Source organism: Arachis hypogaea, chromosome 16 (genome assembly GCF_003086295.3).
Source record: "Arachis hypogaea cultivar Tifrunner chromosome 16, arahy.Tifrunner.gnm2.J5K5, whole genome shotgun sequence".
NCBI classification, from domain to species: Eukaryota; Viridiplantae; Streptophyta; class Magnoliopsida; order Fabales; family Fabaceae; genus Arachis; species Arachis hypogaea.
In genome coordinates, this window is record NC_092051.1 from 115,473,654 (window position 1) to 115,617,832 (window position 144,179).

At 35.9% G+C, this 144,179-nt stretch overlaps 3 protein-coding genes, 1 long non-coding RNA gene and 1 other non-coding gene across 9 annotated transcripts; 4 read left to right on the top strand and 1 right to left on the bottom strand.

Moving 5' to 3' along the window:
• Nucleotides 1-42,920: 42,920 nt before the first annotated feature.
• Nucleotides 42,921-80,250, top strand: LOC112754699 (uncharacterized). 4 transcript variants are annotated; one of them, XM_072220963.1, is made up of 10 exons: nt 42,921-43,073; nt 51,152-51,244; nt 70,554-73,168; nt 74,655-75,410; nt 75,504-75,800; nt 76,030-76,521; nt 76,612-77,517; nt 77,615-78,395; nt 79,862-79,989; nt 80,068-80,201. In XM_072220963.1, the coding sequence occupies exons 3-8, from the start codon at nt 70,571-70,573 to the stop codon at nt 78,389-78,391; spliced, it is 5,826 nt and encodes a 1,941-aa protein (XP_072077064.1). In that variant the 5' UTR covers nt 42,921-43,073; nt 51,152-51,244; nt 70,554-70,570; the 3' UTR covers nt 78,392-78,395; nt 79,862-79,989; nt 80,068-80,201. The 4 variants fall into 4 exon arrangements, with proteins under 4 accessions (XP_072077064.1, XP_072077065.1, XP_072077066.1 ...); XM_072220964.1 differs by lacking the exon at nt 42,921-43,073 and adding an exon at nt 50,913-51,062; XM_072220965.1 differs by lacking the exon at nt 42,921-43,073 and adding an exon at nt 50,913-51,003.
• On the top strand, nt 80,073-83,803 carry LOC112754700 (uncharacterized). Its single transcript, XM_072220966.1, has 6 exons — nt 80,073-80,249; nt 80,813-80,914; nt 81,575-81,751; nt 81,847-81,945; nt 82,148-82,393; nt 83,160-83,803. Exons 2-6 carry the CDS (start codon nt 80,834-80,836, stop codon nt 83,562-83,564), a joined length of 1,008 nt encoding a protein of 335 aa, XP_072077067.1. The 5' UTR covers nt 80,073-80,249; nt 80,813-80,833; the 3' UTR covers nt 83,565-83,803.
• Nucleotides 83,804-86,770: 2,967 nt separating this feature from the next.
• LOC112757398 (uncharacterized) lies at nt 86,771-88,690 on the top strand. The gene is made up of 2 exons (XM_025805988.1): nt 86,771-87,628; nt 88,235-88,690. Exons 1-2 carry the CDS (start codon nt 86,771-86,773, stop codon nt 88,688-88,690), a joined length of 1,314 nt encoding a protein of 437 aa, XP_025661773.1.
• A 10,648-nt stretch (nt 88,691-99,338) lies between these two features.
• LOC112754701 (uncharacterized) lies at nt 99,339-104,245 on the bottom strand. 2 transcript variants are annotated; one of them, XR_003178674.3, is made up of 4 exons: nt 103,869-104,197; nt 103,586-103,702; nt 100,686-100,761; nt 99,339-99,513 (listed from the first exon to the last, which is right to left on the bottom strand). It is a non-coding gene; the product is annotated as an uncharacterized lncRNA (long non-coding RNA). The 2 variants fall into 2 exon arrangements; XR_011874438.1 differs by lacking the exon at nt 100,686-100,761 and having other exon boundaries at nt 103,869-104,245.
• A 13,956-nt stretch (nt 104,246-118,201) lies between these two features.
• Nucleotides 118,202-118,309, top strand: LOC112760073 (small nucleolar RNA R71). The gene has a single exon (XR_003180529.1). It is a non-coding gene; the product is annotated as a small nucleolar RNA R71 (small nucleolar RNA).
• The last annotated feature ends 25,870 nt before the right edge of the window (nt 118,310-144,179 follow it).

A 144,179-nucleotide genomic window follows, 5' to 3' on the forward strand; every position in this document is an offset into this window, starting at 1 on the left:
TATCTCACGTGTATAACTACTAAAATTAGATGTATCGGAACACTTGTAAAAATATCTCTAAAAATTATTTTCTGAGCTACTAGCATAAATGACACTAGTAACATATTTATTATGAGAATAAAACATCTATAATGAGGCCTTAGCATTGCTAAAGTCATCAGAGAGTGCTGGTGCTAAGCTGCACCAGTAAAATATGAACCCAGTTAAACCGATTTCCTGTTTTTAACTAAAACAGACCAGGTAACCTTATAATATCATTCAAGCATCTTCTAATACTAATATAATGATAATATTATACTATTATCTCTCTTCTCTCATGAGTCGAGTCTGGTTCGTCAAACTGAGACTATTTACGAAAACTACAATCAGAACTCCTAACCGATACGGTTCAAAAACTAGGTTCTTCGCGATTACGTTGTCGGGCTTGTCTCAACTAAGGTCCTGAGTTAAAGATAATATAATGACAATGAGGATTGAGATACTTGATGATACAGAAGAGGTGTTCCCTTTACTGATCTTTTGGAGAAATTCGTGTCTTCAGAAATGATCTCGCGTACTCGAAAATTAGGGTTGTTACAGAGATCATCCGGAACTTTCACAGTGTCCGGCCACACTTATGACTTAGGGTCAGCAGAGTATCGAGTCTCAACCTGGAGCACGTGGTGGCTAGCCACTGCTTTTACCTAGGGAAACTTGTATCTCAGATAAGTGGAAGTGCAACAATCACTTTATCAACTTAATAATCATCCATATTCATACTCAGCTATCCGGCTCATAACATATTCCACAATCAGCCATAATTCATTATCATATACAGTCATTCCAGCTCATAACACAATAGCACTTCCACCATCCAACATCATAAAACTCATAAAATCATCATTCAAGCCATAAATCACTTTTCTCAAATCACTTCTCTTTGAAATCAAATTCAATTCATCCCAGTTTTAACTTCAAAAATCCACATTTTGCAAATCACTTCTAGCCTATAAGCCATCTTTCTCAAATGAAGTTTTCTCTTTCAAAACAAGCCACATTTCCACAAAATCCTTCTAAAATTTCCAAGTGATTCAGCAACTAGGCCAAATTAAAAATCTCTTTTGAAATATCCAAAAATTAGTCATCTAAAAACAGAATTTGGTAATAGAAATTTCTCAGCAGAGTCTCAAGACTTTAGGGAAGGACAACCTATCTCAATTTCTTAAAAATTTATTGAAACTCTTAAAATCATATATTCTTGGTTTAAGTAAATAGAAACAGAATTTATTATAAAACCAAATCATATAAAGTCACAAGTCCCAACCCAATCCAAAACCAATTCACTTGAAACAGAGCCAATCCATTTAAATCAAAACCACTTTCAGGTTCCTTCTTAAAACCAATTCTCTGACTTCTTCCAAAATGTCACAAACGCATTTATTCAATCAAAAGTTCAATTTCTTTTAAAATCACTAAAAGCTCCTCTGAACAAAATCTTTAAGTCTAACTAAAAGCATAAGCGCTTTTTATATTTTAAATCAATATTAGAACATAATACTTTTCTTAATAAATCAAATAATACAGTTTCTCAAATCCAAGCCTTTCTAAATAACTTTTCAAACAAAGTCTAAGATTTTTATAGAAATTTCGGCAGCACCTCGCCTAAAACTTGGACTCTACCACCCTTTTCGGGTCCCAACCAAACCGTTCCACAATCTTTTTCAACAGTCCAAAACCCAAAATCAGTTCAAAAGCAAGCTGAATCAAACATCCACCTCATTTTCATATCTCAAGGAAACCGTCTCAATATCAAATCATTATCAACTGATTAAACTCATTTCTAAAACTTTAAAGAAACAGTTCAGCAACAATCCATTTATCAAAATCAAACAATAATCCAATCAAACATATGATCATATTCATCCAAAACAGCCAGACAATACATAATACTTATACAATCACTAAAAAGTATAAAATTCTCACATCAATATCCATTTATAACAATTCCAGATATAACATAGCCTTTTAGGAAAACTCCTACCTCGATTGTCGAAACTCGAAAACTCTAAAACTCATCACAACTCGTTTTCGCCTGGCCCGCAACTACGGCAGCCACAACTTCCGCTCAAAACCACTTTCTCAGCAACCACAACGACTCTAATCACAACATATAATAATCAGGACTCGACCCCACGTTACCAAAACTCAGATTCATTAACCAAACACAACAGAGTACTAACGCGAGTCTTTTCGAAATATAATTACTTACTGAAATAACAAAATGAAGCAGCTGCAATTCTGAATCGACCCGACAATAGCTCCAACAATAGCCCCAAGTGATAGTCGCAAGCAAAACCCCAGTGACGGCGACTATAACAACCACGCGGCGTTAAAAACCTTCTAGGGATCCAAAAGAACAGAAATAAAAACTTTAAAACCCTTACCGGCAGAGTTTTTCGGTGACAGCAGCGCGGTTCCCTCCTCCTCCGACAGCGACACTCGCGATGACAACCTCCCTGTTTTCTCTCTCCCGCTTGTGCCCCTCTTCCCGGCGACCCCAACGACAACAGCGGTGCTGGAACGGCGATGACGGCATCAATCGAAACAGAGCAGAATCAGAACGACAGCTTTAACTAATTCCGAAGACTTTCTAGTGGAAGCGCCGAGGGAATCTGCAGTAGAAATGGAGGCAGCAGTGACTAACTTCAACGGGGCTCCCCTGTCGCATTCTCTCTGCTATGCAAACTCCTCTCTCTCTCTCTCTCTCTCTCTCTCTCTCTCTCTCTCTCTCTCTCTCTCTCTTTGTGCTCGCCAGCAGTAGCAAAAGTGGCGGCGACAAACCCTAGCAGTGGCGGCGGCAGATCAGTCACGACATAGCTAGCAACAGCAAAGCAGTTCAACGATGATAGAGGCGTGATGAAGGCACAACGGCGCTACCCTTCGCGCACGAGCTCTCTCTCGTCTTCGTGGTTCTTCTCAGGCGACAGAACGGGGTTGATGGACGGCAGAACGGTGACTGGGAAAGGACGAACGGCGTGGCTTCAATGGTGACGCTCCTTGCGGCTCCACAAACGGTGACAAGGACGACGGCGTCTCCCTCCTCTCTGAATCTTTCGTCTCTCAGATCTCCCTCTCTTCTCCCCTTCCCAGATTCTGTTTTCCCCTACCCTTGCTTTCTTTGTTTTCTGTTTCACTGCTACTGTGTGTGTGTGTTGTTAGTGGTGGTGTGCGTGTGTGTGAGTGGGGAAGAGTGTGAGAGGGGGTTGGGTAGCTAGGGTTAGGATTAGGCCAAATTAGGATTAGGGTTAGATGAAAAATAGGGTTTGATTTGGGAATTTTTGGGTTTAATTAGAGTAGGATAATTTGAATAAAATTGAGGCATAGGATATTAATTTGAACTCTAATTAAATCCTTAAAATTTACTTTAAAATATTATTTGTTGTACCAAAATATTAATTAATTTAAAATCAAATACTTTAATGGAAATTATAAGATAATAAGATTAATTTCCTTTGTTTCTAAAACTTTATGTATTAAATTATAAAAATATCAAATATTTAAATTAAATCATATAAAATTCGTATTATTTCATAACTACTAACGTTATAATTTAAATATAGAAAATAACTCAATAATTATAAAATTGAATAAAGATCTTAATTTATTTCAAATTCAATTAATCAAAACTTATCTTAATTATCTTTAATAAAGAAATTTCTGAAATTAAAACTACAAAAATATTAAATTTGAAATTAGCTCATGATAACCCTTTTCAAAAGTTCTGGATCTTACAAACTGCGACTTAAATTTATAATTATTAGTTAAAAAATTTACAATTATGTACTATTTTTTATTATCTTGGTTGAAAATAATATATTTTGATATTATTTTTTAAGATTACTAACATCAAAATTTAATAATTTCCAAAAATTTTAAATGCTTTATGTGTTAATTCTTTTAGCAAAACTTCAACAACTCATAAAAGTTAATCCAATAGATGATTATAAATCAAACTGATAGACAAGAATAAAAGTTGCGATGATAATACTTGGTAATAATTAATAACGATCGGATGAAGAGAATGTGGAAGGAGAAAAAAATAAGAAAGGAGAACTAGGTAATATAGTAGTGGCGATTGTTATGACAGGTATGTGTATAGAGAATAATATTATAGTAAAAGAAATAATAGTGTTTGATATAGTGAGGCAGTATAATACAAATATAAATTAATAATTTTGAAAAATATAATGAAATTAAAGATAATTTAAAAAATTAAATTTAAAATTAAAAAATCTTTTTTATCAATTAGAATTATGCATGAAGATAAAAAGTATTTTGAATATAAATTTTTACCTTTATTTTAAATTAAATACTATTAAAAATAAATAAATAAACTTAATAACATTTCTAAATAGCTAATTTTAAATAATGTTTCTAAATCTTTATTTTTATTTTGTTACACATAATAACAAGATAATAAATTTGTTTGATATTTTATTTAATTTAAATTGCTAAATTTTATACATTCTAAAATTAAATTACTTATAAAATTTTTATTTTTGTTTTTAAATTTTTTTATTTTTAATATTTAGATTATTTTATTAAATTTATAATTTTAAAAATAAAATTATAAAAATTAATCTCTTCAAAATAATAAAAAAGTGACCGAATAGTGTCTGTTAGGTCGCTAGTATAATATAAAAGGAATCTTGAGTAATAATGCTTACCTTTTGCAAAGTAAGAAAGCTATAAAGGTTTTTTAATTTATGTTTTCATTTTTAGTGTGTTTTTCCTTTTTAGAATTTTGTTACCTGCCTTTATCTTCTATTTTTTTCGCTCTTTCCTTTACAAAATTCTAAAAATAAAAGACACAAAAGCAAAACCGGAAATTATTTTCACAAAGCAAACTATTGCATGTCTTAAATAAATTGAGACAAGATATAATAGCATAATTGTGAAACCAATTATCATACATGGTGGAATCAACTATATAAATCAAATCATGATATTATATCTTAGGAAAAATATATAGAACCAACTCCTAATCAGGAAAGAATGGAATAACTTAATTAATTACAATTATATTAATTAGTTTTTTTATTTATAATTTAAAATATTTGTTATTAATTATTTTACCACATTCAAATTTGGTGAGATACGTTTAGTAGCTTGCGACGTGAATCACGGAAACTGATTCCCTAGCTTCCGTCTTTTCACCTTCTTTCCCTCTCCTCCACTGCCATTCACCTGTTCTCTCCCCCAAATAGCAAAGACGCTAACCTCCTCCATCCAAGGCATCCTCCCGGCACTCCACTATCGGTAACTTTCGGTCCGTTCTGCCATTAGTGGTGCTGAGATTGATCATCGTGCAACACGTTCCCGGTTGCGGTGAAACCTTTTACTCTTTTCCTCATCAATTTCCTCCATCGTCTCTACCAAATAATTCAACCGGTGTCTCCGTCGTCACTTCTCCACCGTGTGGGCCGCTTTTCCTGCACCAAGAAGCCGCCGTTGGTCCAACACATTTTCGGTTGCAGTGCAACCTTTCACACTTTTCATCATCAATTGTCCCCACCGTCTACATCAAATTATTTAACCTGTGGCTCCGCCGTCGCTTCTCCACGGTGCGTGTCGTGTTTCCTCCACAAAGAAGCGGCGCAAAGCTTCCAAAAAAGAATATTCTCTATAGACCTTTCAAACCCGGAAGGCAAATCGGATAGCACATTGATCAATACTAACGAAGGTAATAAAGAATTGAGTGTCGGTGAAGTTGTTACTCAAGAGAGGTCTAAGGTATGTTGTATGTTGTATAGGCTAGTCTTCAATTGCATGAAGTTTTATGAGAATGTGACTTGTGAATGTTTCTTATTCATGGTATTTAGATGTTTTTCAAGTTTATTTATTTGAAAAAATCTGGTACACTAATATGGTTAGTGGATATATTAATAAGGTATGCTTGTAATTGAAGATAGCATTCGTTTGTATACTTGTAAGTTATAATGTGTGGCATCATTCAAATAAGATCCCTAAAGGCTATGCTTAGCTAATGTCATTGACATAAAAATGCCGACAGAGAGAGACATAGATAGTGGATATAGAAACTCGTTGGGTTGTGGAGAAGACATGTAAAATCTTTTTGCTCAAAGACAATTTTTTGTATTTTATATTCTTCCTAAATGTGTGAATAGAAAATATCCATTTTTATCTCTTTGTTGTTGTATTTCTATATCACAATTCATGCCATCAATTAAATATTGTTAATGATGCATTGATGCGTAAGAGAAATTTTATGAAAATGTGTGATGTGAATGTTTCTTATTCAGGGTAATTAGATATTTTTTATATTGATTTTTTTGGAAAAATCTGGTACAGTGATGTGGTTAGTTGAGATATTAATAAAGTATGCTTGACTCCTATATGTGTTTCCTTCTATTTTTTGATATGTTTTATTGGATTGCTTCATTATATAGTAATGGTCATAGGTTGATTAAAGTTTTTTTTCGATGGTCTTTAATTGAAGGTCGACGAAATTACCGACGTCATGATGACGAGAAAGGATGAGTTGGAATTGAGGCACGAGGTTTGAATTATTCCTTATTGTTTGTTAGCACGTTATAGTTAGTGCGTAAATGCTAGTTTTGATTGTTATTTGGTTTTGTAAATTGACATTACAGTTGCCGGATCATAGTGGGATCAGTGAAGAGGAAATTCCAGTCAAAGGAATATGTTTTGATTTGTTGCCTCTGGTACAGAAATTTTATGCAAGTTATGCAAAGAAAGTTGGCTTCATCACTAAAGTCAGGAACACGAATTTTGACAAGATGCAGAAGAAATCAAAGATATCCATTAATTAATCTATTCACTACACACGAGAAGGTTATCGGGAGTCTTGGGTGAAGGCAGCAACTCGGGCAAACAGAATTATAGCCATGAGATGCAGAGCAAGGATGTATGTCATGTTGGACAGGGAGAAGAAAAGTTTGATGGTGTCTAGATTAGAACTGAGGCATTCTCACCCCTGTTCGGCTAAGAAAGTGGTCCACTATCATGAGTACAGGGAGTTGACAATGCATGCTAAGTGCGTCATTACGGATAACGATGTGGCTGGCATAAGACCCAACAAGACGTATCTAGCACTGGCAAACAAGGTTGGCGGGTCTTCAAACTTGAGTTTTTCAGTAAAGAATGTTAGAAATTACATCACAAGAATACTCCGATGTGCTGATGACAATGTGGACTTTAAAGAGATGATGAATTATTTTGTTCGAATAAAAGAGATCAATCCCAACTTTTATGCAATAGTTGTGGACTCTGCCAATAAGTTCAGGAGTGCACTCTGGGTAGATGCAAGGTGCAGGACTTCGTATGAATATTACGAAGATGTGGTGTCGTTCGACACCACTTACAGAAGAAACAGGTCTGTTTTTACTTATGGGTCAATCGCAAAAACAGTTATTTTTTTTAATATATTTTTGGGTCTATAATTTGTTGTTGGTGTTTTTGCAGGCACGGTTTACCATTTGCATCCTTTGTCGGTGTAAACCACCATGGGAAGTCTATTCTTCTTGGTTGTGCTTTACTTGGGAGTGAGGAGATCCCTAGTTTTGAGTGGGTGTTCACGCAATGGGTGAGATGTGTTGGGACTGTGCCAAAGGGGATCATCACTGACCAGTGCAAGGCCTTGGCCGATGCTATTAGGAAGGTCCTACCAGATACTGTCCACCGATGGTACATCTGGCACATAATGAAGAAGTCACAATTCAAGCTTAGAGGTTACGCTAGGTACGAAGAATTGAATGCTAAGATGAATCACATTGTGTATAATTCTCCTTCTGCTGACTCCTTTGAAGTTGATTGGGCTAAATTCATCAAAGAATTCGACCTAGGTTAGAAAATATGGTTAACAGGTCCGTTATCGTTAACTTGAATCTTGTATATTGGTTGCGTATTGCCTATTTATTCATTGTTGTGCATTCCGCCGGTTTGAATTTGGCCATTGTTTTTTGTAAGAGTGTATTAGATGTTTTTTTTAACTAGACAGTGGATGTTCTTTTCAACATGCAAACAGATGGTTCCTCTCTTAGGAGACTAGATGTTTTTTTATTTGTTTTATCAGTTCTTTGAAAGAGGTCATCATGTTCTGTATAGGTGACACCCTTATGCTCTATTTTTTTTATACAGACCTTTATGCCAATTGACGTAAATGGGTTCCAATATTCTTCAATAGTGAATTTTGGGCCGGTATGAGGAGTACACAGCGGAGTGAAAGTATGCACACATTTTACGGGGGTCGGGGTTTCTGCATTGCAAGAGTGAGTTGGTTCAGTTCGTCCATGAATACGACAATGTGCTTGGAAACAAGGAGTAGAAGGAGCTGAAAGATCGAAAGGAGTCATTTCATGTATAAGGAGCACAGGCATTGAGAGATAGTTTCAGCGGGAATACACCAGTAATATGTTCAGGATCCTTCAGCTGGAGGTAAGAAAAATCCGATTGCGTGATTTGATCAACTGAACAATAGGGTGACACAAATTCTGTTAAAGTGGACGAGCAGAAGGTTTTTTGGGAGAACGTTGTCTACCATACTTTCATAGTAGAGTTTGACCCATTAAGTCAAAAGGTTCGGTGCAAGTGCAACAAGTTTGAATTCAGTGTATATTGTGTTGCCACACCTTTGCTGTGTGGTCATACTACAGAGTTGACACAGTATCGAGCTGCTATGTTCTTCTTCGGTGGAGTAAGAATGTCATCCGCAAGCACACCTACATTAAGAGTAGCCATGATGTGCTCAAACTGATGAAAGCCACAACCTGTTCAGGCGTTTGTGTTCAGAGTTCTATAACGTTGCCCAGGAGTTTGTTGGTTGTGATGAGAAAGCAGCCATCTTGCGATCTGCCATTTGGGATGCAAAGTCCAAGCAGACTGATTACCATGCCAGCATGCATTCCAGTACTTCTGCTGCGACTCAGAATACCATGCCCACACAGAGCATAGGCGGTGTCAAGAGTTAAAACAAAAGGACGGCCGAAGAGTAAGAGACTTGGAGCAGAGTTGGACAAGTCAATTAAGAAATCGATGCAAAAAAGGAAGAGGAAATCGCATCTGGTATGTGGTAGAAGTGAGGTATATTTCAATTTTTTTTTTTGGAATGGTGTTTTTTATTCATATATGCTGTTTTATTTTTTTTTTGTGTTGTGAATCTTGTAGGATGTTGTTGACCATCAGACAGAAAATGATTATGATGGTTGTGTAAATAAAATATTTTAGGATTCTACTACTTGGAATGCATCTGATGATGGCGGATTCATGTCCCTGTTGAACTCTTTTCGGCATAGATAGTTATGCATTCATTTTGGTTGTATATTTTTTCAGGGTGGGTGGTTTCTCATACTTAGATAGATTTTGTGGTTCTTTAGACACAACTAAATAAATTCTGACTATTTTTGCTTTGTCACTTGCATTAATACTATTATGACGTATTCAATAAAGGAAATAAAAGCACACCTGTGGTTATCTTTTATCTAATTAGTAATTATTATAGGTTTTGAGAATGTTATTTTTTTAAGATCACGAAGTGTCACTTGTTTGTTGGCAAAAACTAGCGTATTACATCCGCCATGAAACATGTTATAGAATAGCTAAAAAACAAAAGTCATTCACTTCTTGATGCCAAAGCACTTTAGACTAGTTTCACTAGCCTTTTTCTTTTGTTTTTATTAGGTTTTATGCACTTTCTTGAGCTATAAGTAAGTATTTGGGTTAAAAGTTCATGTATCCCTTGATTCATTCAAACATGGTTAATTTAATGCATTTTCATGAGATTTATGCCATAATTACTTGTGTGCTAAGAATGATGGAATTTCTCATGACTATAGCAAGGCTTTGATGCATGTATTGGTTAATGATAGGTGAAGAAAGGCATGGAAAGAAGTTGGAGAATGGCCATGGAAAGAAGAAGAGAAAGCAACGTTGGTGGTCAAATTTGGTCCACCAATGTTGCCTCAAACGTTGGAGGAAAAGGCAGAGCAAAGTTCTGCATAATTCTGGTGCCAACGTTGGAGGGAACATTGGAAGGCCAACGTTACCTCCAACATTTTTGATACAATTTGCTTTCTGGAATTGGGAAAAATTGTCGCGACGCGTACGCGTGGCCAACGCGCACGCGTAGGGGATGCGCACACGTAAATAGGCCAACGTTAGAGGGAACGTTGCCCAACCAACGTTGAGTCCAACGCTCACGATACAAGGCCCAATTCTGAAGTTTGAGAAAATAGCATCGACGCGCACGTGTGGGTAACGCGTACACGTACTCGTGGAAAATTGACAATCTACGCGTACGCGTGGGTGACACGCACGCGTGAGTGTGCCAACGTTGGAGGGAACGTTGCCAGTCCAATGCTGAGGCCAACGTTTGCGAAAAGCTTTCAAAAATTGGAGTTGGGAAACTTGCAATAACGCGTACGCGTCAATAATGCGTGACGCGTACGCGTGGATGAGCATTCTGTTCCCAACCACGTGCACGCACAGGCAGCGCAGACACATGAAATGGCAAAAGCAACCATTCACGCGAACGCGTGGCCGACGCGTACGTGTGAACAGGCGAACGTTGGTGCCCCAACGTTGAGTCAAATGTTGCTTGTAACTCCCAGAACTCATTTTCTTTAAGAGAACGTTTGGCTCAACATTTGCCCAAAAATGTTTACTCCAACGTTGATACCAGAACTCTGCAATTGAGCACCTCTCTCCTCAACATCACTGAGATCCAATTCAATTCACTTCAACAAAGGCCAAAAGCCCAATCCAAAGACTTGAAGACCAATTGAAGAAAGTGTATAAATAGCTTAGAGTTTAGGTTAGTTAGGGGGTTAGAGAGATTGAGATCGGAAATTGAACTCTCTGCATAATTTACTTTCTCTGCAATTTTAGTTCACTCGCAAAGTACTTTCAATTTCAATTTCCATTTTCCAGAGCTATGAACAACTAAACCACTCTTTATTGGATTAGGGAGCTTTGTTGTAATTCAATAGATCAATAACAGTTTTCATTCTTCTTCTTCTATCTTTTCTCTTGATTTTGCTAGAAAGCTTTGGATCTTAATTCAATTGAATAGCTGTCTTGACAGAAAAGCTATTCATAATTGGGTTTCCTCTTATCCTTGAGATAGGGATGAGGAAATCATGCTAGAAAAGCTTTCTCACATTGGATTAGATTGGAGGTTGGATGGATATCGTGACATGTAATCCTACCAATACTTTGATCTATGAATTTGTGTGGTATAATCAGTGACCAAACTTCATCCCTTCCCATGAGCAATTAAATCAAGACATTGGGCAATTGTTCAAGTTTAGAGAGATTGGTGAGCCAAGACATTGGGATCCAATCACCTAAGATTGCCAAGCAAGGTCAATGAATGCATTGATTGAGGAAGAGATGAGAATGATTTGATCCGGAAAATGCAATATCTCCTAAGCCCAATGAACTCCCCCATTCTGATCTCACCTATTCTTTCAATTCTGCTATTACATTTATGCTTAACAATCCCCATTCCTTTTTAATTTCTTGCAATTTAAGCTTCTGCACTTTAATTTCCTGCAATTTCCCTTCTGCAGTTTAATTTCTGTTATTTACATTTAGTTATTTACATTTCTTGCTCTTTAAGTTTCTTGCCAATTTAAATTCTGTAACCTCAATTCAATTCTGATTCAGTTCAACTAGAACACTTCTCCAATTAACGTTGATCAACCAACCAATTCCTGTGGGATTCGACCTCAATCTATAGTGAGTTTTTACTTGACAACAATCCGGTGCACTTGCCGGTGGAAATTTGTTGAGAAACAAGTTTTCGTGTATCACTTCTCAATGAAGTATGCGCATTCGAGAATGCTTAACACATGAAACAAAGAAACCATATCCCGAACCATCCACTTCGCCATGAAAAGAAACATCCCAATGCCTATCAGAAGCACCATTCACTTAAAAGAATGGTCACAGTCACGGTGCCAACACAAACGAACCTGTTGAGTAGACTCATTACAACATAAGGCTGTGCAATGCTTAAAGGACCAGCAAATGCCACAATTTCAGCAATAAAAAGGGACAAAAACATAAATAAACTTCTATTTGTATTCATAAACAAATGGGGTATATACACCGATCAGAGTAGACTGAATAGTATAATTAGACAATGCATTGCTTAATGAACTAAAGACATCCACAATTTGAGAACTAATTAATTGACAGTCGCCAACACTTAACACATGATACCTTCTGAGTAATATCTAAGAAACCAAAATCCATTCACTTTTCAATGAAGTACACGCACCCGCAAATGCATTGCACATGAAAACCCGGAAAACATACCGAGAACCATCCCATTCTCAAAGAGAAGAAACATCCTAATGCATATCAGAAGCACCATCCACATAGCTGGGCGAGCATCGCGACTCTAACAATTTCTGTTAATTGTAACACTAGCTGTAAGTCACACATAGGATCATGTGAATGTTAAAATGAGAATGGTAGACATCATTTTACCTTTTTTCTCATGTTGGTTGGCTTTTCTGCAAAATAATCCCACTACGGTTTCACAAGAAACAGCCTCGAATCCTTTAAAGGAAACTGTATACAAAGATCAGAGGCAACATCAAAAGAGTTCTCAATTAAACATTGTTGATGATGCTATACGAAACCCATATCAATGAATATCATATTAAACCAACATTAGAAGCATTATATATCAAATTGCACGAGGTTCATTTTTAAACACATGCAAAATTAGAGTAGATGTTCAACATGAAGAAAAAACCGCCTGAAGAGATTCTTAAGTTACACAGATTACATCAAGTGTGGGTTCCGGGGTATAAAGCATTAGAAAGCAAACAGGTAAATTTGCATATACGAAACATGATTTAACAAGTAGTAAGCTACAAGAAGGGTAGTAGAAATGATTTCAGAGTTTCCAATAAATTGACTCTTGGACCATGAGTAAGGACTAAAATTAAGTTCGACCAAAATTAGACTAAATTTAATATAAGTTCATCATTCAAATTCCAAACTACTATTAAGAGAACAGCAACAATCAATCTCCAATCACATGCCATTCAGCAAAATCCAACTCCCAATAACAACATTCTTCGCTCTCTAATTTCAGAATCATCCATTCTCTAGTTACAACAATTCAACAACATCCAACAACTTAGCAAAAGTAAACCACATCGACTATACAGTATGCAAATCAGAAGCTATACAAATTAGAAGCTATACAAATCCCATATCAATTATTACCATATAAAACCCAAATTAGAAGGAACATCTATCAAATGGCGAGATGTTCATTTTGAATCACTTCCAAAATTAGAGCATATGCTCAACATGAAAAAAAAAACAGACTGAATTGGACCATGATTATGACCAAAATTAGACTAACTTTATCATAGTTTCATCATCGAAATGCCATACCACTATTAAGAGAACAACAACATTCAAAATCCGACTCCTAATAACAGCATCATTTGCTCTCCAATTTCAGAAATATCCAATCTCTAGTTACAGTAATTCAACAACATCCAACAATTTAACAAGGGTAAATCACATCAACTACAACCACAGTTCCTGAACCTTAGCATAGATAAGCAAATAAAATTAAACCAAGTATGGCCTTTTTATTACCTAACTCCCAAACCGCAAAAATAAAATAAAATAAAATAAAGCGCAAATAGAATTCATGCTATTCAAACAAAAGACCAAAAGTACAAACTTTTTGAATGCGATTGCCATGTTGCATAAATGAATAAATCATCCAATTCATGATAAAAAAAAAAAAGGCCTCCAATCTATAATACAAGAACCATACAGTTGTCCAACAAAATAATCAAATCATAGATACCAATAGATGTAGTTAAACCTCCATCAAATCTGTCCAAAAAAATCACGTTTTAATACTGTAATTTTAAATAATCACATTCAGACCAAATTTAAAGTTGAAAAAAAAAAGAAATAAACTAACTTATAACTAACTTCCTCTTTGAAAATCCCAAACCACATGCAATTCAACAAAATCCAACTCCTAATAACATCATCTTTCGGTCCCTAATTTCAGTAATATCCAATCTCTAGTTACAGCAATTTAACAACATCGAACAATTTAGCAAGGGTAAGTCACATCGACTACAACCACAATTCCTGAACCTTAGCATAGATAAGCAAACAAAATTACACCAACTCTAATCCTTTTTGTTACCTAACTCCCAAAACCGCATAAAAAAAAGTGCAAACAGAAATTAATTATTCAAATAAAAGTCCAAAAGTATAAACTTTTTTGAGTGCCAGAGACATGTTACATGAATGGAAAATCATCCAAAAGTATAATACTTTTTTGAGTGTGGATACCTCTCCCTAGCATGACGCGTTTTGACGAGTGAGTGTGGGGGCTTCGGCTATCATCCCTATCGTCAAAGGCAAATCTGTGCGGCCTTGTGTGCCAAAGCGGACAATATCGTGCTAGCGGGTAGTCTGGGCTGTTACACATGGTATCAGAGTCGAAGCCCATATGGATGTGCCAGCGAGGGCGTTGGGCTCCCTTAGAGGGTGGATTGTAAGGTCCCACATCGGTTGGAGAGGGGAATGAAGCATGCCTTATAAGGTTGTGGATACCTCTCCCTAGCATGACACATTTTGACGAGTGAGTGTGGGGGGCTTTGGCTATCATCCCTATCGTCAAAGACAAAACTGTGAGGCCTTGTGTGCCAAAGCAGACAATATCGTGCTAGCGGATGGTCTGGGCTATTATATATGTTTTCCTAATTTATGTGCATGTAACAGTATCATTTCAACAGCCAATGACAATCCATAAGTAAGAAGAACATCACCATCTCTTATTTTTGTGACCGCATGCTTAACTATCACCTTGTAAGCATGTATAATCTTCTCATTTATAAATCGCTCCATATCTGAGTGGAGAAAAGCTTTTGATTCCTCCAATTCCTTACTGTATACATTCAACAGCCTCTACCTAAAGAATGCAAATCTAATATAAATTCTTACCTAAGTGAATGTTGAAATGAATTAAAATACTAGTCATGTTATGTAAATCACCACTTTCCTTCAACTACTCAAATCAACAAACATTCATATGTGCACAATATAATCAATTACAATATTCTCCTAAACAATTGCCTAAGAGTTAATTGGACATATTTATCATATTTAGAACAGAAAAAAAAATATTAATTAAACAAGCAAGCTAGGATCACACAATAGCTACACACACAAACATCTCAAGTTCATATTGCTATTCATAGCCAACAGGGGCTGAGTTTAGTGGTACCCAAGCATAGCTCAAGTTCATGTTTTGAGATATGAAATACCACAATTTGAATCTCATTTAAAAGCCATAATCTCATTACTAATCCCCAAATATAGTAGAAAAGAATCATCTAGAAAAATGAAACACCATAACCAAAACCTCTAATAAAACCGTCTGATGCAATCAACAACATCTAACAAAGCCATATTTATAACCAAATCAAAGGCAACATCCCACAACTTGTAAACCATGGTATTCAGAAACAGATATCAATTAACTCCAAATACTAAACACTCACCAATTAGTTCTCGCAAGGGATGTTTTGAGGCTGGGGCAGGGGACATTCTATCGCATTCGTGGTAGCAGGGCAGAGATGCTTCAATGGTGCCGCCAACTCTGACATGCAGCAGCAGCGGCACACTCTTGGAGACAAGCAGAACCGCCTTGTTCCTCGCAACTGGGTGGCACAACATCATTGTGGCAGAGATGGGCGTGACTCCGACTAACGCGCCAGTGACCAAGTTGACGGGAGAGAAGCTTTGCGGCGTTCTGAAGCTAGCTATGGAGGATTGATGTTGCCCGCACGATGTGGACCGAGGCGCAGTGGCCGTCGAGGGCGGAGGAGAATGCCATGCCATGAGCCTGGTAGTGTGGCACTGCCGTGGATGGTTTTGGAGGTATGATACGGTGAAACGGTGAAAGGAGAAGAGAGGGTTCGGTTAGGTTAATTATGTTTACCTAGGTTAATTTGGGATGTTGCTGAAGTGGACTGGGCTTCATGTTCTCAGTCCAACAAGAGTTGGCAGGTTTTTGGCTGAAGCTATCTTGGTTCCCTAGCATTGTTGTATATCTTATCAAAAATGATATTTACATGCAAATCATATTCAAAGACGTAAATGATCCCATATGAATACAAAAATATGTGTTACGGATCCGGCCAACGGATTTCACACCGGGAATGTTCTCCGAACCCGGTTACCCGGCTTCAAACCACATCGCCCTTCTAGAAGGCCCAGAACCGGTTCACTAGAGCTCCTAACCAACAATTAAATTCAAATACCTCCCTTATCTTAACCAGATAAGATAAGATAAGATAATTACTATCACCTATATAAATGGGGAGTCTCAGGCCCCCTCAGGTACGTCATTGACTCCACATACCTTATACCTCTCAGATCCATTCTGACTTGAGCGTCGGAGTATCTTTGTAGGTACCACCCCTCATCGCTCCAGCCAGATGATCCGACATCCGCCTCGACCCGCAAGTTCTCGATCCATCTCTCAACCCGTACCGGAGCGTTCCAGTATATTGGCAGCGTCTGTGGGAAACTACAACGTCGGGACAGTATGCCAAATGAACTTGAAGAGCGATCCCCGAGCCATTACCGTAACTCACCGACAAGAAGCCCAACTCTCGAGCGCTGGAAAGTCACACCCCCCACCTATGGAAGGATAGCAAGCGCTATTCACCAGCCCACCCCTCTGCAAAACAAAGAGAACGGCCCCACAATCATTGAAACATGGGTTCCCAAAAACCTAGGAGAAAAGACCGCCCGGATAATCCAAGACCTCTGCCTCCGAGTACAGGAACTCAAAGGCCGAGTTACTGCCAAGGAAGGACACCACACTGAGAACGGAAGCCACGCCACCTTCGGATCAAGATCCCGCCACGAGATCGGCCATCACAAGTTGCCCGAACGGCGTCACGGCAAAAGGCATGAGCGTAGCGTATCCTGTGACCCGGGACACCGGCACGATGTAAATCATGACCGGCGTTATCGAGAGGCCAAACGCACGAGGAGCGAGCACATGATAGCGGGGGCTACTCCCTTCACAGAAAAAATCGTGAGAGCAAAACTCCCTAAGGGTTTCAACAAACCCACGGATATGAAGTATGACGGAACCAAGGATCCCGAGGACCACCTAACAGCCTTCGAGGCCAGGATGAACCTGGAAGGGGCCGCCGATGCGGTCCGATGCAGGGCCTTCCCGGTAACCCTAGCCGGACCTCAAATGGTTTAATTCCCTCTCCAACGGGTCCATAGCTAGCTTCCACGATATCTCGAGGAAATTCATGGCCCAATTTACCACCAGAATCACAAAAGCCAAACACTCCATCAGCTTATTGGAAGTCACCCAAAGACAGGATGAATCCACGAGGAAGTACCTCGACCGGTTAAACGATGAGTGCCTGACGGTCGACGGGGTCACACACTCAGTTGCAAGCTTCTACCTAACCAACGGGCTCATGAATGAAGACTTCCGGAAACACCTTACCACCAGACCGGTGTAGACCATGCACGAGAATCAGGGCGTCGCGAAGGAATACATAAACGACAAAGAGGTAAGCCAAGTCGTAGCCGCCAAAAAATGGCAGCACGGCAGCACAGCACCTCGACATAAACCCCCACCAAGAGAAAACCAGAAGGAACATCCCCAGCTGGCAAACGTAAACCGACCTCCCAGAGTTGGAAAATTCTCTAACTACACCCCTTTGACAGCCCCGATCATCGAGATATACCACCAAATAGCAGACCGAGATATCCTCCCGAAGGCCCGACAACTCAAGGAAAGAACAGGCGGCAACAAAACCCTATACTGTGACTACCACCGAGGATACGGACACAGGACACAAGATTATTTCGACTTAAAACACGCCATCGAACAAGCTATACGAGACGGCAAGCTCCCCGAGTTTGCCAAAATCATCAAAGAACCGAAATGCACAGAAAGAGAAAGATCACCAGAGAGAGAAGGACGCGACCCGAGGACACAAAGACAAGCCCCCAGGGAAAGCCCAGAGACAGACCCGGCTATAATCGTGAACGTCATTACAGGCAAGGACATCCCGAGAAAGTCAAAATCGGCGATCAAAAAGGACCTCAAAATCTTGGTAGTTAGAAACCAAACCCCAGCTATCACCACTAATAATATGATAACATTCTCTCCCAAGGACTTCCAATACGGCACCTCGGCAGAAGACACCCCCTTCGTTATCTCAGCAAAGATTGGAACCGGGCTGGTCAGAAGGATACTAGTAGACACAGGAGCAGATTCCAACATCCTCTTCAGAGGAGCCTTCGATAAGCTCAGACTCCGCAATGAAATCCTCCAAACACACCGCAACGGAGTAACCGGACTCAGAGACAACTTCCTCAAGCCGGACGGTTCCATCGTCCTCCCCCTGACCATAGGGGCAGGGAACCAAAGGAAGACGATTCTATCCGAGTTCGTGGTCCTCAAAGACTCCACCGCCTACAATGTTATCCTCGGAAGAAAAACAATCAGCGACCTCTCCGCCGTCATCTTCACCAAATTCTTACTCATGAAGTTTATTGCAAAAGATGGCTCCATCGGAACAATCCACAGAGACCGGGAAATCGTGGCAGAATGCGACAACACCAGCCTGACTCTACAGAAATGATCCCGCGACGTGGCCGGCATCTTTCTAGCCGACCTGGACGCCCGACAAGACGGGTAACCTAGACTGGAACCAGAGGGAGACATGGAAAAACTGCAAATAGGGCAAACCAAAGAGGAATACACATTCATCAATAGGAACCTCCCATACGACCTTAAGGAAGAGCTCATACGACTCCTAAAGTGGAGCATAAACCTATTTGCATTTACCCCTACTGACATGCCAGGAATAGACCCCGACTTAATGTCCCATCGACTAGCCGTGGACCCCAAAGCCAAACCTGTGATGCAGAGGAGATGGAAAATGTCACTCGACAGAGTCGTCGAGGTCAGGAAGCAAGTTGAGGCTCTCCTCGAGGCAAGCTTCATTCGGGAACTACCATATATAACCTGGTTGGCTAACGTCATGTTAGTCAAGAAAGCCAATGGGAAGTGGCGAATGTACATCGACTACACGGACTTATACAAAGCTTGTCCAAAGGATGCCTTCCCCCTACCAAACATCGACAGACTGGTAGACGCTACATCCGGTCACCAATACCTTAGCTTCATGGATGCATACTCCGGGTACAACCAGATACCCATTCACTGACCCGACGAGGAGAAAACGGCCTTCATTACCCCCGACGGCATGTACTGTTACACAGTCATGCCCTTTGGCCTAAAAAACGCCAGAGCCACTTACGAAAGGCTCGTCAACAATATATTCCAAGGCCTGTCCGGGACCAAGCTGGAAGTCTACATAGACGACATGCTCGCCAAGACCGAATCCAGCGAGCAACTCATCAGCGACCTTGAGCTCGTAATGAACACCCTGAGGAAGCACCAAATGCGCCTTAACCCGACAAAGTGCGCCTTTGAAATGGAAGCAAGAAAATTCCTAGGGTTTATATCACACAACACGGGGTAGAGGTGAACCCCGAGAAGTGTAGAGCCATCCTCGAAATAGCAAGTCCAAAAAACCTCAAAGACATCCAGAAACTGACCGGCCGATTAACCGCTCTATCCCGTTTCCTCGAAGCATCGGCCCAGAAGGCGATCCCCTTCTTCAAACTTATGAAGAAAGGGACTCTCTTCATGTGGGAAGCAGAATGCAAAGAGGCATTTCAACACTTCAAGAAAATACTAGCAGAATCCCCCATTCTCGCTAAGCCCCAAACAGGAGAGGTCATTTACCTATACCTATCTATAACAGATGAAGCACTTGTGGCAGCACTTGTCAGGGAAGGCGAGAATAAAACCCAGCGGCCTATCTACTTCATAAGCAAAGTCCTCCAAAAAACAGAGACACGCTACTCTCGAGTTGAAAAACTCGCCTTCACACTTCTCACGGCCTTCCGACGTCTTCGACAGTACTTCCAGGCTCACTCTATTACAGTCCGAACTGACCAAGCGGTCAAGCAAGTCTTGCAAAAGCCCGACCTGGCGGGAAGGATGCTAGTATGGTTCGTAGAACTTTCCCAATTCCAAATAGGGTTCGAACCCCGAAACGCGATCAAAGCACAAGCGATGGCAGACTTCATCGCCGAGATGACTCCGGGCAACCCCACCACAAAAACGTGGAAGTTACACGTGGACAGCTCGTCCAACACCAACTTCGGAGGAGTAGGAGTGATACTTGAAAATCAGAACAGAATCGTCGAACAGTCCGTCCGATACAAATTCCCAATTTTCAACAACCAAGCCAAATACGAAGCCCTCCTGGCCGGACTAACACTAGCCAAGAAGGTTGGCGCGAAGGTTCTGGATGTTTGCAGCAATTCCTAGGTAGTCAGCTCCCAAGTCAACGGAGACTACCAAACACAGAACCCCCTGCTTCAACAATACCTAACTAAGGTAAAGGAGTTAACGGGAGAATTCGATCAAGTAACCGTCCAACATGTCCCCAGGGAACGAAACCCAAGGGCGGACTTACTCTCAAAGCTGGCTAGCACCAAGCTAGGACAAGGAAATTGGTCGCTAATAGAGGAAGTCGCCAAAACACCCTCTGTATCGACCGCAACCAACACCAGCCTCACGATTTCCAACCATGGCTCACGGACCTCCCCTATCCTACAATATCTCCTTAACGGGGTATTACCAGGAGACCCTAAAGAAGCAAAACGGATAAAAAGGGAAGCCGTCAACTACACCATAGTAGCGGGACAATTGTACAAACGTGGATTGTCGCAACCCCTACTCAAGTGCATTGAGCCCGGGGACACGGAATACATACTCCACGAAATCCACGAAGGCTGCTGCAGCCACCACATCGAAGGCAAAGCCTTGGCTAAGAAGATTATCCGAGCTGGATACTTCTGGCCCTCGGTCATCAAGGACTCCATGCAGTTGGTCAAAAGCTGCAACAAATGCTAGATACATTCCGACTTCCATCAAGCCGCCCCACACCAGCTCAACTCCATCATGGCAGACCGGCCATTCGAAACATGGGGCATCAACCTCGTTGGCCCCTTTCCGACAGCCCCCAGACAACTTCGATACCTCATCGTCGCAGTCAACTACTACATCAAGTGGATCGAGGCCGAGCCCCTGGCCTCCATCACGGCAACTCAGTGCCAAAAAATTTTTTGGAGGCACATAATAACCTGATTCGAGATTCCCGAGGTCGTCATCTCGGACAATGGAACCCAGTTTGCCGATAAGAAGTTCAGGAAATTCCTGGAAGGGCTGCACATAACCTAACGCTTCAGCTCAGTAGAACTCCCTCAGACAAATGGGCAAGTGGAATTGGCAAACAAGATAATAGTTAAAGGACTCAAGAAACAGCTCGACGAAGCCAAAGGACTTTGAGCCAACGAGCTCGGATCGGTCCTCTGGTCGTATCGGACCACCCCCCAGACCTCCACGGGAGAAACCCCGTTCTGCCTCATATATGGCATAGAAGCCATCATCCCAGTAGAAATAGAAGATCCCAGCCCCAGAAGAACGATCGGGGGCAACGACGAAGGCACAGAACGGGACCTCACAGACGAAGTAAGGTCCAAAGCCCATAAGCGAGAGCTAGCCTTGAAACGAAAGATCAAGATAAGATACAACAATGGTATGGTACAGAGAGACTTCTCACCCGATGATCTCGTCTTACGATGAAACGATATCGGAACCCCCACGCCTGGGGAAGGAAAACTCACCCCCAATTGGGAAGGCCCATACCGGGTCAAAGGAGTGATAGGAAAGGGAGCTTACAAACTCGAGTGGCTCGACGGGACCGAGATACCGAGGACATGGAATGCCGCGAACCTGCGACGATACTACACCTAGGAACGCCTTAAACATGCCTCTACCCAGTATTTTCTCTCTTTATTTTTTATTTTTTGTTCATTTTAATGTTACCACTCAAGTATTTCTCTCGAGTACACTTTCCCCCTCCCCCCTCCCCCCAAGGGAGGGTTTTAACGAGGCCCAACATAAATAAAAGTTTATCTCCCATTATCTCGCCTCTTCATTTTCACCTCAAAAGGCTGTTGCCACCCAAAAAAAACGGCAAAAGAACAAGCGGCCACCACCGGAGACTAATCACCCCCGGGGCCTAGAAACGGATATCCACAAACTACCATGAAAGGACCTGACGACGGCCCCCTCCAAAACGTCCCGAACACCACGAGTCATAACAACGACTCGGGAACAACTAGACAAAGTCAAAACAAGCGGCTTAAAAATAAAGAAAGGCCCGAACGGCCCAATGTAAACCTCAAAACTCGAAAACCCGAAATAGGTATAACGGCCCAAAAAGCCCAAACATAAATACGGATAAAAATCCAAAGTTACCAAGTACGGCTAAACGGCCCGAAACACCCAGCCAAAACAAAAATTACAAAGTTCCAAAGTCGGCATAATAGATCACAGTACAACCAAAAAATATATAAGAACCCTACTCGAGGTCGACGATGTGGCCATCTCGGACGATCTTGAACGCCCCCATCACGAACACATCAACCTCCGGCGCAAGAACCTGAGCCTGAGCCCTCATCGTCTCCTCGGTCGCCGAGATCGCATCCTTCATGTCGGCCAGCAACTTCGCCTTCTCCTTCTTCAGCCCCTCAATCTCAGCCTTCGAGGCAGCCACCTCGGCCTTCAGAGTACCCACCTTTGCAAGTAGCACGGCGGCCCAGGATTCAGCGTCCAAGGCCTTCCTTCCCCCCCCCCACTAGTTGGGACAGAAGTGAAGTTTCGACCTCGGCAAGACGAAGCAACTCGGCCCCAGCATCCTTGGACGCCTTCACGGCCTTCTTCCTTACCTTCTCAAACGCTTCGAACTGCTCCTTCAGCTTGACCACCTCGGACTGAGAGTGGCACAACTTCTTGTCCAAAAGGCCACCTGGGCCATCACAGGCTTAGTCTTCCGAACTATAACCCCAGACCGGAGGAGGGAACGATACACCAATTTGGCGTGAAATGCCACATCGCAATCGTCAAAATACCCCCTCAGTACCGGGCATCAGATGCTGGTCAATGAAGGCCGAAGGATCAAAGCACCGATCCATCACGGAAGGCACAGCATCTTCCTCCTCCAGATTCTTGCTGCTAATCTCCTCAGGCTTTCTTCGCTTCTAAGAAGCCTCGGCGGCTGAGACCACGATCACCTCCTCCTCGGGCGAAAGCACCGGACCTGGCAAAGCATGGACACCGCCACCGGCCCCCACCACCTCGTGCGAAATAACCCGAGAGTCCGCGGCTGGACGAGATGAAGGGGTGGAAGGAGAAGCCGACGACGCTTCTTCCCGATCCATGGCAGCCTTCAACCTCGCCAAAGACGTCAAGCCACCAGCCATCTCAACTGAAAAAAGGAAAAAAGAAAGCATAAGTACCAAACCCAGGATAAAGAACGATACATAAGCAAATAAAGACACACCAATATAAGCTCAGCAAGCCACATGATCCCCCATAACATCCCAAGGGTTCAAAGGACGCTCACGATATCCTTATCTTCAAGGGACAAGCCATCAAAGGTAACCTTCGTTAAAATTGACGGCTCGGCACCGAAGTTCCAATAAGTCGGAAACCGGTGCTCCCCCTCTAACGTCAACCAGAAGGGATGGTGCCCCCGAGCAAGACGCACCTTAAAGTACTCCCTCTTAAACACATGGAAGGAGTTTTCAAACAAGCCAAATATACGCCGATGAGGCTGAGCCCTAAACGACATATACCTTTCTTATGCTTCCCCTCCATGGTCGGAAGAGTGCATAAGAAAAGGAAGAGGAAGACGGGAACAAAGACCGGAAGCTCGAGGTATTCGCACAAAAGCTCAAAAGTACGAACAGCTGCCCAAATATTCGGATGAAGCTGAGACGGCGCCACGGAACACCAATTCAGCAGCGCCTGAACGAAGCGCGAAAAGGAGAACCGCACACCAAGCCGAGTGAACACCGATTCAAATAGCAAACCCTCTCATCGGCGTCGTGGAGGGCGAGCTCGTATTGACGCTCGGCATCGCCGCCCCCACAAATTGCCCCCTGATCATGGAGCCTCTGAAGATCCGCTTCCGTCATCCATGACGAAACCCCCCAAACATCGCTGGTCACCCACGTATAAAGGGTGAGAACGCTCCAAGACAGAGCTATCGGAGCATCCACACCCTCATTCCTCCGCCGAGACATACCTAAAACAGGGAGGAGCACCACCATCAGCCTACCAAAACTACGCAAAAGCATAAAAGATGGCTAAAAACCTACTACTCACTACATTCCACACAGTGGTGCTTAGTCCCTCCAAAAATAAACCCACTACCCTCACCCGAAGCGCAACACCAAAAGGTAGCAAACAAAAATAAACAGCAACACAGGAAGCAAGCAACACAGATTAAAAGGGTAAAGGAAAAAGAACACCAACCTGATGAGTTGAGCGTGAATTTGGAAAGCGCTAAAACAGGTAGGGGTGGAAAAATGTCAGGCGGCCTTCCAGGTGCCTGCAGCCTGGCCTGTGTTTGGCCTGGCCTGTCCTGGCCTGTTATAAAAGAGGCACAGGCCCAGGCTCTTTTAAAAGCCTTAATATGTTAATAGACCAGACTCAAGCTCACTAATTAGCCTTATTGGCCTGTCAGGCCTGCCTGGCCTATTAAAACATAATTAAATATATAAATAATTTTTTATTATTAACAAAATTATGAGATATTTTAAATTTATTTTAAATATTTTAAAAGATTAAAAATTCTTATAAATATTAAATATGATATATTACATATAAATATTTTTATTAAAAATGATTTTTTTAAATAATATTTTTATTTTTGTAAAAAAAATATCAAGCCTTTTAACAGGCTTCAGGCCAGGCCAAGCCAGGCTGAATAACAAGTCAGGCCTAGTACTTTATAATGAGTCTATAGTAGGTTGTAGGCCAGACTCAGGCCAATTAACTACATGACAGTCCAGGTCTGTTAAGAGTAAAGCCTGGCTTGGTCTAGCCTGTTTCCATCCCTAAAAATATGAAGTAAGAGCACAAAAGCAACGAACGAAAAACACAAAAAACACCAGAATGAGGAAGAAGAAAGAAGGTTCACAGGGCAAACAAAAACAAAAAGAACTAAGAAATGAAACGAACGAGGGAAGAAATGCAAAAACCAAAACTGTTTCAAACGGCAAAAGGACGAAAATACCCTCAAAAATAAACAAAGCACGAAGGGAGTAAAAATGGAAAGCAACCCAAGCGTCCCCTCACAATAAATGCTCTCTCTAAAAGCACAACTAATAGCATGCCTCAAAAAATGAAACGGGCGCAGGTATACGAAAAGTTTACATCAACCAACGACACGGACTCCAAAGATGACGAACCCTAGCTAAACCCCAAACTTAGGCCCGACGCGCCGACCCCATGTGGTAAGCAGACCCATCGACCGAAAATCCCCGTACCGATAAACCGAGAAAAACCACAAATGGCAAAAACCATATCCTCCAGCGACAGAGACCGACCTCGCTCACTCTCCCGCTGTAGGAGTAACTGTTACGGATCCGGCTAACAGATTCCACACCTGGAATGGTCTTCGAACCCGGTTACCTGGGTTCAAACCACATCGTCCTTCTAGAAGGCCCAGAACCGGCCCACTAGAACTCCTAACCAACAATCAAATTCAAATACCTCTCATATCTTAACCAGTTTAGATAAAATAAGATAATTACTATCACCTATATAAAAGGGGAGCCCCAGACCCCCTCAGGTATTGACGTTAGGATTTTTGCCAGTAAAGAATGTCATAAAAATAGTCGCGTTGTAGATATAGTCTCTAAACCAACAAAAATCCCTTTGTACAAATGTTTTGGTTGTCACAAGTAACAAACCCCTTTGAAATTGATAACCGAGTATTCAAACCTCGGGTCGTCTTTTCAAGGAATTGCAGGGAAGTATGTTCTTATTATTGGTTATGGAGATTGTAAATTTGGGGTTTTGAGAATAGGGAGCAAGTAATTTAAATTGCAATTAAAATAAATAAATAACTGTAAAGCAACTTTTGACAAGGTATGAGAAATTGGAAGTCCAGTCTAGTTATCCTTATCAATGATGATGAAAACTGAATCTTAATTCCACTTAGTTAACCTTTGCTATAACAAGGGAAGGTCAAGTGACTAATTAGTTAGATCTTTGAATCCTAGTTAATTCCTAAGAAAAGATTGGGATTATTGAAGATCAATTCAATTAGCAAGGATAACAATTATCAATTATGCTATTGAGTTGGATAATTCCTGAGTTACTGATTTCTTAACCAAGACCAAAAGGAAAAATATCTAAATTAAATTAAAAGCATTCATATGAATAAAGCAAAAAAAAATTAAGTCTGAAAATACCTCGAATTGCATTCACAAAAGAACTTAAATCTGACATAGACATGCATAAATTAAATTAGGAAAATAAATAAAAAGAACATTGAACCTGGGATTTAGAGTCACTCATAAAACTAAGAGAAGTCCTAAATCCTAATCCTAAGAGAGAGGAGAGAACCTCTCTCTCTAAAAACTACATCTACTCCTAAAATTATGAATGTGAGAGCCTTCCTATGAATGGATACATTCCCCCACTTTATAGCCTCTAATCTGTGTTTTCTGAGCCGCAAATTGGGTCAGAAACAGTCCAGAAATCGCTGGGTTCGAGTTTTGCCACGCTGGATTTCCGTCATTGCGACGCGGCCGCATGAATCACGCAGTCGTGTCACCTAGCGTCAGGAAAACTATAACATATTATATATCAAATCGAAGCCCCGGACGTTAGCTTTCCAACGCAACTGGAACCGCGTTGTTTGGACCTCTATAGCTAAAGTTATAGCCGTTTGAGTGCAGAGAGGTCAGGCTGGACAGCTTAGCAATTTCTCCAACTTCTTGCATTCCTTCCACTTTTGCATGCTTCCTTTCCATCCTCTGAGCCATTCCTGCCCTGTAATCTCTGAAAGCACTTAACACACATATCAAGGCATCTAATGGTAATAAGAGAGGATTAATAATAAGCAAATATAAGATCAAAGAAGCATGTTTTCAATCAAAACACATAATTAGGAAGGAAATACAAAACCATGCAAATAATATGAATAAGTGGGTAAAGAGTTGATGAAAACCACTCAATTGAGCACAAGATAAACCATAAAATAGTGGTTTATCAGGTATGTCATTGACTCCTCATACCTTATACCTCTCAGATCCATTTTGACTTGAGCGTCGGAGTATCTTTGCAGGTACCACCCCTCATCGCTCTAGCCAGACAATCCGACATCCGCCTCGACCCACAAGTTCCCGATCCATCTCTCAACCCGTACCGGAGCATTCCATACAATATGAAAAAAATTTTAGCATAGCACAAACCATAAACTAACAGAGAAAAAGGTGCAACAAAAAAATAATAAAATGTTATTACTTATCTAAAATAGTGTGATATTTCTGGAGGTATTGGTAACCAGAGACCAAAAAAAAAAGCAATTAAGGCGTAGGAGATAAAAGTATCTGGAAAGGGGTACAATATTCTCAAGCTGAAGCATCCATTATTTTAGGTTTCTACTTTACGAATTGCTTTGGTGTTATTTACAAGATGAACGAAATTGCGTAGCAAATTAAAGTTTGTACCCAAAACACCTAAAGGGGATAATCAAAGAAGAATATAACTTGAAATTCAAATGCAACAATTAAACATAGGGGGGAAAATCATGCAAACACAAGATTCGTAACACGATGAAAAGAGCGTTAACAGAAAATTAAACGTTGTTGATAATAAATGATCCAATAACGCGTACAATACATGCACAGGGGAAAATGAACTTCATACCCAGAAAGAAAGGAACCGCGCAAAATATTGGAGTTTCTTACCGAACTCAATAGTCATGTTAACATAAGCTGCTGTAGATCTTTTCTTTTTCTCATTTACTCTTTTTCATTCAAAATATGTCTAACTGATATCACTTTTTTTTTAACGATATGTAATTATATTGCTCAGTAAAAAAGAAATATACTGTTCATTACTGTTAGAATATAATTAGGATCAATTAGAATTATATGTTATACTATAATTAGGATCAATTATGATTAATTAGTATTATTTAGTATATCTGAATATTTATTATAGGAGATTACGTCTTTATTATTACAATTTTCTTAGTGCCTATAAATACCCTTTTATATTGTATCATTTTAGACAATTCGAATAGACAACTTGAATACACTCAATAATACACAAATCATTTCTCCAGTTTAGTCTCTTGTTTCTAACATGGTATCAGAGCCATAGTATCCACCTTGAAGAGGATAGGTTGTTTTCCTTGCGGTGAAATCACCATAGTTTTTGCACTTTTTTTATGCCATTTTTCTTTACCTTTTGTCACTCCTTTGATACTTTTTCACCTCACCGACTGGCCTATTCTCTCCGTCTTGTGTCTTTTCAAGTCGAATGATCAAACACCAATGTCATCCGCTATTTTCCTATTCTCATGAAGAAATCATATAGTTTTTGCTCTCTTTCGGCAGTTCCGTCTGCGTTCTCTCGTGGTAGTTCCATATGCGTTCTCTCGTGGTAGTTCCATTTTGTGTTCTCTCGTGGCAGTTCCATCTATGTTTTCTCGTGGCAGTTCCGTCTGCGTTTCGTCTGTATTTTCTTGTGGCAGTTTCGTCTGCGTTTCTTTCCGGCAGTTCCGTCTGCACTTCCTTCAGACAAGCGGCAGTTTCGTCTGCGCTTCCTTCAGACAAGTTACAGTTCTGTCTACGCTTCCTTCAGACAAGCGGCAGTTCCATCTGCGCTTCCTTCATACTAGCGGTAGTTCTGTCTGTGCTTCCTTCAGACAAGCGGCAGTTTCGTCTGTGCTTCCTTTTGACAGTTCTGTCTACACCCGTTTTAGAGAATTTATGCATTTTTTTTCTTTTTACTCTTTATTTTGTTGTTTTAAATAAGTTTCAAACTCAAGTTGTCACTTGAGTTTGAGGGGGATGTTAGAATATAATTAGGATCAATTAGGATTAATTAGTATTATTTAGTATATCTGAATATTTATTATAGGAGATTACGTCTTTATTATTACGATTCTCTTAGTACCTATAAATACCCTTTTATATTATATCATTCTAGACAATTCGAATAGACAACTTGATTACACTCAATAATACACAAATCCTTCTTCCAATTTAGTCTCTTGTTCTAACAATTACAAAGACAAAGACAAAGTCAAAAGAAAAAGAAAATCTTTCATTTTGGTAAATACTAAAGGCAACTACTCTAATGAAAATGTCAAAAATATCTTTTCATGATAATCTTTGTTTAAAAAGTATAATTTATTTGTTTGGCCACACTTTAAATAAAAGTAATACTTTTATAACATATGAAAAGTAAGCCCTATAATTTATCATCTAATGGTTAAAATGAAGTATCTTCACACGATGACAATGATAAAATCTTCATTAGAGTAGCCACTAATACTAAATACTAACAAAAAAAACTAACAGAAAAGATTGGAAATTCACAAAGAACAATACTCTATAATTTGAATCATTTTTTGTTGGAGCTTTCTTGCTATTTTCACAATTACTGTTGCTGCCAGCTTCTCACTTTTAAAGACCTCTAAATTTTTCGCCTTCCACAACGTGCAACACAGAGATGCAAAGAGGGCCATAAAAGATTGTTCTCTTCCAATGCCTCTACTTGCCATTTGTCACCTATAAACTCTATAGTTCCATTTTTCACTATAGCATTCACAAAAGGAGAGAAAGACCAAATCTCAAGAACGAGACCGCATTGCACCAAGATTTGAAGGATTGTTTGGTTGCCATGCATCTTGGGCACATGAAGTATCTGAGAATCTCTGGTTGATCAAATTAAGTACAGGTAATTTTTCATGAGCTGTTCTCCAGAAAAAAAAATTACTTTAGATGGTAATTTTAACTCCAAATTAATTTTCAAAGCATTGAATTCGTCATCACACAAGTGCTCAACTGGCGCATGAAAGAAATCATAAACCACCCAATACTCCGAAGTCACATCGTACTGCTTCTTTTTGTTTCAGACCCATTCAAGCTTGTCTTCATCATTTTCATTTTAGTGGCAGAGAGAGAATTTGCGAACTAAACTCAAGAGAAAAAATTACTTTAACTAGCTCTTTATTTTATCTTCTATCCACAATAGATAAATAATGTATCCAATTGATATTTGTTATTGGATTGTTGTTGTTACTAAGTCTAGAAAAGTAGGATGGAAGTACCCATAAATTCTCCCATATACAAATATTTGTGTTAAATTTTATACTCTATCTCAAATTCTTTTCTATCATTTTTCTTCACTTATTTTTTTTAATAATGCAATTAAGTTTAGGGTTACACTACGATACAGATCAAGATTTACAGATATTCTATTTTTTAATCTTATTTCGTTGCATATGTATTGAATGTTCTTTGGCTGGTTTGTCTTCATCTAGCTCTTTGAGTTAGCATCTATTTAGTTTGGCTCAGATATAGGCATATAGCAAGTGGCCTTTGGATTCAGGTTATGAATTTCGGATTTTATTAAGAAAATGAGAAAAAGAAAATAAAAGAATATATTAAAAATAATTAATTTTTTTACTTTTTAGAATATATTTAATTGCAAATACAAGTTAAAATTGTAAAAACTTTGTTTCTTCTTATATAAGATTTAAATGAAAATAGAAAAGGTTTAGTTGAAAAATTAATATAAGAAACAGGCAATATAGAAATGCCACATACACCAAACACATTTTAAAATTATACCTATAAAAAGATTAATTTTATAATTACTTTTAAAATATTTTTATAATTAATTTTTAAAAGAACAAAATAATTTTTGAAGATTGATTTTAAAAAAACTAAAATACCTTTTAGTTTATTCTTAAAGGACTAAGATATCTTTTTAAGCATTAATTTAAAAAATACTAAATCATCCTTATATAATTAACTAAGGTTGATTTATTATTGTATTAGCAATTATGAATTCAAATTTAATATTAAAAATACTAAAATAACCTTTTATTTAATTCTAAAAGAATTAAAATAATATTTTAAGATTAATCTTACAAACATTAAAATTAACCTTTTAAAATTAAGGTTATTTAATTATATTAGAAATTATAAAATTCAGCTTTTAAGAATACTAAAATAAAGATAGAGTTTGTTCTAGGAGATTAAAACATCATTTAGCATAAATTTAAATAATTTTATTTGGATATTGTCACGGTAAAATAGTTTTACATATGTATCTAATTATATAATGATATGTCAGAAAAAATAACTACGTTTTATATTAATAGTATGAATAGTCATTAAAAAGAAAGAATGTAATTGAACGACTATATAAAATATTTTACACTATCAGTGTATTAAAATTAAACTTTAATTTAAAAAGACAAAAATATCATAATTTTTTATTGAATTATAAATTAGAAATTTGAATTGAAGTTTTAAAACACTAAAATATTATGCTGATTATTTTAGTCAAAAGAATCACTAATCGAAATATTTTTAAAATAACTAAAAAAATTCTCTTATGAAATTAGAAGATATTTTACAAAATAAAGAATAAAATATTAGAACTAAAATGATAAATAGTTTCAACTATCAGATGAATAACTAACTTATCTCCTATCAGAATTATATAAGAAGGAAGAAGAAATATGGGGTTATAATCTTGCATCTTACCCAGCAGCAAAAAAAATGAAGATTATAACAAAAGGTAAAAACGAATCACACCCAAATAGTGGACTTAGACAACGCGACAACAACAGCTACCTCATCGGCGACGACAACATCTTCCTCTAATACTTGCTTAGCGAGCTGGTGACCTGAGGAAAAACAGTGGTCGGTGGAGAAGAGAGAACATTCGAGGTTAGCGGTGGTAAGGTAGCGACGGAGATGGCAAGAGGAGGTTAGAGCTTCGAGGCGGCAGCAGAGGGAGCATTGACAAATGATTTGCGACCGCAAGTGAGCAGAGGGAGTCACCTCCAAAGAGAGTCACTGCCAGAGCAGAGAGTTAGGGGTACTGGAAGAAGTATTATCGGCGGAGTCATTGCAAGCGCAGCAACGTTCTTCGCAGAGTGGTGAGGGTCACCGTGAGGGTGAGGGTGTCTTGCTTAGGGTGAGGATGAGGCACAATGAAGAGAGGGTTAGGGTGAGCCAATGAAGAGAGGGCTTGGGGTTAGCTGAATGACTTAGGGTGAGGCACAATGTTTGAAGGAGTTCTCTGAAAGAAGGAAAAAAATGAAGTTTGAGAGATATTTCAAAGGTCACGCGCGAGTTCTTTGAAAATTTTTTTTGGGAAACATTTTGGCCACGCTTTTGAAAAATGCCAAAAGACTTGTAGGAAACGGCTACGCTTTAAAAATGCCGCTATAATAAAACTTTGTCACCACGCTTTAAAAGCGTGCTGATTTCTCTCTATGGTTACGCTTTTTAAGAGTGGCAAAAAAAGGGTGGCCAAATTTTGAATCAATTGCCACCCCATAAAAGCGTGGCCATTGACCTCTTTCGCCACGCTTTTGAAGCGTAACAAAAAAAACGTGGTCAAATTTCTATTCAATCGCCACCTTTGTAAAAACGTGGCCATTGACCACTTTTGACTACGCTTTTAAAGCGTAGCAAAAAAAAGCGTGGCTATAGACCTTTTTTCTTGTAGTAATTAATTTAAGAATACTTAAAAAAATAACATTTTGTAACACTTTTTTATAAACTAAAAAATATTTACCACTTTTAATATTGATTAATACTAAAGGAGCAATTCAACTATTAAAAAATATAAACATTTACAAAATGAAGCCAAATTATTCCAAAAAAAATTAATATTTTCATAATAAATATTTAATTAATAATTTTGTGTCAAATAAAATTATACATTCAAATACCACTTAAAAATTAAAACATTATTTTTTGTGTTTTCGTCTCTAGATATAGATTATAATTTTAATTAATTTTTTTACTATCACTATTTGCATAAAAACTCATACTTTTTTGTAATTTTTTTTTCTTACCATAACATAAATTTAGTATTTGTTAAATGTATGACAAAAATGTGCTATGTATATTTAAATAAGAAAATTAAAGTTATTTAAGATGTTCAAATTAAAATTGAATATTTGAATTTATTTATCTTATGAAGATAAAAAACTAAAATTTGTTAAATCCTGAGATAAAACAAATGTTTTTTCTCCCTCAAAAATAATCTTTAAATTATCTTCAAAACAATTATTTAAGTTATATCAAAGCAAAAAATTTTAATATAACAAATAGTATGGCAATTGTGAACAAGCCAATATTAAATTGTTAATATACACTTGATTTTTGGTACAACAAATTTAATGTTTTTCGTTGACTCTCAAGTACGATTTAATGTTATTTAACTACTATGATCCTATCCCTCCAACAGAGAGAAAAAAAAATTGATTATTACTATGTGTTACGTCTATAAGCTAGCAATGATAATTGGCTCCTGTGAAGCTTTAAGCTATTTGCCCGTTTGGAAACTTCAGAAAGTTACTTTTTTTTACTTTTGACTTATGAAAAATAGTAATATTAATGTCTAGTGTAATTTTTAAAATTAAATTACAATTTTTTAAAAAGTTATCAGAAACTTATAGAGAAGTTAAAAAAAATTACTTCTCTCATAATACTTCTAATTTTTATCATATTTCTATAAAATATTAGAGTTAAAAATATAAACACAAAATAACTTATTTATAAGTTACTTTTAACAGAATTATTTATTTTTTAAGTTATTTATCAAAAAGAACTTAATTAAGTTAGTTACCCAAACGGAGTCTTAATACTTTATAAAGCTACTTTTCATTACACTAGAGAAAAACTACGTGTCTTTGTGATTAAAATAGAATATCTGTATATTGATATATGTACCTTATAATTTTCTTTAATTTTATCTATTGATAATTGAATATGTTTATTTAATAAATTAATAATGTAAACCTTTTTATATACTTATTTGTGTGCTTTACTATATATATTTATTTATATTTTATAGATAAATTAACAACATATTTTATTATTAACAACATATTTTTAGTTTATATTTTTAAATATTATTAATTAATTACTAATAAAAATAATAAATTTTATTGATTTTCTAATATTTTTCATCAATTAATTCAACTTCTTTCTTTAATTTCTTAGATAAAAAAATGACATATATATTTATAAATAAATATATAATAAAAATTTGAAAATATTTTTTAATATATATATATATATATATATATATATATATATATATATATATTTGAAAATCTTATTAGTATTAATGAAATGTTAATATTTGTAACTAAAAGAAACTTTTAAATCTTAAACCGTATTTAATAAACTCCTAATAAATAGAAATAGTTACTAAATAAATCGAGTTAATATTTTAATTAGTCCCTGAAAATTTATTTTGATTCTTAAAAATTGATCTTTAAAATTTTAGTTGTCTCAATTTAAATTTTAAATTTTTATTCCGTAATTTATCGATCCTCGAATGATTTTCGTTGACATCGTATTAACATGCTGCATAGATGGCCAGTGTCACATATTAGAATAACATTTTATTATGTAAAATGAAGTGATGAGATAACATTTATTAAAACATAATTTATCAACATATTATTAATGTGTTATTTTTTAAAGTGATACAAATCAATCTCTAAATTTTTATTTTTGGTTCATTTTAATCAGTGTTGTAAGAACCAGACCGGTTTTATGGTGGTTGAATCGGCCGGTCCTATGGTGCTCCCAACAAATGCAGGTCTTGGGTGCTCCAGTAGCATTTAAATATTGATCCAATATTCAAAAATGCATTCAAGGAGTCTCGGGTAGGAGCCAACAAGGAGCGCCACTAAGCTAGTTTGTTCATTTGTAACTTTATATGCTAATTATTTTATATATTATATACATACACAACTGAATTATTTTATATTTATTTAATTTAATTTTAGTTTTATACTCAATTTTTTTTAATTCTTTAGAATTTATAGAATTATTAAAATAAGTATAAAATATTTTAATATTTATATTTACATATTAAAATGTTAGTAAAGATATTTATTTTAAATTTTTTAGAGTATTGAGTTAGTAGGTTTTCGAAGATTTCGACTTAGGACTAATTAGTAGGCACATATAAGCATCAGCACTAAATTTTACATGATAAATTAATGGAGGGACATAATGTGTTCATCATTTATTATCTTGAAGGAAAAAATTTGTACTTTATTTTTTTTCAAGGGATAATTAATCTGAAGTTGAAAATTTTAAGGACCTAATTGTCACTTTATTCAAATTTTTACTATTTTATATTTTTTATTTACGTACGACCGGTTCTATCGATTCAACCAGTGACCCACCGGTTGAACCAGTGACCCAGTAACCCAGTAACCTGACCAATTCGATCATCGGTTCGATTCTGACAACTATGATTTTAATCTTCTAAAATTAAAAAAATACAAACTAAATAATTTGTTTTTTTATTTTATAAATTTAAAATTATTAATATTATTTAAATCCATTAATTCCTGAACCAACAAACTTGCAAATAATTCTTATCACCAAAGTAAACAAAGAAAGCTTTAGTGGAAAAATGGGAACTTTCCATATATTGCTAGGAAAACTGTAGCTATCAATAGTTTTGTTAGAAACAAGAGACCAAACTAAAGAAAGTGTTTTTTGTATTATTCTGAGTGATGTAAAAGTACAATATACAAGGGGTATATATAGGTGCCAGAAGAATCAAAGTAATAAAGGCATAGAATCCTACAATTAATACACATATATACTATATAAATATAAACGATACTAACTGATCTAAAATGATTCTAATGATTCTCTAACATCCCCCCTCAAACTCAAGTGGGAGCTAAGGATACCAACTTGAGTTTGGATAACAAAATCCGGAAACGAGTCGAGTGATGAGCTTTTGTGAAGATATCAGCAGTCTGATCCAGTGTTCCAACAGCAATGAGACAAACAGCATCAATAAGGATATGTTGCCTAACAAAGTGACAATCAATCTCAATGTGTTTGGTGCGTTCATGAAAGACATCATTATGAGCAATCTAAATAGCACTACGGTTGTCATAAAAAAACATCAGTAGGGGATGACTGAGGAGCACCCAAATCTTCGAGAAGCCAACGAATCGAGATAACCTCAGCAGTGGTGTCAGCGAAGGCACGGTACTCAGCTTCGGTGCTTGAGCGAGCAGTGAACATTTGCTTTTTAGCACGCCAAGAAATGAGAGCATCGCCAAGAAACAAACAGTAACCAGTAGTAGAACGACGATCAGTGGGATCACCAGCCCAATCAGCATCGGAGTATGCCTGAAGGGTCAAAGAGGAATGGGCAGAAAAATAAAGGCCATGAAATAAAAGTGCCTTTGATGTAGCGAAGAATGCGAAGAACTGCCGCATAGTGAGTAGTACGAGGAGCTGACAAGAACTAGCTAAGTACATGAACGGGATAGGCAATGTCTGGTCGGGTGACAGTTAAGTAGACAAGTCCTCCAACTAGCTGTCGATAGAGAGTAGGATTATCCAAGATAGTGCCATCCATAGGAGTAAATCGAACATTAGGCTCAAGAGGAGTAGACTCAGTGCGACTATCGGTAATTCCGGCTCGAGCAAGGAGATCTGAAGCATATTTAGCTTGAGAGAGATAGATGCCATCATCGGTGGATATAACTTCTAGACCAAGAAAATAGCTGAGAGAACCAAGATCTTTCATCTCAAAAGTATGCTGAAGGGACGTCTTGAGATCAGAGATACCATCAGCATCATCTCTAGTAATGATCATGTCATCAACATACAGAAGTAGAAGAACAACTCCACGTTCACTTTTACGAATAAAGAGAGCATTCTCATGAGGACTGCAAGTGAAACCAAGACCGCATATGGTAGTACTGAACTTGTCAAACCATTCACGAGGAGCTTGCTTAAGCCCATAGAGTGCCTTGCGAAGTAGACAAACTTTGCCAGAAGGACAAGGATAACTCGGAGGGGGGTTTCATATAGACTTTCTGTTTCAAATCTCCATTAAGAAATGCATTCTTCACATCCATCTGACTGAGAGACCATCTTTTGACCGCAGCAATGGCAAGAAGAGCTCGAACAGATGTGAGACGAGCAACAGGAGCAAAAGTCTCTTCATAGTCAATACCATACTCTTGCGTACAACCCTGAGCAACCAATCGTGCCTTATAACGGTCAATAAAACCATCAGAGCGAGTCTTGATCTTGTATACCCATCTGCTTCCCACAATTTCTTGATTTGAAGGAGAATCAACCAAGTCCCAAGTGTGTGCCTTTTCAAGTGCCTGTATTTCTTCCTGCATTGCTTGTTGCCAATTTGGATTTGTGGAGGCTTCTCTGAATGACTTAGGTTCATGTTGATGAAGAATAGTAGAAAAACAATGATAATCAAGAAGATGAGGAGGTGGATTTCTCACCCTGGAACAGCGAGTGGAAGGAGGTGGCATGACGGTAGGAGTAGGAGCGTCGTCCGGTCCAGAATCATCGGGAGATGGAGAAGGCGGAAGAACAGGAGGCTGTGGAGGGTGACTCGAGATAGAACCTGTAGAATCATCACTAGGAAAAAGATCAATATTGGGGTTAGTGAAAAAAGGTGACTGAGTAGGAGGAATAGACTCAAAGGAGGAGAACCGAGAAAACATGTGATGCTCCCAGAAAACAACATGACGAGATATACGAATACGTTTAGAGAGAGGATCCCAACAACGATAACCCTTGTGTTCAGTTCCATAACCAAGGAAACAACACATACGAGCCCGAGGTTCAAGTTTAGTATGTTCATGAGGCTGAAGAAGAACAAAACAGACACAACCAAAAACTTGAAGAGAATTATAATCTGGGGAGGTATGATAAAGACGCTCAAAGGGAGTAACATTACCAAGAACAGAAGAAGGGAGTCTATTGATAACATGAACAACAGTAAGAACAGCTTCACCCCAAGTACGCTCAGGACACAAAGAAGAAAGAAGCATTGCACGAACAGAGTCAAGAATGTGACGGTGTTTGCGTTCAGCTCGGCCATTTTGTTGAGACGTACCAGGGCAAGAAAACTCAGACAAGGTACCCTGTTCTGCAAGAAAGGTTAAGAGTTTGGAATCACGGTATTCCATAGCATTATCACGGCGAAAAACCTTAATGACCTTGGAAAACTGAGTTTTAATCATAGTGGCAAAGTTTATATAAATCTGAGGTAACTCATGGCGATTGGTCATCAAATAAACCCAAGTAAAACGTGAATAATCAACAAAGTATCAAGCTCCTCCCATAGAAGCCGTGGGAGCGGGACCCAAACATCAGAGTGAACGAGATCAAAAGGAGAGCAAGCAAGAGATGAATTATTGTGAAAAGATAAAGCAGGTTGTTTGGCAGTTTGACAAGAAATGCAATCAAAAGATTCATTAGGAACCTGACCCAAAAACCTTGAGACACAAGAGGACGCAATTTTCCTAAGGAGCTGTGGGCAAGACGTTGATGCCATAAGTGAAGGGTAGATGGAGAAGAAGCAGCACAGATATTTGGTATAGGAGGATATGAAGATTCTCGACTTCAAACAACCTTCCAACCTTACGTCCAGTCCCGATGACTTGTTCCGTCCGACGATCCTGTACACGACAACCAGAGAGAGAAAAAGTGACATCAAAACCCAGATCAACAAGTTGACCAACAGAAATAAGATTAAAGCTTAAATTGGGAATAAAATAAGTATCAGGAAGATGAAGAGTCGACTGGGAGATAGAACCCTTGTGTGTTGCGTGCAAGAGGGAACCATTAGCAGTATTGACAGAAGGTCCATTTGTAGTGGTAGACAGAGACGAGAAGAGATTTCGCGACGGAGACATGTGATTAAAGTATCCCGAGTCAAAATACCATTTAGAATTATCTGGAGGAGTCAAAAGAGCAGCAGGGGTATTACCAGAAAGGGAGAGAAGTCGCTGAAGGAGAGACGCAATATCAGATAGAGAGACAGAAGACGAGGTGAGAGGAGCAGATGTGGTAGATTCAGGAGTAGCATGAACAGCAGAAACAGGCACACGACGTGGTGGGCGAGTAGGACAGGAAGTAAGCAAATGTCCCGAGAGTTTGCAATAATGGCAGAATAGTTGTGAACAATGGTAGCTAATATGACCTTTCTGATGGCATGTGCGACATTCAACAGAAGGACAGACGGAGAAGAGGTGCCCAAAACGGTTATAATTTCGACAGAATTTATCATTTCCGTGTGTGGTAGCAAAAACAACTGACTTTTCCATAATAGTAGATATAGAGATCACGAAGAGGAGAGAAAAACTGCAACTTGTAAGCCGAAAATGAGAAAACGGATGGCAAAATCGGAAAGAGCTCACCAAAAAACCTTAGGAAGGGTCCCACTTGTCTGACACGTCAGCGCCACGTCAGCAGGATCGTCAGTGCCACGTCAGCGATGTTACGACACGTGGCAGCACCTGAGAGGCAGAAAGAGACACGCTGGCGACGAGATGGCACGCGGGTCAACCGTCAGGTCGGGTCGGGCGCGCAGGTCGAGCTTAGGCGGGAGAGCAGCGGCGTGACACGTGGCAGAAGCGGAGCCGTGGATCTGGAGCGCTGATCCAACGGCGCTGGATGCGTCTGGAAGGAGAACGGATGAACGCGGACAGGCAACTTTGGGCGGTGCGTCCGGCGTCTTTCGGCGATGATTCCGGTGGCGTTGGAAAGCTTGCAACGAGGAGAAGGCGAGGGTAGCGGCGGTGACGAACCAAAGCGTCGTGAAGGACTCGAAAAGTGAGCACAAAGTATTGCCGATGAAACAAGATAAAGGAGGCAGAAACCAAATGTTTCTGAAAAAAAAAACAACCTAAGCTCTTGATACCATGTTAGAAAGAAGAGACCAAACTAAAGAAAGTGTTTTCTGTATTATTCTGAGTGATGTAAAAGTACAATATACAAGGGGTATATATAGGTGCCAGAAGAATCAAAGTAATAAAGGCATAGAATCCTACAATTAATACACAGATATACTATATAAATATAAACGATACTAACTGATCTAAAATGATTCTAATGATTCTCTAATAATTCTCTAACAAGTTTAATACTCGAACTTTTATTTTTGTATATTGAATTATGAGTGGTGAAATTTTTAAAGATGATAAATCTAAATTATGTATTATATATTGTTGTGGATATTTACAAAACGTTTTTATATAATTAAAATAATATTTTTTTATAAAACGTCAGTGACATTTTATCTTTTTATAATTAAAAAAATATTTTTTTTATAAAACATCAATAACGTTTTATATTACTATTATAGCAATATAAAATATTAAAATGATCAAATATTATTATATTTCACACTAAAATTATCTATATCTAAAAATTTTAACCTCAATACTCAGTAGCTTCCCTTAATCCCTTTACTTTATTAGAGACTGAAAATTATAGTAGTACCGTTTTCAACTTGGACAAAGGCAATTTTACTATACTACCCATACCATGGACAAATATTCTTGTCTTAGCTCTAAAATATATCAGAGACATGCTTCAAATACAACTTAGATAGTTCATTCCTTTTCTTTTTTATTTAACTGAATGTAGCATCTAATTCTTTTCCTGAAAACTAAAAGGCTAAGTAAGAATTACGATTTTCTTCGGAATGTTTGCACGTTTCTCACAAAAAAGTTAACATTGCATCTATATGCTTAAATGTTATTACTATTTCTATTAATTATTAATTAATCATAACAAATTAAAGGAGAAAATAAACTTAAACGAAGTATAATAACAAACAAGACCATAAAACCACACTCGCCCATCATTAATTAAAAGCGAAGATTTACATGTAATTATTTTTATATGAATTTTTTTTTAATTAAATTTTAAAGTGATTTTTGAAGTTTTATTCGAATCTCAAAATAATTTTGAAGTTAATAGTTATTCAATTTCATTCTTAAATTAAGTTATGCTAGTGAGTTAATAGAATATTTGTACAATATATACAATGGGCTATTTATTTAGTCCAATATGAGTTAAAAAATAAACATCATTCATACTATCTAGAATAATCATCTCGATACTAGGGATAATACACATCTCATGTCATGAAACCACTCATCTCAAAAATTTAAGCTGATTTTGGGGTTCACTAAGGATCAAACTCTTGACCTTTCGGATCTAGAGCTCTGATACCATGTCATGAAACCACTTATCCCAAAAGTTTAAGCTGATGGGAAAAGGTAACACTAATGCTTATATCTCTAATACTGAATCGGACATCCCTAAACCTCCATTATACACATTGTACAACTATTCTATTGGCTTCCTATACTTCCTCCCATAAATTTACACTTTGGAATTCATACTAGTCCCTACGACGCTTTTCGTTCATCATAACCTTAAAACGACATCATTTTGAGAAGAAACAAAAAGAAAACAAAAAAAAAGGAAAAAACTGGTTCCCATCCCTATCTCCATCCCCATCCTCAACCTGCCCCTTTTCTTTTTTCCTTCTCTTTTTTTAACCTGACGCCCTCCCCCTCCCTAACCATACTCTCACATTCATAACGTTAAACACACGGAGCTCTCCTCAACTCTCACTGTCGCCGACCTATGTTTCAGTACCGCGCCGCTCACTCCCTCCCCAACCTAGTCTCTCACACTCAAACACAGTAAAGGCAGAGGCAGAGCACAAAGCCTCAACCTTCTCCGTCATCGCCGCGCCGCTCGCCAGCCTTCATCTTGTTGCCTTGCCACTTGCCAGCCTCCATCTTGTTGCCGCGTCGCTCGCCAGCCTCTATCTCGTCGCAGCGCCGCTCGTCAACCCCTCTGCGTCAACACATTGTCTCGTTTCTAGTCGTTACTGCTCGCTTCTGCCTCCCTCTCTAGTCGTCGTTGTCACTGTTCGCACATCGACGGTCTTCTCTGGTTTCCTTTCTGCCTCCCTCTCTTCTGGTTCGGTTCTCTCTCTCAGCCATGGTGAGTTTTTTTTTTAGTTATTCAATTATTATTTTTTAATGTTTTCATTGATTGTTGTTGATGATCTTGTTTCAATATAACAATGGTTGATTTTAGCTATTTTCTATTTTGTAATTATTGCAAGTTTTTTTTATTGTTACTATTTTTTATGCTTGTTGTTATTTAGGTTTATTGATACTTGTTATTTAGGTTGATTGATCTTTTCTGATTGATGTTAATCTTTTTTTTTTTTGATATTTTTTATTGCTGATTTTTTTTTATCTGTTGAAGAACAAGAACAACGTTCAAGAAAAAGGGATTAGGATTTTAGAAAGAGATTGCTATTTTTTTTAATATACGACGACGTTTTAATAGAAATTAGTCCAGCTCAGCTTTTTAATGGACGGAAAATGCGTCAGGGACTACTATGAGTTCTGGAGTGTAACTTCGAAGATAAATTTGGATAATTATTAACTTCAAGAATCACTTTAAGGCTTGAGTGCAATTTCAAGAACTACTTTAAGATTTAACTCTTCTTTTTTTTAGTATCTATCTTTATATGAATTTGATTGTTAAAAAATATTAGATAATAATTTAATTAAGCATATGAAATAATTATCTAATAATGATTATTTATCAATTATTAATTTTATGCGAAGCCAACTGTATCTAAATTTCTATTTTAATTTAACTATATTGGTAAAACAAAGTCTTTTTGTTACCCATACTTTGCTTCTTTGGTGGTCAAGGTATTCGAATATTTAATAATTAAGCTCTCCTTGCGTCATATTGTGTGTGATATATATATTAGATTTAGCACAATCGTCGTCCCCGCACCGTCAATGTTCTTTGCATAATAACAGACATCACCTTGCGCCCATTTCCCTTTTAACCTTCCGTTAACAAAAATCTAATTTCATCCCAGTTTCATTCTTCGTTCATACACAGTTTCTTTGTTGTGCGAAGCTCTATATACCATTAATCTGGTAAGTTTCTCAAATAATATATAACATATACATATACGTTGATGATGACTGTTGCTTACTTTCTTTCTCTCTTCTTTTAATTTGTTATTAATATCATTATTTATTTAATTTTTAATACATTTGTTAGAATGACTACTGTTATTATCACTACAATAATATAGATTATTTTTGAGGATTATAATGTGTAAAAAAAAATTAAAATTTGTCAAAAAAATAAAATTTGACACTATTTTAACTATGAAAATATATTAATAAAAATTTTATCAAAAATAGTATTTTTAACATATAAGTGATTGTGGAAAAAAATTTAAATCTTATTTTGATAAATATTGGCTGTCAAAAATAATTTGTTAGAAAATTTTGAAAACATATTTTCTGTGATACTTATTAATTGTCAAAAATACTATTTATTTTGACACTTATTGACTATAAAATATTTTCAACAAAAAATTTTAACAAAGAATGAAATGAGATCTTAAAACTAAAGAATAAATTGAGATTTTGAAGATAAAGAATGAGTAGTATAATCCTAAACTGAGAGCAGTGTGATGTCAAAATTAACAGAGCACAAAGAAGAAGAAAAATAGTGGAGTAAATTAAAAACAAATGAGTATCAAAATTGATGAGTAATTTTCTACGGTCAAATTATTTATCAAGAAAACATAGAAAATTTGACATTTGTGATATTTGTCAAAAATATATATTAATTTTGACATTTAATTATGGTGTTAAAAAATAAAATGTTAAAATAATTCTATTTTCTTGTAGTGTATTATTGTTACTGTTATAATTATCATTTGATGAAATTAGTATATTTTAATGTTTAACTTCTGATATCTCACATGATATTGTTGTCAATTTTTTTTTTTTTGGTGACTAATGGATATTGTTGTCAATTAATATTGCTTCACGTGATTAGTGAATTTTTACTTGTTTAGGATTTTACAAATCATTCCTAGTTAGTTATCTTTGTCCTTATAATCAATTATACATGTTTCAGTTTCGTTAAATAATTCTAGTGTTTTGCTTTCAGCCTTTTCAATTTTGATGTAAAAACTTACACTAAAAACTTATCCAAATATTAGATGTAAAAAAAAAATATTAGATGCAAAAATGTTACTAAATGATTATTCCTGACAAAATATTCTCTAAATTTTTAACGATAAGAATATTTTTTAATATTTTAAATACGATAAAAATAACTAATTAAAAAATATACTTTTTTTAGGGGTGTCCATGGATCGGATCATATCCGCAGATCCGCGGTAAATATCCGCATCCGATCCGAAAATTGCGGATACAATCCGATCCGCAAATTGATCGGATCGGATCGGATCGGATCCGCACCCTTTGCGGATATCTGCTCTATATCCGCGTATCCGATCCGCCGCACAATAATAATTAAAAATAAATAAATATATATATGTTTGGTATTATATTTACTTGTTTGTATGTTTTAGCTAGTAATTATTATTCATATATTGTATTATTTTATTTTTGTTACTTAGAAAGAGTTTGATTAAAAATATTTTAGGAATAAATAAGTTTAAAAGTATGAAAGAAATATTTTTATTGAATTTTTTTACATAGAAATATGATTAAAAAAAGAAGATTTAATTATGCGGATATATCCAATATCGGATCGGATCTAGCACTAAAAAACACGGATATCATATCCAATCCAATCCGATAAGATCCACGGACACCCCTACTTTTTTAAGGGAGAGATGACTATCTAAAAACTGCAGAAAAAAGTCGAACAAAAAACCGATTTTTATATTTTTTATCTTTTAAAAATAACTTTTAGTCATTGACTATAAATAACGAAAAAACCAACTTAGTTTAAAATCTAAGAAAAAAATTCATTTTTTTAATTATACTTACAAAAAATTATGTCAAAATATGTTCTCTAAAATTTTTTAAGAATATATATTTAATGATTATATATTTTAATTTTATCGCATTTTAAAATATTTTAAAAGTATTTTTGTGTTTAACAAATTTATAGGATATTTTTATTCACAATCCGATAATTTAGAGACGAGTAATGTTAGGTAAATTTTTTTTTTAGTTAACATCAACAATTTTTTTAAAACTTAGTTTATTTATCTTATATTATAAACCCTAAATCATAAATCCTTAACTTTGGACTCTAAATTATATTATGAATCCTAAAATAAAATTAATTAATATTGACTAACTAAAAATTAGTTTTTATAATTTTTTTAGAGATATTTTGTCTGGTTTATTTCATTTGAAACAAAGATGGCAACAAAAATTAACACTACCTAAGATTATGAGTAAAACAACATTTTTAAAATATTAAAGTACAAAATAACTAAGATACTTACTTTCAAGAGTAATTAATTAGAGATATTAAAAGTTGTCTCAATCTTAATATTTTAAAATGTTAAAAAAAAACTAATTCCTTCCTTATTCTCTTCTTAAAGTTTAAAAGGAAAATGTAACAGACTAAGGCTTTGTTTGTTTGAAGAAAAAAAAAATAAGAGAAAGAAATTTAAAAAAAAATTATTTTTTTGTTTGGTTAAAGAGAAAAATTAAAAAAAAAAGTTAAAGAGTATAAAAAATGAGAAAATATAAAAAAATAATGTTTTTTTTGAACAATCTATACAATAGGTTAAAAAAAAAGTTAGTTTTAATTTTAAAATTTAAAATTTGAATTAATTAAGTTTATTTATGTTTAGTAGATCTGTGATGTAATCTATTATTCACATTGTTCACAATTTCTATTATTTACCTAATGGAATTGAAAAATAATTAATGAAATCTACCAAATTTTTTCTCACTAATATTGGATGAAAAAATGGTGAAAAACTTGTTATATTATTTTATTTTAATATTTTTTATTCTTTTTTTAGTATATTTTATAATATAAAAATAAAATTATCTTTTTATAATATTTTTTTATTTTTTTCATTTAAACTTAATTAAAAAAATAATTCACTTAATTTTTTTTATTTGTTTTTTTTTTCTATTTTTTTAAGCAAACAAAACCTAAAAAAAAAGCAGTGATGACGGGCAAAAAAAAAGAAACAGACAAATAGTGTTGGTCTAATGTGTATATATATATATATATATATATATATATATATATATATATATATATATATATATATATATATATATAAGTAAAATGTTATATAACACAATGTGTGTTAAAATAGCATTTTTTTTTGTTGATTCAAGAAAATATCAATCATTCTAATCCATTTGAGGTGATAATAGACAGAATAAAGTAGAGTTTGAATTTAACTCTAATTTTATTAGTAAGTTAAATTTGTTGCTACAAATTTAATCTTATTTTATCTATGAATTGAGAATAACTCAATTATAACTCTATCCGCAGTCAATTCATGAGTACTCGATTCTATTCGTGAAATTTTATAAATATGCAATGTTATTATATAACCTAATGAACATGCAAATTAAAAATTCAATACAGACAATGCAATCATCTCACAAATAACATAAGCGTTCTATAAACAATATAATCATTAAATGTTCAATTCTCATAAAAGTATTTACTTAAATTAATAACACAAATACAAATAAAATATCGTGATATAATGTTGTATTTATATATTACTAAAATAGAATTGATTTTTATATAAACTAAAGTGTTAAGTTATCTATTGATGATCTTGGCTCAATAATAAATTTTTTTTGCATTAAGTGAGAGGTTTTTAGTTCAATACCCACATATAACATCTTTTTATAATATATTCATATATATAGGATGCGAGTTGGTCAACTAGGGTTGAGACTCAACTCGCACTTTACCCAATCCGCATGTTCAAATCCATTTCACACTCAACCGTGCGAATAGGATGTATGTTGCACCTCTAAATCCATCTGAATTGGTGGGTTAAATCTAACTATAACTTAGAAGTTTAAAAAAATTTAAAAAATCATAAAATTCTTACAATAAAAATGAAATTATCTAAAAATAATAAAAAAAATTTTATAATAAAAATTTGAATAAAATGATAAAATAATATTTTAATTATCTCTAAATTTTTAGTATTTATTGTTTATAAGTCTTATTATTTTAATTTAAAAATAAATAAAATATTACTTTATCAAAATAACAATATAAAACATGCACATCTAGTCTAATAAAATACAATATATACAATAACATCAAAATTGATTCTAAATTTAAATTATTTTTTTACCAAAAATAGGGAGATTCGAATCTACAATCTCTTAGATAAGTATGGAAATTCTAGATTTAAAATTATTAATAAAAATAAGTTGAATAAATACATAATTCAATCTATATTTATTCACTTAAAAACCAACATATAATGTTTTAACTTGCTGAGTCCTCTTGAGTCGCTATTAATAAGAACGTTATTGTATTTTTTAATCTATGATGCCAAGGAGGGACGGACTTAGAAGGGTGAATAGTGGCTTCGGTCCTCCAAAATTTTAAGAAGCTATACTTACACATGAGATATGTGTTTAAAAAATAAAAAAATATTATATAATTTAATTATTTTATATGTATTATTTTTTACTATGCGATGGATTTATATCTTAATTGTTTAATTTACTAATATCTTTTACTTAACTAATTTAATATCATACCCTCATGTCTTTGTACCTTTCAAATTAGTTTTTATATAATAATCTCTATATTTATTTTTAAAAAAATCATTTATTTTTTATATTAATATATTTAATATTTATATTATTATATTAATAATGACTTACGTAGTTATAATTTGGTAATCATATTTATATACTTTAGATATTATTTTCTTGTAAAAAAGACTCATTTTTCTTCTAAATTTATATTGTTAAAAGAAAAAAATTTATAAAGATATCTTATATCTTGTATTTTATAAGGGTACTATTTCTTTTAAATAATTAATAATTTATAATTTATTTTTAAATTTTTTAAAATTTTTGAAAGAATTAATTTTAGTTAATAAGATATGTGATAATTTTTAACTAAATATGCTATAAATGATTGGTATTTTATAATTTTATAATGCATTATTGATATTGTTATATTTTTTTTATGTAATTATTATATTAAAAATAAAATTGTAAAAAAAATATAGTTATATATATATATATATTAATAAATCTTTTAAAAAACTAATTCTAATAATTATATATTAATTATTTTTATAAAATAAAAAAATTATTTAAAATTCGGCCTTTCTATATTAAAATTTTTGGATCCGTCTTGATGCTAAGACATAACTAATATAAGAATATGTAGATATGAATTGGTAAAAAAAATTTTCCTCATTAACATACATATGGTATGTTATCGTTAACGTACAAATTATATATATATTAAAAATAAATTTCGAATCTTGACTTGTAGAAATGCCACTTAAATTGGATCTAAAGTTAGAATAACATCACTAAAATAAAATTTTGTCACTTTAGATAAATGTTCTAAATGAAATATCCTAAGAGAGAGAACTAGTCTAGTTCAAGGGATAGCAATTAGACTAATTTGTCGAGCCTCCTAATCAAGCAATCTTAAAATATATATTCATCCTGTCTAATAGCAGGTAGGAGTATTTAAGACCTGATCCAGTTCGAAATTTAATCCAGAACCAAAGCATATTTTGTTAGGTTTGGATAATTTGTTACTAAATTTAAAATGATATATATAAATACACACATGTTACTAAGTTTTAATATTCATATACCATTCTTGAATTAAGGTTTTTCCTTTTCATTGAGCAGATACATACAATTCTTTTCGTCGAAGATTACTTTTTGGGTATATATATTTGATTATTTGCACAATTCACACAAATAAACAAATATAAAAATTAACCGACATCCGAAATCCAAAATGACACACAAAACATTAATTGAAGAGTAGTTAAGAAGCCCATTGGTGGGAGCATAAAGTGTTTTCTTTGGCCATAGTTTGCTTCATTCTGTCGTGCTCTAAGATATATGGAACGGATCGGAATCACTTAATTAACATAATCTTCTTTGCGTTAATTAATTACTTATATAAGTGTGTGTCTTCGCATCTTCCTTTCACACTATACACAACCTCCATTCCTTGATGAACCCGGTTTCTTTTCAAGCATCCATTAATTAAGCATTCTATTTCCCGTTTCATCATTTTCTATATCCATCATATATATTATATTTTTTGTCTGTGCTCTGCTATTACTATGTAACACTTTGTTGTTGGCGCCAAATTGTTTCTGCTTTCCCTTCACTGCTTTATCGAGTAAGTTTCGAATTTCAAGCACTCTTGCTAATTATAGAAGAAGAAATTATTGATATAAGATGCACATGCATGTTGATATTTAATGAGTTATACTGTTTCACTTTCCTTTTCTTTTTCTTTTTATTATTACATTCATGAATCAATATGTTATGTCATGCTATATATTTCTAATTAATTTATTCTTTTATAAATCAAATGTTTTTATAATAAATAGCTTAAAAGTTGTTAAGATAGTAAATACTTTTACCTTACACTCAAATTCATATAGGCCATAGACTCAATAAATATATAATGTAGTAAAATATTAAATCACTTTAACTATTAATTTACAAATTTAAATGTTCAATCAAAATAATTACATTCTGATAAAATAATATATCAAAATATAAATAAATCCACAAAAATATAAATATATTATAATGTAAATCTTAAATATACAAATTTAAAACATAACACCAACTAAAGTATCATTATCATATGTAAGTACACAAATAGATAGCAAAATAGAAAAATTAAATAAATAAACAATTCAATTAAAAATCAAAACACTAACTATTGTAGTTTATCAAATTTACAGTAGTAATAACAAGAAGCTAAATCCAATAATAGGTAATGACAATAACTAATTAATGACTAAACATCTAAACCAACACAACAATAACTTTGAAAAACTCAACAATATGATAAAGGAAAGAAATTGGAAATGCGACATGAGGACACCACATCTAGGACGGCCAAAACAATGGAAAAATTGTTGAGAGAAGCGGCTAAAGAGGAAAAAATGAGAAGTCAAAAAAGAGTTAAAGTATTTTTTATTAATTACTAACAAGTTAATATTTTTTACAATTATTTTTAATATAAACAAATAAACTAAATACAAATTTAAATTGTTAACAATGTCAGAAAATAATGTTAACAAAATAGAAATTAGTATTACACATATAGTCTTCGAAGAGAAATTCCACATCATTACTCATTAGTATCAACACCATTGTACTTGAAGGTGGAGGGTCGTCTTGGTGGTGGTGAAACATTGTCTTTGGGTATGTATTTCACATCATTTAGGCATTGCTAGAAGAGTTACTCTGCATAAACGGCAAATACTACCATACATGCCCTTGATATTGATGGCACGTTTAGAGGCAGAAGTTATCGAGCTGTCAATAAAAAGCTAAAGCTAAAATGGACCTCATTTAAGATTTTTTAATTTCAGAAATTTAATTATCGACGACCAAATTTTCGATAAATTTTTACACCACCTTAATGGCAATTGGTGCGTACTAATATTATCGACGTACTTATTGACACTATAGTCGTCAGTAAAGTAATTAATTAAATTTTAATAATCAATTATAGGTTGTCGATAATTTGAATAACATAATTTGAATATTAGGTAAACTTTAATGACTCAAACATTTTTTTTAAATAAAATAAATTTTATTAATTACCGACGACTTAATCGATAGTAAATATAATTTAATATTTATTAAATTTTTAATTAAATAATTATGACTTTTATAATATTATCTTGGTCATCGATAGGCATTGGTAATTGTTTATTAATGAAACGATCCGTGATAAAAATAAAACCTAGAATTAAAACACCAACTCTCTCCACTATTTTGAATTCTCTCTCTCTCTACACTCTTATTCTTTCTCTAGCCGCAACCGTCTTCTGTTATTTTCTCGCTGGTCAGAGTTCCGTTCGCCGTTCTAAGACCACTATTGTGTTCCTAGTGACGAGTTCTTTAGTATTTTTTCAATTTCTATTTTTGCGTTTTCAATTCCATTATTTTTGTGAGTTTTGGGTATATTTGTAACAATGTTGTTTAATTTGCAGTTGATATTGTTGTCGTGCTATTGGTAGTGGTGGTGCTGCTGTTAGTGTTCAACTTGGTGTTTGAAGGAGCCAGTAAATTTTTATTACCTTTAGGTATGTCTAATTTTATTAATTTTAATGTTACGAAAATCAAGTAAAATATGCAATCAATTTAATAATTTTATGAAAATCAAGTAAAATATATAACAAATTTAATAAGTATATATATTGAAACTAAATAATTAAAAATACTTATTTGGCCAACTATTGCACATTTAGGATAGAGACTGGAACTTCTGCAATAGAGCTGTAGGTAGAGCTGGAAGTGAGTCGAGTTGAGTCAAGCTAGACCAAGCTTAAGCCTGGCTCACAACTCAACTCATTAACAATCGAGTCTATTTTTTAAGCTCAATCTTGGCCTACCGAAAGCTCATAAGCTAACTCGAGCTCACGAGTTGGCTTAAATAATAGGAACATGATCTATAATTCTATATCAATAAATTATAACTTATATATATTAAAAAATATTAATTTTATATATTGTGTATCTATTAATTATAAATTTTTTATTTATGTCCTACATCAAAATCATATAAAAAATATTTATAAAATTTTGAATAAGAATATTAATATTTGTAAAATTATATATATATATATATATATATATATATATATATATATATATATATATATATAATCGAACCAGTTCACGAGCTAATGAGCTGATCTTATACAAACTCAAGTTCGACTCATTTAATTTATGAGCTCAATTCTATACTCAAGCTCGGCTCATCAGTTCACGAGCTCAGCTTATTGAGCTATTAATGAGTCGAGCTCGAACTGGCTCATAACTGGCTTGACTCACTTCCAACTCTTGCTGTAGGATAGGAGAGATGAAATGATTCTATGTATGGGAATGTAAAAATCTTTTCCGTTTATTTGTTGTGGAGTTTGTTTGTATCTGCTCCGTATTTGATGTCGGAAAAAAATGACTAAAACAGCTAAGATTAACAAGCTAATTGCAATTTGCATATTGATTGTTTATATTTTATTGAGAAGGATTAGGTGCCCATGTGATGAGTGTAAATGTCATCAATATTTTTAAATTATTTTTTAATATTTTTTTCATATGCACTTTTACCAACGTTCTTGTCGTCGGTATTATAAAATTAATAGTTTTTCCTACGTGCTAATTTACCGTTGGCAATTTATTATTATCAACAAATATTTGTCGAATTTTTTCAACGACCGATTTTTCACTTGGTATTACCAACCTTGGTCGTTAGTAAGACTGTCGGTAAAATTAGAGTGTCTTGTAGTAACAAAAAAGTACAACTAACTATCTAACCGTGCTCTTCAAATCAATTACCTCCACATTTTGAATGTTAAAGCTCTTTAGTGACAGGTGATTCCTTTGATGCTTGTGATGAGTTTGTCTCCACTCTTTGTGTTCCTAATTGTAGTGTTCCATCATCCCCATGTACCCTCTCTTATATTGTTCCTGCTACTCCAACTATCGACTAAGCTTTTTATTAGGTAAATTTACAACTACTTTTTGTCTCGGACTATTTGAACTAGGAGTAATATAGGTTAGGAATAGGTAAGAATATTTTATACATACTGTGAGAGGAAGATTATACTAGGCAATCACGGACGAAGAATTTGGAGGCTAAAGTTGATGTTAGGGACAAATCTATCGAAATAAAGTCCAAGTTTGATACTCCTTCGACTACAAAATGTGGGTATTCTTGATCAAAATGAAGTCATGCTTCTCTATGAGAATGATAGGCCATGATGTTGTCGATGTAGTGATTGTCAAAATGTCGTCTCATCTAAAGGGATGAAATTATTAGTGCATATAACCTCTTGAGTCTACATACCAAGGATGAGTAATACATTCTTTTAAAAGTGACATACCTGGTTCGCTTTCTATGGCCAAACCTATATAAATTGCAAAATTTACACTTGGCCAATTCTTCATCATCCTAATCTAAATATTTATGGTTAAGCACTTTTTTCGTCCCTAAGACTTTGGGTCAAAATCAAAATCGTCCTCGACCTTTTTTTCTTATTAAAATCATCCTCAATATTACAAAACGTTATAAAATCATCCTTTTGTCTATAAACAATATTTTTCAAACGACTTTGCCCTTTAAAAAAAATCGTTCCCCTCACTACTAACTCCCAACCCACCCTTCATCATCATCATCGAGCCTCTTTCTTCCTCTCTTTCTCCCAGACTCCTACTCTCCCTCATCACTAACCGCTAACCACAAAATAAATCAACAATCCAACAACAGCAACAATCACAAAATAAATCAACAATCCAGCAACAGCAATAATAAAAAAATTAGCAACAACATAAATTTAAAAAATTAAAAAAAGAGAACTCATATATATGTTCTTCAAAAATTAAAAAAGAAAAAAAAGGAAGAATGAAGATGAGAGAAAGAGAGCAAGGGAAGAAAATCGAAATCGCATTGTCTCCTCCTTCCATTTTCTGCCTCTGCCATTTACTCCCCACCCTCAACACTCCTCCCACCTCCATCACACCACTGACTTAGCCTTTTCTTCAATTACTGCAACAAAACCATCACAAGTCTAACCTTAATTCTGTCCAAAATTAACAATAACAACAAAGACAAAGAGAAAGTAAATCAAAGAAAAATGATACAGAAGAAAGAAAATTAGAAAAAATAAAAAATGAAGAACAAATTGAAATCCAGAAAATCAAATAAAAGGAAGAATAAAGGGAGCAAAGGTTTGGCTGAAATTCAGGAAATAACAAACTGTTATTTTGACCAAGTTAACCACGTCTTCTTCTTTTCCACAAACAGCACCATTCCTTACTCAAAACCCTTTTGTTTTTTTCTCTGTTGGCATCCCCTTTCTGTTCACAACAGCCCCTCCCCATCATTTCCTTATTTCTCAATCCCGTAACCTTTTCAACACTACAAGATTCTTGCCATTTTATGGCGGTTTTTTTCCCGTTTTGTGGCAGTTTCTAAAATCTCTAAAATTGGAGGTACCACGAGCTTATTTGTGGCAGTTTTATAAAACCGCCACGACATTATTTAGTGGCGGTTCTTTTACTATTTTTTGGGGGTTGAGTTAATGGATTCTGACAGTTTTTTGTCATTTTTGTGGCGGTTTAAAACTCCCCACAAAGTTAATATTCAAATTAAAATAAAAGAGCCACAAACTTAACAATGGCAAACCACTACTAGACTACTATTCCTAATTCTGAGCACTGCCAAAAAAGAGGTTCATATCAAAATCAGTTCAACCAAAAGCAAGATAATATTACACTAGCTAAGGTAAACATTATCCTAGGATTATAGCTATATGATAATCTTCCAAAAATTAGTTTTACTAACTAATAAGGTAACATTATCCTTCAACAAAAAACAGAATCAAATCTCAAATTCTAGCATTCAACACATCTATACAATGTCATCGTCTATTTTCCATTTTCTTTTGTCTATTTTAAATTAAAAATCGCTCAGAAGCACCAATAAAAGATCAATTTAGAGTTTGAGAATGTTAGCATCTGCTAAACATAGCAACACATCATTGTAGAATAAAATTGCATCATGTATGGATTGAAAAAATTGCACCTCTTCATCAATTCAAATACATCCCATTTGATGTCCAGAACCACTATATCTTTGGCTTCCCTTTCCTGCATTGCAAATCTCAAGGCCTACTCTGTAATCACCATCAAACTTTTCTTGAAATACATCTAACTTGACTAAACAAACTCGATGAGCATAGAATCTTTTTCCTATAGATCAATTAGTTTAAGGTTTGTACTTTGTAGATCCAAGAAGCTCCAACAGCAATTCTAATCTTGCAAGATATAGCAGCAAGTTGATTGGAAATACTTCAAAGCACTACTAGGTGAAAAAATTATTAAAATGAGCAGATAAAAGCTTATTGTACCATTGTTGTCAATGAAGATAGTTCTACAATCATCAATAGGACATAAATGAGCAAGAGCAACACGACGTTGAACACCCTTTTTCGCAAAGCACATAAGATATAACAAGTGTTTCAAATTTCAATACCTGCCAAAGAAAAAGGAATAATATAAGAATCATATTCAATAAAACACCAATCACAGGAATCAATAATTTGCAAGAAGACTCACTTGCCTCTGGATCTTCTCCTCAAATCTTGTGAAGATTTTTGTTACACACTCTCTAGTTGGCTGCAAGTCAAACAAAAATCAGTTAAACTAATGAATTATAGAGAGATAGAACTATAAAAGTTCTACTTATGAACATAAACAATTTTATTATTATCAAAGACAAATACCAGTAAATTAAACACAATTCAATATATGATACTACGGAGTAAAGGAAAGAAGGGCATACTTGAGCTTTGAAACTTCCATCCTAATGTTTGTGAAAACCACCGGCCTTAATAAGGTCTGTAATAATGTCCTGTCACACAATTTATATTTGATAAATTCATAAAGGACAACATAGTAACATAAAATTTTGACAAAGTTAAGAATAATAAACCCATTTTTTAAAGAGAGAGAAAGAGGCTCGGTGATGATGATGAAGGGAGTTAGGGGTTAATGGAGAGGGAAAGGATTTTTTTAAAGGGCAAAATCGTCTAAAAATTATTGTTTATGGACAAAAAGATTATTTTATCACATTTTGTAACGTTGAGAATGATTTTAATAAGAAAAAAAAGATCGAAAACGATTTTGATTTTGACCCAAAATCTTAAAAACGAAAAAAGTACTTAATTCAAATATTTAAGTCCAATTGAGAAACAAGTTTCTTAGTTTTATAATAGTTTTTGAAAAGAGTCACTAGGATTTGGTGTGATTTTCTTATTTAAATAAGGTCAACAATGAGTATTATAAGTGTTAAACACCTAACGTTCTTATAACAATTGAAAACTACAAGTGCACCCTATCATCTTAGAAAAGTATACATATCAAATACGATAAAACATTTAGCATCAGGATTAGGTTCTTTTCTCTCCTCCATTTGAGTAGGATGTTAAACCATCTCTTCATACCTATTAATGTTATCTTTCCAAATTGCAACATCTTTAACAAAAGTAATAAGACAAATAATAAAAATAGAATTTTGCTAGAGAACCAATGAGGTATCTTTATAATGGCTACAATGGGCTGTTTGTTTGGTCCAATATGAGTTAAAAATGAAGATTAATCCACTTTTATCTTAATTCCAAAATTACTGTTCAGTTTTGTTTTAACTTCTACCACATAATCCTTAATTTTAATTTTTTCCCAATTCCCCTTTTTAAACGGAAGGTAACGCTACCCCCAAACCCCCCACTGTCGCTATTGAACATCCCGAATCGTAGCCACCGTGTGACCTGCAACCTGCGTCCGTGCCAATCAGGAATTTAGTGGCCAACCTCCATCGCGCCCGTCCTCCCTTGCTGGCAGCAACTGCTACGCACCGTCATGGCTGAGCATCCTGTTGCCGAATTTCTGCGTGACAAGGAGCCTCCGTCGCTCACCCATAGTGAAAATAACCATCCATTCAAGGATAAAAATAATCATCCACATACTTAATAAATTGAACATCCAATATATTTTAATTATATATAACTAAACACAATCCAATCAAAATAATCATCCACATAATAATTAAAATAACCATCTGCATACCTACTAAAATGACCATCCTATATAATATGGAGAGTTGCGGAGTTCTTTTGGGAGATATTCCCTGGCCAATGACCATTACGTATTAGCTTCCTTCAACCATTCTCCACAGTCTTATTTTGAATATTTGATCATTCCCCATATAAGACCAATCACAGCCCTAACATCATCTACTATACTAAAAACTTGATGCCCCACATTGCTTTTTTGGTGTGTTCGTAGGTCAAAATTTTGTAAAAAACAAGAAAAATAGAACAAGACGATGCAAAAGATGGAGATGGGTGGTGCTGGTAGTGGCATTACTTGCAGGGTAGTGTTGCTGCTGGGCGTGGTGGTGGATCTTCAAGGAATTGGAGAGTTGAGTTGACTCTCCAAGGAAGAGGACGAGAGAGTAGGACTTTCCATCTGCGATGATGGCTGCCGGGAAAGTGGTGCGAAAATAGCGGCAGAGGGCGAGGCGCGTCGAGCTGACCGACGGAGGTGGAGGCGGTGTCGGTGGAAAGCTGCAGCGGCGTCGGTATAGTTGGCGGAGAGTGCAGTGGCGCGATGTGAGGATGAGAGAAGATGATAATAATCGTACGTAGTGTGAATGAGTTTAAATACTAATCCTAATTTTTTAAATTTCAAAATTTGAAATTAAATAATTAATTAATGATCTAATTTTTTATTTTAATTTTATCTTCTTTTTTAAATCCTATTGTATACATTGTACACTAAAATCACTGTCTCCTCATACTTTCTCTAAAAATAAGGCCAACAACAAAACAACACAAATTTTTCCAAAATTACATATTTAGAAAACATTATTAGAATAAAGTTTCGAAATACATATAATTATTTAAAACTAAAAATAATGTTTAAATATTTATTTTTAACAATGACACAATTGCCTATAAAATTAGAGACAACTAAACTGTCATACCATTTATTAGTAATAGAGGTGCAAACTTTACTGACAATTTGAATGTTAAGAAAATTGGCTCATCGAAAAAGTATTTATATTACTAATTTGACAACAAAATAACTCATATGTTACTCTAAATCTCTCGTACCAATTAAAATAAAATCTTTTTTTTCAAAATTAAGAAACTTCCTCCTTCTCTTTACCCTCTCCTCTACTTCTCTCCTTCATTTCCTCCTCTTCTTCTCTATTTTTTTATGTCCTTTCCACTCTAATATTATTATTACTTTATTAGTATTATTAATTTGACAACAAAAAAGGTACCATGTGACACTCTTTTTCTCTCACTTGTTTTATCTACATCTTTCCTTCTTTTCCTCCATCTCCTTCTATATCTCATTCTATCATTCTCATAGTTATCAGGACCGAATCAGCGACTAAGTTATGTTATTGGATTACTGGATCTATCGTTTAACCGATAGATCACTAATTGAACCATTTGATCGCCATTAACTGGGTCACTAGTATTTCTTATCCTAATAACGAATCGAACTGGCTGGAACAACTATTTGTTGATTCTTGGTTGGACCCCGTCTGGTCCAATTCTAATAACACTAAACATTCCTACTCTATTACTAGTTTACTACTGTTACTGCTGCCATTACTGTTATTATTACTACTATTAATTTAACAATTAAAATGTCTCACATAATATTTTCTCATTACAATTAACATAACATCATTTTCTCTAAACGAGCACCTTCTACTAATAATTTTTTTTTAAAATTGATGAATTTTCTCCTTCCTTCCTTCTTTTTTGCTACCTCTTTCCTTCTCTTTCTCTATCACTTTTTACCTTTTCGCTTTATTATTATATTACTCTCTACTTACGGAAGCAAGTGAAATGAACTTGATCGACAATCAAATAATACTGGTCGACTGACCCAATCAAATCGTAGCTGATTGTTATACTACTCTAAATTATGTTGGTTAACTAAAATTGTATGATTTTATTGGCTCATTGGAACTTTTATTTCCGGTCAATGGTAGAACCAACGGGAGTCTAAGGTTAGTCCTCTTAATTTAAAAAAAAAAAATAGTTAGTAGTATTATTTATTTAATTATATGTTAATATCTATATATATGTGTATGTGTGTTAGTGTCTAGTATGTTAAAAAATTCTTTTATCAATGTATTATAAACTTTTACAGGAGTTGATGTTTGGCATAGTAATTTCTCTTTATTTAAAAATAATATCAAATAAAAACTTATTGGGACTTAAATAATAAAAATATTGGTCTATATTTTACATGAGACTCAATTAATTATTTTTTTATTTATGTGTTAGTATTTATTGTTTCTTGTATAAACTGATCTTCTACCATTTGCATTTAAATGTTTTAATTTTATAATTATTTTTTAGAAGTTAGTATATATATATATATTGAGAAATGTCAAAACTAAAAATGACACTCATTTTTTAAGAGAATAAAGAGAACATATAATAAATTAAATTTTTTTGTTTCAAATTCGGTGAATAATATCTAAAATTTTATTGAGAAATCTATTAATTAAATAGCCTTTTGAATAATATTTTATGATAAATTAAATTTTTCTAGAATTCACTTTAAATATAATAATTGATGATTTTAGTTTCATAAAGTATAGTTGCCGAACAAATCTTAAGATACCAAAATGTTAAATATATTTTTGAGTCATAACTTTTTTATAAAATAAAAATAACTATTAATTTAAAATATAATTATTTAATAGATTATATATTATTTTTGTTTGGCCCTCCTCTTACGAAATTTTTAGTTTCGTCACTGCTTTCGTCTATGTGGGCAATAGCCTCAACTTTTTTTTGGAAAAATGACCCCTTTTGTTTTGTGGTTGTTTTTTTGTTTTATTTTTTTTGTAGTTCTGGATATAGGAGAAAACTGTCGTAAAGTTGGCGCTATTGAAAATATTATATCTTTTTTTTTTCTCTAATTTGGTAAAATCTTTAATTTTTATTGCTATAACATTAATATAGAAGTTTTTTATTTCATAATAATTATTAAATATTGACATATAATTTATTTAAAATATTAAATTTATTAATGTAAAAATATTAATTTTTGTTAAAATTATTGAATACTCCATATTTAACGACGACTTGACCTTCAGTAACTAACCGATCCTAAATACATATTTATGAAAGATAAGAATAAAAATATAAATTATCTTAATATTTGTTAAAATAGCTTTTATCTTGCAGCAAAAAAAACTATAATTTTACTCTTTATGATTAAAAAAATTAATTCAAATATTTACTTTTGTCGAATTTTTATCCATCCACAAAAATTTAATTTTTTAACAAAAATAAATATTATATATCCCTCCTTTCTTTCCTTCATCTCATCAGCATCCCATTTTTTATTTTATTCTTCTCCATCCACCGATCACAAAATCACCACAACCACCATCATACCAATGCCATTGCCACTCCAAAATTATTAACCACCACTGCTTTTTTTTTTTTTCTTAAATGATTGGACAACTCATAATTCTAAATATTACTTACTCACTCACATCACAGTCACACACACAATATTAAGGCTTCTTGATACGAGTATAGCTAAATGCAAGGAAGGAAGTGAGAGGCTTGCAACGTCAGCAAAAGAGGTTGCAACTAACTCGGGACAGATGGCAGCAGATCCTCAAATTCAAGGCCTCAGAAGAAGCGTGAGAAAGAGGTCAAATAGCAGGCTGTTGAGGGATTTCAAGCACGAGGCGTATTGTGGTATTTTCTTCTTTCTTCTCTCTCAACCCTCTTTCTTTGGTCACTCTCATTCAGCTGCTACATATAATTTTTCCTTCTATTTTCCTATTCTGTTATCTTCCCTTCCCTATGCTGATTCCCACTTCCATATCTCAGGTTATGGATTCTCCCTACTGCTGCAATCTGATTCGGCAAATTCTGATTTTTCTATTTCCTTCAATTTTGACATAGTTACTGTTACACTGAAGAACTCTATCTTTTTCTGTTCTTAGAGCTCAATCACTGATGAGCTTGATTTCTTTCTGATTGTTCTTAGTTATTTTTGAACTCTAAACTTGTACTTCTGGCGTAATTACTCTATTCAATATACATACCATTTTCCTGTTTTTTGTTTAGAGCATCTATCACTCTATCATTTGGTGCTTTCATCGTGCCATGGCAGAAAACACGAGGCTCAAAACTTTGGAGGCGGAGCTGAAACGCTTGGGTCAGCGTATCGAGGAGGTTTCAGATGAGACTCGTGCTGAACGCGCGAGAGCCACAGAGGCTACGAGCTTGAAGTTTGACGCCATTCAATCCTCGTTGACGCAAATCATGCAGGAACAATCTCGATCTCGCTCTCCATCGAGGGGTTTCTCCCATGGTTCGAACTCTAGTCAGGGGGTGGATAATGGGAATCGATTGGCTCAGCATAGCCGAGTGAAGTTTGATTTGCCCAAGTTTGATGGCTCAGATGCTTTGGGGTGGATATTCTCCATGGATCAATACTTTGAGTTTTTCAAAGTGCCAGACGATGAACAAATTGGGATCGCTGCAATCCACATGGTCGGGCCTACGATTCCGTGGTTTCAAATGTCTCAACGATCGGCCTAGTTTCGTTCTTGGACACAGTTGAAGAGAGCAATCGAATTGGAGTTTGACCCTTCTCTTTTCGAATCGCCTAGAGAACTCCTTTTTAAATTGCAGCAGCAAGGTACTGTAGGTGAATATTACGCTGCTTTTGTTGCCTTGGCTAATCGATCTCATATTGAACCTCCTGAGGCTTTGAAGGATTGTTTTATTGGTGGGTTACGCGCTAATATTCGCAGAGAGGTGAAGGCTCAGTGCCCTCCTTCGTTGATGCGCGCCTTGACTTTGGCTAGAATGCAGGAGGAGAAGTTTGCTTCGATTCCAAGAACCACCTATACTACGTCCCAACCTCGCTCGGTGAATCCTTCTTACTCGGGTTCCCAGCAGAATCGCAGTCTACCGAAGAGTCCTCTTCCACCTCTTCTTCCTACTCCTGCGCCTTGCTCAGCTTTACCTCCATCGAAGAACTCGGTTCGGAGGCTTTCCCCTGCTGAGATACAGAACAAGAGGGATAAGGGTTTGTGTTATTGGTGTGATGAGAAATTTTTAGCTACTCATCGCTGCGCCAATAAACAATACCTGCAACTTCACCTTGAATTGGATGATTCTATTGTTGCTGACCCTGAAAATACAGATGACACTAATGTTGATCTTACTTTGGAGGCTCTAGAACAGGAGGTTGCTGCCCATCATCTCTCTTACAATGCCATGCATGGCACTAGGGGACCTGCTATGATTAGATTCACTGCTGTTATTAATGGACATGAGGTGCACACGTTATTGGATGGGGGGAGCTCGGATTGCTTTATCCAACCCCGTATTGCCAAGTTTCTGAACTTACCAATTGAACCTGCTCCTGGTATTAAGGTCATGGTTGGTAATTTTCAAATTCTGCCAGTGGAAGGCGTGATTCCCAGTTTGGACATCACTATATCGGGCAATACTATCAGCATCCCTGAGGTCTTTGTTCTTCATGTTGCAGGGGGTGAGTTGGTCATTGGATCCAATTGGTTAGAATCTCTTAAAGCTCACATTGCTGACTATGATTCTTCCTTTTTGAGGTTTATGCATGATGGAAAATTTATCACCATTCAAGGGTACAAAACAGCCCCTTCGTCACAGGCTCAGTTCCATCATATTAGACGAATGCTCTCTACTGATGCACTAGCTGAGATGTTTACCTTGGAGGTCCAACATTCGACGGTGCCTGCAACTCCACTATTGCAATTACCCGATTCACTTAACCCAGCTTTGGGCAAATTGCTTCAGCAATATGCGGGTGTATTCAATGTGCCTTCGGGTTTACCTCCTCAGAGATCACAAGATCATGCAATTCCTTTAATTAAGGGTGCTGAACCAGTGAAGGCTCGCCCTTACCGTTACCCTCATCATTTGAAGTCTCAGATAGAATCAATGGTGAATGAGATGCTACAGGAGGGTATAATACAGCCTAGTAAGAGTCCGTTCTCTTCACCAATTCTCTTGGTTAAGAAAAAGGATGGCACATGGAGATTTTGCACAGACTATAGAGCTTTAAATGCCATCACTGTAAAGGATGGATTCCCAATTCCTACTGTCGATGAACTCTTAGATGAATTATTTGGGGCTAATATCTTTTCCAAATTGGATTTGCGTTCTGGCTATCACCAAATACTAGTCAACCCTGATGACAGATTCAAGACTGCTTTTCGGACTCATCAAGGATTATATGAATGGTTGGTTATGCCATTCGGCCTCACCAATGCTCCTGCTACATTTCAAAGCTTAATGAACGAGGTGTTTAAGCCTTACCTTCGAAAATTCGTGCTTGTCTTCTTTGATGATATACTAATCTATAGTGATGGATTTACTAAGCATCTTGAGCACTTGGAAGTGGTCTTAAAGCTGTTGCAACAGGAGTCTCTCTTTGCCAAACTATCCAAGTGTATTTTTGGTTTATCCGAAGTGGATTACTTGGGACATACGATAAGGGGAGGTGGAGTACATATGGAAATGGCTAAAGTGCAGGCTATCATGGATTGGCCACAGCCCACCAATGTTAAACAGCTTAGAGGGTTCCTTGGCCTTACTGGATACTACAGAAGATTCATTAAAGGCTACGCTTCCTTGGCTTCTCCTTTAACAGATCTGCTAAAGAAGGATGCTTTTGTATGGAGTACAGAAGTTTCTAAGGCTTTCACTCAACTTCAAAAGGCTATATGCTCAAACCCGGTGCTGCAATTGCCCAATTTTGATTTACCATTTGAGGTTGAAACTGATGCTTCGGGTTTGGGAATAGGTGCAGTTCTATTGCAACAAAAACATCCAATAGCATTCTTTTCCAAGAAGCTTCCCCCAACTCTGCAGAAACAATCAGCTTATGTTCGGAAATTTTATGCCATCACTGAAGCGTTAGCAAAATTTCGACATTATTTACTAGGAAAGAAATTTGTATTGTGTACAGATCATCAAAGCCTTAAGGCGCTGCTTGAGCAGGACCTACACACTCCAGAACAACACAAATGGATGCACAAGCTATTGGGATATGACTTCGAGATTCACTACAAATCTGGTGCTGAGAATGTGGCTGCAGATGCCCTTTCGAGGAGTTTCCTTGGGGCTTGGTCTGCACCACGAGCTGATTGGCTGAGGCAGTTGAAAGAGGATTTAGCTCAACATCCTGATCTTCAAGTACTGATAAAAAAGTGTAGTAATCACACTTTGGGGGATTTAAATTACTCAGTCAATAATGACCTTCTTTTGTGGAAGAACAAATTGGTGATACCTACAACTAGCTCTTTGATACCTAAAATTTTGCATGAGTACCATGATAGTGTTATTGGAGGTCATGCTGGCATAGCAAAGATCGTGGAGCGAATTTGTGCAATCTACTATTGGCCCAACATGCAGCGAGACATTAGGCGTTATGTTCTAAACTGTTGTGTTTGTCAGCAAGCTAAGGTGGACACCAAGACCCCGGCGGGGTTACTCAAACCATTACCAGTTCCCTCACAGGTTTGGGAGGATATTGCAATGGATTTTATCACTGCATTACCACTGGCAGCAGGGAATTCAGTAATTATGATGGTTGTTGATAGACTAACCAAATACGCTCATTTTCTTCCTTTAAAACATGATTTCAATAGCAAATCAGTGGCAGATATATTCATCAACAATGTGGTTAAGCTTCATGGTTTTCCAAGTTCTATTGTTTCTGATCGAGACTGGATTTTCATTAGCAAATTCTGGCAGCACCTATTTCGAAGTCAAGGAACCACATTAGCAATGAGTTCTGCTTATCATCCACAAACGGATGGGCAGAGTGAGGTATGTAATAGGACATTGGAGATGTATCTACGTTGCTTTTGTTCTGATAATCCAAAGCGTTGGGTTACTCTTCTTCCATGGGTAGAATATTGGTATAATACTTCTTGGCACAGCAGCATCAAAATGACTCCATTTAAGACTTTGTATGGCCGAGAACCTCCTACGTTAGCTCGCTATGAGTTTTCAGCTCAAGATGATTCCTCCCTACAAGAGCTGTTGGAGGACCGTGATCAACTGCTGGACACATTAAAGTTTAATTTGGAAAGATCACAGCAGTATATGAAGCAGGTTGCTGACAAAAGTAGAAGACATTATGAATTTAGTGAAGGAGATTTAGTGCTGGTTAAGCTGCAGCCCTATCGTCAGCAGTCAGTGGCTTTGAGAAAACATCAGAAGATTGGATTAAGATATTTTGGCCCATTCCCTATAACAAAGAAGTTGAGTGATGTGGCATACCGTTTGGAGTTGCCACCGGAAGCACGTATTCATAATGTGTTTCATATCTCTGCCTTAAAACCATTTCGGGGTGAAGGAACCTCACCATATTTTCCTCTACCGTTAACTACTACAGATGCAGGGCCGATTTTAGAACCTTGCAAAATACTGCAGACTCGTTCAATTAAAAGGGGTGATCAAGTTGTGTCTCAAATCTTGGTACAATAGGGCCAGGATGGTTTGACAGATAACTCTTGGGAGGATACTGCCCAATTCATCAAGTTATTTCCAGAATTCAACCTTGAGGACAAGGTTGGTCTTGATGGGGAGAGTAATGATACGAGTATAGCTAAATGCAAGGAAGGAAGTGAGAGGCTTGCAACGTCAGCAAAAGAGGTTGCAACTAACTCGGGACAGATGGCAGCAGATCCTCAAATTCAAGGCCTCAGAAGAAGCGTGAGAAAGAGGTCAAATAGCAGGCTGTTGAAGGATTTCAAGCACGAGGCGTATTGTGGTATTTTCTTCTTTCTTCTCTCTCAACCCTCTTTCTTTGGTCACTCTCATTCAGCTGCTACATATAATTTTCCCTTCTATTTTTCTATTCTGTTATCTTCCCTTCCATATGCTGATTCCCACTTCCATATCTCAGGTTATGGATTCTCCCTACTGCTGCAATCTGATTCGGCAAATTCTGATTTTTCTATTTCCTTCAATTTTGACATAGTTACTGTTACACTGAAGAACTCTATCTTTTTCTGTTCTTAGAGCTCAATCACTGATGAGCTTGATTTCTTTCTGATTGTTCTTAGTTATTTTTGAACTCTAAACTTGTACTTCTGGCGTAATTACTCTATTCAATATACATACCATTTTCCTGTTTTTTGTTTAGAGCATCTATCACTCTATCACTTCTATTCACTACTTGGCATCAACCAAGTTTCGAAACCCAATAAATTTATTGCAAGACATAGAAGGTGGCCACTAGACTAAGGCCTTGTATGCACTACTGCTGCTTAATTATTCAATCTCCACATTCCTAATTGCTATTCATAGCACACATAACATTCTCAATCGACTAAAGCCCCAAAATGATTGTTGAAATTGGGTCGGTGCACTAAAATTGCTTCTAAGGTCCCAAATGCACTATAGCAAGCCCAATTTTGACTGTCAAGCGGTTCATGGACACACTTCAAATCACTCCAATGCTCATCACTTTGCCAGAGGACGCTGTACTAAGAGGAGCCCTCAGCTTTCATCACTGAGAATTTAGTGTCGTAGAAAAGGAGCATCCACTCCGGCGAAGAGTTCAAGATGAGTAACATCTTGAAGGCATCTAGCAGGTTTTCATTTCGTGTTATGATTATGATTGCCATCAAATAAATGATTTACTTTGTTTAACAAGTAAGTCTAAGTGTTTGTTTGAAGGAATTGTCTATGGTAGGGAAAGAATTTTATGGTTCTTTAAAGACCTATTGATAAGATTCTTAATTTGTGGCCAATATTGCAGCCGTACAGCATTTATGTATGTTTATAGTGTGGCCCAAAATATTTTCTAATAATAAACGAGTCCCTCATAATTAAAGCAATTTATTAATTTGTTGACCTATATTCTTTATTGATAGCAGCCATGTGCATTGTTATTCCAAGTATGAAAGAAAAGTTTTGTGAATGAATATTTTTTTGTTTAATGTATTTTTTATTACAACTCCGATAAATATTTTCTTAATTTCTTTTGCTTTGTTATATTTATTTCCCAGTAATAATGAAACACATAGGAAGAAATGAGTAAAAATAAGTTAAAATTAGACATTATTTTATATTTTTTATTGATGGTTTGGATAGTTTTTTTTATTAGTTAAAGGAAAATTATTTATTTTTTTAAAATATAACTAGAAGAAAATATATATAGGAATTACATGACAAAATTGATCAAAATAATTCTTATATAAACCTTTCTTGTTTTTATTTTTATAATCTTAACATTTTTATATTTTTTTGTTTTATTAATTTTTTTAGTTATATCTTTTAATCTGACAAGTCAATGACTAATCTATCACGGATCTAAACTCTATTTAAGGGTTTGTATTTGTTATTGCCAATGAATAACTATATACATAAGACGAAATTCGAACTCTTATCACTTACTTTAATCTCATTTTTTAATTTTAACAAAATATAAATATTGCTACGTGATATGATTTGGGGACTCTTGCGGATGACGAAAAAAAGTTTTCAGTTCAAGCATTTGTGTGGGGCACAAATTGTGATTATGTGACAATAGAAGTTTATGATGAATTGCCATATTAAAAATGAACTAACAAACTTAAAATTTTATAAATCACCCTGGTTCTTAGAGGACCACATTATACTTTTCCCACAGTAGAACCAGCCTTGTTTGAATTTGGAGAAAAATGATAATTGAGAATAATTGATGATTTTATGGTTATAAATAGGGATTATGACTAGATTAAGTCACAAAGGTTGACTTGTCACGTCAACTATCATTGCAGTCTCCAACGTAGTAGTTTATGTCAGATTATTACTCTAATTGCTGATTCATTGCTGAAAAGTGGCACATTGACTATTATAGTGTTAGAGTTCATTCTTAGGGGCCTTAATAATACAATTGGGACTTCAAGGTAAATTTTAGTGTATGGGCTCAATATCAAGGACAACTTTAAGATTTTAGTCTTCTAAATTCCTTCAATTCCATCCCCCATCATTGCACAAACACCAACACTCCACTTTCATATTAAGTCCTCTTCTCTCCCTCATGCACAACATCACCAGCATAGGTCCCCTGTGCCAACATCACACCTAGGGCTGCACATGGATCGGATAATATCCGCATATCCGTGGTAATTATCCGCATCCGATCCGAATTTTGCGAATATTATCCGATCCGCAGAGCCATCGGATCGGATCGGATCGGATCCGCACTATGGTCGGATCGGATTGCGGATTTGGCAGTGATATCCGCGAATCCGATCCGCAAATCCGCATATCCGCACATCACATATAAATAGCATAGTTTAAGAAAATAAATCCTAATGTGATATGAATTTTAGTGTGTTATTTATGAATTTTATGTTATTTTGTTTTTAATTTTTTATGTTGTACTTCAATTTAGAATAATTAAACTTAAATCTTGTGTTATTATTTTGTTTTTGTTATTCAAAAGAACTATTATTGATAATATTTTAGGAGTAAATAGGCTTAAACAGATAAAAAAATGAATTTTTTGGATTTTTTTTGTAAAAATAGTCAAATAAAATCTTAAAATAGTTTTTTTTTAATTATGCGGATATACCCGATATCCGATCCGATCCGATCCGCAAGTATGCGGATCGGATCGGATCGGATCCGGCCTAAAAAAATGCGGATATCGTATCCGATCCGATCCATGTGCAGCCCTAATCACACCCATCCCCTTCCTCTCTCAATTCTTTTTCTTCTCTCCTCTTTGCCGTCACCCACAGAAACACACACATTCTCTTCCTCTCCTTCATTGCCGACATTATCACCACCCAAGGTTGCCAACACGAAATGCACGTTGAAGTCACGAATAGTTCTATTGTCTTCTTCACTCTTAAAAGTGACAACTCCTACTCTATTCGTCTTCTTTTTCATCACAAACAAAGCAATTAAGTGAAATAATTATGATTTTAATTTTGCATTCGAATGCAATGTGTTTTCGTGCTCCTATCCCGTTTGATGAAATACTTTAACCTCTAATAAAATTAAAATAGGCTTTTATGCTTGTACCTATAAATCTTTTAGTTTTTGTTAAGGTTGATTTTGTTGGTGTTAGTAATGTTTGTTGTTATTTATGGAAGAGCAGGTGGAAGAGATAATGACACACATAAAAGAGAAAAGGGATATTTTCATAAGCAAAAATAGAAATGGAATAAAATATGATATTTGACATAAAAATAAGATATCTAAATATTGAAATTAAGCGTTAATTCAAATATTAAGAGCTAAATCAGTATTTTATCTAAAGATTATTTTTCAAATTTAATTATAAATACAAATTTAAAATATTGAATAGTTATATTAGAAATGTTAGGCAACTAAGCAATTTTTAACCTAAGTCTAACTTGGTCACCACACGTTTCTTTTCCTTCTTAATACGTATTCACACTACTGCTCCTCCTCCATTTTCTTCTTTTTCTTCTCCTCTTTTTTCTTTATTTGTTTGATTTTTCTCTTTCTTTTTTTTCTTCTCTTCTTCCTTCATCATCATCATTACTATCTTCTCCTTCTTATATATATGTTTAGCAAAAATTACATAATAGAAATTTTAGTGCTGAGCATAAAAATTAATACACGGTACAAAAATTATATGTCCAGAATATTGATTCATCCACTTATATTCAACAAAATTACTGAGCACAAACATTTTGGTGCACAAAATCTAAACACAGCAATAGTAGAAGTAATTTTTGAGTTGTTCAGCAAAACTACTAAGCACAAAACTTGCGGCAATAGAAGTATATAACAAAGTTTTTTGGATTATGTACAAATTTTTTTTGTACTATGTCGATAAATTTGTATTATGTGCGAAAATTTCTATAGTACATGCAAAAATTTTTATGCTACATTAACAAGTTTGTGTTACATACAAAAATTTTTGTGTTAGGTGCAAAAGTTTAGGTATTATATGGATAAGTTTCAGTATTTTTAATAAAAATTTATGTGCTATATCAACAAGAAAAAGAGCAAAAAAGAAGAAACATGTGATACATACACACATTGATTTTTTTTGTTAGGTTTGTATCAACTTGGTTAGATAGCGTCACTAGTTATAGTATAAGATAAAACTAATATTCAAATAAAGGTATTTTAAAAAAAATATATCATATCAAATCATTGAATGAATAGTGGTATTAAACATTTGGAATCAGTAATGTCACTTCCTTTCTTTCTCAATTTGATATTTGATCATATTTATTGGGGTAATTTTGGTGAGATAATTTTGATCGTATTTTGTCTTAGATTATTTCTTGGTAATGAACAGATTCGTAAACTTAATTGTGTGCGATTATATTAGTTTTTATAGGAATTATACTGATTAATTTGTCATTATATTATGATCTTGAGTATCACGAATTATATTATTAATCACTTTACCCTAGGTTATTTCTGTTAATTTAAAAGTTGGTTTAGAAATGTTCAAATAAATGAAAGATTAGTAAACATACAATTGTATATTTCAATATTAAAACAAATTCAATTTTACAATCCTACACAGTTGTTGATGATTTTCTTTTTCAACTGTGCACAATTGTTTATTATTTAAAATTGAAGTTATTGGAATGAAGTTACCGAAAAATAGTGTTAACATGTGAGAAAATATAAGGAAACAACGCAGCAACTCACACATACATTGACAGAAATGATTATAAACATTAAGATGCCTATAAGCGATGCTTTTGCTATTTTGAGTAGCAAAACATTTGTTAAGATCTAATTCTGTTTACATTTTTTTTGTTTAATTTTAATAATTCAGAACAGAGACATAAGAAGATGGGGTCTTGCTTTGAACAACTTGCAACGGAGGCTATTTCAAAACTTGGAGATTTGATAGTGAAGTCCACCGTAAAGCAATTCGAATATCTGATTTGTCACGAAAGACTTGTCGGCAACCTAAGAAAAGAACATAAGAAGCTGATGGGCATGAAAGATGCATTGAAAGGACAAGTGGAAGCAGATAGAAGTAGAGGTCTTGTAGTCGCAAATAACGTGCAAGAGTGGCTCTCTGATGTGGAAGCGATTGATGCGAAGGTTCATAAACTCTATGAAGATGCTGTAGAAAACAAGCGCAAGAAATGTGTTGGTGGAAGACTTGATTACTCATTGGGCAAGCAAGCGACAAGAGCATCACAAGATGTTGTAAGCTTGGCGGAGCAGAAAGATAAACTTCAACCCATATCATATCCTAAGCCTGCACTAAGGCTTGGACCAACCTTCACTCAAGACATCAAGGGGTTGGAGTCGAGAAAAAAGATCATTGGGGATGTTATGGAGAAATTGAAGGATGACAAGATCAGAATGATTAGCATTTGTGGCATGGGTGGGGTGGGAAAAACCACCCTAGTGAAAGGTGTTATCAAAGTTGTTGAATCAGAAAAGCTATTCGATAAGGTTCTGATGGCAGTGGTGTCTCAAAATCCAAATTACCAAATGGTCCAAGCTCAAATTGCCGATTGGCTAGGGTTGCCATTCAGAAGTGGGAGCGTGCAAGGAAAAGCACGGGAATTACTTGATTACTTGCAGGGAAGTAGTAGGGTGTTGATAGTGTTTGATGATGTGTGGTCAGAGCTTGATTTTGAGAGCATTGGAATTCCTTCCCTTGGACATGAGAAAGTATGCAAGATATTGTTCACATCACGAAACGAAGAAGTATGTCGTAAGATGGGAAGCAAGGAGAATATCCAGCTTCATGTGTTGCCTGAAGAAGAAGCCTGGGACCTATTTCGGGACATGGCAGGGGTTGACACTACAGACAAGGCCAACATAAAGCACATTGCAAGGAAGGTTGCAAAAGAATGCGGAGGCTTGCCCCTTGCTATTGTGACAACAGGAAGTGGGCTACGAAACAAAGCTAAGCCTCAATGGGAGTATGCACTTGAGCAACTACGACATTCTAAGTTGCAGGATAAGGTTCAATCAAGCATTGAGCTTAGCATTACATCTTTAGGAACTGACGAACACAAATATTGCCTTTTCCTTTCCGCCTTGTTTCCTGAAGACTTTGATGTTCCGGTAGAAAGTGTGCTGCGTCATGCTGTGGGGATGCGATTGATTAATTTTGCTGGTGCGCTGGGAAAAGCAAGAAACATGGTGGACACTTTGGTGGATGACCTCAAAAGGTGCTTTTTATTGCTGGAAAGTGGAAAACGTGGCTGTGTGAAGATGCATGATGTTGTACGCGATGTTGTCTTATCAATTGCATCTCCAAAAGAGCACGGCTTCGAGGTGCGTCAGGGTAATGATGAATTGAAGCAGTTGAAGAAACAAGACAAGGTGGATCATTTCAAAGCACTGTCACTCATTTTGGCAGCTGCAATCACCAATGGCATAGACTGTCCAATGCTTGAGCTCTTTCAAGCGCGATCAGAAAGAGAGGAAGCCATTTTGTGGCCGGAGAATTTCTTCCAAAGAATGAGTAAGATCAGAGTTTTGACAATGAACAAGTTGCGCATTCCAACAATGCCGTCTCTTTTCCAAACCCCCGTGACCTTAAGGACATTGCAATTAGAAGATTGTGATGTTGGAGATGTGTCCGTGATTGGCAATATACTTGTGGAACTCGAAATCTTAAGCCTCTCCCGCTCTAACATTAAAGAACTTCCAACTGAAATCGGACAATTAAGCTCTCTGAAATTGCTGGACTTGACAGAATGTAATGAACTTGCCATCATTTCAGATAATGTCTTTGCAAGGTTGTCTCAGTTGGAAGAACTTTATTTCAGGGTAAGAAACTTCCCTTGGATGCTAAACAAGCCAATTCTCGGTGAGTTGATAGAACTTTCTCAACACTTGAAGGTTTTTGAAATCCAAGTAAGAGAGGTAGAAATTCTGCCTAAAGATTTGAGTTTCAAAAATATAGAGAGGTTTTGGATTTACGTGACTCAATATTGGGATGACGATCGTGGTTTTGGATATCTGGAGCCAAATAAGTTAGTGTTCAGACATACAAATTACAATAAGTCTATCAAGTGTAGCCCAGTACTAATGCAATTGATTAAGAGATGTGAAGTTCTCAAGTTAGAAGACGTGAAGGACTTGAAAAATGTGATTTGTGAATTAGATGACAGCGGATTCCAATGCTTGACAAAACTAATACTAGATTCATGTCCAGATGTTATGTATGTTGTAGATTGCATCACTGCAACTTCTTACACTGCCTTCCCGCTATTGAAGTCATTGTCAATATTTAATCTCCCAATGCTAAAGGAGATATGTAAGGCATCCGACAATCACCATAAAGTCAACAACCCGTTGATTTCTGAGTTCTTAAATTTAGAGAAATTGTATCTGCGGCGTCTTCCACTATTCACTGGCTTCGGCAATGCCATCGATTCAACTGAGCCACCTTCATCAACAGATTCATCTCATCGTGTAAGTTCCTTATTTATCTCTATGATCACTCATTCTTGCTAATTCCTCACAATTCAAATTTCTTTATACCATTGCGGTACATGCATTTTTTTTTTATCATATTCAATTTTCTTTATATATCGCATTATATGACAAGAAGGGGGGGAAAAGGTCTGCTGTATACAAGTTTCAAGTGGATGGCTAGTTTCATTTTTTATATTACATTAAATTTAATAATAAAAATACAAAACAAAATTGAAAGCCAGTATAAAAGTGGTATAGTTAGCTGTTCAAAGCATTTTTATCCAATTATTCTAAAACAATAACCATACAACAGAATCATCTATTTTATACATAATAATCATGTATGTAAATATTTTTCTTATATGTATTTTGTGTTTCTATTTTGTTTTATATATACTTCTTTCCATTTTATTTTCTCATGAAATATAATAATTCTATTTAAAAATTGATTCTCTCACTCGTAAAGATGGTTTTGAAATTGAAATAGTTTGTTACATAGTTCACACGATTTTCTTTAAGAATATTTTGGTAATCTTAGCTTATACTATAATACTATAATCGACTTGAACCAAATAGAATTCTATAAAATTCTATTTTTTCTTAAGCTTCATTTTTTGTGTGTTTTAAATAGTTGTTCAAATGTCATTACAAAAATTTGATCAAATACACAAATTATTTGTTAAACACAAAAGTTTATCTGCAATTTATAAAAAAGAATATTTTTTTTATTTTTGTTGTATTTTCAAATTATTGAGGGATTTATTTATTTTTGGTGTCTTTAAGAATTATTTTTGTAGCAATATAAACTTTTGAATACACATTTTTGTATTTTACTTAATAAAAAATGTTAGAGAGTGAATACTTTTTTAGTAGAAATATATAGAAAAAGACTATTATTAGGTGAAAGTCAAGATAAATATATAAAAAAAAAATTATCAACTATGGAACATTTTACATGATTTTGCCCCATTAGTGAACAACATTTTTTTGCCCACAATTTTTGCCCTCATAGAATCGAGGGAGTATTTCATTTATCATTTCTTCAGCACTGTCAATTTGTTGGGAAGGTGGTTGTTGAACGATGCGGTGAGGGTAATGAGACACAAGATACAGTGTTTTTATAGTACACAAAGATTATTTAATTTCAACTGCTAATTATTTATGATTTGTGATATGTATATCTTCTGGTAGTCTCACTTATTCACCAGAGTAGAAAAATCACATCAAGATATATATTAAAGTCTCAAATGAATGGTGCATCGCTTCCAATATAATTGAAGAGATACATAGTCTTAATAATTTATAAGACTCGAGAAAAATGAACAAATGCTCACACATGTATATGAATAAACTTTCTTTCAATACGCATTTAATATGTTTTATATAGTATCTTCTAAAATTATTTCTCGAAGGAAATAGAATATCATGTATAATTCCTGTTGCAACAATATCAATTATCTCCATATTATTTATATGCGGACAGGGTTCGAGTTGCACAAATGAAAGAGTTAATGCTTCACAAACTAAGGAAGATGAGTCTATGTCTAAATCAAATTGTCAAAACAAGTTATTTTCATCTATTTGGATGCTACAATTTCCAGTATTGGAAACCATCACCTTAGAGACCTGTCATTCCTTGGAGGAAGTATTTGACTTGCGAGAATATTCAAAGTCGTCGAATACCCAAATGTTTCCTCAGCTGCGAGAAATCCACATCGATAGTCTTCCTAAGCTAAAATATGTGTGGGGTAATGTTCCGCATAGTGTTGATGGGTTTCACAATTTGAGATCAATTGAAATTGAGTCATGTGACTCTTTAAGTCACGTGTTTACACCAGCCACTGTCAAAGCAATGGTGAATCTTGAGACAATAGACATATATTCTTGCAACTCGATGGTGGCTTTAGTTGCTGATGAAGAAGAGGGAGATCTTGAAACCAAAGGAAGAGAACATACTATCATCTTTAATAAATTATGCGCTTTATCACTCTATAGACTTCCGAATTTTGAAAACTTGTATACAGATTCTGCAAAGTTAGAATGGCCATCATTGAGAACATTCTATTTTGGGTATTGTCCCAAGTTGAAGATATCTTTGATACCAACCCAATTGAAGACAGAAAACAGGGACTTTAGCAATTCCAACTCATCAAGCTCCTCTCATCGGCCCCTTATTGGTTGCATGCCTTGGCCACTTACATTTGTTCGCCACCGCAGTCAAGAGACTACTACAATCATGGTATCGAGTCTCACCATATCTATAATTGTTCAATTAAGTATTATTCATGTAGAACAAATTGTGTGAATTCTGAGTATGCTGATGAGTTTGCAGGAAGCATCATTGGCACAAGATCAAGAACCTGCAATTTCTGAAATCAAGGGCAAGGCAGAAATAAGCCATGTACCAATTCTTGAATATATTGATCTGGGAGACTGTGATTCAGTGGAAGAAGTAGTTTTGCTTGAGGGAACACACAATTCCAGCATTGACATTTGTGATTATGACAATTTAGAAAAAAGAACAAGCATGATGGTTACTTTCACTCACTTGGTGTCACTTGAATTGTCTGGACTACCAAATCTTGAGAATTTTTGTTCTTTTGCAATCAACGGCAAGCAAGAAGGCAGGGTGAGTAACAAAACCACCATTTCATTTGCCATTAACGTCTTATTTCAAATTTGCTTATTTGAAATTAAAGGCACCAGTAATTGTTCATTTTAAAAGAATATAAAACACGAATATTGATTCGAAAAGAAAAAGGTAATTTAACAATTATATACATACAAGACCTCCACAAGTTGAATGATGCAGTCTTCCCTAATTACAGTCCAAATTATTTTTTTCTTCTTTTTTGCAGGATTCTAATGAAGGCAGTGAGAGAATATTGAGAGAAAAGCCTTTTATTAATGGATTATTAGTTCCAAACTTAACATATCTATACATGTATAAGTGTGACAAAATAAAGATATTGTTCTCTTTTTCAACTTTTGGAAGGCTTAAAAATTTAAGAGTAAGTGATTGCAAGAACATAGAAGAAATAGTATCCAACAAAAAGATTAACACAAGTGAAGATAAAGTCATGTTCCCAAAATTAGAGAAACTAAGTCTTGTAAGCTTACCGAAACTAAAAGCCTTCTGTCAAGTTTCCTACTCCTTTGAGTTGTCATCTCTGCAAGAAGTAATGATTGATGACTGTATGAATATGGAAGTGTTTTCACGGGGATCTTGTCATACAACTAAGCTCAAGAATGTCACCATGAATTCGAAGGCAACAACATACTTCGAGTGCAATATCTCTGTGCAAAAAGAAGACCAGTTGAATTCTACTATAGAGGGATTTAGAAAATTTGTACGTGTCATCTTAAAAGATATTTACATATATTAATTAGCTCATATATATCTTATGGTGGCACACTAAATGTGGTTGTTGATTTTGTAGATGGCATTACAAGAAGAAAAGATGATTAGGTGGAGCAATCTCCATGATAAAGACATAATTAAGAACTTGTTTGAGATTTCAGTTATGAATATCAGTGGGTATCATGAACTCTCAATGCTTGTTGAGCTCAAGGAGATGCGCATGCTTCGACATGTAAGGGAACTAAGTATTACTAGTTGTGATTCACTAGAAGAGGTGTTTGAAGCAAGAGGAGAAATGCTTACAAAGGAAGGATATGATCAAAGTATAAATTATGGACTAGAGAGCATAAAATTACAAGATTTACCAAAAGTGAGGAGCATATGGGGACTCAATATTGTGAGGCATGTAAGTTTTACCCAGTTAACGTCAATTGAAATTGCAAGATGCAACAATTTAAAGTGTGTGATGTCCTATTCTGTTGCCAAAAGCCTTGTGGAGATAAAAGAACTAAAAGTTAAAAACTGTGAGATGATTGAAGAGATTGTCAAAAAAGAAGAGGAAGGGAAAATCATGAACATGGGTGCAGGCTGTAAAGATAAGACTTTATTTCCAAAATTGGAGAAGTTGAGTCTTGAAAATTTGCCGAACTTGAGATGTTTCTGTTATGGAGATTATGACTATGACATCCCATTGAGCAATGAAAACGAAGATAAGAAGAAACAGGAACAGGTGCAGGTCTCATTTCCCCAATTAAAAGAAATAAGTTTAACTGGTGTGCCCAACCTCCAATGTTTCTGTGGAGGGTCATATGACTATGATCTAATGCTCTTATCACCTTCCTCACAAATTGAAACCTTTTCTAATGGAAATGGAAAAGTAATTGTAAGCACACCTAACCTTCACAAGGTTAATAATGACACGCTCACCCTTGGAGACATGAATTTGACACTATATTATCTTCACAATTATTCAGGCAAATATAAGGTGCGACATATAATATGTATTGCATTGGTTCATTAACTAGTAGTAAGCTTTCAATTTAGATGAGATCACATGTTAATGTTGTTGAATTTTTATGTAGGTGGAGTTGCAAGAAGTAGACACATTTGAATGTATTGACGAGAAACCTCAATACAAGCACTTGGTGGGCTACATGAAGAGGGTATTAAGGCTTGAAGTTGAGAGCTGCAACAAGCTTCTCACATGTGTCCCATCCAACACCATTCATTCATTATTATTCCAACATCTGAAAGAGCTTCATGTACGGCAATGTCAGATTATGGAAGTTGTATTTGAAGGGACTGGCACTGGGATTCATAAATCACAATTAGTAAGGATGAGGTTGCATTCTCTGCCCAAACTGAATCGCATTTGGAGAAACAACAACTCTGTCATAGGCTTTGAGAATTTGAATACTCTAATAATTAGTAGGTGCCATGATTTGAGGTTTGTGTTTCCAAATGTGTCCGCTGCCAGAAGCCTTTCGAATCTGAAAGCACTTGATGTGCAGGGATGTAAAGAGATGGAAGAGATCATTGGGAACAATAATAGTAATAAGTCTGTGCAGCATAAGGGAGCAAAGATTATATTCCCAAATTTAGGCACCATTCGGCTGAGTAAGTTACCGAAGCTAAACAGCTTCTGTTCAATTAGCTCTTTCTATTTCGAGCTACCACATTGTGGACGGATAAAAATTAAAGAATGCCCAAAGATGGAGACCTTCTGCTCTGCGACCTTATACACACCAGAGCTAAGGAGATTACAACTGGACGAGGTCATATACAACATATATGTATATGAGGGAAGGAACCTGGAAGTGAATCAAATGATTCGACAGCGACAGCGTAAATACTCATGAAGCGGTATGTATAGTATGTAGTATAGATAATCAAATAAAAAATGCATGACTAAGATTGCTTTTGTCCTGTATTTCTTTGACTTCTAACTTCTCAGTGTCACAGCTGACAACTTTTATCTCGATTATTCATCTTTTCTTCCTTGGTTGTCTTATTTGCAAGAACCAATCATCTTTATAATGTTTACCTAAAACACCCTTTTTTGTCGGTAAGATTTAATTTCTAGTGTCAATCAAGTAAATGAACTGGTTCTTTTGACTTCAGAGGTATACGACTTATATCAATGCTTCTAAGGGTGATTAGTTCTTGGCTTTATTTAACATTCATTGATATAATACAATAAATTACCATATAATAAGAAATTAAGCCCTGCAGAGAGGCAGGCTGGAAAATATATTATAAATATAATAATATACATCACATTACCTTTTTGAGAAGATGACTTGCAAATAAAATTGTTATTAAAATCATATAGCAATGAATGTCATCCATGAAAAATACTTGTATCAAACATGAATGTACAACTTACAACCTAATTTTTTTTTTTTTTATCAAATGTTAACATATTATATAAAGAGATCTTCATGTAAACATAATCACTTAATTACTATTGCAAATCTTAAAATCTTATTCTTTCTTTGAAACATTCTTATGAGTTTTATTACTTCCCTTATTTTTCACTTATCATGTGCCCTTATAATATTGGACCTCTTAATAAGTTTTCATTGCCTCTTCAAACTACATGTCCTTATTCACCTCTTACATTCGTTTTCATGATCCACAATTTTCTCTTCTTAAGGTCATATTTTTTACTACTACTACTATTATTATTATCAACGAGAATAATAAAACGGGTATATACTTTTTTTCTCTAAAGTTTGGTAAAAGTTTAAAAAATATCTCTAAATTTTATTTTGTTTTAATTTTATCCCAAAAGTTTTTTATTTGCATCAAATATACTTTCAACGGCTAAATTTTCAAAAAAATTTTAGACTAATCTAACAATAATGCATGAAAATTATACTTGATTTGCTTGTATTGAGTGTTGTTCTTATGAAATTCTTAAAAAAAAAAATTAGCCGTTAGGGGTATATTTGATACAAATCGAAAACTTTTGTGATAAAATTGAAACAAAATAAAACTTAGAGATATTTTTGAAACTTTTGTCAAACTTCAGGGATAAAAAGTATACTTTACCCTAATAAAAATTAGTCTATAACTAACATAAAGTTTTGATATACAGTTTTTTAATTTTGTTTGTTAATTTTTGAAAATTTTAAATATTTTATATTAACTGATTTTATTATAAACTTTTTCTTCTCTCATTGTTTCTCTTTAGAAGATCATTACATACACTGTTGGAACTTGGTTGGCTTTCTGTTTTCACAAAGAGGCCATGATTCGATTGCTTTGACTTTTCTTACGGTCATTGTAACATTCATGATATCGTTGGCATTGATGCTCTTGTACAGTTTCATTTCTTGGGCGCCGTCGATTTAAAATCACAAGCAATCAAATGCTGATGAAGATGAATCTGTGTTCTTGTCTCTATCAGTGATTATCAATCACGTCGTTATCATTAGTGAAACCAAACCAAGAGGTTCGTTTCATTAAATGAACAAAAATATAATAAATAAATCTTATGTTTATCCCTTTGTTGATTGTACCATATTTGTAGGAATCAATAATGTACCGTACAGGCTTGCATGATGAAAATCCGGCAAATTACTATCTAGTTCTACGTACAATATCACAATACAACAATTTCTTCTTTATTGAATTCTGATTTTGTGTTTCATAGCCTGGAGTCTGATCTTGGAAATCTAGTACTCTTTTCTTGCAACACATACTTTATTTAAGGTGATATCTTTTTCCTTAACTCTTTTATTTTATATGCTGTTCTAATCTAGGGTGACTATGATGCTTTGTTTTTACTATAAATTCTTTTTAATCCTTATTTCGAATTGGGATTGGAAGAAAAACACAAGATAGATTTTTTACGGAATACAATTGTTATGAATCATAAAGATCACATTTTTTTCTTTCTTTTCTTAAGTTAAATTTACTATAGATTCATTCCAATCTTACCTTACATTTTTTTTTTTGTAAATATTTTTCTATATTAATATCTTAGAAATAATTTAAAAATTAGTTATTCTATCCTTCTAACATGATGAATGAATCAGTGCTAAAAGCCTAAAACCAAGACCCTTGAGTAGTTAGCAACATCATTAACGTTATGTAGTAAATGATATTATCAATATGTGGGGGACTTTTGCAAATTTAATTAGATCCATCTTTGATGTTTAGTGTGCTAAGCTGAAACTGATTATATGAAAATATTAATTCATATATGTATTTGTTTTGCAATTACTTAAAAGAAAAGTTGTTTCTTTTTGTTGGTTGTCCATATTTAATTTCAGGCTGTTATCCCTGTTTGGAGTATGGATTTGAAACAAAGATTATCATCATTCAGAAGAAGCTCAATAGAAAAAATTCTGACTCCTCAAGAGAATCAAGCAAAGGTATTTAATTGAAAAAAGCTCATAAAGACCAACAATTTTAATTTATTTTGGCCAATTCATTTAGCTAGCAGTTTAACACTTTTAGTTCAGTAGCCCAACATCATTCTTTGAGCTTACACTTTTAAATATGAGAAAGTGTAGGGGACCAACACTTTTGTTGAAATTTGGCCAGCACTTAACCATCAAAAAGAAAATGATTAATCCTACACCATTAGATGTCATCTCACACCATTGAAAATATTGATGATGGCTAATTGATGGCTAAACATCACAAATTCTGCTGGCCCCTAGCACTCCTCTTTAAATATTGTTTGTTACCTACTAGCCAAAAACTATAATATCTTATTTGGCATGTCTTACAAAACAATAGTAGAAACACTAAGAGATCATGCGAACAAAATTTGTATGAGATAAAATTTTGTCTAATTTTTTATTCACCTAAAAACTAAAGACAATAGAGATGGAAACATAAATTTTCTGTCTTTTATGTATCTTTATTATTTCTCTCTCTATATATACGTTTCTACATAATGTGTCCATTCAAAAAGGTTTATCTAAAAAACACTACTCTATCTATAAGAAGTTGTTTCATATCATTTGTGAATGTCCTACAATTCTTGTGGGGAAAAATAATGATTTCATATTCGATTTATTATTCAGATTGATGAAGTCAGAAAGATCATTGGTCCGGTTGCAAATAAGTTTCCAGTTATGTGTTCAGATGCATCAATACAAAGGTACCTCAGAGCAAGAAAAAATAATGCTAAGAAAGCAGCAAAGATGCTCAAATGCAGCTTGAAATGGAGGTTAGAGTACAAGCCTGAGATGATTAAATGGGTATGCATCATATGGTATCTATTTTTTAATTCTGTTTAATGATGAATTTTTGTTAGTTAAAATTGTCATTTTCGTTGTCCCTTCTATGCAATAAGGATGATATAGCTCAAGAAGGTGCTTTAGGAAGGCTATACAAAGCTGATTACTTGGATTCACAAGGGAGGACTGTTCTTGTCATGAGACCTGCTATTACGGTACTCTCAATTTTTATACTAGAATCCCCGGGAACTATGATGACTTAAATAAGTTTTTAATTTAAAAAAAAAAATAAACATTTTTTCTTGTTTTTCTTTGACACAATATTCGTATTTACTAAATAATGACACAGTAATTTTATAGTTATGATTGGTTTCACTCATAAGATGTTATTGTGTTGTTATTTTGCGATGCATTAAGAGTGCAAGCGCCGCAGCAGGGCAGATCAAGTACCTTGTTTACTGTTTGGAGAATGCCATAATGACTTTGAGTTCTAAGCAGCAGGAACAGATGGTTTGGCTGGTTGATTTTCAAGGGTGGAACAAATCCTGCATATCATTGAAGATTACAAGGGAAACTGCTCAAATCTTGCAGGATCATTACCCTGAGAGATTGGGCCTTGCAGTCATGTACAACCCACCAAAAGTATTTGAGTCCTTTTGGACGGTATGTTATCATATCATATCATATCATAATATCTCCTCTCTTCACTACTATCTTAATGCATGCAATGGTAAGCTTGATGCTTTGTGATATACTAACTATAATTCAAAGAATAGGGCAGAGTTAGTGACTTATAAGTATAACCACAATAACAAACAACAATGACAATAATAACTAAGCCTTATCTAGTTTGGTCGGCCAGCTACATAGATCAAATATTGTCGTTGAACCTTATCATGTGTCATCTCTACAATGAGAGGTAGATTTCCTTTAACTATCTCATATATGATTTTTTTGGGTCTTCTTTTACCATTCGACTTTTGTCTACCTTCCATCTCATCCACCTCCTAATTAGATGCTCTAGCAATCTTCTTCCCATGTGTCCAAACTACCTGAGATGAAATTCTACCATCTTTTCTACAATAGGTGCTACTCCAACTTTCGTATATCTCGTTCCTTATTTTGTTCATACATGTGTAGTCGCTCATCCATCTTAGTATCTTTATCTCTACCACACTTAACTTATGTTCATGCTCACCTTTTGTCGTCCAACACTCTTTTCCATATACTTTTGAGTATAATGACAAGCTAGAATTTTGCTTGTTACATTCATCATATGTTAAAATTTTCCCATGTTATCCAACATGGTAAAAAGAATAAAAATTTATTAACAGAGTTTGGTGAATCAGTAAGAATCAATGTGTTTATGAGTTACACTCTTTTTTCAGTTTAACAAGTAAGCATCTCTCATTTTTACTTTGTTAAACAGATGGTGAAGCCATTTCTTGAGCCAAAGACTTTCAAGAAGGTGATATTCGCATATCCGGACAACACGAAAAGCCTAAGGATGATGGAAGAACTCTTTGACAAGGACAAGCTGGAATCCTACTTCGGCGGGCGAAACACCGTCGGATGGACCCTCGAGTCTTTTTCCAAAAAAATGAAAGATGATGACAATAAGAGGATGTCTAATGTCAGTGAAGGTGGTGTTTCAACAGAACTCATCAATGAATCAATTCAAATAGATGACAACAACTCGGATGATGAAACATCTAGTTGTGACACTCTTGGTTCAACCATGGGGGAAGATAAAGAAGAGATTAATGTAAAAGAAGGACTAGATTCTCCTAAACCTACAATTCTGCAAAAAGATGAATCTGGTGCAAAGCCTTGAGGCAAATGCAGGGGATCAATTATGTTGCCACTTCGTTCCTTTTTATTTTTTTTATTTTTTTTAACTTAGCTGAAAATTCAACTATTTCAATTACTCCGGCATGCCATGCAATGCAATGCCCTTTTCTCAAGATTAGTAGACCACAATAATATTCTGTTTGTGATATATAGAAAGAGAAACCAAGATACTCTTTCAATTTTCGTTAGATATTTGACACTTCATTAATGTGTCACATTTTATATTTTTTCTTCTAGATGGCATAGTTTTACTTCTTTTTTTGAATTATGTGTTAAGGTTCTTATCTTTTCACCTCCTTTATCTCTTCTGATATTTCTTGATCCTTCATCTTGATTCTTCAAATGCAATTTTCTTTCTTCAATGGCAAGGAATACCGAATCGGCAAACTGTTTTTTTATGGGGCTTATAATTGTGCTTTTATTGCTAGGAAGCATCTAACTTAGTATTATGAGAATTAATATTGCCTTTAATAGAGTTGTGTTTGATGAATAAGTTAAACTTGGTGCATAGGACTACTGTATACATTGAGTTGAGTTTGACGTTTGACACACTAGGAAACTTGAGGGGAGATAATATTCAAATGGGTTTTAAATTCACCCTTGAATTTTTAAGAGAAAAATTAAAAAGTCATCAAAATTTATTTTTTGAATTATTATTTTTTGTCATTAACTCAATTTTTTTTATCAAGATTAACTCAATTTCTTTTTTAGTTTAGTAATTCAGTAACATGGTTTAACGAGATAAGCCTTAATGTAGTCCCTAAAGTTACATTCGAGCCTCATAGTAGTCCCTGAACTTAAAAGTTCCTCAGAGTCATCCCCGAACTTGCACTCCGGGACTCAAAGTTGTCCTTTCGGCAATTTTTGGACACCTGGCGCAACCGGAAAGCTTAGCTGGCAGCGTTCGTGACACGTGGGCATTACAGAAACGACGCCGTTTTGGCTATGGCGCTAAAATGACATGAAACGACGTCGTTTCACGCTGAATACGTCCCTCCCTCAATGTTTCAATAACGTATTGTCTCACTCTTCACAAAACACGAAACAAACACAACACAGAGTGAGGTTTCTTCTTCTCTCTCCCTCAACCTCCAATGGCGCATGTGCGATTGCATTAACCACACCGATTTCAATGGAAGACTTAGGCTCTGGAGCATCATTGTTTTCATCTCCTTCATACACAAAGTTAGGAAGCCTGGTTTCTCTGAAAGAGGTAAGCCAAAAATGAAAAAAAAATGTGGTTCCTCTGTTTTTTGATATTGTTGTTAATCTAATATTCACAAAAGTTCAGGCCATTTTTTTCGATTGTAATCGGTGGGTATGAACGCCTCTGTTGTGTGCTCTGTGCTAGGGTTTGATCAGTACTGGCTTTCGTAGTGGTTTGGCCAAGAAAGTTATAGACTAGGAGTGTTTCTTGTGTTTTGATGATATGCAAAAGTGTTCTTTATGTGTTAGGGTTTACTACTCTTAGTGGAGGAGTTTCCAAATTGTTAATGTATTTCGGGACAATGACTCTGATAAATGAATTTGTTAAACAGAGTTTTCATGATCACAGTAGAACTAAAGATCTTTTGGGAGTTAAAATTTTTTGTAGCTCACCAATGGCTTGTACCTCATTCGGGATATCCATGTTAATCTTGTTAAACGAACTTAATGTATGATGATAATAGATTCTGAATTTGACTGATTTACCTAACTGCTTTTCTTTGTATTAGGTTGGTTTAGTTAAACTGAATATAATATGTAATGCTGTTTAGTTAAACTGAATGTGTGATCATAATGGATTCTTGCATACATATGGTAGAATAATATAAAGTAAGTTTTGCAATTGCTAATGAAGTTAACTTAGCTATTGGAATAGTCAAGTTGTTTGATAAATTTGGTTTGGACTAGTGGATTAGTTGTGGGAAAGGGTATGTAAATTTGAATGGTTTGATCCATCAAGATTGAAGTTAGTGTTTAGAGAATTGCTATCCTTAGTTACACCAAAATAATGTTCTTGATTTCACACTTTCTCAGCACAGCTGGATCTGATTTCTTGATGTGACATCAATAATGTTTATTTCTTTCTTATTAGTGGACAATAATTGATTATTCTATACTTTCACATTTCCAATCTATTACTAGCAGTGATGTCTGATTTCAAACAATGGGTGTGATCAATAAAATTTTTTTTAAAATTGGCAGATGGGTGATCCGTTAATTACCATTATATTTCACCATGGAGGGTCGTTTATCACAGAGGCTGATGGGAGTATGTCTTACAACGGTGGAGAGATTTGTGAGTTGCCGGACATTGATACAGACACACTGGATGTATTCTTCATCCGAGACTATCACAAGAAAATTGGGTATGACAAGGTTAGCCAAACTTGGTGGCTGGTGCCTAATCGGCCTCTGCAAACTGGTTTAAGAGCAATAGCAGATGATAAGGAGCTGATGGAGATGTGTTACCTGGCTCAGCAGAACAAGGGGATTATTCATGTGTACTACGAACATGGAGTATCTGAACCTGTGTATATTGAGGAAGCAGAACCAGTGGTTTCTGGCAAAGAGTTGATGCTGATACCAACCATTTTTCCCACCTCAAAACCCACCACCAATCCCACTAAAAAAAATGCCCCAACCCACTGCAATTCCGAAACCTTGGTCCAAAGGAAAATAAACCAAGAAGGCTAAAATAAAGAGAGGCTGTGAGAATGTAAAAATAGCAGCAGCATGTGGAAGGAGGCCACTGACAAGAGCTGCTGCTACTGGAAATATTGCAAGAACAACTGGTAAGGGAAAACAGCCCAAGACAGCCTTTGTTGCTTTGTCTAGTTCAGAGGAATCCTCAGACAGCCATGACAGTGATAATAGTGCAGAGGATGAAGCATATAGGCCTGGTGGTGATGAAGTGTCCAGTGAAGAAGACTTGCCTCTGGATAGGTCAGCAGCAAAGACTAATGTGAAATTGAGAAATAGGCCAGAGAAGAAACTTACAAAAGGAAATAAGTCTGTTATGGTTGAAGATGATGGTCCTGTTTGTGCAGACTCAGATTTTGAGGATGATGAAATCATTTTTGGTCCGATTCCTAAGTTTGGATCATCAGTTGCTCCTTATCATGATGTGCAGGATGATGCTTATAATGATTCTGATGGTGAAGACTCCTCCGAACTCTGAGGATGAGTTGGAGGAAGTTGATTCAGATGACGTATTCCCTGCATTTTAGAGAAGAAAGGAGGTTTGGAGAGCTTAGGCTAGAGGTTGGAATGACTTTCACAACAAAAATGGAATTCAAAGAGGCTGTGCGTGAATATTGCATACAAGAGGGTAGAAGGATTTTGTTTAAGAAGAACGATAACGTGAGGATGAGAGCTGTGTGTAAGGATGAGAGCTGTGGCTGGCTTGTGTATGCTTCTAATAATACTGAAAACAATTGCTGGCAGATCAAGACATTCATGGATGACCACACCTGTGCAAGAGAGACCAAAAACAGACTAGCTAATAGGAAGTGGCTAGCCTGCAAATTGGTGAAGAAGCTAAGAAAATATCCGAATCTGAGACACTCCGAGGCTGCACAATATTTAAAGACTAAATGTGATCTGGAACTAAACAAGTCTTCACTGACCAGGGCCTTAGGAGATGCTAGATCTGTTATGTACGGTGATGCAGCTGCCCAATATGGCATGGTGAGGGATTATGGGCTGACACTGCTGAAGAGCAATCCAGGATCAACTGTCATAGTTGGGGTTATACCTCAGCCCAACCCTGATGATGATCCAATTTTTGAGAAGATGTATGTTTGTTTGGAGGGATATAAAAAAGGATTTCTGGCTGGTTGCAGACCCCTCATAGGCTTGGATGGAGCTTTTTTGAAGACCCGGCATGGTGGTCAGATATTGTCTGCTATTGGCCAAGATGCAAACAACCATATATATGTTATTGCCTATGCAATTTTCCCTGTTGAGAACACTAAAAACTGGAGATGGTTCTTGGAATTACTTCATCAAGACCTGGGGGATTATAAGATGAACAAGCTGTGTTTTATCTCAGATATGCAGAAGGTATTCAATATTTATTGGTTGTGACTTAAAATGATGTTTATACACTGGGCTGCTAATTATATATGCTGAATTAATCTATTGTGACTTAAAATGATGTTTATACACTGGTTGTGACTTAATAGTTCTTACTTATAACAAGTCACTGGTTGTTACTTATTAGTTAACTATTGGGTGTGTTTCAACATGATGTTTATACACTGGGTTGCTGTCTATATAAGCTGAATTAATCTATTGTGACTTATTTATACAGTAGTTGTGACTTAATAGTTCTAAGTTATTTAGTGTCAATCTATCTATTGTTACTTATTAGTTACCTATATGATGTTTATACACTGGGCTGCTTTCTATATATGCAGAATTAATCCTGGATTGATTATATGCTGCATAATGTTTTGTCAATCTATTGTTACTTATTTATCCTGTTCTGCATAATATTCTGTAACAGTGCTGTGTAGGGACTAGTTTGATGTCACTTACATAAGTGTAGGGACTAGTTTGATGTCACTTACATAACTATAGGGACTATTTTGATGTCACTTATATAAGTGTAGGACAATTTTGATGCTCGAAAACAACTATCTGACCCTTCTTTGGTATCTAAAATAGGGCCTTATAAATGTAGTTAAGGAGGTTTTTCCATATGTCTATCACAGATTCTGTGTTTGGCGTTTGTGGAAGAACTTCAATAAGCAATGGAAGGATCTCCAGCTTAGAAGGCTACTTTGGGATTGTGCAAGGTGTACTAGCCAAGATGGCATCCTTGATATCATCAAAAAGATTGAAAGGGTTAATAAGGAAGCCTGGGAGTATTTGAACAAGTGGCCTAGAGACTCTTGGAGCCGGGCATTCTTCAGTAATGCACCTAAAATAGATAACATCTGCAACAATGCCTGTGAAGTCTTCAACTCCAAGATCAAAGATGCTAGAGCTAAGCCTATTATCACACTCTTGGAAGAAGTCAGAATGTATGTAATGAGGTCGATAGCTAGAAACAAGGTGAAGCTGAATTCGAACACTGGAGTTCTACCTCCTATACGGCGCAGCAGGTTAGAAAAGATATAGAAGGAATAAAAAAATTGGGTCCCGATGTGGTCTGGTGATGCAGATTATGAGAAGTTCGAAGTACATGGCTGGCCGACCAACATGGTTGTGGACTTGGGAAAGAGGCTCTGCACATGTGATTTTTGGCAATTGAGTGGTAATGTTTTTAAAATTCATTGTTTTAGTCTTATTATCATTATCAACCTTTGTTGTAGGCTTACTGTTGTTGTCTTCGTTGTTGTGTGAATGCTGTTTAGGAATGCCATGTGTGCATGTGTGTGCTGCACTGGCAAGGGCTGGTAAGAGACCGGAGGACTTTTGTCATCAGTGGTTGACCATGGAAGCATATAATAACACATATGCCTTCCATATCAATCCAATTCCATGTCAAGCACTATGGGAAAAGTCACCATATAACAGACCACAAGTACCAAAACTTAGAAACAAGCCCAGACCACTTAAGAAAAAAAAGAAGAAAAGATGCAGATGAGGAGCCAAGTGGGAGTAAGAAGTTGAAGACCAAGATGAAAAGAATATATAAAAAAGGTTGATGTCGTTGTTGTGGCGAAGCAGAACACACCAAAAGGAACTGTCCAAAGAGAGCTGCTGCTGAAAAGGCTGCTGCAGTTGCAGAAGCTGCTGCTGCAGAGGCTGCCGCTGCACAACCCACTGCTGCTAATGGTGGTGAAGGTCAGGCCAACTCTGCTGCCCCTGTCCCAGAAGCCCCAATCGAAATCAATCTTGACCAAAGTGAACCACCCTTGGAAGCAACTGATGACTCTCAACAGGTTCACAAACTTATATGATTTTAAATTTATCATATTCACATCCTTACCTAGTTTACTAACTATCTCACATGTTTTCGCTGATAGGTTATACCCTTATCTGTTAGGCCACCAAAGCTCCCTCTAAAAAGAAAGTTAGCCAAGCATTGTGAAAAACTGGCTTCAGGAAGTAGCAATTGGTGCAGAATTTCTAATGACAGACTAACCGACAAGTACACCGGGTCGTACCAAGTAATATCTCAGGTGAGTGAGGGTCGATCCCACGAGGATTGATGGATCAAGCAATAATAATTGAGTGATAGACTTAGTCAGGCAAATAGAAAGTAATGTTTGGGAGTTTAAAAGACATTAAATAATATAAAGAATATTAAAGATAGGCAGATAAATAAGTTGGGAATAAAATATGGAGAAGACAGATAAGGTTTTAGAGTTATCTATTTTTCCGGATTAACTTTTCTTACTAACTATTTTAATCATGTAGGATTTAATTTATGGCAAACTATATGTGACTAGACCCTAATTCCTTAGACCTTTCTGGTCTCCTCTAAAATTCATCAACAGCCAATTCCTTGATCAATTAATTCCAATTAGAGGATGATGATCAAATTCCAGTTTATATGCCACAAAAACTCTAATTACCCAAAAATAAAAGGATTACATGTCACGTATCCCGTTAAATCCAGATAATTAAAATTTAGGAGAATATGTTTTCAAGCTGTTGTTCAAGTAAAGAGCTTTTCCAAGTTATACAAGAACTCAAATAGAAAGAGGGTCATACTTCCGTTCCACCCAAATTCATAAGATAAAGAGCAAAAACAATTCTTAAATTGTAAATCCATACATAAATTAAAATAGAAAAAGTAATAAAATTAATCCATACAAATAGACAGAGCTCCTAACCTTAACAATGGAGGATTAGTTGCTCATGGTTAAGAGTAGAAAACTAGGATTCTGGTAAACTGTAAAATACAGAATGTAAATTCAAATAGAATTCCCCGAGGAAAGAAAAGTTTCTTCCTTTTATATCTAATCCTAATTAATTTAAAATCTATTATCTAAAACTAAAATAATATCTTTTCCTAAAAATAATATTTGAATTTAAATTAGAATTAATTAACAAGTCTTCAGTTGATGGGTGGGGACCACTTGTTTTGTCCATTCTACAGCTTCTAATATGTGTTTTTTGGGCTGGAAACTGGGTCAAAACAGCCCAGAAATTGCCCCCAACGTTTTTCTGCATTTTCTGCACGTGGCGCATGTCACGCGTACGCGTCAGTCATGCGTACTCGTCGATGGTCTTCTTCGTGTGTCACGCGTACGCGTCGCTCCTCGCTGCCATTTCCTTTGATTCTTGTGCTGCAGAAGCTCCATCAAATCCAGCCGAATGCTACCTAAAATAAACAAAATTGCAAACGACTCAAAGTAGCATCCATATTGGCTAAAAGATAATTAATTCTTTATTAAACTCAACAAATTAGATGCAAATTTACTAGGAAAAGATAGGAAAGATGCTCACGCATCAGCAATCCACCAGTAACCACCCCACCTGCTGCTACCCCACCAGGAAGTAGTCATATAGCAAGGTGTAACACCCTAACTACCAAAGCTCACACTTCCGGCTGCGCGACTCTGATAGTTCGGATATTACGACGACTTTTATATTATTTAATACTAAAATATGAGCCTGTTTAAAACTTTAAATCGCAATACCGCTCCTAAAAATACTTTCGTTCGATAACGTACATCCATAAATACCATACAACTTACAACAACTCATAAAGAGTACATCCATATATAGACATAAATTTATATAAATAACTTTACAAGCATTAGCCAATACAATTCCTATCCCTCTTACAGATTATATCAAGATAAAGGCGAGGGTACAATAAACCATAACTAAAACAATACAGAGCATCACAACAACAATTAAATAAGCTCTTCGTAACTTCTGCGCCCATATCCTGAAAGGGGAAAAATGTAGGGGGGTGAGAACATCATCCTCGAAAGGGTTCTCAGTAGAGGGTTTTTGGGAATTACTGTAATAGGATACGTGAGGATAAACCGTACCAGTGATTAATAACCGTCTTATGCCTCTTTTCAAAAACAACGGTTTTCAATAAAAGTGAAGTTGAAAATCTTTTCTGAAAGAGGAACCATCCAATTCTCAAAAACATCAAAAGCCTTTCAAAACGATTTATCTATGCTGAAACAAAATAGCCTTTCATATTTTATTCCAAACCAGAAACACAAAAACCGAAATCAACCATCGGTCCATCTCAATTTAACCACGGCTCTAGGCCCAAACAATCCAACCAACAACCAATCACCACAGTCCAACAGAGTCCCAGTTGCAAACACAGATAGGAAGATGCAAGCACAAACAAACAGTTATTGCAAGTAGAACAGTTAGCAATTAATCACATAGGCAAACCAAGTATAATATGCACACCCAAACAATGTCACATAGATGCATATGATGCATGCCTGTCCCTAGTGGCTGATGATATCATCTGTCGGTTATATAGCCAACCCGACATGTCCTGGTAGCTAACCATGGACAGAAACACCCCTCGCGGAGCAAGTAGGTTTGAGCTACAACCCCATTGCTACTACCCGCTCAACCCAGAGCCAGTGGAACAACCACTACTGCGGCTACTACCCAAGCGGGTGTTTAACTGCTCAACCTGGAGCGAGTGGAATCACCACTACTACCGCTAATACCCAGGCGTCACAATCTCTGACCTGGAGCAAGTGGGACGAACCACAACCCTTGCTACTGCCCAGGCATTTCAAGCATATATTCATTCAGTCCCAACCATGGATCAACATCCATCTCAGCCATCCGGCTTAAATTCATAATTCATAGTCAGCCATACGGCCCATAACTCGTTCGGCAATCAGCCATAAATCAATATCATACACAGCCATTCCGGCTCACGATTCAATCCAAAACCAGCCAATATTCATAATCATACATAGCCATTCCGGCCCATAACAAAACAACACTTCCACACTCAACATCATCAAATTCATAAAACCGGCATTTAAGCCATAAATCACTTTTCTCAAGTCATTTCACTTTGAAATCAAATTTCAACTATTTTCAGCCTTGGCTTTAAAGATCTCATTTCTCAAATCATCTCAGGCTCACAAGCCACTTTTACTCAAAGTGAGTTCCCTTTTTAAAACAAAGCCACTCTCGGCATTCTCTTTCCGAAACTTCCAAAACCATGGCAAGTTAAGGATTTATTTCAAAGTATCCAAAATCACCCACCCAGCGGTGGAATTTCATAACAAAAGTTTTTCGGCAGAGTCCCAAGTCTTTAGGGGAAGGTCAACTTACATCAATTCCTTAAAATTCATTGAAACTCTTAAAATCATAGATTCTCGGTTCAAGTAAATAAAATTAAATTTATTATGAAACCGAACCATACAAAATCACAAGTTCCAACCCGATCCAAAAATCAACTCATTTGAAACGGAACCGGTTCATTTAAATCAAACCGCTTTTAGATTTCTTTTTGGAACCCATTTTTCCAACTCTTCCAAAATGTCTCAAACTTGATTACTCAATCAAAAGTCTAGGTTCCTTTAAAAATCACTAAAAACTCCTTTTTATATTGAAATCAATATTAGAGCATCATTATTTCCTTCAGTGATTCAAACGGTAAAAATAGTTCAGTTCTAAATAAGCCGAACTCAACGTATAAGGTTCATCAAATAAATTAAGCTGGAAAGCATAAATATTCTCTTAATAAATCAAATAATACAATTTCTCAAATCCAAACCTTTTAAATAACCTTTCAAACAAGACTAAGTTTTTATAAAAATTTCGACAGCACCTCCCCTAAAACTTGGACTTTTGCCACCCAGTTCGGGTCCCAACTAAACCGTTCCCCATTCCTTTTCAACAACACGAAATCAGAAATCAATTCAAATCAAGCTAAATCCAACAATCGCCTCAGTGGCGTATCTCAAGGATACTATTTCAAAATCAACTCAATATCAATCGATTTAACTCATTTCCAAAGCTTTAATGAATCGATTCAGCAATAAATCATTTGTCCGAAACCAAGTCAATTAAAGTAAACCAGGCTGAATTCAAAAGTGTTCTATCTTTCACATCATCCAAATAATTGACTCAATTCAAACCAATCCTCAACGGATTAAACTCATTTAAAATCTTTAAAGAATCAACTTCCAAAGATTACATTTCACAAAGCCGCACAACAATTCAGCCAAACAAATATTCATAATCATTCGATACAATCAAATTATACATAAGGCCGATACAATCACCAAATACACATTTTCTCACAACAGTATCCATATGTAATAATTCCAACACATAAAGCATAGTTTTTAGAAAGCGCCCCTACCTCAAAACACAATTCCATAATACAAACGCCTCATCAAGTCCATTTCCGCCTCAACCCGAACTGACGGCAACCAAAACCTCAGCTCCCAGCCACTTTCGCAATAACTATCGCAACACTATTCGCAACATATAATAATCAGGACTCAACCCCACGTTGTCAAAACTCATATTCCTTAACCGAACACCACAGAATACTAACGCGTGGCTTTGCGAAACATAAATACTTACCGAAACTAAGAAAGGACGGCTGAACCGAAACAGCGGCGTTCCCCGGGCCGGCTCGGCAACAGCCCGGCAGCCACCTCAAGCGGCAGCGGCGACAAATTCTGATCATGACATCTGAAACCAACACGTAGCGACTATAGTATTCCCGTAATTCAAAAAGGACAGAAACCACAATTAAAACCCTTACCGGCAACCTTTTCCGGCGACAGCAGCAGGGTCTCAAGCGGCAGAGGCTCAGCCCGGAGCTCCGGCGGAGATCCCGGAAGTCACAGGACCATCCCCAGCAGTCAGAATCACAGAGATGCAGCTCCTTTATCCGGCAGCGACACCGGCGGCGACCTGAGCCCTTTTCTGATGGCGGCAGCGACAACCGGCGTCCTCAGTGACGATGGAGGCACGGCGGCGGCGCTCCTCCTCCGACACGGCTTGACGGCGACCCTGTGACAGCTGACCGCGGCGGGTCTGGCAGCACAGGCGAAGATTGGGCAGAGCTACTTCCCACCTTCGCAGTCCTCTCTTTCTCACCTCAGTCCTGATTCGCAGCAGAGGTGGCCTCTCGAACAGCGGCGGCGGTCTTCCCAGCGACAGTGGCGGTGCGACAGTCCCGAGCAACGTGGCGGCAGCAAGCTTCGATCACGGCAAGGGATGGCGCCGTTCTCCTTCTCCATTTTCGCACAGCTCACTTCCTCAAGGCTCGCCTCGATCTCTCTCTCTCCTCCCTCTGTCCTTCGCGCGATTCTGGAGGCAGCGTCACGGGTCGGCGGCGACGAGGGCTGGACGCGATCTGAGCACGGCGCCGAGATGACCGACGACCGCGCGGCTCATCCCCTCCCCGGATCGCAACTCTGCTCCATCTCTCCCTTTCTGCTTCTATTGCTTTCCATTCATGGAAAGAGAGATAGAAAGCTATGTTGTGGCTAGGATAGGGCTGCGCAGCTGCTGGGTTGTGGGGGAAGCTGTGTGTGTGTGTGTCTGCTTGGGAAAGAGAGGTTGCAGCTGCTGAGGGGAAGAAGAAAGGTGGCGGCTGCTGGGTATAGGATTAGGGTTTCATTTTTGAAACTTAGGGTTAAGGTTACTTTTGTAATTTCAAATAAAAGTAGGGGTAATATAGTAATTAGGAACAAATTTTAACCCAACAAAATTAGTGTATAAAAATACTATTTGCTCATCAATTTTATAAATTATTTTCCATAAATGCCCAAATCAAAATAATTAGAAATAATATAATTAAACCCTTTATTTTCCAAAGTAACAGTATTAATATTTAAAATATTAATTATTTAATCCGAATCATATAAAAATTCTTATTATTTCACAACTACCAACTTTATAATATAATTATAGAAAATAATCCAATAATTATCAAATTGGATAATAAATCATAACTTGTCTCAAGTTCAATAAATCAAAACTTGCCTTAATTATCTTTAATAAAATAATCTCTGAAATTAAGGCTATAAATAACTATATGATTTGAGACTTGATCATAATAAGACTTTTCAAAGTTCTGGGTCTTACACAAGGAATCCCCCACCTGACCCTATGCAAGGTGCAATACAGGGAACTGCTACAAGGCTTGCAAACTTCATGAAGTTTGTACCCAACCCTGGATTCAAGGCACCCAGACAAAAAAAATGAAGATTAGGATGATTATGTTTAGGGAAAGAAGGTTGTTTTTTGTATCTATTTTGCTGATGTTGTTTACAATGCCTAAAACGTTGTCCTAGTGTTGGGAATTTTAGTATTTAAATTTTATCAGGTCAATATGTCAACAACTTTGATATAATTGGTGTTTTGGCTCTATAATGCCTTTTTTGAATCAAACATTACCAATATGAATTATGACTTTATTGAATTAAGTTTTGTCAGCCTTTTGTTTGTATTTTATCTTCTGTTACAGACTTAAGAGTAATTCAAATCCTGTTCATTTCTATTTCATTGAAAAGAAGTCCAGGAGCAGAAGTATGCATATAATCAAACACTTTAATTTCCATTTCTTTCAAACAAAAGGATAGGAACAAGTACATGAACAACATATGCATATAACATGCATGTCATTTGTTTTTTGCTAGATACAGTTGACCCTACTGTCTATCCATCTTTAATACAAGAACACCAATTACAATCAGCAACATGAACACAAACATCAAAATTCTCCCCATTTTTAGAACCCTAATTTCAGCTTCTAATTTACCAAATTTCCAAGCCATCTTCATCTTCCATTCTTCATCATCAACTGAATGTCTTGTTCTATCATCACATGCATGACATCTTCCAAAACTTTATCAACCCACAAAAATAATCCACACCATTTCTTACCCACAGTTTGCACATCCAAGAAAATTCAATCAGCAAAATTTATATCCATAAATACAGCAATCAACAACAATAATACTTACATTGTAGTTTGGGCAACCCAGGAACGGTCTCCCTGGATTAGAATCCGTCCCTGACCACTGCAGTACCGGTCTCGACCCACAGGCACACCATTCTAGCAAACGAGCTTCTCTGTTTCTGTTCATTCTCCTCATGATGCTTCCAAATGATCGTGGGTTGTTCGAGCTCCCAGCTGCATTGCTCGTGCTTGCCATAACTATCGGGCTTCAAAGAGGGAGAAGACAAGAACACAACACCGACGAGAAGAGAACAGAGTGAGCAATGTGGCCTTCAAATTTGGGGATTAGGATTTTAACTTCACCTGAGGGACCAAATTGATGCGGGAGAGTTTACTCTGCCACATCAGCTAGCCGTTGTAAGTCCCACATGTCACGAACGCTGCCAGCTAAGCTTTCCGGTTGCGCCAGGTGTCCAGAAATTGTCGGAAGGACAACTTTGAGTCCCGGAGTGCAAGTTCGGGGATGACTCTGAAGAACTTTTAAGTTCAGGGACTACTATGAAGCTCGAGTGCAACTTCATAGACTACATTGAGACTTATCTCATAGTTTAACTTATATTTTTAAATATTGATGACTAATTAATGACCAAAAAATTAAATTTTAATGGTCTTCTAACATTTATTTTAATTTAAACTTCAAATGTTCATTTTAGACTCACATTAGTTATTCAAGTTATTTTTGTTACCCGTCATACTCACATAGTCAGCCAATGTTCGTGTTAAAAACAAAGTTTTGCCATGTAGAATAAAGTAATAAAGTGTCTTTTATTGACATACATGTCGACTTATATAATAATATCACTGTGTCATAATAAAATTTGTCCATGTATTAGTTTGATGTTCATATTAAAATATAATTTGTCTGTGTGTCCCTGATATGTTATTACTATAAATGATTAAAAGTTGATTCTTGAATTTTAGTCTCGAAAATTAAAAAACCCAAATTAAATCAGTTTCTAAAATAATTTTTTTCATTTTTTATTTTATAAATAGAAAACTATTAATATCTTTTAAACGTACTAATTTTTTATTTATTTTAACTTAAACAAAATTCTTGTTATTTCAAGAAACATATGATACAATAAATTATTTCGTAAAAAAAATAACATAATTTATATATTGTATTAAAGGAACCATCAGCCAAGCACAACCAAATAACAAAGAGATCCAAAATACATTATCAAACCTTCTTTTCATTCTTATTACATTTTATTTTAGCACATGCTTTTTTAATTTTTTTGAGTAGTTGAGAGTTAATAGTGAGTAGATGAATGACAAATACTTGTGAAGTTAGTTGGTAATATCCCTATAAATAGGGTGACTCTTGTATCATGTAAACCAACAATTCCAATACATATTCTTTGTTTTCTTTAATACTATCTCTATTTTCTTGTTATATTGGTTGGACAATTCTTATTACTCGAATTTAAAACTAGTCACTACAAAAAATGCATTGAGTACCGTCAGATTTAGTGACGATTTTGTTGTAGGATTCGTCATGCCAAATAATTACCGACAGATAGCTTCTTCAGACGGTAAAGTTTGCCGGTAACGTTTGGAGGAAAAACAAGACAAATAGGAGCCAAATTTAGCGTCGGAATTACCGTCAGAAAAATCTAATGGTAGACATTTTTAATGGAATGCTGGGTTTTGGTGATTCCACAACATTACCATCGAAGATATCTGACGGTAAATCCGACGGTAATCGTGTCGTAAATTTGAACTGCAAACCCTTTGCCCCTTTATTTTGAATTTACTTTCTCTCTCTAACCTTTCACATTCCTCTCTCTATCTCTAACTACTCACCCTCCCCCTCTCTCTCTAACCTTTTCATCTCTCTTCTCTGTCAACCTCCTATACCACTGTTACTGCAAATGTCCTGCGGTCGCTACTACAAATGGCCTGCCACTTCCGCCACCACTGTCACTACAACAATATGGCCGATTAGCTACCACAAAAATAGTCGTAAAATCATCACTAATCTGACGCAAAATATAATTTGTGACGGATTAGCTACCGCCTATCAACTAATGCTTTCCTCGCTAATTACAAGTCACATATCAGTGAGGCAAACAAAATAGACTAAAAGGTAATCGCAAATCTATCACTAGAGTAAAAGCTAGTTCCATAGAAGAAATAGACTAAAAGGTAGTCGCTAATTAACGACAAACTCTACTGTAGCAGAATCATCGCTAAATCCAAGTTAACTTCGTAGACAAAATGAAATGCTTAGTTGACGCTAATTAGCAAAGAATTTTTCCGAACCTAATTCGTCGCAAGTTGTCCGCTAATATGATCACAAATCTGTCGCATTTTGTAGCAAATTTATAGCTAATCTTTGAAAATCCTTAATCAAATTTGTAGAAATTTTGTCGCTAAGCCAAAGCTATTCAAAATGAGAAAGTAGAGTTATAAAATAATCGCTAATTTGCTAAGAAATAATATGTAGTCAATTAGTTGCAATACTATCGCAAATATCATTGCAAATTCCTTTTAAACTCGTAACAAATTGATAGGTATCTCATAAATGTTTCAGTCGCAATAGAATCTTTAATTTGTCACCATCATCAACAGGGAGTATGTCGCTATGCTAAAAGTATATTATTTTTTTTATTTTAGTAATAGAACTAAAAGATAATAACACATACAAATAAAATTAGTTCATCAAAATTATACATGTTTAAAAAAGTTCAAACCATATTTAAAGAAATTAGGTATTGAAGCTTAACCTAATAAAACTTAAGCCTTTGGGTTTGATCAAATGTTATTCTATCTATTTAATAACTCTAAAAAATATGACTAAATTAGTAAAAAAAAAAAAGACTCAGTTACAATATCAAATAAAGGTAAGTATTCACTCACTTCTTTAAAGATATTTCAATCTGCAAAAAAGTAATCATGCTTCTATAAAATTTATTATATATTACACATCTCATTCTTCATTGCACATTGAAAATTTTAAAAAAATAAAAAATACAAACAACACCTAAGATCTGGCATATCAATTGCATAAAGAACATGTCCACTAGTTTCACCTTCAGTTTCACCAATGTTGTCACTTATAATGTAATCAAAAACCAAAAAAAGAACATCGATATATTACTTAATCAACAACAAATTAAATGCAAAAATAGTGGCCATCAGAACAATAATGTAGATAAAAAATTAAATCAAGAACAAAAATAATAGAACCAATAAATTAAAATTAAAATCAATAACAATTAACAAATTTAAAATAAAAATAACAGTTGCAGCAACCAATAGTGAATAACAACAAATTAAAAATCAACAAAAAAAGTAGCAGTATTGAAGAACAACAAACAATAGCAAAAAGCCACGAACAACAAATAAATAGCAGTGAAGAACAAACCATAGCAAGAACAGAGAAATGCAAGAACAAAACAAATCAAGAAGCAAAAACCAATAACAAAAAATGCCATGAAAAACCAAAAATAGTAAGGGTATATATATATTAGCCACCAAAAAATAATATTAGCCACCAAAAAAATATTTTTAAATAATACAAAATGAAGATAGCAAACAATACAAAACACATGCATATATGTATCAATGAGGGAAAAAATGAGGAAGAAGTGTCGGGATACCTAAACAACCGAAACTAATGATATTGAAGTTCCAGTAAGTGATAGAGGAGTAGCTAACTTTGAATTTGGGTTGGCAGATAATCTAAAGGAGATGCTCAGAGAACTTTCAACACTTGAAATTAAAGAGATATTTAAAAAATAACAAAAAGAGAACTAAACACATTTGCATGAAGGAACCAACTTCATATTATCAAGGTTGCGAGAACCGAATCGGTTAATAAACTGGTAAAGTGACTGGTTCACTGGTTTGATGGTTCGTTCGGGATTCAACTGAAGTTCAACCGGTTTAATTAAATATTAAATAAAATTATTAAAAATACAATATATAATTTCAAATATTTAAATTCAATAATTTCTAACCTAATAAAATTCAAAATTTCACATAATAAAATATATATAAATTATCAATAAAAATTCATAAACAACTTCAAACATCAAAATTTATAACTAAAATATATCAAAACGCACCTAAATGACAAACACATAATGTTCTACCACAAAAAAAAGTATCAACAATAAAGTTTTCAACTTAACAAAAGTACTAATCATCAAAAATCAGAACATCAGCACCAATTTCCATAATCAGCAACATTATTTCAGAAAAAAAAGGATGTTAGTAACTAACCTTAGTGCATACAATGAGAAAGACATCTAATTAATTTGCTGCGAATCAGATGTTAGTAATGTGTGACTTGTTCCATCTGTTATGAAGGCCAGATTTATAAAGTTATCACTTTCTCCTGGAAATTTACAAGAGATAGCCCCAAAGAAAAAGAACTATTGAAATATGAAATACCCATAATGTATGAGGACCTTTCAGATAATTCAGAAGTGATTAGTGTTTTTAATGGTACCTCGAACAGTTTCAATTCAATTACAAATTCCTAAACCTGTTAAATATAAGAAAGCTAAAGTATATAATCATATTTAATTGATGCGACTTCAAAATAGTTACACTTCAACATATTTAGGATTATCAAACAGTTCTAGAAGAATTGTGTTGCTAATTGTCTGACCCTAAAGCTTCCCAAGCCTTGAGTTGTTGATCAATTTACAAGAAAATCAGCAAATCCTATAGTCCTCATTTGCAATGTGTCTACATCTATTTATAAATCTGAATTTTATGCAGTACAGGCTAATGCAAATTTTGTGCATCTTGCAAGTACAATCATCTTATTGCTTTATATTTTATTTCTCAAAATTTATATCTCTGTGAATGCTAGGATTCCCACTTTTTTATCATAAAAAAGATTTAGCATCAACTTAAATTGTATAAATAGTTTATATCCGGTTGTTCACAACCTAACCAAATTACACACTAATCACAAGTTAATACAAGTCTTCCGAACCAATAGCTAGACATTAAAGAACTAGAGAATAGTAACTTAAAACTGTAAAAAGCAAATATCATTCATTCACATAAAACAAGAGTTTACAAGCTCTAGAGATTCTAGGTACCCTGGATAAATCTTGTAAGATTTTGAACCTTGCTTCTCCCACTAAGTATCTTATACTACATATGGCCATTTTCATCAGAACTCTTGCATTTATTATATATTTCTAATTTCTAATTTTACAACTAAAATGTGTCACATGTCACTCTTTCTTTGCAATTGTAATCAAATCATTTCCTCTAGAATTAAAGAATTTTCCCCTCTTCCTTACTAATTTTACAACCAAAATGTGCCACATATCACTCTCTCATTACAATTGGAATCAAATCTTTTCCTCCAAAATTATGGAATTCTCCCCTCTTCCTTACTAATTTTACAACCAAAATATACCACATGTCACTCTTTCATTACTATTGGAATAAAATATTTTCCTCCATAAGAAATTCTCCCCTCTTCCTTATTAATTTTATAACCAAAATGTGCCACATATCACTCCCTCATTGTAATTGAAATTAAATCTTTCCCTCCAAAATTAAAGAATTCTTTCCTCCTCCCTACTAATTTTACAACCAAAATGTGTCACATGTCACTCCCTCATTGCAATTGAAATAAAATATTTTCCTCTAAAATTAAAGACTTCTCCTCTCCTCCCTCTTCTTTTCTCTATCTCTTTCATTCATTCAACAATTCTATCTCTTTTATATATAATTATCAATATCAATGACTAATTACTAATTTGACAATTAAAATGTGCTACATGACATTCTTTAATTTTATTAAAATTAAATTGAAATATACTTATATTATTTATCATATATTACTATCTAATTTAATAACCAAATGTGTCATATGACACTCTCTTATTAAAATTGAGAAAAAATATTTTTCTCCAAAATTAATAAATTTCCTTCTTAAATTATCTCATCTACCTTTCTCTATTTTTCTATTTCTCTCTACCATTTTCACTCTATATATATTTTATATTAGTAATTTGACAAATCAAAATATATCATTCGATATTTTTTATTACAATTAAAATAAATTTTTTCTTCTAAAATTAACAAACTTCCACTCTCACTCTCATTCTTCATCTTTATCTTTCTCTCTCTTTTCTCTCATTCTCTATTTTTTCTACCTTTCTATTTTACAGAAAATAAAATTAACAAAATAATATAATTCAAATAAAAAATATTATCATTATATACATATTTTTTTAGTTTTTTATTTAGTTTTAAATTTTCACCGCTTTTCTTTCTAATCTATATTTTCATTTCTCTTCTTTCAAATATTTATTATATATAATTTGGAAAGAATACTAATGTTATAATTAAAAGTTAGAATCAAGATTCAATTGTTTAAAAAAATTAATTTTGAGTTAATTTTATAACTAGCAGTATAATTTTTTTATACTAATATCTAATTATATTTTTATATACATCGAGAGAAAAAATATTATTTTTAAATAGCAAGTATAAAAATTAATTATTTCTATTTGTGCAACAGGCTTAACACTAACTAAATATAAAAATATACACGTTAAATTATTTCAAAGTTTAGATAACGAATATTAAAATTAATTATTAATAAAAATTAGACTTTTTATATAAAAATAATAACTAAAAATCTTATTATTTGATTTTTTATCTACAAAGACATTGGTCTTTTTAGCCAGAGATTTTTGTCAGTCTACGACTTTTTTTTGTAAAAGTAGTTTGATTTTATAAATCTTTTATGCCATGCATAATCTATACTGTCAGAAAGTGGATCGTAATTTTAAAAAATTTATATTCCCGTAATGTTATTACGGGTAAAAATACTAGCTAGTTCTGCCTAAATTTCATAAAAGATTAGAAGATAAAACAACATTTTAAGAGAAAAAATACCAAGAAAAAATCATTAATCTCCACAAATCAGAGTCCGAAGCAAAGGGCAGAACCCGAACCCAAGCAATCTTACTAACAAACCCCATTCGCACTAAAATAATAGAGGAGGTAAATACTTGTACGTGCTTATCTATTTCATTTTTAACAAACTAAATTATATTTTTTTTGGAATTCTAATCAATTAATCAGTGTCATACTTTTAATTTCTGAATCCAAAAATACATCAACAACAAAAATTAAATTAATACCATAGTTGGTAGCCACTCAAGAAGTACATAGAGAGCAACAACAACAAGAATAAGTACGTTGAGTTCTTTGGATCCTTGCCGCACCAAGCCACCATTTTTGAAGTTAGTTCTTCATCCCTGCAATGATCAAAGAAAATAATTAAACTAAATTAAAAACAGACTATGTCTTCCTTAAATTAGATAAGGCCATTTCAGAAGCCAATACACATTCAGACATAATACACATTCAGAGACTTAAACCCCCAAATTAAAAACCCTAAAATCCAAACCCTAAAAATCTCACATTTCACAGACAACGATTATCTGGTGAGTGCACAGACGACGATGGTGAGCAGCGACGGTGAGCACACAGACGACGATGGTAAGCGACGATGCTGATCGCACGAGATGATAATGGTGAGCACGGCGAGTGGTGAGCAAAGGTGAAGATGAGAAACGGAGACGGTGAGTCGTGAGCGAAGGTGAAGACGAAGGAGAATGGAGACAGTGGGTGGTGGTGAGTGAAGGCGAAGAAGAAGGGTGAAAGCGGCGAAGAAGAAGGTGAACTCTAATCTCTTAATGAAGGAGAAGGGCGCAGGTTTGTGAAAAGAAAAAAATTAAGTGTTGCAGCGCGCTTACATTAGAAATATTTTGAAGTGTACCAAAACATAAAGAATATGTGGTAATTTAGATTGGTTTTTTTGAATTAAAAAAGTTTTTTTTAAATAAAATGTTTTTATTTAATTTTAAATTTATTTAGATATATTTTTAAAAAAATATTTTTATTTAAAAAATAAATTAATTAAAAAAATAACAATACTTTGTTTTGCCAACGAGTTATAGCTTAAATGGTATAGTCTCTCCATACTCACTTAGAGGTCGTGGGTTTGAGTCTCACTCCTAATTTTAGAAAAAAAAAACAATACTTTGCTTTAAAAAAAATAAAAACAAAAGACGTTTTTAATATTTGAAATTTTTTTAAATCTTATCCAAATGTGAAATAGTTTTTTATATATTAAAAAAAATCTTTTAAAAAGATGAATAAAATAAGTACTTTTTTTTCAAAAGTCAATCCAAACTGAATTTAGGACTGCGTTTGGTTCTGAGAACTAGACAAGACAAGACAATGAAAATAATACACAAAGGACAGAGATGCAAAAATTAATGTTCTTGTATTTTATTTTGTGATAAATTAGAACAAATTATGAATTCAAAAAATCTGGGAAGAAAAATAAAATAATAAAAAAATATAATTAGGGAAAATTAATAAGAATAATAAAAGAAAAAATAAAAAATAAGTTGTGTTTCTTATTAGTGTCTCTGTGTTCTTCTTGTCAGAATGGATACAAAATACACTAATTCAGTGTCTCTAGACACAATGTCTCTTTTTATGTCACATCTGTCAAACATGACTGCGTGTCTCAATGTCCTTGTCTCAATATCTCGTGCCTATAAATAAACGCAGCCTAGATTACTCGTCAAAAGCGTTCTTTTTTGTTAGAAAAGTGTATCCATAAATATTAAGATCAGGATACGCTTTATACGTGATCTTTTTAATATCTAAGCAGATGCTTTTCAAGTGATGCCATAATTGTGTTTCCTATTCTCTTATAAAAGGGTAACACAAAGAAAAGTGTAGCCTATTTGATGTAGACTGCGCTTTTTAAATGTAGCTTAAAATAAGTGTTACTAAATGGTGATTTTCTTGTTGTGCATGTTACTTTTTTTTTAGGGGTTAGTCGGATTTTAAGTCAGATCCACAAAATAAAAAAATATATATACTAGCTTATTTAAAAAAAAAGGTATCTGTTTGGTCCAGAAGTCAGCCAGCTTAATTCGTTATTTTTTTGGTCGAGCTAAGTCGCTTAGGCTTACATTTTTACAAGTTTGATTTTAGAATTAAATACACATGACTTTGAGACTTTAATTATTCTCTCGTTTAAAATAGCTTTAGATTAGTGACAAAATTGTGACAAATTATATTATCGTGCTTAGCAAATTTGCTTCAAACTTTTCATGAATTTTCTTTGGATTTATATAGAGGTTAGCGATTAATAGCAACATGAAATAAGGACAGAATAAGGACTAATATTTTTCCTCACAAATTAATATAGCAACATAAAATAAGTGAGAAATTTCTATCAGTTATTAAGCAGTCGCTAATTCCTCACTAAATAAGCTTTCAATTAGTGACTCAATTGCGGTCAGTTACTTCTAACATTTTCTCGGTTAGCTTTGGATTTGTTATAACTCTGCGACGGATTTCCAACGAGATTAGCGAGTAATTTGCTACAACATAGGTAGGATATAGCTTTTGCTTTGCGACAAGATTGCAGTTGCCAAGTTGCTCGCTAAATTAAACTTGTGACGACTTAGGGACAAATGTATTTCGCTCGCTAATCAGCGAACGAAGTGTCAGCTGTTAAACGGTCGCAAATTTCTCGCTACTTAGGTCCTAGGCTCTTAATATCCGTATTTCCACTTTAGCGACTAATTAGTAAGGAACACTTCCCTAGCTGAATGATTTATCTGTTGCGATGAGTTAGTGATGAATGTTTTCTGTCGCTACCCTAATTTTGAATTTTACAATATTATGCGACAAATTAGCGAGAAACTAGTTGCTCGCTAAAAATAAAAACTTTGCTGACAAATTAGCTAGGAAATTATCCATCGCAAAATGTATTTCAAGTCTTTATGACGGATTAGCTAGTAGCATTGTTCCTCACTAATTAGCCTTTTCGCACAAAGTTTATTTAGCGATGAACTAGTGTGTGAATTGTTTCTCACTAATTGTATATCAATCACTTGCGACGGAATAGTGACAATAATATCCCTCGCTACTTTACTTTTATTCGATTGGACCCCTAAGTGACTGATTTGCTAGAACATTATCACTCGCTAATTAATTTGTGACAAATTAGAGAGAAAATTTTTCTCGCTCATTTTTTTAGCTACAAAAGTCATTTTGTGAGAAACAAACTTACTCATGAATCTCTCGCTAATCAGTCATTTTTCTCAAGTTCGGATATTTTATGACCGCTTAATAATTTTGTCGTTAGTGCGTCACTAATTCCTCACAAGTTAGTAACGGATTAGTGACAAAAAATATTTCTCGTAAAATTTGTCGCTAATTTGTCAAATTCTTGTAGTGTCCGCTCCTCTTCTCTATTTTCTCTTGTTCTGCATTCAAGGTTTTTTGTTTGAACTCTATTTTTTTCAAATTCTGTTACTTCAAGTTAATTAATTAGTTAGTAGAGTTTAGTTAGTTTAATTTTTTGTTTTATTAGATTTAGGTGATTAGGATAGGTTAGAATAGGTTATATTAGCCTCTGAAATTGCTTAAAAGTGTTTAATTATTGAGCTGTTTGCTGATTCTTGCTGTTGAAATTGTTTGGAAAATGCTTTACTGTATTGATGTGTCGCTATTTTACTGCTGATTTTGATGAATTTTGATATTGGAATTGTTTGGATAATTTTGATTGCGTTCATTCACTGCGTTAAGGTCATTTTTGCTGAAAATTTGATGTTGGACTTGTCTACGTCATGCTTCGTTGTTGCTTGTTATGACTAGACATAATTTGATTAATCCTTGTTTTGAATTGTCACTTGTCAATTACTAATTCAGTTCATCAATTTTCCATCTTTAATATTTGTGATATTGCCTTAAAAATGTTCTTGGATCATTTGTGTAAAATTCGGATAATTAATATATAATTAACTCATAAATTAAAATTTATTCTAGAGAATTGAAAATGTAATTTTTATGGTTTAATATTATAGAACTAATTAAAATATGAATTTTGACACCAATTTTAAAGAATTTGTCCCAAGATTGGGCTGAATAGGCCGAACCGGTCGAACCGGGTCCAAACCAAACCCGTGGGCCCAATCTACTCACTTAATAGAGTGAGTTCAGATCTTTTTCTCTCCATTTTGCATGCTAAACACGCTGAAGCTCAGCCATGGGAGAGGGAAGAACACTTTCCAAAACCTAACCCACACATAGATAATCAAATCCACATAACTTTTGATCCGAAGTTTCGATCATCGCACCGTTTGTGGCCACACGACCGCGGCATCGAGCTCTATAAATCCCACAAGACTATTTAAGAGTTAAGCCACGAATTATTTCCAGTTTTCTAGCCCTTTATTTTTGAAATTATTGGGTAAAGGTGTTGAGATTTCGAGTTCTTTGATATTATAGGGTCCAATTAACTTGAGAAAAATGCTTAATATTGCCTCTTTGGTCCGTGAATATGGTAAGAATCCTCAACTCATAGGGAATTTATTGAGTATATGTGATTAGTATTGAGCTTGCATGTGTGGGTATCTATTATGTGTGTTGGGTAATATATATATATATATATAATTGGTTTGGAGCTTGATTGAGATTTTTGGAAGTTTGGAAGTGGAATTGTATGCTGAAAAATATGTTGGTGAGGTGTTGAGGCCTTGGAAGCTTGAGGAAATGTGAATTGGAAGTGTTTCGGGTTTATCGAAAAATTGGTCAAGGTATGGTTTTGGTTTCTCATATCTAAAATGTAATGTAATGTGAAAACTTAGGCTAGTGACCCTAGGATAGGAATTGAATTTGTGATGTTGATTGGTTGAAATAGATTGTATTGATTATGTGGTTATTAGTTTTTGAGGGTTTGTTGATGATACATGTGATTTGTATATGATGACGATTGGTATGTATAAAGGTTGATTAGAAGTTGATATTGTACTTAATATGGATATTTGATGATGTATATTGAATATTGTGGAATTGGAAGTATTGGATTGGAATTTTATGAAAATGGAGAATTGGTAGGATGATGGATGTCTATTGTATATTATTGAACTTGAAATATTGAGTTGAGATTTATGAAGGATGCTAAATTGGCAAGGGTGTGGGTTAATTTTAAAAAAGGGTAGAAATTGGTATGTTTCGAAAATGGAGATTTTGTAAAGTTTTACAAAAACTATGATTTTGATCAACTTTGGTGGAGCATAACTTGATATCCGGACCTCCTTTTGTATCAAACTTGTTTAGAAAGAAAATTTGGTCCAAGATGTTTATGTCGTTCAAAGAACGGATAAAAAATGTTTCAAAACGAAAAAGTTATGCTCGTCAGAAGTTTGAAGTGCAAAACTGAAAATTCTGCAGCATTAAGCATTTTTACCATTCTGCAAAGCTTGCGTACGCGACCGCTACACGCGGCGTGACCAACCTCTTCGGGTTGGGCATCTTGTGTACGTGAACAGGGTGCTGGCATACGCGAGCAGTGGTTTTTGAGGGATTGCGTACGCGACCACCTGCACACGACGTGACCAACCTTTTTGGGTTGGGCATCTCGCGTACGCGTACGCCCACGCATACACGTGACCCTTATTTTCAGCAAAGTGATTTTGTATTTTAAAACCTAATTTCGAACCTCTAAATCCCTATTTTTAATTTTTTAGCCCTTACACCTTAGTTGTATGTTGAGTGGTGAGAACAAAGTAGGGAGGAATGGTAACTTGGAGATGAAAAAAGTTTGAAAAATGAATGAATGAATGAATGAATGAATGTAAGAAAAAATGAAAGAAGAATTATTACTGAAATATGATTGACGATTAAATGATTATGATTAATTGAGGAAGCTTGAAAATGTGGCGAGTATGCCGGAGATGCATATATAAGTAATGAATGAATGTGGTAAATGAACCATGATGGAAAATGTTAAATGTGAGTATGCTTATAATTTTTTCTCTCTGGTTGTAAGGGTGATAGGGCACCGATACTCTCTAATGGTGACAGGGCACAGATACTATCTAATGGTGACAGGGCACATATCCTCTCTAATAGTGACAGGGCACAGATACCTCTAATGGTAACAGGGCACGGATTCCCTCTAATGGTAATGATAAACCACTATTTTATGGTTTATCTTATGCTCAATTGAGTGGTTTATATCAATTCTTTACTCACTTATTCATATGATTTGCATGAGTTTACATTTTTCCTTCCTGATTTTGTGCTATGATTGAAAACATGTTTCTTTGGTCTTAAATTTGCTATGTTTAATCCTCTCTTATTACCATTCGATGCCGTGATATGTGTGTTAAGTGTTTTCAGAGATTATAGAACAGGAATGGCTTAGAGGATGGAAAGGAAGCATACAAAAGTGGAAGGAATACAAGAAACTGAAGGAACTGCTAAAGTTGTCCAGCCTGACCTCTTGGTACTAAATGGATCATAACTTGAGCTACAGAAGTCCAAATGATGCGGTTCCAGTTGCGTTGGAAAGCTAACATTCGGGGATTCACAATGATATATAATTTGAAATAGCTGCCCCGAAGATAGGTGACGCGGACGCGTGACCTGAAAAAAATGCAATCCGTGCGAACGCGTGAATGACGCTCCCGCGTGACAATGCCGCGACCTGTACGTACCAGAAATCGCTGGAAGCAATTTCTAGGCTGTTTTTGACCCAGTTTTCGGCCCAGAAAACACAGATTAGAGGCTATAAAGTGGGAGAATCCATTCATTCATTCAACAATTCATACAACATTTTATAATTCATAATTTTAGGTTTTTAGATGTAGCTTTTAGAGAGAGAGGTTCTCTCCTCTCTCTTAGGATTTAGGATTAGGATTAGGATTTAGGATTTCTATTATGATTAGGCTACTTCTCTTCAATCACAGGTTCAATGTTCCTTTAATTTAATTTCTCTTCTACTTTTATTTACTTTATCACTTAGTTGTTTATTTTTCCCAATTTGATTTATGAACTTTTCCATGTTAGGATTGATATCTTTATTTAATATGATTTGAGGTATTCCAGACTTATGCTTGCTTTCTTTTCTTTATTATATAAATAATTTAGATTTTTCCCCTTTTGGCTTTGGTTAAGTAATTGGTGACACTTGAGTTATCAAACTCAGCAGTTGATTGAAAATTGGAAATTGCTGATTGATTTGGATCCCTCTAAAGCTAGTCTTTCCATAGGAGTTGACTAGGACTTGAGGAATCAAATTGATTAGTCCACTTGACTTTTCTTTTTTTAGTAAGGGTTAACTAAGTGGGAGTAATAAACAATTCTCATCACACCTGATAAGGATAACTAGGATGGGATTTCCAGTTCTTATATCTTGCCAAGAGATTTTCTAATTATTAATTTATTTTTCTTGCCATTTAAATTACTTGTTCCCTATTCCAAAAACCTAAAATTCTACCTTTTCCATAACCAATAATAAATACACCTCCCTGCAATTCCTTGAGAAGACGACCCGAGGTTTAAATACTTCGGTTATAAATTTTATTGGGTTTTGTTACTTGTGACAACCAAACTTTTGTACGAAAGGATTCTCTGTTGGTTTAGAAACTATACTTACAATGCGATTATTTTTATGAATTTCTTTATTAGCAAGAATCCAATTCGTCATAATGGCGCCGTTGCCGGGGAATTGCAAACGTGTGCCTTATTTTTTGTTATTGTAAATATTTTATTTTGCTTGTTTATTTGCTTTTATTTTTGTTTTTAATTTTTATTAGCTACTATGAGTTCTCACCCCAGTCGCTTTGAGTTTGGTTCTAACGTTGTTGAAAGGAATGGAAGCTATAACAGGAACATGCATCAAGGTCGAAACAATCAAAGATGGAAGGAGCCACGAGGATCTGATCAACCCTTTCGGCAACAACACCTTCCAAGATACCATGGACAACGACCATCCTACAATGCATGCCAAGACAATAGTTATGGTGGACCCTTTCGTGACAAACCACCTCCACCAAATTACTATGGTCAAGAGCCATTCCGAGGTGCATACCAAGATGATAGATATGGTGGACCCCCTTGTAGTTACCAACAAGCCCCATCATATGCTTATGAACCACCTCCCCAACACACCTTTGAACCACCATACTCACAAGCCCATTTACACCATTCACCTCCATATGACCCTGGTGTACGAAATTGTGATCTCAGGCAATGGCGTCAAAAACTCTGTATGCACGTCTTAATAAATTGTTTTTTTCATTCACAACTTCGATACAACTAACCAGCAAGTGCACTAGGTCGTCCAAGTAATAAACCTTACGTGAGTAAGGGTCGATCCCACGGAGATTGTCGACTTGAAGCAAGCTATGGTCACCTTGTAAATCTCAGTCAGGCGGATATCAAATAGTTATGGAGTTTTCGAAAATACTAATAAATAAACATAAAATAAAGATAGAGATACTTATGCATATCATTGGTGAGAATTTCAGATAAGTGTATGGAGATGCGTTCGTCCCTCTGAACCTCTGCTTTCCTGCTGTCTTCATCCAATCAATCTTACTCCTTTCCATGGCTGGATTTATGTAAGGACATCACTGTTGTCAATGGCTACTTTTTATCCTCTCTGGAAAATGGTCCGATGCGCTGTCACTGCATGGCTAATCATCTGGAGGCATCACCCTTGTCAATAGCTGCATCCCATCCTCTTGTGAAAATGGTCCAAATGTTCTGTCACAGCACGGCTAATCATCTGAGGTTCTCGATCATACTGGAATAGGATTCACCCTCCTTTTGCGTCTGTCACTACGCCCAGCACTCGCGAGTTTGAAGTTCTTCACAGTCATTCAATCCCAGAATCCTACTCGGAATACCACAGACAAGGTTTAGACTTTCCGGATTCTCATGAATGCCGCCATCAATCTAGCTTACACCACGAAGACTCTGATTAAGATATCCAAGAGATACTCATTCAATCGAAGGTAGAACGGAAGTGGTTGTCAGGCACGCGTTCATAGGGAATGATGATGATTGTCACGTTCATCACATTCAGGTTGAAGTGCGAATGAATATCTTAGAAGCGGAATAAGTTGAATTGAATAGAGAAACAGTAGTACTTTGCATTAATTCATGAGGAACAGCAGAGCTCCACACCTTAATCTATAGAGTGCAAAAACTCTACCATTTGAAAATACATAAGTGAACATAGGGTAAGCATGGCCGAGTGGCCAGCCTCCCATGGAGGTCTAGAGATCTCAAAATGATCAAAAGATGTTCAAAGATGTCAAATACAATAGTAAAAAGTCCTATTTATACTAAACTAGTTACTAGGGTTTACAGAAGTAAGTAATTGATGCATAATCCACTTCCGGGGCCCACTTGGTGTGTGCTTGGGCTGAGCTTGAATGTTACACATGCAGAGGCTCTTTCTGGAGTTGAACGCCAGGTTGTAACGTATTTCTGGCGTTCAACTATGGCTTGTGACGTGTTTCTGGCGTTTAACTCCAGACAGCAGCGTAGAACTGGCGTTCAACGCCCTTTTACGTCATCTAAAATCGGCCAAAGTATGGACTATTATATATTTCTGGAAAGCCCTGAATGTCTACTTTCCAACGCAATTGGAAGTGCGCCATTTTGAGTTCTGTAGCTCCAGAAAATTCACTTTGAGTGCAGGGAGGTCAGAATCCAACAGCATCAGCAGTCCTTCTTCAACCTCTGAATCTGATTTTTGCTCAAGTCCCTCAATTTCAGCCAGAAAATACCTGAAATCACAGAAAAACACACAAACTCATAGTAAAGTCTAGAAATGTGAATTTAACATAAAAACTAATAAAAACATCCCTAAAAATAACTAGATTCTACTAAAAACATACTAAAAACAATGCTAAAAAGCGTATAAATTATCCGCTCATCACAATACCAAACTTAAATTGTTGCTTGTCCCCAAGCAACTGAAAATAAAATAGGATAAAAAGAAGAGAATATACTATAAATTCCAAACTATCAATAAAACATTGCTCCAATCAGATGAGCGGGACTTGTAGCTTTTTTCCTCTTGAATAGTTTTGGCATCTCACTTTATCCATTGAAGTTCAGAATGATTGGCATCTATAGGAACTCAGAGTTCAGATAGTGTTATTGATTCTCCTAGTTCAGTATGATGATTCTTGAACACAGCTACTTTATGAGTCTTGGCCGTGGCCCTAAGCACTTTGTTCTCCAGTATTACCACCGGATACATAAATGCCACAGACACATAACTGGGTGAACCTTTTCAGATTGTGACTCAGCTTTACTAAAGTCCCCAATTAGAGGTGTCCAGGGTTCTTAAGCACACTCTTTTTTTGCTTTGGACCTTGACTTTAACCGCTCAGTCTCAAGTTTTCACTTGACACCTTCACGCCACAAGCACATGGTTAGGGACAGCTTGGTTCAGCCGCTTAGGTCAGGATTTTATTCCTTTAGGCCCTCCTATCCACTGATGCTCAAAGACTTGGGATCCTTTTTATTACCCTTGCCTTTTGGTTTTAAGAGTTACTGGCTTTTTGCTCTTGCCTCTTGGTTTTAGGAGCTTTTGGCTTTTTCTGCTTGCTTTTTCTCTCTCTTTTTTTTTTCTATATTTTTTTTCCATTTTTTTTTCTGCAAGCTTTGTTCTTTGCTGCTTTTTCTTGCTTCAAGAATCATTTTTATGATTTTTCAGATTATCAAATAACATGTCTCCTTGTCATCATTCTTTCAAGAGCCAACATATTTAACATTCTTAAACAACAACTTCAAAAGACATATGCACTGTTCAAGCATTCATTCAAAAAACAAAAAGTATTATCACCACATCAATATAATTAAACTAAATTCAAGGATAAATTCAAAACTCATGTACTTCTTGTTCTTTTGAATTAAAACAGTTTTCATTTAAGAGAGGTGATGGATTCATAGGACATTCATAACTTTAAGACATAGTTACTAAATACTAATGATCATGTAGTAAGACACAAACATGGATAAGCACTTAACATAAAGAAAATGAAAAACAGAGAATTTAAGAACAAGGAATGAGTCCACCTTAGTGATGGTGGCGTTTCCTTCTTGAGGAACCAATGATGTCCTTGAGCTCTTCTATGTCTCTTTCTTGTCTTTGTTGCTCCTCCCTCATTGCTTTTTGATCTTCTCTAATTTCATGAAGGATGATGGAGTGCTCTTGATGTTCCACCCTTAATTGTCCCATGTTGGAACTTAATTCTCCTAGGGAGGTGTTGATTTGCTTCCAATAGTCTTGTGGAGGAAAATGCATTTGAGGCATCTCCGGGATCTCATGGTGATGAGCTTCATGCGTCTCTTGAGATCCATGAATGGGCTCTCTTGCTTGCTCCATCCTTTTATTAGTGATGGGCTTCTCTTCCTCAATGGGAATGTCTCCTTCTATGAAAGCTCCAGCTGAGTAACATAGATGGCAAATAAGATGAGGGAAAGCTAGCCTTGCCATGGGGGAGGACTTTTCGGCTATTTTGTAGAGTTCAAGGGAGATGACTTCATGAACTTCTACTTCCTCTCCAATCATGATGCTATGAATCATGATGGCCCGATCCACAGTAACTTCGGATCGGTTGCTAGTGGGGATGATGGAGCATTGGATGAACTCCAACCATCCTCTAGCCACAGGCTTGAGGTCCAGTCTTCTTAATTGAACCGGCTTGCCTTTGGAGTCAATCTTCCATTGAGCTCCTTCCACACATATGTCCATGAGGACTTGGTCCAACCTTTGATTAAAGTTGACCCTTCTAGTGTAGGGGCGTGCATCTCCTTGCATCATGGGCAAGTTAAACGCCAACCTCACGTTTTCCGGACTAAAATCTAAGTATTTCCCCCGAACCATGGTGAGATAATTCTTTAGGTTCGGGTTCTTACTTTGATCATGGTTCCTAGTGATCCATGCATTGGCATAGAACTCTTGAACCATTAGGATGCCGACTTGTTGGATGGGGTTTGTTGGAACTTCCCAACCTCTTCTTTGGATTTCATGTCAGATCTTCGGATACTCATTTCTCTTGAGCTTGAAAGGGACCTCAGGGATCACCTTCTTCTTGGCCACAACATCATAGAAGTGGTCTTGATGAGCTTTGGAGATGAATCTTTCCATCTCCCATGACTCGGAGGTGGAAGCTTTTGTCTTCCCTTTTCCTTTTCTAGAGGATTCTCCGGTCTTAGGTGCCATCAATGGTAATGGAAAAACAAAAAGCTTATGTTTTTACTACACCAAACTTAGAATTTTGCTCGCCCTCGAGCAAGAGAAGAAAGAATAGATGAAGAAGAAGAAGAAAATATGGAAGAGAGGAGGGATGTGTTTCGGCCAAGAAGGGGAAGAGAGGGTTGTGTTGTGTGAAAATGAGGAAGAATGGAGGGCTATATATAGGGAAGGGAGGGGGGTAAGGTTCGGCCATAAGGGTGGGTTTTGGGTGGGAAATTGATTTTGCATTTTGAAGGTAGGTGGGGTTTATGAGGTAGGTTTATGGGGAAGAGTGGATGGATGTGAGTGGTGAAGTGGTGATAGGGAAGAGAGATTGAGGTGATTGGTGAAGAGTTTTGGGGAAGAGTGTTTATGGGATTGTGTGAAAGAGGGATGAGAAGAAGTGAGTGGAGGTAGGTGGGGATCCTGTGGGGTCCACAGATCCTGAGGTGATCCTGTGGGGTCCACAGATCCTGAGGTGTTCAAGGATTTACAACCTTGCACCAAATTAGGCATGCAAAATGCCCTTACACACAACTCTGGGCGTTCAGCGCCAGATTGGTGCTTGTTCTGGGCGTTGAACGCCCATTTGTTGCCCATTTCTGGCGTTGAACGCCAGAACCATGCTTGTTCTGGGCGTTCAGTGCCAGCTCTTCTCCAGGGTACAATTCTGGCATTCAAACGTCCAGATGCTGCCCATTTTGGGCGTTCAGCGCCAGAACCATGCTCTGTTCTGGCGTTGAACGCCAGCCAGATGCTTCTTACTGGCGTTTAAACGCCAGTGAGATCCTCCTCCAGGGTGTGATTTTTCTTCTGCTGTTTTTGATTCCGTTTTCAATTTTTATATTTATTTTGTGACTCCACATGATCATGAACCTAATAAAACATGAAAGAACAATAAAATTAGATAAATAAAAATTGGGTTGCCTCCCAACAAGCGCTTCTTTAATGTCAATAGCTTGACAGTGGGCTCTCATGGAGCCTCACAGATGTTCAGAGCATTGTTGAGACTTCCCAACACCAAACTTAGAGTTTGGATATGGGAGTTCAACACCAAACTTAGAGTTTGGTTGTGGCCTCCCAACACCAAACTTAGAGTTTGACTGTGGGGGCTCTGGTTGACTCTGTTTTGAGAGAAGCTTTTTATGCTTCCTCTCCATGTTTACAGAAGGATGACCTCGAGTTTTAAACACAAGGGAGTCCTCATTCAATTGAAGGACTAGTTCACCTCTGTCAACATCAATCACAGCTCTTGCTGTGGCTAGGAAGGGTCTTCCAAGGATGATGGATTCATCCTCATCCTTCCCAGTATCTAGGACTATGAAATCAGCAGGGATGTAAAGGCCTTCAACCTTTACTAACACGTCCTCTACTTGTCCATAAGCCTGTTTTCTTGAATTGTCTGCCATCTCTAATGATATTTTAGTAGCTTGCACCCATAGATTCCCAGTTTCTCTATTACAGAGAGGGGCATGAGGTTTATCCCTGAACCAAGGTCATACAGAGTCTTCTCAAAGGTCATGGTGCCTATGGTACAAGGTATTAAGAACTTTCCAGGATCCTGTTTCTTCAGAGGCAATGTCAGTTGATCCAGATCACTCAGTTCATTAGTGAACAAGGGAGGTTCATCTTCCCAAGTCTCAATACCAAATAATTTGGCATTCACCTTCATGATTGCACCAAGGAACTTGGCAACTTGCTCTTCAGTAACATCCTCATTCTCTTCAGAAGAGGAGTACTCATCAGAGCTCATGAATGGTGTAAGGAGGTTCAATGGAATCTCTATGGTCTCTAGATGAGTCTTAGATTCCTTTGGTTCCTCAGAGGGAAACTCCTTATTGATCACTGGACGTCCCAGGAGGTCTTCCTCCTTGGGATTCACGTCCTTCCCTTCTTCCTTGGGTTTGGCCATGATGGTTATATCAATGGCCTTGTACTCTCCTTTTGGATTTTTTTCTGTATTGCTTGGGAGAGTACTAGGAGGGATTTCAGTGATCCTTTTACTCAGCTGGCCCACTTGTGCCTCCAAATTTCTAATGGAGGATCTTGTTTCATTCATGAAACTCACAGTGGCCTTGGACATATCAGAGACTAAGTTTGCTAAATTAGAAGTATTTTGTTCAGAGTTCTCTGTCTGTTGCTGAGTGGATGATGGAAAAGGCTTGCTATTGCTAAACCTGTTTCTTCCACCATTATTAAAGCCTTGTTGAAGCTTTTGTTGATCCTTCCATGAGAGATTTGGGTGATTTCTCCATGAGGGGTTATAGGTGTTTCCATAAGGTTCACCCATGTAATTCACCTCTGCAATTGCAGGATTCTCAGGATCATAAGCTTCTTCTTCAGAAGATGCCTCTTGAGTACTGTTGGATGCAGCTTGCATTCTATTCAGACTCTGAGAAATCATATTGACTTGCTGAGTCAATAGTTTGTTTTGAGCCAATATGGCATTCAGAGTATCAATTTCAAGAACTCCCTTCTTCTGAGGCGTCCCATTACTCACAGGATTCCTCTCAGAAGTGTACATGAACTGGTTATTAGCAACCATGTCAATGAGTTCTTGAGCTTCTGCAGGCATTTTCTTTAGGTGAATGGATCCACCTGCAGAAGTATCCAATGACATCTTAGCTAATTCAGACAGACCATCATAGAATATATCCAGGATGGTCCATTCTGAAAGCATGTCAGAAGGACACTTTTTGGTCAGTTCCTTGTATCTCTCCCAAGCTTCATAGAGGGATTCACCTTCTTTCTGTCTGAAGGTTTGAACATCCACTCTAAGCTTACTAAGCTTTTGAGGAGGAAAGAACTTGGCTAAGAAAGCCTTGACCAGCTTATCCCAAGAGTTCAGGCTATTCTTAGGTTGAGAGTCCAACCATATTCTAGCTCTGTCTCTTACAGCAAAAGGGAAAAGCATGAGTGATGAGCGGATATTTTATACGCTTTTTGGGGATAATTTCATATAGTTTAGAGTATGTTTTAGTTAGTTTTTAGTCTATTTCTAGTAGTTTTTAGGAAAAATTTATATTTCTGGACTTTACTATGAGTTGTGTGTTTTTTTGTAATTTCAGGTATTTTTCTGGCTGAAATTGAAGGAGCTGAGCAAAAATCTGATTCAGGCTGAAAAAGGACTGCTAATGCTGTTGGATTCTGACCTCCCTGCACTCAAATTGGATTTTCTGGAGCTACAGAACTCGAAATGGCATGCTTCCAATTGCATTGGAAATTAGACATCCAGGGCTTTCCAGAAATATATAATAGTCCATACTTTGCACAAGGATAGATGACATAAACTGGCGTTCAACGCCAGTTCTCTGCCCAATTCTGGCGTCCAGCGCCAGAAAAGGATAAAAAACTGGAGTTGAATGCCCAAACTGGCATAAAAACTGGCGTTCAACTCCACAAATGGCCTCTGCACGTGAATTGCTTAAAGTCTCAGCCCCAGCACACACCAAGTGGGCCCCAGCACACCAAGTGGGCCCCAGAAGTGGATCTCTGCATCATCCATCATAGTCCACTCATACTTTGTAACCCTAGGCTACTGGTTTAGTATTTAAACAACTTTTAGAGACTTATTTTGTATCTCATGACAATTCAGATCTACACTTTGTATTCCTTGACGGCATGAGTCTCTAAACCCCATTGTTGGGGGTGAGGAGCTCTGCTGTGTCTCAATGAATTAATGCAAGTATTTCTGTTTTCCATTCAAACACGCTTGTTCCTATCTAAGATGTTCATTCGCGCTTAACTGTGATGAAGGTGATGATCCGTGACATTCATCACCTTCCTCAAACCACGAACGTGTGATTGACAACCACCTCCGTTCTATATCCGATTGAATGAGTATCTCTTAGATTCCTTAATCAGAATCTCCGTGGTATAAGCTAGAACTGATGGCGGCATTCATGAGAATCCGGAAAGTCTAAACCTTGTCCGTGGTATTCCGAGTAGGATTCAATGATTGAATGACTGTGACGAGCTTCAAACTCCTAAAGGCTGGGCGTTAGTGACAGACGCAAAAGGATAGTAAATCCTATTCCAACCGGATCGAGAACCAACCGGTGATTAGCCGTGCTGTGACAGAGCGCGTGAGCGTAGTTTTCACTGGAAGGATGGAAGGTAGCCATTGACAACGGTGATCCACCAACACACAGCTTGCCATAGGAGGACGTGCGTGCGTGAATCAGAAGACAGAGGAAAGCAGAGATTCAGAGGACAAAGCATCTCCAAAACTCCAACATATTCTCCATTACTGCACAACAAGTAACTTTTAATTTATGCTCTACTGGTTACTCACAATTCAATTGATAAACATAATTGACTTCCTGACTAAGATTTACAAGATAACCATAGATTGCTTCAAACCAACAATCTCCGTGGGATTCGACCCTTACTCACGTAAGGTATTACTTGGACGACCCAGTGCACTTGCTGGTCATGCGTGCGAAATTGTAAGAGAATAACAATTTCGTGCACCAAGTTTTTGGCGCCGTTGCCGGGGATTGTTCGTGTTTGAACAACTGACGGATTATTTTGTTGCTTAGATTAGGAAAAATTTTTCTTTTTTTTTTGGTTTAGAGTCTTTTATTATTTATCCCTTGTTAAAATAATTTAAACTTATAGCTCAGTTATTTAGAACGTGGTGTTTATGTTCATGATAATTGGCTATCATATTTTTTAAAAACCTTTTTCAAAAATAATTTCTCTATTAAATCCTGTGCCAAACTTTAAGTTTGGTGTTTTCAAAAATAATCTTTCTTAAAATTTTTGAAGGTCCCATAACTCATTTGGCTAGAGCGTTAATCTGTGTTCTTGGTAATTGGGTTAGAATCTTTTATACTCTTTTCAAAACCTTCTTTTTCAAAAACATTTTTTATTAAATCTTGTGCCAAACTTTAAGTTTGGTGTTTTCTTGTTGATTTCCCTTTGATTTTCGAAAATTTTGGTTTGGTTTTCTAAAAATTTTAAGTTTGGTGTTCTTTCTTCATGTTCTTGTGTTCTTGTGAGTCTTCAAAGTGTTCTTGAGTTTTCCTTGTGTCTTGATCTTAAAATTTTTAAGTTTGGTGTTCCTTGGTGTTTTCCCTCCAAATTTTTCGAAAACAAGGAGCATTAGATCTAAAAATTTTAAATCTTGTACTATCTTATTGTTTTTCTCTCTCCTCACTAAATTCAAAAAAAAAAAAATATCTTTTCAAAATATCCCTTCTAACTTCCTAACTTCTTATCTTTTCAAAATTTGTTTCAACTAACTAACTAACTCTTTGTTTGTTTCTTAACTTTTTCAAAACTACCTAACTAACTCTCCATCTCTCTAATTTTCGAAAATATCTTCCCTCTTTTTCAAAAATTTCTTTTTTTTATTTTATTAACTAATTAATTTTTTTTATATAAACGAAAAAAAAAATTTTTTCTTAACTTCAAAATTCAAATTCTTTTTAGTTATTTTATTTTATTTAAGTATTTACTTCTTATAAAATAAAATAAATAAAAAGGTAAATCAGTCCAAGTTATATCCATAGATCCATCATGGACATAAGTGGAAATGAACAGTCCAGGAGGACTCTGGGGTCATATTTTAACCCCTCTATTGCTTCATATGGGAGTAGCATCTGCATACCCTCCATTGGAGTCAGTAGCTTTGAGTTGAACCCTCAGCTCATTATCATGGTGCAGCAAAGTTGCCAGTATTCCGGTCTTCCACAGGAAGAACCTACAGAGTTTCTGGCACAATTTTTACAAATTGCTGACACAGTACATGATAAGGAAATAGATCAGGATGTCTACAGACTATTACTGTTTCCATTTGCTGTAAAAGATCAAGCCAAGAGGTGGTTAAATAACCAACCTAAGGCCAGCATAAGAACATGGAAACAGCGGACAGAAAAATTCCTGAATCAATATTTCCCTCCAAAAGGATGACACAGCTAAGGCTGGACATCCAAGGCTTTAAACAAGGAGATAATGAATCTCTTTATGATGCCTGGGAGAGATACAGAGAGATGCTACGAAAATGCCCCTCTGAAATGTTTTCAGAGTGGGTTCAGTTAGACATCTTCTACTATGGGCTTGCAGAAGGAGCTCAGATGTCTTTAGATTACTCAGCTGGTGGATCTATCCATATGAGAAAGACCATTGAAGAAGCTCAAGAGCTCATTGATACAGTTGCCAGGAATCAGCATCTGTATCTAAGCAGCAACCCTTCCATGAATGAAGAGGTTAAAACAGTAACTGCTGAATTCAGTACTGTAAAACAAGCTGCTGAATTCAATCAGCAATTAGATTTTCTAACAAAGCAGCTAGCTGAATTCAAAGACAGGTTACAGGAGACAAGGATAGCTAATATACATATGGACGAACAGTTTAAGCAAACAAAGCAGCAGCTATCAAAGCAAATAGCAGAAGAATGCCAAGCAGTTCAATTAAGAAGTGGGAAAACATTAAATACCCCACCTCAAGGCATCAAAAATTCAAGAAATGAGCGACCCACCAAAGATTCCCCTGAGGACAGTAAGAGCCCAGGAAAAAATAATTCTGGCACTAAAACGCCAGAAAAGGGGTGGAAGGTTGGCGCTGAACGCCCAGACCATGCCCAAAACTGGCGTTCAGCGCCAGAAACAAGGCAGGATTGGCGTTCAACGCCAGAAATGGGCAAGAATCTGGCGTTGAACGCCCAAATGGGGCATAATCCAACGTTGAACGCCCAAAATGGGCACATTTCTGGCGTTCAGGCGCCAGGAACAGACAGTGAGTTGGCGTCTAACGTCACTCCAGCTTCTGACTCTGGTACTCAATTGCCAGTGAGGGATCAGACACACACAAGTGCTAATAACAACCCCTCTAAAAAGGCTTCTTTAACCACTAAGGTTGAGGAATATAAAGCCAAGATACCTTATCCTCAAAAACTCCGGAAAGAGGAGCAGGATAAGTAATTTGCTCGCTTTGCAGATTATCTAAGGACTCTTGAAATAAAGATTCCATTTGCAGAGGCACTTGAGCAAATACCTTCTTATGCCAAGTTCATGAAAGAGATCTTGAGTCATAAAAAGGAGTGGAGAGAAACAGAAAGAGTTCTCCTCACTGAAGAATGCAGTGCAGTCATTCTGAAAAGCTTTCCTGAAAAGCTTAAAGACCCTGGGAGTTTTCTGATACCATGCATATTAGAAGGTGATTGCACCAAGACAGCTTTATGCGATCTTGGGGCAAGCATCAACCTGATACCTGCATCCACTATCAGAAAGCTTGGCTTAACTGAAGAAGTTAAACCAACCCGGATATGTCTCCAACTTGCTAATGGTTCCACTAAATACCCATCAGGCGTGATTGAGGACATGATTGTCAGAGTTGGGCCATTCGCCTTTCCCACTGACTTTGTTGTGCTGGAAATGGAGGAGCACAAGAGTGCTACTCTCATTCTAGGAAGACCCTTCCTAGCAACTGGACGATCCCTCATTGACGTCCAACAGGGGGAAATAACCCTGAGAGTCAACGATGACGAGTTCAAGTTGAACGCTGTCAAAGCCATGCAGCATCCAGACACATCAACAGACTGCATGAAAGTTGACCTTATTGACTCTTTGGTAGAAGAGATCAACATGGCTGAGAGTCTCGAATCAGAGTTGGAAGACATCTTTAAAGATGTTCAGCCTGATTTGTAGGAATCAGGGGACATGAAAGAGCCTCTGAACTTTCTTCTGAAAGAGGAAAAACCTCCTAAACCAGAGCTCAAGCCACTGCCACCATCCTTGAAATATGCATTTCTAGGAGAAGGTGACACCTTTCCAGTGATCATAAGCTCTGCTTTAAATTCACAGGAAGAGGAAGCACTTATTCAAGTGCTAAGGACACACAAGACAGCTCTTGGGTGGTCCATAGGTGACCTTAAGGGCATAAGCCCAGCTAGATGCATGCATAAAATCCTATTGGAGGATAATGCCAAACCAGTGGTTCAACCACAGAGGCGGCTAAATCCAGCCATGAAGGAAGTGGTGCAGAAAGAGGTCACCAAATTACTAGAGGCTGGGATTATTTATCCCATTTCTGATAGCCCCTGGGTGAGCCCTGTTCAAGTCGTCCCAAAAAAGGGAGGCATGACAGTGATTCATAATGAAAAAAAATGAACTGGTTCCTACAAGAACAGTTACAGGGTGGCGCATGTGTATTGACTACAGAAGGCTCAATACAGCCACCAGAAAGGATCATTTTCCTTTACCATTCATAGACCAGATGCTAGAGAGACTAGCAGGTCATGATTATTACTGCTTTTTGGATGGCTATTCAGGCTATAACCAGATTGTAGTGGATCCCCAGGATCAAGAGAAAACAGCATTCACATGTCCATCTGGAGTGTTTGCTTATAGAAGGATGCCATTTGGGCTATGTAATGCGCCTGCAACCTTCCAGAGATGCATGCTCTCTATTTTCTCTGACATGGTGGAAAAATTTCTGGAAGTCTTCATGGATGACTTCTTAGTATATGGAGACTCATTCAGCTCCTGTCTTGATCACCTGAAACTTGTTCTGAAAAGATGCAAAGAAACCAACCTAGTTTTAAACTGGGAAAAGTGTCACTTCATGGTGACTGAAGGAATTGTTCTTGGGCATAAAATCTCAAACAAGGGAATAGAGGTGGATCAAGCAAAAATAGAGGTAATTGAAAAATTACCACCACCTGCCAATGTTAAGGCAATCAGAAGCTTTCTGGGGCATGCAGGATTCTATAGGAGGTTTATAAAGGATTTTTCAAAAATCGCAAAACCTCTAAGCAACCTGCTAGCTGCTGACACGCCATTTGTGTTTGACACAGCATGCCTGCAGGCGTTTGAAACGCTGAAAGCTAAGCTGGTCACAGCACCAGTCATTTCTGCACCAGACTGGACATTGCCATTTGAGTTAATGTGTGATGCCAGTGATCATGCCATTGGTGCAGTATTGGGACAGAGGCATGACAAGCTTCTGCATGTCATTTATTATGCCAGTCGCGTTCTAAATGATGCCCAGAAAAATTACACAACCACAGAAAAAGAACTACTTGCAGTGGTTTACGCCATTGACAAGTTCAGATCATACTTAGTAGGATCAAAAGTGATTGTGTATACTGACCATGCTGCTCTCAAATATCTACTCACAAAGCAGGATTCAAAACCCAGGCTCATCAGATGGGTATTGCTTCTGCAAGAGTTTGATATAGAAATAAGAGACAGAAAAGGGACAGAGAACCAAGTAGCTGATCATCTGTCCCGGATAGAGCCAGTGGAAGGGACGTCCCTCCCCTTCCTTGAGATCTCTGAGACGTTCCCTGATGAGCATCTATTTGCCATTCAGGAAGCACCATGGTTTGCCGATATTGCAAACTATAAAGCTGCAAGGTTCATACCCAAGGAGTACAATAGAATACAAAAAAAGAAACTAATTACTGATGCAAAGTACTACTTGTGGGATGAGGCCTATCTCTTTAAGAGATGTGCAGACGGAATTATCCGTAGGTGTGTCCCCAGAGAGGAAGCACAGAGAATCCTATGGCATTGCCATGGATCTCAATTTGGAGGCCATTTCGGAGGTGAGCGAACAGCCACCAAGGTTCTCCAATGTGGCTTCTATTGGCCCACACTCTATAAAGATTCCCGAGAGTTTGTACGTAATTGTGACAGTTGCCAAAGAGCTGGTAATCTGCCTCATGGTTACGCCATGCCTCAACAAGGAATCTTGGAAATAGAGTTGTTTGATGTATGGGGAATTGACTTCATGGGACCTTTCCCACCATCATACTCAAACACTTATATTCTGGTGGCAGTTGACTATGTATCAAAATGGGTTGAGGCTATTGCCACACCCACCAATGATACTAAAACAGTGCTGAAGTTCCTCCAGAAACATATCTTTAGCAGGTTTGGTGTCCCTAGAGTGTTAATCAGTGATGGGGGCATTCACTTCTGCAATAAACAGCTTTACTCTGCCATGGTTCGGTATGGAATTCGCCACAAAGTGGCCACTCCATATCATCCACAAACCAACGGGCAAGCTGAAGTCTCTAACAGAGAATTAAAGAGAATCCTGGAACGGACAGTAAATACCCGTAGAAAGGATTGGGCAAGGAGCTTGGATGATGCTCTGTGGGCTTACAGAACAGCATTCAAGACCCCTATAGGGACCTCTCCATACCAACTCGTGTATGGTAAGGCATGCCACTTGCCCGTGGAACTGGAACATAAGGCCTACTGGGCAACCAGATTCCTAAACTTAGATGCCAAATTAGCAGGAGAAAAACGATTGCTCCAGCTAAATGAGCTAGAGGAATTCAGATTCACAGCTTTCGAAAATGCCAAGCTTTATAAAGAAAAATAAAAAAAATGGCATGACAGAAAGCTGTCATCTAGAATCTTTGAACCAGGACAAAAGGTCCTGTTGTTTAACTCTAGACTCAGGCTATTCCCCGGGAAACTGAAATCCCGGTGGAGGGGACCATACGTGATTACAAGTGTGTCACCATATGGTTATGTGGAGCTTCAAGATATTGATTCTGATAAGAAGTTCATTGTCAATGGACAGAGAATCAAGCATTATCTTGAAGGCAACACTGAGCAAGAATGCTCAAAGCTGAAGCTAGATTAAAAGCTCAGCAAGGTCCAGCTAAAGACAATAAAGAAGCGCTTGCTGGGAGGCAACCCAGCCATGGGGCAACAATCCTCTAAGCATTTTGCCCTATTTCTATCTTTATTTTTTATATAGAGTTCATTGACAACAAAGTAAATAATCATTTACAGAAGACCTCGGCACACAAAACAGAGTAAAAGAGCGCAATGGCAAGAAAACGCCAGTAAAGGGGCATTTTGGGCGTTCAGCGCCCAAAATGGGCATCCACTGGGCGCTGAACGCCAGTAATGGCAGCATTTGGGCGTTCAACGCCAGAAATGGCCACCCACTGGGTGTTGAACGCCAGGAATGGCAGCAACTGGGCGCTGAACGCCCAGGAGATCAGCATTTGGGCGCTGAACGCCCAAAACAGGCAGCGTTTGGGCGTTCAAACGCCAGGAGGACAGGGAGGAGCCAAATCCAGTAATCCCACACGTATTTCCATTTTAATTTCAAATTTTATGCTTCAATGCATGATTTTTACATGAACATATCAAGAACCCTGGTTTCTAAAATCCCTAATTTCTAAAAATCCATCTTTCTAAATTCAATCCCACTCTTTTCAAAATCTTTTCTGAAAACAAATCTATCTTTTTCACTCAAAAATCTTTTCAACTAATCCATATCTTTTTCAAATATCCATATTATCTTTTTCAAAATTTAGACTTATCTTTTTCAAAAATCTATCATATCTTTTCAAAATCAAACTATATCTTCTATCTTATCTTTTTCACTCTAAAATCTTTTCAATATCTTTTTCATATTATCTTTTTCAAAAACCCAGATTTATCTTTTTCAAAAATCTTTCCTATCTTTTCAAAATCAAACTATATCTTCTATCTTATCTTTTTCAACTCAATCTTTTTATCTTATCTCTTCCAATTTTTCAAAAATCCACCCCCCACCCCTTTAAATTGGGTTCGGCCTCCCCCCTCCTCCATCAACAAGTGCACCTCGATCTCTTTCTATCCCTCTCCTTTCTTTTCTTTTGCTTGAGGACAAGCAAACCTCTAAGTTTGGTGTGTTTATCTGAGATCACTAAGATCATGGCTCCCAAAGGAAAACAATCCACTCCAAGAGGCAAGAAAGAGAGCGTTCCAAAACCACTTTGGAATCAAGGGAAGTTCTTATCTAAAGAACATTCAGACCATTATCTTAAAGTAATGGGTCTGAGATCAGTGATCCCGGAAGTGAGATTCGATCTGAAAGAAGATGAATATCCGGAGATCCAGGAGCAAATTCGAATCAGGAACTGGGAAGTCCTAGCTAATCCTGAAACGAAAGTAGGAAGGAACATGGTCCAGGAGTTCTATGCTAATATGTGGCAGACTGACAAGCAAAGACTATCTGGAACAGCCTGCTACGAATTTCGGACCATGGTCAGGGGAAAAATTGTTCATACCACCCCTGACAAGATCAGAGAGATACTAAAGCTACCTCAGCTAAAAGATGATCCAGACTCCTTCAACAGGAGGATGATGAGAGCAGACATTGGCCTGGATAAGATTCTAGAGGACATCTGTATCCCTGGAGCCAGGTGGACCACCAACACAAAGGGCGTCCCAAATCAACTCAAGAGGGAGGATCTCAAACCAGTTGCCAGAGGATGGCTGGACTTCATTGGGCGTTCTCTGTTGCCCACCAGCAACCGTTCTGAAGTCACAGTTAAAAGAGCAGTGATGATTCATTGCATCATGATGGGAAAGGAAGTGGAGGTTCATCAGCTGATTTCAACAGAGCTCTATAAGATTGCTAACAAAAATTCAAGAGAGGCCAGGTTGGCTTATCCAAGCATGATTTCTCTGCTCTGCAAGGATGCTGGAGTCAAGATGGGAATAACTGAATATATCCTAATTGAAAAGTCAATCACCAAAGCATCAATGGAGAGACAACAAGCACAGGAGGAACATATCAAGAAGAGAGCACAGGAATTCCTCCCAGAGATTCCTCAAGCGGAATATTGGGAATATCTTGAGACGTCTGTCACCAAGATACAGGAAGCTATGGAGCAAATAATAAAACAACAGAAGGAACACAGTCAAATGCTGACCCATATGCTTAAAGAACAAGAGGAGCAGGGACGTGACTTAAGGGAACTGAAGCGCCAAAAATCTTCTATGATACCAAGCCTCCCAAGGATCAGAGGAACTCCCATACCCCCAGAATAAAGGTTGTTAATTTCCAATTTCTGCCTTAACTCTGTGACAGTGTCCTTATAAAAGTGCCTTAGAAGTCATATAGTAGTAATTAGTATCTATTTTGATTTTATCTCCAATTAAGCTAGAGTTTATTTTTCTCATCATCATTAAACATGAATAAAATAGTAGATCTTTTGAATAAGAAGCAATAAAATTTCGAGTTTAAATAAAACAAATTCTAATTGGTTAATTGTGGTGGCAATGCTTTCTGTCTTCTGAATGAATGCTTGAACAGTGCATATGTCTTTTGAATTTGTTGTTTAAGACTGTTAAATATGTTGGCTCTTGAAAGAATAATGAACATGAGACATGTTATTGATAATCTAAAAAATCATAAAAATGATTCTTGAAGCAAGAAAAAGCAGCAAGGAACAAAGCTTGCAGGAAAAAAAAAAGCAGAAAAAGCCAATAACCCTTAAAAACCAAAAGGCAAGGGCAATTAAAAAGGATCCCAAGGCTTTGAGCATCAGTGGATAGGAGGGCCTAAAGGACTGAAATCCTGGTCTAAGCGGCTAAACCAAGCTGTCCCTAACCATGTGCTTGTGGCGTGCAGGTGTCAAGTGAAAACTTGAGACTGAGCGGTTAAAGTCAAGGTCCAAAGCAAAAAGAAGAGTGTGCTTAAGAACTCTGGACACCTCTAATTGGGGACTTTAGCAAAGCTGAGTCACAATCTGAAAAGGTTCACCCAGTTATGTGTCTGTGGCATTTATGTATCCGGTAGTAATACTGGAAAACAAAGTGCTTAGGGCCACGGCCAAGACTCATAAAGAAGCTGTGTTCAAGAATCATCACACTGAACTAAGAGAATCAATAACACTATCTGAATTATGAGTTCCTATAGATGCCAATCACTCTGAGCTTCAATGGATAAAGTGAGATGCCAAAACTGTTCAGAAGCAAAAAGCTACTAGTCCCGCTCATCTAATTAGAATCTGAGCTTCAATCAAAACTCTGAGATATTATTGCTTCTCAACCTATTAGTCTTCTATTTTATTTGTCTAGTTGCTTGAGGACAAGCAACAGTTTAAGTTTGGTGTTGTGATGAGCGGATATTTTATACGCTTTTTGGGGATAATTTCATATAGTTTAGAGTATGTTTTAGTTAGTTTTTAGTCTATTTCTAGTAGTTTTTAGGAAAAATTTATATTTCTGGACTTTACTATGAGTTGTGTGTTTTTCTGTAATTTCAGGTATTTTTCTGGCTAAAATTGAAGGAGCTGAGCAAAAATCTGATTCAGGCTAAAAAAGGACTGCTAATGCTGTTGGATTCTGACCTCCCTGTACTCAAATTGGATTTTCTGGAGCTACAGAACTCGAAATGGCATGCTTCCAATTGCATTGGAAAGTAGACATCCAGGGCTTTCCAGAAATATATAATAGTTCATACTTTGCACAAGGATAGACGACGTAAACTGGCGTTCAACGCCAGTTCTCTGCCCAATTCTGGCGTCCAGCGCCAGAAAAGGATCAAAAACTGGAGTTGAACGCCCAAACTGGCATAAAAACTGGCGTTCAACTCCACAAATGGCCTCTGCACGTGAATTGCTTAAAGTCTCAGCCCCAGCATACACCAAGTGGGCCCCAGCACACCAAGTGGGCCCCAGAAGTGGATCTCTGCATCATCCATCATAGTCCACTCATACTTTGTAACCCTAGGCTACTGGTTTAGTATTTAAACAACTTTTAGAGACTTATTTTGTATCTCATGACAATTCAGATCTACACTTTGTATTCTCTGACGGCATGAGTCTCTAAACCCCATTGTTGTGGGTGAGGAGCTCTGCTGTGTCTCAATGAATTAATGCAAGTATTTCTGTTTTCCATTCAAACACGCTTGTTCCTATCTAAGATGTTCATTCGCGCTTAACTGTGATGAAGGTGATGATCCGTGACATTCATCACCTTCCTCAAACCACGAACGTGTGATTGACAACCACCTCCGTTCTATATCCGATTGAATGAGTATCTCTTAGATTCCTTAATCAGAATCTCCGTGGTATAAGCTAGAACTGATGGCGGCATTCATGAGAATCCGGAAAGTCTAAACCTTGTCCGTGGTATTCCGAGTAGGATTCAATGATTGAATGACTGTGACGAGCTTCAAACTCCTGAAGGCTGGGCGTTAGTGACAGACGCAAAAGGATAGTAAATCCTATTCCAACCGGATCGAGAACCAACCGGTGATTAGCCGTGCTGTGACAGAGCGCGTGAGCGTAGTTTTCACTGGAAGGATGGAAGGTAGCCATTGACAACGGTGATCCACCAACACACAGCTTGCCATAGGAGGACGTGCGTGCGTGAATCAGAAGACAGAGGAAAGCAGAGATTCAGAGGACAAAGCATCTCCAAAACTCCAACATATTCTCCATTACTGCACAACAAGTAACTTTTAATTTATGCTCTACTGGTTACTCACAATTCAATTGATAAACATAATTGACTTCCTGACTAAGATTTACAAGATAACCATAGATTGCTTCAAACCAACAATCTCCGTGGGATTCGACCCTTACTCACGTAAGGTATTACTTGGACGACCCAGTGCACTTGCTGGTCATGCGTGCGAAATTGTAAGAGAATAACAATTTTGTGCACCAATGAGCCTGTAGACTTCAGGATCTACTCCATTAGTCTTAACAGTATCACAGATCTGCAAAAATTCAGTTAAGAACTGAAAAGGATCTTCAAATGGAAGTCCATGGAACTTGCAGTTCTGCTGCATCAGAGAAACTAATTGAGGTTTCAGCTCAAAATTGTTTGCTCCAATGGCAGGAATGGAGATGCTTCTTCCATGTAAATTGGAATTAGGTGCAGTAAAGTCACCAAGCATCCTCCTTGCATTATTATTATTTTCGGCTGCCATTTCCTCTTCCTGTTCGAAAATTTCTGAAAGGTGCTTGCTGGATTGTTGTAATTTAGCTTCTCTTAGTTTCCTCTTCAGAGTCCTTTTAGGTTCTGGATCTGCTTCAACAAGAATGTTCTTGTCCTTGCTCCTGCTCATATGAAAAAGGAGGGAACAGAAAAATAATAATAGGGATCCTTTTTTACCCAGGTATAGAGGTTCCCTTATGTGAGTAGAAGGAAAGAAGAAGAGAAAATCTGAACTCAGAGAAAGAGAGAGAGAATTTTCGAAAATTATTTTTGAAAAAGGTTAGTAATTTTCGAAATTTAGGAATAAAATTAAAATAAAAAATTAAAATAATTAGTTAATTAAAAAGAATTTTTGAAAAAGAGGGAGATATTTTCGAAAATTAGAGAGAGAGGGTTAGTTATGTAGTTTTGAAAAAGATAAGAAACAAACAAAAAGTTAGTTAGTTAGTTGAAACAAATTTGAAAATCAATTTTGAAAAGATAAGAAGTTAAGAAGTTAGAAAAGATATTTTGAAATCAAATTTTTGAAAAAGATAAGATAAGAAGATATTTTTGAAAAGATATGATTGAAATTGTTTTGAAAAAGATTTGATTTTTTTTTAAAATCACAATTAATGACTTGATTCACAAGAAATCACAAGATATGATTCTAGAACTTAAAGTTTGAATCTTTCTTAACAAGTAACAAACTTGAAATTTTTGAATCAAAACATTAATTGATGATGATATTTTCGAAAATTATGAGATAAAATTAAGAAAAATGAAAAAGATTTGATTTTTGAAAAAGATTTTGAAAAAGATAAAATTTTTAAATTGAAAATTTGATTTGACTCATAAGAAACAACTAAATTTTAAAAAGTTTTGAAAAAGTCAATCCAAATTTTCGAAATTTTAAGAGAGAAAAAGGGAAAGATAATTTTTTTGAATTTTGAATTTTCAATGATGAGAGGGAAAAACATGAAAATGATGCAATGCATGAAAATTTTGGATCAAAACAATGAATGCATGCAAGAATGCTATGAATGTCAACATGAACACCAAGAACATTATGAAGATCAAGATGAACATCAAGAACTTATTTTTGAAAATTTTATATGCAAAGAAAACATGCAAGACACCAAACTTAGAAATCTTTCATGTTCAGACACTATGAATGCAAAAATGCATATGAAAAACAACAAAAGATACAAAACAGGAAAACATCAAGATCAAACAAGAAGACTTACCAAGAACAACTTGAAGATCATGATGAATGCAATGCATGAATGCAATTTTCGAAAAATGCAAGATGAGTATGCAATTGACACCAAACTTAAAAATTTGGCTCAAGACTCAAACAATAAACACAAAATATTTTTGATTTTTATGATTTTATGATTTTTTTGGATTTTTTTTTCGAAAATTTGAAAAATAAAAATAAGGATTCCAAAATTTTTAATATGAATTCCAGGAATCTTGCATTCTTATTCTAAAGCTCCAATCTGAGGGTTAGGCATGGCTTAATAGCCAGCCAAGCTTTAGTATGTAACTTAGACATGCCACGACTGACATCCCAATTGACTTGCCTCTATGCTGATGGTTGGAAGTCCCTATCCAAAAGAATTAGACATGGCTTTACAGCCAGCCAGGCTTCAACATGCTTCATGAAACTCTAGAATTCATTCTTAAAAATTCTGAAGAAAAATATATTTTTGAAAACATTTATTTTAAAAATTTTTCGAAAACAAAGGAGAAATTTTTGAAAGATTTTTGAAAAAATTTTGAAAACTTTTTGAAAATAAAATAAGAAGAAAATTACCCAATCTGAGCAACAAGATGAACCGTCAGTTGTCCAAACTCGAACAATCCCCGGCAACGGCGCCAAAAACTTGGTGCACGAAATTGTGATCTCAGGCAATGGCGTCAAAAACTCTGTACGCACGTCTTAATAAATTGTTTTTTTCATTCACAACTTCGATACAACTAACCAGCAAGTGCACTGGGTCGTCCACGTAATAAACCTTACGTGAGTAAGGGTCGATCCCACGGAGATTGTCGGCTTGAAGCAAGCTATGGTCACCTTGTAAATCTCAGTCAGGCGGATATCAAATAGTTATGGAGTTTTCAAAAATACTAATAAATAAACAGAAAATAAAGATAGAGATACTTATGTATATCATTGGTGAGAATTTCAGATAAGTGTATGGAGATGCGTTCGTCCCTCTGAACCTCTGCTTTCCTGCTGTCTTCATCCAATCAATCTTACTCCTTTCCATGGCTGGCTTTATGTAAGGACATCACTGTTGTCAATGGCTACTTTTTATCCTCTCTGGAAAATGGTCCGATGCGCTGTCACTGCATGGCTAATCGTCTGGAGGCATCACCCTTATCAATGGCTGCATCCCATCCTCTTGTGAAAATGGTCCAAATGCTCTGTCATAGCACGGCTAATCATCTGAGGTTCTCGATCATACTGGAATAGGATTCACCCTCCTTTTGCGTCTGTCACTACGCCCAGCACTCGCGAGTTTGAAGTTCGTCACAGTCATTCAATCCCAAAATCCTACTCAGAATACCACAGACAAGGTTTAGACTTTCCAGATTCTCATGAATGTCGCCATCAATCTAGCTTACACCACGAAGACTCTGATTAAGATATCCAAGAGATACTCATTCAATCGAAGGTAGAACGGAAGTGGTTGTCAGGCACGCGTTCATAGGGAATGATGATGATTGTCACATTCATCACATTCAGGTTGAAGTGCGAATGAATATCTTAGAAGCGGAATAAATTGAATTGAATAGAGAAACAGTAGTACTTTGCATTAATTCATGAGGAACAGCAGAGCTCCACACCTTAATCTATGGAGTGCAGAAACTCTACCGTTTGAAAATACATAAGTGAACATAGGGTAAGCATGGCCGAGTGGCCAGCCTCCCATGGAGGTCTAGAGATCTCAAAATGATCAAAAGATGTTCAAAGATGTCAAATACAATAGTAAAAATTCCTATTTATACTAAACTAGTTACTAGGGTTTACAGAAGTAAGTAATTGATGCATAAATCCACTTCCGGGGCCCACTTAGTGTGTGCTTGGGCTGAGCTTGAATGTTACACATGCAGAGGCTCTTTCTGGAGTTGAACGCCAGGTTGTAACGTATTTCTGGCGTTCAACTCTGGCTTGTGACGTGTTTCTGGCGTTTAACTCCAGACAGCAGCGTAGAACTGGCGTTCAACGCCCTTTTACATCGTCTAAACTCGGCCAAAGTATGGACTATTATATATTGCTGGAAAGCCCTGGATGTCTACTTTCCAACGCAATTGGAAGCGCGCCAGTTTGAGTTCTGCAGCTCCAGAAAATTCACTTTGAGTGCAGGGAGGTCAGAATCCAACAGCATCAGCAGTCATTTTTCAACCTCTGAATCTGATTTTTGCTCAAGTCCCTCAATTTTATCCAGAAAATACCTGAAATTACAGAAAAACACACAAACTCATAGTAAAGTCCAGAAATGTGAATTTAACATAAAAACTAATAAAAACATCCCTAAAAGTAACTAGATTTTACTAAAAACATACTAAAAACAATGCCAAAAAGCGTATAAATTATCCGCTCATCAGACCCTAACCCATATCCACCCCAACCTCCACTGGATGACAACACCATTGGTGTTATTCACCAAGGGCAAACAGAGCTTCATACCACACTTGCCTCTATCACTAGTCTCACATCTACTCTTCAAGCACTTATATCCCGCATGGACCAACCCTCTACCTCCAATATTCAACCCTCAAGTTTTAGTGCGCTTCCTTTTCAACCACATAATAATCTTCCCATCCCATCACCACCCTCCATGGAAGAGCACCCACATCCACCAATCAAAGAGCAAGATGACCCCAGCTATGCTATTGATAAGGATAAGGAACAAGAGAAAAGGGATCATCTTCGCGAATTCATACTTCATAAGAAGCTAGAGGAGGCCCTACAGGTGGAGGTAGTAGAAACCCTTGAAGTTGAAGAAGCGGTGGAAGAATTAGTGAAGGAAGACATCAAGGAGGAGTCTGATTTTGTCTTAGAGTAAGAGGAGGCCCAAAATGTGGAGATAGGAAAGACCCTTGCAGATGAAGGAGTAGTTGAAGGGAGTTGTCATGGAAAGGAAATCATCAAGAAGGAGTATGATTTTATACTAAAACAACTGGACAAAGTAGCAATTAGGAGATGCTGAACCTCCATGGGAAAGTCTAGTCATAGAGCCTCCTTCCAAGATGTTTGATGTTGGTGTTGAGGAAGGTGTACAACCTCCAAGGCATATCATGGTTGAAGACTTTGCAGAGGTTGATCAAGAGATGGAGATTAAAGAAAAGGAAGCACAATCTCCCATGCCTCTGGTAAGCCATAAAGAAGAGTTTGATTTGGAAGAAAGCTACCAAGAGGAAGAGGTTGAAATTGAAGAAGCTTGCAAGGAGGTGGAAGTTGTCAAAAAAGAGCACAAGGGAGTGGAGCTTGAAATCACCTTGCCAAAGTTGTTGAAGACCTCTCCGCCTAAGTCACCATCATCCTTCACAACATTGAAGTGGGTAAAATTCATATCCCTTAGCTTTCTCATCCCACTTGAATATGGTTTACTTGAGACAGATGGTCAACTTAGAGCTCTTTGTGGCGTTAAGAGTAAAAGAAAAATGGTTAGTGGTAGGAGTTTCCCTGCAAGGTTCAATACGGTTGCACACTCCAAGTTGAAGTGCAAATATTGGTGTAGAGCTCGATTGAATGAGTCTAGGAAGCTGTTTGGATGCCGTAATGAGAATTCGGATTGCTTACCACCCGAATGGAATCATCATATTCCACTTGAAGACGGGTGCAGAAACAAGATTTGGGATCTAGGCATACATGAGGATCAAATTTGGGAGCTCAAAGCTTGTGAAGAACTCCATCAAAGCTTGAGGAATTCACTTAGTATTGATAGAGCTTATTGGAGGTCCAAGCATTGGTGGAAGTTTCAGGACGAGTTCAAGCATAAGTCACCATGACAAGGAGCTCACCAAATGTCCAACTTAAGGACTATAACTAAAAGTGCTAGGTGGGAGACAACCCAACATGGTATAATCGTTCCTTTTTTATGTTCATGAGTTTTAGTGAATTTGAATCAATTGTTTAATTGGTACACTTCAAAATTTTACTTTTGCGCAAATTCACCATAAATTGTTATTGTCTTTTGTATCTGTATTAATAATGTTAGAGTGGGTGAATTTAACTATGTGTTTACTGATGCTGTGGATTAAGATTGGTTAGATTGGTGTTAAAAATAATATGTGCTGATTAGTGTTAATAATATGTTCTCTTTGCAGACATGACGACAGGTAGTAGAGGTAGACCAAGTGGGTCTCGGGGTAGTGGTAGAGGGCAGGTTTCCACTAAATTTCCTGTGACTATTCAGTCATCGCCCTCTACCCTGACTATTCCGTCGACACTTGTGATGTCATAGGCGGGTCTAGCAGACCAGGAATTCATCATGGTCCCAAACCCGCACTACATGCCTCCTTCTACTATGCCCCCTGTAGATCCAGCGACGACAAAACCTGCTATGGGTGATTCCTCCAATGCTCCCAATAGGATGCAACTCCACCACCGTCCATCATCCAGCTGAGGAGTTGGCCTGATGGCATGCAGTCGTGAGTTCAATTTTTTAATCTTAAATTTGTTAATCTTGTTTCCGTGTTGCTATGTGTTTTTTAATGTCAGGTTTTTTCCTTAATGGGTTTGCACTAAATCTCAATACTTGCACACAAGAGATCTCCAAGGTCATTAAGTCCATGTACAACCACCTTATGCCTAGGCATCTTAGGCTAGTTTCACAAGCCTTTTTCATTAGTTTTTACTTGGTTTTCATGCATTTCTTAGGCAATAAGCAAGTGTTTGGATGAATAATATATGCATGCCTTGATTCAATCAAACATTGTTAATTATAAGCATTTTCATGAGATTTATGCAAGAATTACTTGATGCTATGAATGATGCATTATCTTGTGATTATGGCAAAGCTTTGATGCATTTGTTTGGTTGATGATAGGTGAGGAGAAGTAAAGGAAGGGCAAAAAAGAAGCAGAGGAAGCAATGTTGGTGGCCAAAGTTGGCTCACCAACGTTGCCCATCAACGTTCTCAAGAAGAAGGGAGCAACGTTGGTGACCAAATTTGCCTCACCAACGTTGCGCATCAACGTTATCAAGGAAGGGGGAAGCAACGTTGGTAGCCCAAGATGGCTCACCAACGTTGCAAAGGATGAGAAGCAACGTTGGTGGGAACGTTGGTGAACCAACGTTGCCACACCAACGTTCCTGACAAAAGCATGGAAAAATCGGTGGCCACGCGTACGCGTCATCCATGCATACGCGTGAGGATGAAAATTTGCAAGCCACGCGTGCGCATCTCCCATGCGCACGCGTGAGAAGAGTGTTGGCACACTAATGCTATGTCACTAATGCTAGCGTTGACACAAAAACGCTGGGTCACACGTACGCGTGGGAGACGCGTACGCGTGACTAAAAGAACGTTGGTGACAAACGTTAGTGTATCAATGCCAATTTTTCAAGGGCACTCATGCAACATTAGTACACTAACTTCAGTTAACTTCAAGAGCCATTCCAAGCTTACTTCAACCAAGGCCAAAGGCCCACATCCAAGTACTTGAAGACCCATTTGAAGATGAGAAGAATAGTATATATAGGAAGAATTTTGAACCTAAAAGGAAGCTCTCGAAGGCTGGAGGATTAGAGACTCCAGAGCTCTTTGGAGGATTAGAGACTCCAGAGAGCTTAGCTTAGGAATTTTAGCTGTATACACTTCTACTTTTCTGCAATTTTACATTGTTGCTTGTATTGAATTTAGTTTATTTTTATGCCATTTCAATTTCATACACTTCTTCTTTTCTGGAATTTTACATTTGGGTTTACATTGAGCTTAGTTTATTTTCATGCAATTACAATTTCCTGCACTTGTTCTTAAAGCGATGATTAACTAAACCCCAATCATTTGGGGGAGGAGCTCTATTGTAATTCACAGGATTGAATGAAATTCTTCTTCTTCTCAATCCGCTTGTTTTAGTTAAGAGATACCTTCTGTTTTGATTTGATTTACTCACTCCGGAAGGGGGTTTAAATCCATTGAATTCCTATGTGAGCCTCAGAAGGGGAATCATAGGAATTAGAATTGAAGCTCTTTCTCTCACAATTCTCTTTATCAACACCATTCAGGAGGAATTGAGATCTTGAGAGTTTGTGTGGCTCATAGATAAGAGATATGCACTTAACCTCTTCTCATGACAATTGGATCAAGGAATTGGCAAATTGATTGTGATTAGAGAAATTGGGTTGACAAGGAATTGGGACTCAATTAATTCCAATCCACCATAGATCTACTTCATATGATTGAGAAGGGAGTTGAAACCCATTGATTCATGATGGATTATGATATCTCAAATCCCTAATGAATCTTTCTCGTTGTTGTTCTTCACTTTGATTCTCTTGAGTTCACTTTACTTGCTTTGAATTTACTGCTTCCTTTAATTCCCAGCACCCAAGTCCTCTTTACATTTCATGCAATTTACTTTCCATTGTCATTTATATTCTTGCGTTTACTTTCCTGCTATTTAAGTTTCAAGCTCATTTATGTTTCTTACTATTTAAGTTTCCGCAATTTACATTTTGCAATTTACTTCCAACACTTTAAGTTTCTGCAATTTATATTTTGTTCATCAAATTTCACCAAACCTTCCAATATTCGCTTGACTAGACCAATCACCTGACTAAAGTTGCTTGATCTATCAATCCCTGTGGGATCGACTTCACTCTTGTGAGTTTTACTACTTGATGCGACCCGGTATACTTGCCGGTAGTTGATTTCCCGTCAATCACCACCCATGGCTGACCTACCACAGATCCCAGCTGAGACCAGAGAGCGATGGTTTCAAAAGTGGGCAGTAAGAACCCAATTTGGTTTGAATTGAATAACTATATTTAAGCTGTATTTTATTCCAACTAACTAATGTTGGCGAATCACTTTGTGCAATTGAAATTCATATAGGATACAAAACACAATCTCATGATCAAGAAGATCTACAACCACTGGGCAGCCAAACGACTTCAACAAATGATTAGCAACGTTTGTTAGGGGCACGACCGCCTAACAAAGTGGATCTGTCCAACTATCAAGAAGGAACTGGAGGCCTATGTTAGAGATAATGAAGGGTTCAAGCGTCCCTGTCTGATGAACGTCGCTAACAGGGCTTCGCCCAGGTCATTGAAGTATACGGGTGGGTTGGCGACCTTCATGAAGATGAAGAGCTGACTAGTAAGAATTTTGTCATGGTTTAATGTTTCAGTAGTTACTTGAATTAGTTTTTTAATTTTTTCATTTATTTTATTGGTTGATATATAAATTTGTAGTCTAAATCATTGGATCTTGAGGCAACATTGATGGAGATCTTCAAGTATACCAATACTTTGAAGGCCAACAAGGAAAGATTTGCTAACGAGCGGTTTGTGGCCCATTATGTGAGTTTAAATTAATCCTAAGTTTCAAATTTATTTGGTTTAAAGGCAATTATTTAACTATTATCCTAATCACAACTAACGTGAGTGACACAGGAGGATTACACGCAGAGATTGGAGGTTGTGACCCAGTAATCTCAGTCGCCTAGTAGGGACGACGAAGCCAGCTCTGAGACCTCAGTGGTAGATCCTGATAGGGTTTTGTTCTTCGCCAATGGCATTCACTCTTCTGCATTGGCGGCTTCCTCTGCCTCTGCTTCTGCCACCAGCCCTGCTGATCCCAACAAGTTTTCGACTTGAGGGAGGAGGTGCAGAAGCTAACACAGGAGCTTCACCAGCAAGCAGAGTAGTCTGAGCGAGGTACAATGACCTTCTTCCACGCGTGGGAGAAGTCTTTGCCATCAGTTCGGACGTGACAAAGAAGCTGGAGCAGCTCGATAGGTTGTGACAGCAAATGGAGAAGTACAACCAGCAGATGCGCACTGGAGGCAGCGGCGCTACTGGTTCCAACGGCAACCTTGCTGGTGGGACACCGATATCAGAACCTACTCCGCTGCTTCATTAGAGGGACCACGACGACGATGACGACGATTACCGGGATCTGTAGGGGTTAAGGTTTTATGCATTTTTGTTTGTCTACTTCATTGTATTCTACTTCTGTGATATTTTATTGTATTCAAACTATTTATTATTAATAAAATAATTTGTTGATTTCTACTAATTTTATATTTCTGCTAACAATTTTGTTAGCAAAAATTTTAATTTGACTACTAATTGTGGTATAACTATGCCAAAAAAATAAAAATACTACCGCATGTAGGATTTAAGGCGGATAAATTCGACAGTAATTTGGTGCCAAAACACGTGAAATGGTGCCAAAGTTACCCTGGAATTTATCCAACGGTAATTATCAAACTTAGTCTCGACAAATCCATTGGCAATACCGATGGAAAATCTTCCGGTAATTAGCGTCGGATGAAAAAAATTCACCGGTAAGCAATTTCCAGCAACGTTTATATCGTCCAGGACGACCGTCAATTCGACAGTAAATTTATTACCGACAAATTTATTTGATGAATCCGACGGTATTTAATATTTTTCTTGTAGTGAATGATACTTCTTTTACATTTTGATTTAACATTTTATGTCGTTTTTTTTTTACATTAAACCATTGACCGTTTTTCAATTCTAACAATATATGTGGTTTATAAACAAAAGATTTTTGAATTTTGTTTTCGATAAAAAAAATTTTAAAAATAAAGAAAAATAAAAAAAAAGTAAAAAAGATATTAATGCTTACATAACAAAATAAATTAAATCATTGTCTTTAATTATTTTTTAAAAAAATTATTTTGTAATAATTTTTGTAGAAGACGTCTTTTTTATTAATTAATTAATTAATTAGTGTTAATAGTTCTTAAGAAATTAAATAAGACTTAAATAAGTTTTAATTTTGTATAAAATATACATAATTTAACCAAAACCAAAAATATCATATTTTATTCAATTATATATATAATTATATGTTATGTCAATATTAAATTATTATAAATAATTGTAGGATCAAAATTAAAAATTTAAAAATTTTTGTAAAAATTTTGTATTTATGCAATACATGAAAAATAAAAAAAGTTAATAGATTTAAAAAATATTAATAATCTAGAATTTATGAATAAAAAACATAAAAATTATTTTAGGGATTATATTTGATCCACGTTCTTCAATTCCAAGAGTTAAAATAAATCACAAATGAAAATTTAAAGTCCAATTTAAATAACTTATAATAAAATAAATCACTAATGCATGAACAAATTATATTGCAATACATGACACTAAATTGACACGTAGCAAATTATATTATGACACATGACATAATTGTCTATGTCAATTTGTCACGTGTTACTAACAAACATTTCATCATTTCATTTTACGTGTTTAGAACTTGTTTTGACACGTGACATTGACAGTATACATTAGCATGCCATGTACAACGTTAATATGAGTTATGAATTAAAATTTAAAGTCCAAATTGAGACAATTGAAATTTAAAGACCAATTTAAAACCCAAAATAAAATTCAAAAGTCAATTTAAGAGCAATTTCATTGGATACAAATAAACTTATTTAAAATTAAAATTTGCATTGGATACAAATAATACAATATCTAAAATGAGACTAGTATCGAATAAGAAAAGATAGTATCATTTTAAAGAAATATCAATTAAATGTTGCCATTTGTATAATTCATTAAATGAACATTTGAATGTTGTTATTACAACGTGCTAACAAAAGTTCAATCACACCAAATAGGTTTAATTACTCTGCAGGTCTCTATAGTTTCATGGAATTTTCAATTAAATCCCTATACTTTTTTTCTTTTCAATTGGGTCCTTATACATGATTTTTTTTTTCAATTTAGTCTCTGTTAACGTTAAACGTAAAAAAAAAATGTTAGTGAATTGTGAAATTACTTGTATACCCCTGAAAAGAAAAAATAATATATAGGGACTCAATTGAAAAGAAAAAAAGTATAGGAACCTAATTGAAAATTTGGTAAAACTATAAATATTCAATAAAAGATATTCCTATAACATTGATAAAATGAAACAAAAATAGTAGTAATAAGTATATATAAAATTCAGTTTTCATCATTCAAGTATTTATTATGATTATGTAACATTTTATATTTGTGTGGATTCATGGAATATAGTTTGTGTCTTTATCATATCATGGTACACCATAGAAAATCACAAGGCTATGTAATTTGTGTTATTGAAATTTAAAATCTAAAAGCAAACTATAGAAAACGTAGTTTCAGTATATTACAGATAATCTGAAAATCAGTTCTTGTGTTGCATCCTCCACTCTCTGAACTAGCATAGGGATCAACAATAACATAGTAGCCTGCTTTTGGAACAAAGAAAGTCGGAATAGGATCATCTTTGTGAGGTCTATTCATCTCTTTGAGGGTTCTCCGGTCACCTTCATAGGGATCAACAATAACATAGTAGCCTGCTTTTGGAACAAAGAAAGTCGGAATAGGATCATCTTTGTGAGGTCTATTCATCTCTTTGAGGGTTCTCCGGTCACCTTCATATACACCTCTATTATTGAAAACAATCACTATCACATGTAACTGGTCTAGATTTAAAAACAAAAAAAAATTAATCATCACAAAATTGCAAGAGCAATTTATTGCATATAAAAACAAATATATGCAACCATATATGATCATATCAACATAATGAAAGAATTTGCATATGACATATGGTAACAAGAACCATTGATATAGTAATAACTAGAATTGTTAAAAAAACTAATTTTTATATAGTTCTTCAAACAAGAGAACCAATTTGACTGACAAAAATTCAAAAGCAAGTATATTGAAGGTATGAATTTTTTTTCTATGTTCAGCTAGAACAAGCAATACATATTTTCTCAAGTATCAACAAAAGACAAGACATATACAACAGTCCAAAATTTTCTCTGCACATTCCTAGATTAACACGATGCCTAATGATATGTTATGCTGTTTTATAACAAACTTTTAAGAAAAAAATTTTTTTTACATATCTTATAGTCCTTCAAGTTTATAACTGATGAAAAAAATTCACAGAAACGTCTTGGAAGTACAGTGATAAGCTGACAAGTAAACTAACTTACATTTTGAGAATTAGCATCACTTTCTTCACTACTAACTTCACTTGCTATAAGTTTATAATCTAACCTCAATGAAGTTAACAATGACATTCAGGTCAGATCCATTAGCATCTTTTAGAGTGCTTCTAAAATCATTGCATTGTACTTGGGGAGAGGATAAACAAAAGCAACCAAGCCTCAGAATAATTCAAAAATAACAAAATACCTTTCTTATTTTGTTGAGGCATACAACAATCTTAACCAGAGATACAATCTTAATCCACATCATTTAATTGCAATAATCCATATAGAATTAGTGACATCAATTCGCATACCACAGAGGATTCTTAGCATCTTCGTCATTTTGAGAGGAATCAACCACAGCAACAGAAGGATCAGGTTGATGAATTAGTGGTGCCAGGGGTAGCATCTTCCCTAGAAACAACAATGGCATTACTAGCAGCAACTTGGGTAGCAGCAGGAGCCGCAGCCTTGATTCTAGGAACCCTAGATTTTTCTTTAGATCCTTGAGTGCCATTCCTAACGCTTAAATTTTGTCACTTATCCCAAATTATCACAAAAGAACAAAAACTAAAAACCCTAAATCCTTGACTCAGTTTTCTCACACTCAAATTTCACCATTTATCTGGAAAACGAAATACACGAATGAGAATTAGGTACATTACAGTGAAATTTAAAATCCTAAATTGAGATAAGATGCAAAATTGAAAAAGCTAATTAGGAGAATTTTTCACCTTAAGATCGATGTTGAAACGATAAGTGAGAAAGGATGCGAAT

Coding starts and splice junctions, on each gene's coding strand:
- LOC112754699 (XM_072220963.1), top strand. CDS start 70,571: ATGGGGTCTTGCTTTGAACAACTTGCAACGGAGGCTATTTCAAAACTT. Junction 73,169..74,654: donor CAACAGATTCATCTCATCGT/GTAAGTTCCTTA, acceptor ATATGCGGACAG/GGTTCGAGTTGCACAAATGA. Junction 75,801..76,029: donor ACGGCAAGCAAGAAGGCAGG/GTGAGTAACAAA, acceptor TCTTTTTTGCAG/GATTCTAATGAAGGCAGTGA.
- LOC112754700 (XM_072220966.1), top strand. CDS start 80,834: ATGGATTTGAAACAAAGATTATCATCATTCAGAAGAAGCTCAATAGAA. Junction 80,915..81,574: donor CTCAAGAGAATCAAGCAAAG/GTATTTAATTGA, acceptor TTTATTATTCAG/ATTGATGAAGTCAGAAAGAT. Junction 81,946..82,147: donor TCATGAGACCTGCTATTACG/GTACTCTCAATT, acceptor CGATGCATTAAG/AGTGCAAGCGCCGCAGCAGG.
- LOC112757398 (XM_025805988.1), top strand. CDS start 86,771: ATGACGTATTCCCTGCATTTTAGAGAAGAAAGGAGGTTTGGAGAGCTT. Junction 87,629..88,234: donor TTATCTCAGATATGCAGAAG/GTATTCAATATT, acceptor TATCTAAAATAG/GGCCTTATAAATGTAGTTAA.